The sequence below is a fragment of the Lampetra fluviatilis genome, chromosome 3 (genome assembly GCF_964198595.1).
Source record: "Lampetra fluviatilis chromosome 3, kcLamFluv1.1, whole genome shotgun sequence".
In the NCBI taxonomy this organism is placed as follows: Eukaryota; Metazoa; Chordata; class Hyperoartia; order Petromyzontiformes; family Petromyzontidae; genus Lampetra; species Lampetra fluviatilis.
The window spans coordinates 19,043,317-19,169,425 of record NC_136277.1 but is presented as its reverse complement, the minus strand read 5'-3'; the positions used below and the strand labels follow the sequence as shown (position 1 = coordinate 19,169,425).

The window sequence follows — 126,109 nt, the reverse complement described above, 5'->3', positions numbered from 1 at the left end:
ATAACTCTGTTTTAAGTCTGTTGCAAAACTGGCTCGGACTTAAGGTAACTGGTTCCCGGTCTTCGCACTGGAGACCCTGAAACTGCACTGGCCATATCGCACAAGGTTTGCTCACAGGTACAGCTCAAGTAGTGCACATCTTTCTGGCACCAATCTCGTATGTCGTCAAACCATTCTCTGTTAGGTCTTCCTCTCTTTCCGGTCCCTTACATTTTACCGAACAACAACAATGTACTGCGTACATCCCCAGAAGATTCGTCGTAGAGATCCACGTCTTGCTCGGCTGAGCAGACTGCTCAGTGAATCTGCGTTTCCAATTTGAAGTTCCCTTCTCACGGTAGATAGAGTGCCGTTTCCGTCCATGTTCCATCCACACGTGCGTTCGTGTCGATGGAGTTTGGCGGCACTCGGAGTCAACCCAAGCCGCGAGTAACTGGCGTCGAAAAGCCAAGTTGCTGTTCAACGCCAGTGGCTCTCCGCGCAAAATCATTGGCCAGGGACTAAAGGATACTCTGAAAAGTAAAAAAGAAATCCATCCGCATTATTGAGCTCGAGCTCATGAGCACCACATAGCTTGGAATATATAACAGCGGTCAGAAATGTCTCCTTATCTAGCCTCCCCCGGATCCTAACCTCTCGCTGCGCTCTCATTGGCGGTTGGTGGGGAAATGACAGGTGCCAGCGAACGAGACTGTGGTCCGAGATAACGTCATGCGACACAGCCGATAGTTCCTCCAGGGTCTGCTCCGACTTCGTAATCATGAGGTCCAACGTCACGTCGTGTCAGTACGTGTGGCACGTGCTGCTGCACACCGTTGAAGCTAGTGAGCACGTCGTTTATATATGGACAGCGTGTGGGTTATGGGCTGCCTCGACGTGAATATTGACGTCGTCGGACAGGACGATATGGCACTCGTACGGCACAATGCTGGACAGCTCGGTGACGAACGCGTCGGGAAATGGGCGATGACCCGTGCGGTAGAGCAGCAGCTCGATGACAGTGCTCGAGGACCCGGTGACAGAGAGGCACAAGGACTCAAACGACTTTGGGGTGCAGTGGCAGTGTGATGAGCTTCCACGGCAGCTTCTCGAGCATTAATGCTGCCGCTCCACCATGGTTCGTCCTGGAGTCATTCCGTGACGCACGTGGTGCATGAAAACGGATGTAGCCCTGGGGGTGTGCACCGACGTAGTGCGGTATATTTGCTTCCCAAATGCCATACCTCGGTTGCCAGAAACACATTGTAGTTGCGTTCACTGATTTTTTTGTAATACTTTAGTATAAATACATGTTAATTTTGATTCATATGTTGTTTTTTTCTGACTTTATGTGAAGACACCAATTCGCCCGTTTTCTCATTGAAAAAAGGTACATTTCAAAATATCACTGTCCTGGTCACAAAAGCAAAATTTGTGGGCAATAATAGCCATTTTCTATATTTTTAGGCATAAGCAATTACGAAATAACACTACCCAGGAACAAAAATTGTGTTACATCGTCTAATAAAGCCAGTGTTTTTAAATAGGGCCCTACATTAACAATAACCCCCTACTTACTAGTGTATCCCTGAGGCCCCAAAACAAAAATGGGATGAATGCCCTCTGGATTTGTGGCCAGAAGTCTGTTTTGCTGAGTGCCTTCACAGATGACAGAATGCATACACAGCAGGGAGTAGCGGACAAAAGGGCAACTCTTTAAAGACCCGTCAGTTCCAGAGCATTGTAGCTGTGCTTGGGCATGAGTAAGCAGCCATAATTTTTTTGTTTGCCTTCCAAAGGAGTTTGGAATACCAAACGTTAGTATTTTTGATAATTGTTTTTACCCTTTAATCTGGCAACAAAACTGACAACTTTTTTACGATGAGTCGTGTTTGCATAGACCACAATACCTGCAGTCATAATGCAAACAAAAAACATAACTCTGATCATTTATGCACTGTCCTTGAAGTTGATTGGTCCACACCCGAGACAGCTTTCCTTAGAGCCTAGTCTCACATGGGTTGGACCAGATGACGCCAAAAGGCGCACAACTCAAAGACAATGCACCATCAGAGTATGAGAGCTCGGGGTAAGAATATACACCATTGGTACCTAATTTGCCAGTAAAAAAGGTGTCAGTTTTGTTGCCAGATTAAAGGGTAAAAAAAAACTATTATCATATATTTTTTTACTGGAAAATGAGGTACCAATGGTGTTAGTATTTTTTTTAATATTGTCTATTCCATCCGTAATTTTGTCCGGAAATTATATTATCCGCGAGGGTTTTGTGTAATATTCAGTCTCAGAAATGGATTGGATTTTTTTTTTATAAATCACCCTATGTTAACTGAAAAATCATGACACCAGTTACTAGCAGGTTACACCAGTTACTACCAAGTATCTGACTAACAATATCTTTTTTTTACCACATACCTCCTTACCTTTCACTAATCCCAGCTATGTATACATATTGTACGTTCCTGTTTGATATTTTCAGATTCCTTGCAGTAAGATTAATGTATGGTGTTCAATCAGGGGTATGTATATATATACAGTACTAGCGGAAAGTAACCGGCGTTGCCCGGGTCTTGAAAATATTTCAAACCTACTCTTAAAAATCTAACAGCAGTGCGTACTGACTGTGGTGGTATCTGCTATGATTACAGCAGTGCATACCGACTGTGGTGGTACCTGCTATGATGACAGCAGTGCATACTGACTGTGGTGGTACCTGCTATGATTACAGTAGTACATACTGACTCTATATCAGTATTTATCGACTGTATAGCACAAAGTACTCACCTGACAGTGGCGTGGTGAGGTGTAGTCCCGTGCAGAGCCTCTGGCCTCGCCTAGATTGTCCAGCTGGCCGAGGTGGCACCTTGGCAGGCTGGGGCTGAGCTGCTACCCCTGACCACCCCCCCAAGCCACGATCTCCGCGGCCGCTCTGCAGTAATATCTACGGCCTATAGTGGTAGCATCTAGTGACTGTATTGTAGTAATAACTGCACGCATCGGGGTGGGGGGGACATCACACAGTGAATAATTTACCTGAGCATTTAGTGTATTTTTATAGCATTTTTAACGCGAAATAAAATGTCCCCCTCACTCCCACCGAAGGCGTACAACTTGCCATGGGCCCCCCCCACCAAAGGCGCGTGAGTTGGTATGGTCGTGCACGCATGATAAGTAAATAAAAGGACTATTGCCTATAGTGCTAGCATCTAGCGACTGTAGTAACTGCACACATCAGGGTGGGGGGGACATGACACAGTGAAGAATTTACGTCAGCGTTTAGTGTATTTTTATAGCATGGTATGGTCGTGCACGCGTCATAAATAAATACAATGGAAGCGCACAAAATCGCACTAAATCGCTAATTAAACTAATTTAAAGTTGACGGAAGTGAAAAAGGAATAGCGCTTGCTAACCGCGGGACTTACGGCGTGGTGCCTGGCTATTCTTTTTTTTACGTCAACCCCACCGTTGGAGAGCCAAGCGCGCCACCACACAAAAACCCACACACAAACCCACAAACCCCACCACAATTTTTGACTTTTTTAATATAGATATCATGATGCTGCCATGGTGTCATGGTTACCCAACTGGACTTGAAATCCAAAGGACACCGTTCTATCTGCCGGCGCCTCAATTGAAACAATGGTGCATGTTTCCTAAATCCCCTCACCTCCATCCACGCAGCAAGCTAAATGGTTACACCACAGTCGAGCGGCAGGTCACCTGTGGTGGGGTAAATTGTGAGAACTCCCATGTCTGGCCAGAGTGAAAGAGTCGGTTATAAATACCCTCAAGTGGAAAGAAACCATCATGTCATCAGTGACGTGAGCAAACATTTGTAGGGCTGCACTTTTACCTATTATATATCACGTGGGAGAGTTTTAATGAGCGACATTAAATAATCCCGTAGCTTTTGTTGATGGAGAGGTTGTAAAGATTATGTTACGAATGGGGCATGACCCTGGTACTCATCGGCTTGTTCTCTAAAGGAAAGTGATGCTTCATTGCAATATGGTAACAATGACATAAATTATGGTAGAGTTTAAAAAATAAGTGGCTCAAAATTGCCTTCACATAGGAATCTGGCCGAAAAGGCACAACAAATCGTAATGCTGTTTGCTTCATGGTCTTCCGTTAACGTTCTTGGCATCAAATTGTGAGAAATTCCACTTTTTTATGATTATCAAAATAATTTCACACATGTCTATGGGGCCGTCCATAAATGACGTCACGCACCTAGGGGGGGGGGGGAGGGGGGTCAGACATTTGTGACAATGTGTGACGAGGGGGGGGGGGGTTGAGAAATGTGACGTCACATAAAAATACGCAACTTTAAATAAACGTAATTGAATAAAATTGTTATAACAACACTAATTTTGATTAATTTTCATTAACTATTTGATTATTTAAATTTACTAAGGTCACCTTTTATTTATTCCATGAAGGAGCATTTTGCTTCTCCATGGGAGAATCGAGACGCCGCAATGGTGAAGACTGAGACGACGACGGAGACTCCAGCAGCACGACGGGATCCCACTCCAAACTACAGCCATCCCGGGGCCCCTCTTATACTGTCAGCATGGCCTGGCTCCGCCCCCGGCCACGCCCCCTTCTGGAACCGACGAGCGGGTTCACGATGTGCCCCTTCCGTGACCCTTCCCCTAGATCCCTCTCTGGTCTATCACGTGACCTGCTGTCAGGCAGGGCTGCTGTAAGCTGCAGATCCCCTTCCCTGCCAATAGCTAGTGCTATGCTGCTTCATGACCATTTCTATGTCACTACACATGTGTCGAAAATACACGAATCAATATTAATTGATGCATAATTAACCGTTACTCCTCACTCCTCCATTTCATTAAAATAAAACATTTTAAATCTGCTCTTCAGTAAAACAATCTAAAGAGATGTAGTTTACATCTCCATAATATATTTTTGGTGCAACAAGGCTCAAATCTTGATGATTTCCTCATCTCATCAGGCCAACATTACAAACGTTAGATATTCCTTACTAAATAATAATATAAACAAATAAGAACAAATGTCTATTCATTATGAATTCATTTCCATCATTTATTTGTCCTCCTAAGTATTTAATTAGCGACAAGTCCCAAGCGCCAACTCATTTTTATTCTAAAATGTTATCTGCGTTTATTTACATTTTAAGAGGTAGCATGTTAAAGATAAACAGATGGACATCCAGACAGTCTGAAACAACTAAATCAATTAATTTGCTCAACCTTACTTGGAAAGTATTAAGTAATTCACAGCCCTTTTTCAATCCATTCCGGATGAAGTCCCCCTTGAATTGTATCGGATATGGGGTTTGTGATCATACTTGGCCGCACTCATTGCGGGTTAGTGACCAGGGAGGGGGGAGGGGGTAGAGGGAGGGGGGTGGGGAAAGGCCAGACCAGTTCAGATGTCACTCGCCACTATTGTTTGCCGTTGCAGGGAATCAAACTCAGGTGACTGGGTTTATCACACAGCGAGCTACAAGCTGCGCCACCACTTACCCTGCATACTAAGCACCACATTTTAATCTCCAGCTTTCCCCCAACCGACTCCTCTACGTACACTGCCCTGCAATACCCTCTACATTGCTTAACACACTGTACTCTCCCCCTTACATGCCCAATCGTTTTCCATCGCCACGCTCATCCATTCTGACTGGGATGAATGAGTTGCAAGGGTCAGCACCTTCAAAACCGCCTGCCTGCCACGGCCTGCTGACGTGGTGCTGGTAAAGATTAGAGGGCAAGCAATCTCTGTTTTGTGTGTGTGCTCTATTGTGACTCCAAAGGAATCTCTAAATGAATAGAGTTGTATATTTTTATGTTAAGCCTGGTTTCATAATAAAATGCATCGTATGCTCGATTTCTAACCGGAAAATGCCTTACTCCTCCGTTGGCTAAACGATTAACTTTACCAATTTTTAATGCCTTGCTTTTATATAAATGCCTTTAGTAAAAAAAAGTATCCATGGAAATAATTAACTTTTCTTCTTGTCTGATTTGTGTGCAAAACAATGCATTTTGCAGATTTCGGAAGGCAGGCAAAGAATAATGAAAGCGTTCTTTTTAATCGTTTGAATGGCTGATGCGGGGCTCATTCAATTAAATCCTTTCGGCGTCTCGCCTGGCTGTTGCTTTGGTTGACAGCTTCTCCTCATGGAATCCGCAAAAATGTTGCTGCAGCAGGGAGATGCAGAGGCATGCTAATTATATTAACAGACCAAATCTGGATGAACAATAGTCCAGCTGGTGCACCCTTCGGGGGACTCACGGCTTAAAAGGGGGCCCTTTAGTCGAAGGCCCACATAACGCATGACCATGTGCTGCATTATGATTATAGCGTCTCAAGGGGGGGGGGGGGGGGTACAAACACCGTTTCCTTCTCAGGGGGACCTAAAATAAACAATTACATAATTGGGCATTGCAGCATAACACTAAAAATGAAACATCTCTCATACATGTTGATCCAGAGTGATGCAGTCACATATACTTTCATTCTAAGGTACAATATGTGGCGTTTTCTTCATTATATTCTTGGAAGTTCTCCTCTTATCTGTGGTTGCTTATCTGCATTGTCACAGATAACATGATTTAATACTGCATTTTCTCATCCTTACTTAAGGAATATTCAGTGAAGACAGGAATAACTCTTTGTCCGTTTTTTTATTTACACGGTTTATTCATTGCTGGGGCTCATGCATAAAAAAGCATGCCATTATATTTAACAATCCCATGAGAAACCTAAGCACATCTTCTTGGTTCTTTCGGTAAAGTCACGTAGAAGGGAAGTAATAAAATAATAAAAATAAAACATAATAAAATAATATAATATTTTTATTATTTTATTACTTCCCTTCTACGTGACTTTACCAAAAGAACCAAGAAGATGAATCCCTGCAGTCACGAAAGCTTTAAATCGAAATTTAAACCTAAGCACAGTTTTAATAATAATTATTATTATTTATAGTACTTTGTCAATCCATTGCTGGATGAAGACCTCCTCACCACGTGTCAATCATGAGTTTGTTTGACTATACTTCACAACGGTCAGTTGGTGAAGGGGTGCTCAGGACTGGTTCAGATATTGCTAGCCACTTATGTTAACCATGGGACGGGAATGGGACTCGGGTAACCAGATTCACATTTAAAACATAAACTATTGCTCTTAGCATAACGCTTCCTTTCAATTAATCACATTCATATGGGGTGAATTTCTTACATTTCACTTGATGGTTAACAATAAAATATGGATTTTTATCCCAAGGTCAGTAACCATGCTAAAAAAAAAGATGTGCAGTGATACAAATAATAAAAAAAAACACGAGGAAAGAATTGGGACCTTTAGTGGAAAATTAATGGGAATTATAACTCCAATCTTAGCCACAGGAAATGCCGTTATTTGTGCCAAATGTGATACGTTTCGTCATTAAACTTCCATTCGCCAACGAAAAGGAAGAGCTGACACACAGATACGAAGATTAATTGTTCATTTGCTGGACCTGGTAACATACTTTATCGATGAAATGGCTGCAGTTAAGGGGAACTACACTGATTAATGGCTGCTATATGACAATAAAAATAGTAATATGCTGATTTTGCAGTAAAAAACATTTGATTAACTTAGAGTCCTCTGTCAATTCACTGCTAGATGGAGGCCTTTCCAGGCTATACCAGTCATGGGAGATGTTTGATTGTTTGTACATCCTTCACCACGCTCGTCAATGTGGGTTGGTGAAGGGGAAGTGCCCATAACTGGTTTAAATATCACTCTCGCCACTGATGTCAGCTGCAGGAATGTAACTCGCGTCTCAGGGTTCATAGCTCAATGCAGTAATCACGACCATCACCTCCGATTAGCACAGTTGGCTACGTAAGGTGTGAAAGAAGATCAACATACATACATCACCCCGCCTGATAAAAGAGTAGAAAACAAATAAGCATAGTGTCTCGGCCTCGCTGTGCGCTGCGTTGCACCACTATCCGAGTAGTTAACCTCGCATTTAATAAACATTCAGAGCCAGGATGAACATCTGACTCTGACGTATTTGATTAATTGAACCAGGTAAAACTGATGGAAAAACACAGCACAAAATACAGCATCTGTTAATACTTGGAATATCAATACAATTAACACTGCAGCAGCATAACATTGTCTTAGATAACATGGAACTCAACAATAGGTCCTGGATGGACCAGGCACCTACATTAGCACTGAATAGCGACACAAGAGAATAAGCTACTGTGTTGAATAAGGTCACTTCGTGTAATCACCATACTGCAGCCTAAATGTACAGTGCTGCACATAACACTGAACTGTGGATGAGATACTTCTTCATCCTTGCTCTAAAGATCGCATTAAAGTTACATGGGTACAAGTCTGACTCGACTTATTTAATTACAAGTAACATTCACAATAATGCAAGTGGCAGGCTTCGTTGTAAACTAGGCCTCACATTTATCATAACAATTTAACAGCATTATAAAGGCATTTACAGTATTATAACAGCATTCCCAGTATTATAAGAACATAAACAAACTTACAGACAATGCTTCTTAAAGTCCCACAATGAACAGGTGCACCTGTCTTCACTGAGACGCTATTTGTGCCTCCATGGCTGACACCCTGCCTCATGGCTTAGAGAATGTTAAAATCGTAACTTCCTAGTCACGTGACCAAACTCAACACCATATCAGGAAGTTTCTGTGTAATCAACACCCCCATACCTGCCATGGGGCAGAACACATAGTTCCATTACTACGGTATTAAGCTGCTCAGTGTTGTGGAGACGAAATGGAAGACAAGGGTGGGTTTTGTCCCTGAGGTCTCAACAAACACGGACCATCCATGGGGAATAGCATTTAACCGTATTTATTCAACATATAATTTGAATAATAATGTTTAAAAATGTTTATTCAAAAGTCAAGCTAGTTTGATTTCCTGCTCAGACCCACGTTGGTGGTGCTCGTCTTTACCGGCAGTCGTGAACATTCCAAATTTCGGTGACGGGAGCAAGTGTATCTATAGGAAAACTATTATTGACTTCCAAAAAAAGTAGCACCTATAATATCGACTCCAATAAAATGACAACGATAGGCCGACTAAACCCTTTCACAAAATAGTCACGATTTAAGAATCCATTAATTTGTCTTTTAATGCCGTCGCTTATCTTGTTTGTTAGTTTTTTTCTGTCTCTTTGTTTTGTTATCTCGCTCAGCTTCAATGTAACATCATGATATTAATAAAAATGTTAATTCATCAAAAAGCATGGAACCTTACGTTAACACTGACTGTTATCAGCAACAACAAATCGGTGGACAGAGGCGAGGGCATTCAAGAAACTTGTCCATCGTTTAAACTGCCATGCCGGGAGAAGGTTCCGGTGACCTCTGGATTGCACATTGAGTGCACTAAGCATTACACCACGACAGCACCCCTAGATACGCATATGACGAGACTGTGGAGGTAGGCGCATTAAAATTCCTTATTAGTCACATTCCTTGACCCACTCAATATGCTGTCTCCCACCTTGAAATGTTCTTGGCACCAGGACGTGCCGACATCAAGGTGTCAGTGCCGCCTAGCCCTTGGTCCCTGATAGAATGGAGCCAATTTCACATCATCTGAGAAGCCTCCTTTGAATTGGTGATGTGTATAGGACAGAACAGACACACGCACGCACACACTTTATACTGCATTTTTTTTTACAGACGCACCAGACATCCTTCAAATGGTGAGTTATCATGTCCGTGCTGTCGAGGGGTCTGAAGGATTGTCACAGCAGTAAGACTGGGAAAACATGACTGTGAGTAAGCACCTCATGCAACATCCAAGGCTACATCCCAGCCATAGAGAAATAATGAGAATTTGGTCAAATCAATTCCACCATGTAATTAAAACTATTTACAGCGATTGTCTTACAATAATATTTGCTTTTAATTATTTGCCCAGAAACGATACAGTCTCAATATGCTTTGTAGTCGTTTGCTTTTGATAATTAGTTAAGTTATTTATTGAGTGTTATTATTGGAAGTGATTAAATCAGAATGTCTGTAAAATAACAAAGACAATGTACTTTCTGAACTACCTCTAGAGGCACCACTTTATTTCCCTGCAAGTTCAAGTTCATTTATTAGGTATAGCCCTGTGAGCCATTCAGCTCTTGAATCGGGTGTAACCGCAACAAACAAAAAGATGAACAAGAAAACATCTTAAAGTGATGGATGTCTTTAACGCATGATCTGAGCATAAGCAGTAATCCTGCCTCCCAACGTATATTTAGTATATATGTTTTTATTATGACGAAGTTAATGATAAAGCTCAGAGAGGTTTGAGAGAAACATCTTATGATGGTGTTAATGAAAAATCGTAAGCCACCGGTGAGAAGCCTTATTGGTCAGAATTTGATTTAAACATTTGCCACGTCTAAATAATATCTGTGTTAACGTGAGAATCTTGTCGGGTGCTGGAGGGTTAATGATATGAATTTAGGCATATAACTACCACGTGGTCAAACCCGAAAAACAAATATGGATTATTATATATTGTGTAAAAAAAAGTGTTCTGGTAACTATATTTGATCTCTTGTAAATAGATCATTTTAAACGTAGGCTTTCATGACTAAAATTATTAATAAAATGTGGCTACGTACGATAATAAAGCAGTTCAACATACATGTAAAATTGTGTCGTATACCCCCCTCCACCCGACATAATAAATTAATAAAAGTGTCACGTGAATCAAGCGTGCCATATGCACTACTGCTTCAGCACATCAGTGTGTTTGAGAGTAATTTTACAAAATTTTAAGTAGAATTCTTATAAACTGGCGTTGGAACGATTCTCGAATCATCAATAAGCCTTGATTCTTATGCTCACGACAAATGTGTAGTGGGTTGTATGGAGACGGAGTCTTCTTAGGAGGCAACACGTATTTATTTAACAATAACGTGAACACATGGGGTCCCTAAAACGAAGGGCTAATGGCCCCTTCTACCCGACGACCTGAGGAGGTATAGCCTCCGGGCTAACGTGCCCTAGTCACTGGGACCACCTAATGTTAGTTCTCTGGCTAACGGGGCCTAGGGGAGGCTGACCCGACCCAGCCAAGGTCCACGGGTCTCGACCACTGGCCCACTCAGACCCGGCCCTGATAAGGACGTCGGGTCCGGGGATCTTCAGGGTCCTAGTCTTCAGGCGAGCTCTTCGGTCTTCGGCTTGACGCTGACTGCCCGAGCCGCTCTGGGGTCCGGCTTTTAGGGGGCTCCCAGGGTCACTCCGCCCCTGGCCACGCCCACTCTCTGGAATCTTCTGGAGGGACCTAGATTGTTGCGCAATCCCCCAGCCCCCACTGGGGGCCTGGGGTGTCCACTTGCGGTTCCAGACCCACCAGTCCTACTTGGTACAGGCCGGACCCGCTATTGCCCCCTGTTGGGCCCTGACTGGAGCTACATATTTCCAGTAGTGGTGACGGCGTATTACGCCTGATAATTACCCACCACAAATGCATTGAATCGTGCATGCGAGAATACTGTGGATAATTTGTTATGTATTTACCGTGCCACGTATGTAATGTAGCCTCATCATCCCCGCTGCCACTAGAGGCCGCTTCATTCACCATAGGAGAAAAAGAAAAAAAACACCTGCATGGAATTGTGAGCTTGAATCGTGACCGTTGATTCAATTGCGACAATGTGAATTTTGGCACATATAAGCATTAAGGTGTTCCTCATTTCGCGTTGACAGCCCTGAACCAGTGGTGAAAATTCCATAGTGCTATTACGGGGGGTGAGTCTATCCATAGCACAAACGTTGTTGACTTTCCCACAAATGTGTACTCGTTTTATCGACCCTGGAGGAGGATGATGGGATGAGTAAACCCCCCAGCCAGGATGTGAACTCACAACCTTCGTGAGAGGGAAAAACATTGCAGGCCTACTATATACAACTAGAGTGACACACCTTGCATGAACAGAATGTAATGCAGTGCAGTTTATCAGACAAATGCAGTATTTCCCTTTGGTTGACTTTCAAGATTGTAACATGCTTGAGTAAGAATTTACTCAGTGGACCAATATAAATTCAGTGGACCGAATATCAGCCATACACCAATTTTATTAATACACATGTACATGTACACAATCAGTAAATACAGCACACTTTCCTTTAAATAATTATCATTACACATTACAAATAACATATTGTTTAAAGTGCTAATTTGTTAATCCATCCGTGTGGATCTCTCCTGGATCCCACCAAAGCAGTGGGGCACTCTCTGGTACCACATGTATTTTGCTGGTTACTATGATTTCCACTACTCATGTTGCCAGTAAATAGCAGGCAAAATTGAAATCCTGGTTGAAATGTGACTTAATGGCCATGTCTGGGTACAGGCCATTATTGCTTTTAGTGCAAAGTAACATCAGAGGTTATATGGAACATTTGGGAATTCGGCTCTGTTATGGGAAGTTGTAATACAGGGTTTCTTGTCGACTGTATAGCCAGCACACCTGCGAATTAACATTTCGTATGGGGTCAAATACCATATGAAAATCCTCAATATTGTTCTTGGTTAATTTTCAAGTCATTCCATCTCATGCTAAGTTAACATAATGTGAGCAGAATGGCTTAAAGCGCTTCTGATGTCACATGCACTTTATGCCATTTACGAACAGTATTGTCAGAATAGCAATTATCACATTTGAAAATTTACATTGGAAATAGATACAAAATAATTACTTACTGCAGAATACATGAACTTCTCCATATAAATTGTAATGAAGCTCAATGAGCTGTCAACTTAACATTTTATTTTATTTTACCATGTAAGACCCACTGAGCTATATAGCTTTAATCAGAAGCGATTTGGCCAAAAATCATTGCTCAAACAAGTGGCATATCACGTGGTAATTTATAGCAGCCAAATACTCTGGTTAGATAATGGCATTCGTTGATTGATTTTAACCTCATCAAGACATATACGAGTGAAAACATCTATATAAAGCAGCATAACAATTTTTCCTGTTAAGGAAAATAAGTGGGCTTGGCAGGACACATCTTGAGAAGGGATGATGGATGGCCAGTGGATGAGACTGGTGATGGAATGACAGCCAAAGGAGAACACACCCAAGAGGATGCAAGACTATGTGCATAGCAAAGATATGTGGAGGCCTTCATTCAGCAGTGGAGAGGTCCAGGGCTGGTGAGAGAAAAATAATACTTCATTCAAACAATGCTTCATATGACTTTTAGGGAAGAACAGAACATGATTTAGGTAAAGTTACAAATTTATTAAAAACTGGCTATTTATATGACCAATTGTTGGCAGCAGCAGGCTGTGGCATTTTAGGTGATATATGCTTGACTGCGTGAGAACATGGATGATGGGACTTGCATTTGTGCGTATTTAGGAGAGATGAATGACTTTGACTCAGTCGACCACGACCGACTAGCAGCTCTATTAAAACAACTGGGACTAGATAAAAACGACATCAACTTCATCATTACTCCTTATTGGAAGCAAACAGCCCAACTCCGATATGACAACGAATTGACAGACCCAACACCAATACAAAAAGGTGTACGACAAGGCTGCCCACTTTCACCCAGTCTTTTCAACATCTACTCGGAGCAGATTTTTGATCGAACACTAGCAGATAAAAACATTGGTATTAAAGTCAATGGACAATACACCGACAACATCAGGTATGCCGACAACACTGCACTGCTGGCCGATTCGGAACAAGACCTACAACAAATCTTGGACGAGGTTGCCACAGAGAGTCAAATATGGGGCTTACGAATTCATAAAAAGAAAACAAAGGTTATGAAGGTCAGCCGAACTACAAGCGAAATAACAATCAAGCTTGGCAGCGAAAAATTGGAACAAGTACACCGATTTAAATACCTTGGTGTAATAATTGACGATCAGTTGAACCATGAAGTCGAAATCAAGAGCAGAATTGAACAAGCAAGGCAAGCATTTATTAAATGGAAAATACTCCTTGCAGACCGCAACTTGAGTACATCACTGAAACTGCGCACACTGAAATGCTACATCTGGTCAATTTTGCTGTACGGAGTAGACGTGGACACTGACAACAACAGCAACAAAAAGGCTCGAAGCTTTCGAGATGTGGCTGTATCGAAGAATGCTGAAAATCCCATGGACAGCCAAAACCACCAATACAAAAGTTCTGCAAGATATGGGCACTGACAGGCAACTGCTGAAGACCATCATTAGCAGGAAGTGTTACTACCTAGGCCACATTGCCCGAAACGACCACAAATACCAGCTATTAAAGCAAATCCTGGAAGGAAAAATCGAAGGGAAAAAACGACCAGGACGGCCAAAAACGACATGGCTCAGTAACATCAAAACATGGCTACAATTAACAACAGCACAAACTCTACACGCCGTGCTAGACCGGGACCAATATCATCGTGAAGTCGCACACGCCGTTAGGCAGCACTAAAGAAGAAGAAAGTGTTTGGCAACTGTTCAGTGTGATGCTCCATCGCATAACCTGGTTCTCATCACACAATGTTGTTCATTTGTAAATGTATTTGAATTTAATGTAGATCATGTCATTACACTATTCGATTCATTACAAATATAAGTGTTGTCACAAAACATAACACATTTGACTTAAAACTTTCGTGACTGCAGGAATTCATATTCTTGGTTCTTTCGGTAAAGTTACGAAAACAGAAAATAAAACTAATAGAATAAAACTAATAATAAAATAAAAGCAAAAAACCCACGACGTTTCGATCGCAACACAAGCGGTCTTCGTCAGGCGGAGAGACAAGAGGGCAAGCCTCCAAATGCAACTGCTTATAAGGGTTTCCAAAGTGAGTGGGTGGGGGACGAGAGTTGGGGGGAGGAGAGCGTGTGCAACGTGAACAGCATGGGCGGGGCAGCCAGTCAGACAATGTGGGGGGGAGGAAGGGGGTAGAGATAGGGGGAGAGAGAGGGGGTAGAGATAGGGGGAGAGAGGGGGGGTAGAGGAGACAATGGGGGAGTTGGGAGGAGGACTGTGCGTACACAGCATGGACGGGGAGACAATGGGGGGAGGAAGGGGGTAGAGATAGGGGGAGAGAGAGGGGGGTAGAGAGAGGGGGAGAGAGGGGGGGGGAGTTGGGAGGAGGACATCATAAGTCATGATCTATCCACCGTTTGATTAAAAGCCTTCCCCACGTCATCGCCATCCCTCAGTCTTCATCTTTATTTTGCGCATGAGGCGTACCAGCAGCTGAAGTATGAGTCATTGCAACGCCAACGCACACCCTCCCTGGCAGAGCCAGGCAGAGCCAGGGAGGGTGATCTCATCGTGACCTATGGACATACCGTTTCCTGTGCGCCTGGCACAAGTGCTACGTTTATCGCTGATTAAATTCTGCCGAGGACAAACGCGTGTTCGAAAGCGTTACAGACTCCAACCAAAGGCATGATTTTTCTTTCTTCTTGTCTCATTTGCAGCTTTGTTTTATAAATTATCCTAAATGTAGCATCTAAGTATGATTTCCATACCATTCCAATGTATTAACACGGAATTATTCTTACACGCCATTTAATACTTTAAATGTGAGTCTTCAGAATCGAAGGTTAACGATTGATTGAATTTGAGACACCAGTGCAGTATTAGTCCGAGTATCAAATCTCAGATGTGTGCCTCTATTTTGTCATTAAACAACGTTTTTATTTTATATTTTTAATTCAATGTGGATTGATCAAAAGGGTAATTCCATTCTTCATTTAAACAAAATGCTTCCTTTGATCATAATTAACCCAGGACATTTTAAATTTAACAACGGACCATCTATTATATAGTGGCCCTGGCTAACGAGGGCCATTGCTGTAGTACTCACAGGTGCATAGCACACGAATTTTCTTAAAGTGTGACGGAATATTTTTTTAACACTATAAAACATTTCCTTTACTGTTCAAAAGTAACAGATATGCTTTCTAAACCATTAGGATTGCATTTGACACGCATACGGTAACTACAATATGGTTATATGGTGATTATCGTGATTCCAGTATGGTTATTCCAATCATCTAATGTGATTCAAATCACCCAGTGTGAATGTTCGGGGATCGAATTCTCAACACAACTGGTCATGCACTCCTTGAGTTAGATTCACATCATGATGAAACAGCCAACACATATTGCCTTGGTGACCTCCCTTGTTGTTGGTGATGGATTCATGGCCACAATTTAATCAAATATGGAACGAAAATGAACAATTTGCCAACACATGAATCATGCCCCTTATATTTAACCTATCTCATCCAATGCATCATGACTTGATGTAATGTTTTGCTTTCTGTCTTCAATGCTGTTGTTCTTAAAGGGTACCCAAATAATAACACAATTGCTTATGCTGTGCATACATGGCAAGAGCACAACTTGAATATACTGCAAATAAGAAATAAGACTTTACAATATGTTGTATATATGTTTGTTGAACTTCTTTCGCCACCGTACGTAGCCAACCGTGCTAATCGGAGGTGCGGGGAGACAACAAACTAAACACAAATAGCAGTTTTAAAGAAATTCGTTTTCAATCTTGATTTAAAAGTGCATCGCTCCACTGGCTTCTTAATATCGGAAGGAAGAGCGTTCCAGATGGCAGCAGAAGCTCATCTGAAAGCGCGCGATGCAGCGACCGCCTTTGTTCGATGGCTCGCCAAAAGATGCTGCGAGGATGACCGGAGTTCGTGTTATGGTTTATGTTCCTTGACGAGATCAGCAAGCTATTGTGGTTCATTCTAGATTTGAAGCTTTCGTGACTGCAAGGATTCATATTCTTAGGTTTTTTTCGGTAAAGTCACGTAGGTAAAAAATTACAATTAATAAAAGTAAAATAAAAAAATTAAATAAAAATCACGACGTTTCGGAGGCAACACAAGCTTCCGTCTTCAGGTGGAACCGTCACAGCACGACTTACTTGATGCAGCAGTCGTGCTGTGACGGTTCCACCTGAAGACGGAAGCTTGTGTTGCCTCCGAAACATCGTGATTTTTTTTACTTTTATTAATTTTAATTGTTTACCTATTGTGGTTCATTTGTGGCATGCACTTATAGTGTATTCGTTCATCAATTGGGAGCTACTGCAGCTCAGCGAGCACTGGACGGACATTTCCAGTCCACTGCTGGATGAAGGCTTCCCTCGGCTGTCTTTTGTGGATATTGTTTGACCATAATGTCTCACGCTGGTCACTGCGAGTTGGTGAAACTTGGGATGGGGGGTGGGGGGAGTCCTGCGTCGGTTCGTGTTGTCAGCCATGGCCGGGAATCAAACTCGGGTCGCTGGGTTACCTGCTAACCACTGTTGCATAACCTCACCCCAATTAGGGAATGCACAAGGAGATTGATGAATCAGAATGGTGTCGTGCCAGAGACATTTTTCCCAACAGCATCCTGCCAGCAGGCAAAGAGGTTTTGCAAACCTCTTCATTGTAATGCCACCCACTTTTATAGCCAACAGAGAACCCCTTTTGCACTCCCTATATTCGTGTTTTGTAATATTATCCCAGTGGTTGCGACTGACAGCTTAAATTATTCTGATTTGACGGGCGTTAGAAGTCGTGTAATTATCAAGCGCTGCACCAAGGCAGCAACAGTTGGCAATGTCTTCTTGGTTATTTCGGTAAAGTCGCGTAGAAGGGAAATAATAAAATAATACAAATAAAACATAATAAAATAATTCTCACGACGTTTCGGCCACAACGCAAGCAGCCATTCAGACGCTGTCTTTCCGACGGACCTGTTCTTCACCTGAGGACGGCTGCTTGCGTTGTGGCCGAAACGTCGTAAGAATTATTTTATGTTTTATTTTTATTATTTTATTTCCCTTCTACGTGACTTTACCGAAAGAACCAAGAAGATGAATCCCTGCAGTCACGAACGCTTTAAATCGAAAGTTGGCAATGTTTTGACCGAAGGTGGTTAATTTATTAATAGTTTTATAGAAAAAATAATGATGGGTAAAAAGGGTCAAAGATTTTTTTTTAAACAAAGATGAAAAAAAAAATCTCAAACACATTTGTTAACATTTATTTTTTAATGTATGCAGTAATTATATACAAATCAATAACGTAAGTAAAAAAGCACGTTTATATTTACATTTTGAATAGTTTAATGTACGGTAGGGTCTGTTAATCATATAGCATTCAAAACATGATCCGTGTAAACAGAATATATCACTATCCTGCACAGATGGCCAAAATACTGTGTATGGTATTAGGAGTAAGACAATAACTTTGCATAAAATAAAAATCACTGAATATAACAAGTGACTTCATGCTTAAGTCATTGTGATTTTGAATCCTCCCTCTCTTTAAAACACGAAATAACACAAGGTGTACACAACAGGAATGCCGTTCATGAATTCGTTTGCAGAACAGATTTAATGCAGTACGCACTGTATACAGCAAAGGTGCACATTTGTCCCCCAAGTGCACGAGACAATGTAAACATTCACAGCATTTTCTGAACAGGCACACGAGTGGCACAAGCAGGCAGGACACCAAAACGAAACAAAATAAATATATGCGTAAGTAAATTAATGTTTCAGTTGACACGACACGCCTTGATTCAGATGTGGGACAGAAGCTGTCACTCTGACAGGGTCTGCATGGTCCACATACATGGCGACCTGGCATATTGAACACTGTAATATGACCCGATGTGCTACATTATATATATACTGGTATATATATTGCGATATTACATTTGTGCGATCAATTATGAGCTGTCGTTTTCATGATGCCTACACACATGCACGCTCACGTTTCATATGAATATGTGTAATCTAGGACTAATGTATGTATGTGCATAATGAGTCATGTTTGTTTCAATGTATATAATAGGATTTTGGTTTTAGCCAGATGGTAGTTGCTATTCATTGTGTAGGCCAAAATTCCATTTCATTTTATATCCAGCTGTTGAAGGATTCATCTGATGTATTTGTATGCAGTGTATTCATATATTCTGAATGCTGTTAAGAAATATTATAGATTGTGGAAAATTCCACGTTTTCTATTGTGGATAATTATATTAACTTTAGTTTCGACTTCCCGCTAATGTCTAGAATTTGTGCAAAACGATACTTCTAAAAGGCAAAGGTATGGCCAAACGAAATGTGCAACAATCAATAAGGTGTGGGTAAGTGGAAGTCTTTGGGAGGTGAGGGTACTGCTCGTGTGCGAGTAATATTTTACTCCTGAAATAAAGTGCATCAAGCCATGCTTATAGTCTGAAGGGATTAATTTCCCCAGAGAATTCAAACGAAACTAAACAAATTAAACGTAAGTAAAAATGAAACAAAATATATATTATAAACTAAACTATTTTAATTTTAATAAGTAAGGCCGACTGAGCTCTATAGCTCTTTTTCAGAAGTCACCTGGCCACAAATGATAGCTCAACGAATTGTCTTGTCATGTGGAAATTTATAGTCGCCAAATACTCTAAACACATGTTTATAAATGTGGAGGGAAACACGGGAGGACCCGGACAAAAATCTACACGACCATGGGGAGAACATGCCAACTCCAAATATACAGGCGTCAGGGTCGGGATCGAACCCACAACCTCCTGTATACCAGGCGAGGCAGCTAACATCTCGTCACTGTGGCGACCCAATTAAATGACTATTATTATACTGTGCACTGTTTAAAATTGCATTCGTGTATTCTATCAAGTTTACTTTTCCCCAGGTTCATGTAAATCTTATAACGATTCAAAATTCTCTGATCGAATTGCCTTGTGCCAATTGATAGTTTAGCCACAGGTTATTTAAATTTTTTTTGCCACATTTACATTTTACAGTGGCTGCGAATATAAACACTTATTAAGTGACACATTCAAATAACACCTACAACAATAAATACATCAGGGGCATGAACATGTGATTTTATATGGTTAGGAGATGTTTCCAAAACAGATGCGAGTGGACCTTTACTTATCAGGTGACCAAGTGAAATGATTCATAACTTAGGCCCCCAATTTTATGAAAATGGCAAACGAGGTATACGAGGAATAAAAATAATACATGGTTATAATTCTTAAGCCGTGTAAAACAAGGCGATGTATTTCATAATCAGGGGGTATGAAACCAAACCCAATTCCAGATCCACTTGTAGTCTACTTCTGTGGATCAAAATGAGTTTGTTTCGTGATGTTATCAAATTATTTTTGTGCCAGAGACAATGATGCTCCACTATTTAGTCAAATATTTGTCCTTTTTAATGGTTTTGCAAAATGGCATATGTTTCAAGATGTGTGGAATATATCTACGTGTGAAATGTCAAATATTACATTTGTAAATAATGCAACGTCAATTTTCCAGGCCAGAAAATTTAGAGGATGTTTATGTTGCTTCTTAAGCTGAAATGTATAAAGGCATAATATTTTTAATGGACTGCTAAAACTATTGGAAGCTAAACTTTACTCATTGTTGATCCACAGTGATGTTCAGTAAAATACAAAAACACATCTAGTGTACCCAGTGGCCTAAAACCTGGTCTCCACGACCTTGTTTATATCTATAAAGTGGCACAAAAGTTTCCATTTCCAGCCCATTACATTTTCAAGCAACTCTCAATAATATATACATAGATATGCAAATAAAATTGAACAAATAAAACCGCTGCTACAGATTGTTGTGGTCTTCCGGAGGGCCCGGTTGTCGGCAGTCAGCACTCGCTCAGCGGGTGCCACTTGGCGATCTGGCGGCGTGGATTCTCACAAACCTCGCGCCAGTGCTCAGTGCCAGGCCCCAGGGCCAGCCTCCCAATCACCTCGTCCTTGGTGGTACGGTCAAAGTCCACCACTGTGAGCTCGACGGCCAGGTCAGAAAGGCCTTCCTCGGGCAGCTCAAACACAAACGACTCGTTGAAGACTGGGTTTAGCGTGCACTTCTTGACGTGCGTCTTCTTCTTGGCAAACCGTCGTTTCCCACTGTATATGTTCACCTTCACGTATGGGTCTACGGTGGGGGAATAACAGACACAAACATAACCTTCAACCCATGACTCTCCTGCAAAATTGAACAATGTAACCACGCTCACAGATGGGGCTTTTACAGCAGTGTACAAGGTGGCATTATCGCGCTGAACAGAGGGCTTCTTTACATTCATAGACGAGGGATTAAAAAAATGAATGTAGGAGCAGAGAAGTGGAAAAGTCAGATTCCTAGTGGAGCAGAAAAAAGGCTTAAGACCTGGAAAGAGGTGACATGAGGTGATGGTAACTGCATTTGATGAATGATGCAGAAGTGAGAGGAGTAGAATTAGTACGTGTGCTTACATGGTCATGAGCATGTCCTTGGTAATGAATAGTGAAGTCATTTGGGAGAGGTCAGTGGGTTCTATTATTTTTTTCCAAGCTCTACAAAACAACCGTTTCTATTGTCATTGAGTGTCTGGCCCCATTGAGGACCGATACTACTTGTTGTGCATGCTTTGCCTCCTGGTACACATAAACCTTATGTGAGCAACGTTTGCTGGTTTCAGGACAAAAAGATTTCATGCATATAATTCGCCTCCTGTATATTCCTTTGTTCAATGAAAGTTACTGACCCAACTATAGAAATGTAAAAGTTCTACCATTGGCTCAGAGTTGAAAGGTTGTACCACCGAGTGTTTGAGCAGGCGATCAATGCTTTCACTTTAATTTCCACTTTCACTATACTACACCTTATGTTGTGTTTTTCACTCATACAACTCTTCTAATTCCGATGCCAGTCGCTCTTCACACTAACGACCTCTTAACTTGACCTCTCTCCTCCTCATGCTCGTACTGTGTCTTTAGATATCATTGCATTTGTAGGCATTGTGCAAGATTTGTTTGGGAATATAAATCACTTTTTTAAATTACCAAAATACCAGTTTATGGTAAACTTAATGCAAAATTTTTGAAAACTCCGAGTCTATTAATTTTATGGATACAAATACTGTAAAATTAACACATTCTGAAGAAAAACCTCGACTTTCCTTAGCTTGGAAGTCTTGTTAAATACACTGTACAAGTTAGGGTAAACTCAAAATTATAAAAAAAAAGTTAGCATTGGGGATTTAGATTTCCAGATTTTATGTTCTCCAGTGTTTAGTGACAGTTTTCACAAAGACAACATTCACTACCTCCCCAAAAGACACATTTTTAAATACCATTCTCATTTAATGCAGCTATCATATGTTCCATTCCTTAAAAGATCTCCACTTTTAAGTACGGACTGTGCTGATCTCTACTGGTGGTCTTGAGCTAATGCCAACAATTCCATATTTCTCTCTTAGGAAACACCCATGCCGCATGGCACGCACCCGTTTAGTTCCAATAAAGCGTTACACTTTTGGGGATTGGTAATATTCACGAGTGGTAGTGCATTTCACACTCGTTACACAGGTTCCCAGTTCGAGTCCAGTGGCTGCCCTGGTTAATACCGTATATCTGGTATCTACTTCAGAGTGGATGTTAAAGATCCAGGGACATTATTCAAAAAGAGAGTAGACCATGTGTGCCGATATGAAGGGATATATCTTCTACATTTTACAAAGAACTCCCAAATGTATTGATGTTGGAATACCACGCGGCAACATTGTCCCCTACTGCCAGATTATACTGTCTATGAAACATAGCACCTTCATAATTGGCTTGCACTATAATAATGGCGCATATACCACATGTTGTTAAATAATTGTTGATGCTTATGTTATCTATGCATGCGGTACTAGGGAATGAGTCAACCTCGGACCAAGATTTAGACTTACAAACTGAGATATGTGGGGAGGGAAGGCGAGTGGGGGCATGGAATTACATATAGGATTTCTATATTGCATGTTCCCTTTACCCAGGAAAGCCTCGCTTAGTCTCAAGACTATTTCGCATGAGCAGCCTATACTGTTACGACGCTTGGCCAATTCGACTTTTTGTCTGGCATGTGGGAGAACACCGGAGTCCTCGGAGAAAACGAAACAAAAATATTGCATGATAATACTCAAAGCTCGGCACAAGAGAGATTTGTTAATCCATTATTTTACTGCCATCTCCTGGCCACCTCACATACGAAGCCTACCATGCCTGGTATTATTTGTGCTAACCAGGCTCAACTGTGCTTTTGAAGATCTAACAAGTGAAGGTGTGTTCAGTGTGGTTTGGTGATCTGATAATTTTGCACATAAAAGTCAGAGTTTCAAATGTTGAACGTGCTAATTTGAAAACTGCATTTTTGTTGTTGATTTAGCAGTCATGCACAGTTTATGTAAAAACACCAAACATTTTTTTTATTAAGAAAAAATCCTGTTCTTTGTCCGTTCAAAAAACCACAGCAATGTATTCACGCTATTATAATAAGGGTGTTGCCATTCGTCTGGTTGTGACTTTTTGGTGTTTTGAGCGGCCATACCTGAGAGACCGACGATGTCTGTTTTTGGAAGGTGCCTTGCCTTCAGCACAACCACAGTTAGTCTGCTCGCCGCTGGGTGATAACACAGCGAGACCAGGATCTCTCCGCGTCCCACCGATTTCTAAACAAGACGTAAACGTGCAACAAACGAAAAGCGATTACGATTGAGAAACGTCATCGTGATATAGAGACGGATGTCAATAACTCTAATAACTGGAGCATTTTAAAATCAAGAATATACTCCACATTGCTGTTTAGTGAATTTCACCAGCGACTATAATGCATCACGATTGATAACCAAGTCAAATGGCACAGAACAACTCCAAAATATGGGACTGTGACGCTATTTTCATTGCCTCTTCCGCGAGGCTCTTTTACTATATTGTGTTCCTTCATGATGTCATGTTGTCGATACAGTTGTTTTCTGTAAGAATTATAATATATGTATCCAGCAACAATTAATATTTCTACCTTTAGTACTCAGAGGTTGCCAAAGTAGATTTAACAAAAAAATAATATGTTTTGTGCAGCTATTGTTCCCAATATGTAACCTTTACGTAACTAATTTACTGTACAGGAACCATTAGCTTACAAATTTACTCTACTCGAAAACCAGATGCAATTGTATGTGGGTATCTGGAGTTCAAATCGAGGATCTTAGCTGCACCATGTCAGTATGCAGAAGTATAACACCGACTACATAATGTTACCTCCTATTGGACTAATTTAATAAAGTAACATTATACATCGTGACTGAATTCGGAATAAAAGCATGCATTATAACATATTTTATCCAATTTTGATCCTGAAATGCTGTGTTTTGGACACCATTAATCATTAAAGCAGCACACATTTAGTTAATGTCCCTGCTTTGTCTGTGCACACAACTCTATGATCATCATCATCCAGCTAAATGGTTTTTAGCTATTTATTAAATTGATTATGTTTTTGTTTTTACAAACGTGATAATGATCAATTACATTTATGAACATGGTACTGGATATAATCCAGGGTGAGCATCAGTGAAAGGGCTGTTAAGTGATAATTGAATGATAATAGAAAAGTCATGTTTATATATAAAGAAAATGTTGCAGCTAACGAGCACCCAATGCAATGTTGTTTGCATAGGAAAGGGCTTTAACCAACACTGAATATAAAATACCCGGTGATTAATATAAAGGTGGTGAAGTTGATGAAGATTGTGATAAAAATAAATTATGGGACTCATTAGTCGCATACAATGCATTAAATGTGTTTCAAGTGTGTTTGATGGAACACCTTATTTAAAAGCGTTTAACATTTTTAAGTACTCCATAATTGGCACTTTATTTTAAGGCCTTTCAGTCTTTTGTCAATGTATTATTATTATAAACGCGTCACTACACCAATAGTAATAGTTATTGGAAAGCATAAATACATTTATTATCATATACTGTTCTCCCTTAACTGAGCATGGTGATTTATGTGGGATTTATTTTTCACTCGAGTGTAAAACAGAGAAAATCATCCGTGCCATGGTAAGCTTCACATCGCAATTTTGGGCAGAAAGCGGGACCAGCTTGACTCATTTCATTTCTGTAATATGAACTGTGTAACAAAAAAGACTGCCTAACATATAAAGGGTAATATAAATGAATATATGAATATATTATAAATTAATATATTACTTTGAATATATAAGCACGTAACATTAAGAAAAAAACCAAGATCCTATTCATAAAATCGTCCAATTTATTGATTTTGTTCTGTATGATCTAATCCTCTAAAACAATATTTTAATTGTTTTAATGCTCAATCCTTATTTCAAAAAGTGTAGGCCATGTGCAAAGCTTTCTGCCGAGTTTAAATGCCAGGAAATGAATAAAGTTTTAAATCATGAGTATAACATCGTTTTGCCATATCCTATCAAAGATGTGAGTTACAGCTCTCCGCTCCTGTGAAAAACAATTACCTCACCTGTACATTTCTCTTTGTGATGTCTCGGCTCAAAAATACCTTGTCGGGACTCAAATCAATTCCAGCCAAGGGCACCATCACCTCACCAATAACGTCATCTCGGGAGAATCTATCAAAGCTCAGAACGAGAAAGTGCAGGACGAGACTCTGGAGCTGATTGTAGGCAATGCCATAGAAGGTAAACGTTTCGTCGAACATGGGATCCAGCGTTCTCCTGAGCACTCGTGTTTTGATCTTGTGCTTCTTATCAGGCAAGATGGTCATTTTCACGTATGGGTCAGAGCTGCCCGTCTGATCGTCCATTACGGGGAGACTGCGCGCCTCCCGAATTGTGACCACAAACGCTTGCTTTTGGAAATTGTACTCGACGGCAAAGAGGAGTGTGCCCAGGTGTACGTCTTCACTGTCAAGAGAGAACGGGGAAGGGCTCTTGCTCGACGACAAGTCTTCGGCGCCTCTACCGTCGCAGTCGGTGCGACTTGCGGGAGAGCTCTGCTCGCTGAACGAGCGACAGGATGGGTTTTGCGGCGAGCCCAGTTCGAGCCCGGGTGTGCTGCGGATTGTGTTTTGGTTGCCATCGGGGCTGGCCAGTGTGAGATTGCCGGACTGGGCTAGTGTTACATTTTGAACCATGACGGGTGGCTTTAGGCTCCTATTTTGGTTGTCCTTGAAGGGTTCCACCTCGTGTTTGTTCTCATAGCACTTCACTTCGCCAACTTCTTCAGAGTATACATTTATGCCCTTTAAAATGTGAGCAAGTTTAATGGGCGACGATTTGCTTGCTCTCCTGGTTTTACCCAGGCAACAGATCCACGCGTATGCCGAGGCTGAGAGTGTCACGACCAACAGCGTGACGCCAACGAGTGCCAGCACAATTGGTGACACGTCTGTAAAAGAAGGGGATGAGGCACATACATGACACACCAATATTAAGATACAGGTACCGATTTGTTTTTTTATCAAAATTATTTTCAAGTACAGTATTCCATCGGCTAATATTCAACCGGAATATTGATCGCTGGCCTCGGCAAGGTAAGGTAATTTACCCTTTTTTCTGGGTAAAATGGTAAAGGGTAAAGGTGTCGACATGCCAAGGGGTAAGGTAAAGGGTAGGGTAAAGGTAGCGCAAAGTATTACCCTGTAAACACCTTGTTTACCGCTCACTAAAAGCTCCTTGGCGCAGTCCGTGGCCTCTATTTCAAATTGGAATCATCGAGAGTATTCTAGATGAATAAAGCACTCTTCCTCGCATTTACCTGTTATAAACCTTGTTCATGTGTAGTAGTACCCCAGTAATTACCCATGTAATCGGGTAATTTGTATGGGGTAAGGGTAAAAGGTAGGGTAAAGGTAGGCTCGTTGATTTGAACTTTTACCTCACCTTGCCGAGGCCTATTGATCGCATTCTATAGCTCAGCAGTAGAGAGCTGATGCTTTGCTTGCGCGAGACCCCGTGTGCATTCTCTAGCAATGCCACTTTGTTACGTGGTGCGGCGGCACACATTGTAAGCCAACACTCGGGACACGGGGCTAGTCACGCTGAGATCAAGATATGTGGGTTACACAGTGACCACAATTCTCCATGGCAAGTAGGCAGTTGATCTGTTCGTATTTTTAGTTTCATCCCTCTATGCGAGTTTTCAGCAGGTGATAAAATATTCTACCACATATAAAATCGCTTAATAATTGAATGTATTGTTCGATATTGGTGGTGGCATAAGATTGTAATTTTGTTATCATTCACCACGTAAAAATAAAGCAAAATGTTAGTCCATTCACTTAGGTGCCTTCCACAGTTCAATGCATCGAAACGGTATTTTTTTAGCAAACTTTGTACAGCTTTAAAATGTCTTCATCTGTCTTCGTGTTCTTCATTGCAAGGCCCACGGGCCACTGGCGGCCCCTGGTGGCCTTTAGTGCGACCTCTGACTTGCGGCCCTCGATAATACACAACATGTGAAAACACCCAATCATGCTGTCAAACCCAATAGTTCCAATGATGTCTTATCGGCGAAAGTGGGTCCCCCCTCTGAAAATGAGTGAAGAACACCGATCTGTCTCATCAGCAGTGTAACTTGTTAAACAAATGCTGCACGGTTGTCTCACGTCATCGCCAAGTGCCCTCCGTAAACACCATGGGGCCTTACTCTTTGGTTCTTTCGGTAAAGTCGCGTAGGTAGAAAAATAAAACAAAATAAAAAATAATATATCACGACGTTTCGATCGCAACACAAGCGGTCGTCCTCAGGCGGAAAAATTTCAGCAGTTCCACTGCTGGATTTTTTTTCTAGCTACGTTAATTTACCAAAAGAACCAAAGAGTGTGGATTCCTCCAGTTACGAAAGCTTCAAATCAAGATTCAACCATGGGGCCTGTTTAGGGTTTATTCTGCTGTTGAGACTCGGGACGTTAAAACCTACTTAGCCAAATTCTCATGCAAACATTCGACCTGAACCTTCATTGGCTGCGTAACTAAAATGTTCATGCATTTTACGTGGTGAAAGAGACCACTTTGTGCTCATTCTTTTCATTGTCATACTCATAAGCCACCACAACAGCTTTACTGTAATAAATGATGTGCTATATTGCATTGCTGTACGGTGTTCAATGGGCCCCATAGCGTTCATGTTTTGCTTTTATATATACAATCAGGCTACCCATCATTGTTTAACAAGCCACATGCCGTTAATGAGACTGAAAACCAGCCCACGATTTGCTTGCTTAGGCAAATGCTATTAGAATTGTTAGCTTCTTGCAAGGCTGATGAGGGATTAAAATGTTTTTAAACTGGTAGAATAAACCACTCAAGATGCATGATAATGATCTATCCATGTCGATGTAGGAGTAATAAGAATATGTACAGTTGGACCCTCCTGAAACAGTCCTCAGACACAATGTTTTTGAGGGTGTGTTTGGTAAAATAGTATTTAGCCCAAAGTGATAAAAAAACACACACAGTAATAGCGTTCCAGTAAAATGTCTTATTGGAAAATGTTATTTAAATTACCACTAAGCATGAGCGTACACTTTAGAAAATAATGTTTTTATATTATACGCAATCATTGCACTGCATGTTACATAACAGATGCTAAATCTGTTGCATTTCGTGCAATGATGTACTCCCAGATGTCGTGGGCCCGATGGGTTGTGTAAGAATACTTTTTTTATTTGGAAAGATGGATATAATAATGAGCCGCAGAGTCAGCTTATCCATCTTATTCCGCCGTGAAGCCCTCTCGTGGCCAGCAGATCTCGACATTGACATTTCGCTACATTATACCATACGCAAGAGTAGAATATATATTATCAGCCGTATGGTCATGAATAGCACATTACTGTATTCGTGACCATACGATTGGTAACATGTTTTACTTGACACCAGGGGTAATGATTGCACAGTACATAATAGGGGGGAGATGCTTAATCTCGATTAGTCGATCATCACAGACGGAATTGTTCGAGCCTCTGCATTAGGTCGGCCTGCTAAGGCGTAGTGACATCACGCCGAGCACTCAATAAATCATCATTTCGCAGAATGTGGCATATCGTGAGAATACAACCTTTCTTTTTTTCCCCATTTTACATCCGACGCTGCCGCTATTTCTAGCAAGCAAGCTGTCCGATACACTATATCTCACGGGATACATAAAAAATGTAACGTACATGAAAGAAAAACTATTCCATTTAAGTAACGAAATTTGCAATCACTGGTTACAACATGCGTTTGTTATATAAACGTGTACTCATCTATCAGTTTTCTAGACGTCACTTTCATTGGACTTATAGTTGATACATAATACGAGTATATACATGCATTAATGGAGAAGACACGCACCATTGTCTGATACAGTATGCGAATGTATAGGCATTAATATTTAATTGCATTAAGGTTGTCATGAAATATTCAGACCGGTGTCCATCGCTCATTTTCCACCAGTGCACATGAATTATCCACGTCATTCAAATGCAATATTGTTTTCTCTCAAATTCAGGACAAAAAAAAACCACGAAGAGGCAGACAGTCCGTTTGAACGTAGTTTGTTGGCGACAGCGTCAAGAGTAAATTATACATGATGCGTTAACGCCGTGATATTTTACGAATGAAATTATTACACTAACACGGTACAGTGCCGCACTTGCCAAGACGGATACAAAACAACAACGTGGCCCTTCCTTCGCCCGTGATTTGCTGTGGAATCAAAGCGACACTTAGACACACACACACGCGCGCGTACGTCGACTGCACCCCGAGCGTATTCTGACCGTGGCGACGATACACGAAGCAGCGATCGATAACAGACGGAGCAGCGCACATCCGCTGTGCGCACGCTCGGTTATTGCTGATGGTGCACGGCTCCTGCCCACCGACGCTGCTCAGCAAATGTTTTTTTTTTATAGAAAACGCCCCTTACATGTTGCCAAATTTCAAATTACATTCTACAGTGTGTGTGTATGTTAGACGTACGTGCTTAGACATGAACATACGGCATGCTTTTCATTCATCGACATCATGTTGGCCATGATGATGATGATAATTATCAGCATCATTCATCAACGCTCATCAAAACAAACACTCATCAAGACAAACATCATCGTGATCATCGTCATCACCAGCATCATCATGACTACTACCATTATGACCACAAAAATCATCAGCATCTCGATCATCACCAAGACAATCATGACCAGCATCACCAAAATTGTCACAACCATCATGACCACCAAATTCATTACGATCTCAACCATCATCATCCTGACGATCATCATCTTGGTCGCGTGTGTGCATGTATGTGTATGTGTGAGTGTGTGCGACTTCGCTCACCGAGGCTGGACTTGGAGACGGACACCTCAAGCATGGTGCTGTCCGCACGGGGCTGGTGCTGATGCTGCTGCTGATGATGCTGATGCGCCTGTGTTTAGCTCGGTGAGGACGCGAGCGAGGGCAGGAGGAGCGCGTGTGTGGGCTGAGTCTGGTGTAAGAGGGAGAGACACCCAGAGTCTGTGCGAGAGGCAGAGACACCCAGAGTCTGTGCGAGAGGCAGAGACACCCAGAGTCTGTGGGAGAGGCAGATACACCCAGAGTCTGTGGGAGAGGCAGATACACCCAGAGTCTGGTGCGAGAGGGAGAGACACCCAGAGTCTGTGCGAGAGGCAGAGACACCCAGAGTCTGTGTGAGAGGCAGAGACACCCAGAGTCTGTGCGAGAGTGAGAGACACCCAGAGTCTGTGCGAGAGGGAGAACACCCAGAGTCTGTGCGAGCTGCAGAGACACCCAGAGTCTGTGTGAGAGGCAGAGACACCCAGAGTCTGTGCGAGAGTGAGAGACACCCAGAGTCTGTGCGAGAGGGAGAACACCCAGAGTCTGTGCGAGCTGCAGAGACACCCAGAGTCTGGTGTGAGAGGCAGAGACACGTAGAGTCTGTGTGAGAGGCAGAAACACCCAGAGTCTGGTGCGAGAGGGAGAGACACCCAGAGTCTGTGTGAGAGGCAGAGACACCCAGAGTCTGTGTGAGAGGGAGAGACACCCAGAGTCTGTGCGAGAGGCAGAGACACCCAGAGTCTGTGTGAGAGGGAGAGACACCCAGAGTCTGTGCGAGAGGCAGAGACACCCAGAGTCTGTGCGAGAGGCAGAGACACCCAGAGTCTGTGGGAGAGGGAGAGACACCCAGAGTCTGTGTGAGAGGGAGAGACACCGTGGGTCTGTGTGAGAAGCAGAGACACCGTGGGTCTGTGCGAGAGATTGCGTGGCGTGTGCGAGTCCCCTGCGTTGCCTCGACGAATAACCTCAATGAAAGTCGTCAACAGCCGCGTCTGCCTACGTACGGAATGACGTAAATAAGGCGTCGTGGGAGGGGAGTGGGTAGGTGGGTTAGGGGGATGCCGCTGGGGTGAGAGCGAGAGAGCGAGAGGGAAGAAGAAGAATCGCCGCCTTCAAGCGCCGATGGGTGGGGGGCGATGGAGTGGTGGTGGTGGGTGGGGGGCGATGTGGTGGTGGTGGGTGGGGGGCGATGGAGTGGGTGGTGGTGGGGGGCGATGGAGTGGTGGGTGGGGGGCGATGTGGTGGTGGTGGGTGGAAGCGATGGAGTGGGTGGTGGTGGGGGGCGATGGAGTGGTAGTGGGTGGGGGGCGATGGAGTGGTGGTGGTGGGTGGGGGGCGATGTGGTGGTGGTGGGTGTGGGGCGATGGAGTGGTGGTGGTGGGTGGAGGGCAATGTGGTGGTGGTGGGTGGGGAGCGATGGAGTGGGTGGTGGGTGGGGGGCGATGGAGTCATGGTGGTGGTGGGGGGCGATGGAGTGGTGGTGGTGGGTGGGGGGCGATGTGGTGGTGGTGGGTGGGGGGCAATGGAATGGGTGGTGGGGGGGGGCGATGGAGTGGTGGTGGGTGGGGGGCGATGGAGTGGTGGTGGTGGGTGGGGGGCGATGTGGTGGTGGTGGGTGTGGGGCGATGGAGTGGGTGGTGGGTGGGGGGCGATGGAGTCATGGTGGTGGTGGGGGGCGATGGAGTGGTGGTGGTGGTGGGTGGGGGGCGATGGAATGGTGGGTGGGGGGTGATGTGGTGGTGGTGGGTGGGGGGCGATGGAGTCGTGGTGGTGGTGGGGGGCGATGTAGTGGTGGTGGGTGGGGGGCGATGTGGTGGTGGTGGGTGGGTGGTGGTGGTCGTGGTGGGATGCAGGGGGTGGGGGTCGCTCATCCAGAAACGCGCCCACGCCTGTGGGTGCGGGTTGAGAAACACAGTGCGCACGTCTCTCCTATTTCGCATCAATTCCACGTGGATATGACGCGCTGCCTTGGGGTTATTAGTGGATGAAATTCTCCGCGGCCCGTGGTCGCGGTCATTACAGGGGTTGTTGGATGCGCACCGGACTTTGGCCACCTCTGGTCGGTGTGGGTCGACAGAAGGCGTGCGCGTGTCTCTGTGTGTGTTGGGGTGGCGTGGGTTGGAACGGTTCGCGCGCCGCGCTGCGAACCCGGGGACGATTATCCGAACCGGACCTGGGCCTCCCCTAGGTCGACTCAGCCTCGAATGAGTACCTGGTGCGGTGTGTGTAGTAAACATCACCGCTGGGGAGACAAAGGCGGCCGGGCGTGGTACTGGCCACCCACCCCCATCGCGTTCCGTGCCGACCTACATAGGTGCCCCCAACAGTCTGGTAAATCTGTACGCGGGATCGGTCTTTGTGGTGGCTCGGAACTGTTTTATATATTGTCACTCACCGGGTTCATGATCATCAGCTCTTGTCTATTCACTGCTGGATGAAGCCCCGCATCTCCACTTCTCAATCCGTCACCATCCCTCTCGGTCCTTCTCACTCCTGCTCACGAACTGATTGGTCTCACGGCTCCGTCTCCATGGGTATCGTGCTCTCGGACGCGTTCTCTCCATATTTCTTACCCCGGTGAACTGACTCCGCGGGTTTAAATGATGCGTTTTCTCAAAGAGTTGAGAATTACAACCCCGCGTCGTTTCAGTACTTTTTTATGTTTTGTTTCAAGCAATTGACCTGAACCGGTTTTATTTCCTTTTAATGTATAAACGGCTTGTGAGGCACACGCCAAACGGTATTGTTTCTAGATTTTAAGCTTTCGTGACTGCAAGGATTCATACTCTTAGGTTTTTGTTCGGTAAAGTCACGTAGGTAAAAATAAATAATAATAATAATAATAGAAATAATAATAGATATAAAATAATAAATCACGACGTTTCGGGCGCAACACAAGCGTGACTTTACCGAAAAAAACCTAAGAGTATGAAACGGTATTGTGTTTTGGGGCAACATCCCGAAATACATTGGCAGTGGAATGACTGATTGTCCATCCAAATAGAACCGTACATCATATTGAAATAGAAACCTCGGGCATATTTAGTGGCTGTATTATACACTGACGAGTTGTGCTAATGAGTGCAAATAGGCACTTTGGGGGTGAAAATTATGTTTCTGGTACTAATTAGTGTATTATCGCTAATGAGCACGAATCTTCGTGATTCAATACACACGTTTTATCCGCGAACGTTTGAACCCGACGAACCAGCTTCCATCGCCCATGGTGAACCCACTTCCATCACCCCGATTCAATTAGCTGAGCCGGTGATTCACTTCCTTGGTGAACACCTGCTGTTGCCTGATTAGCTTATTACATTTTAAAGCACTATCTATGATCACTACAGCCCACGTCATCAGGCCTCATGACATTTCAAATGGAATCGTGAACGAATAAAAATGTATGATGTCACTCACGTCATCCTCCCCCCTCCCCCTTAGTGACTGTGTCGAATATAAATCCAATTTGACAGCCAATCATAATTTGACAGCCTTATGATCCCAGGTGTTTTCCATTTGTCTAATACTGTGTTTTTTTGTTTCAATGAGCTCCCTTCCTGAATCACATCTACAAACATTTTTAATTTCAAGCACGCATTCAAAAGCAGGATTCGAGCTGGTTTGGAAAAACGTTAAATAACAGAAACAATGATGCTCATCGGTTTTATCTCAGTATTAAACACCACATTTTGAGGATTAGTTTTGAAGGGGGAATAGATGCAGAGGAGAGAGGAAATGATTGAATTTCAATGAACAAATGGAGATGTTTCCATCTGGTCATATGAGGAAATGAATGTTGTTAAGTGGCAGTTGGATATCTGGATGCAAGGTAGAGGAGAATGATTATTGCGTATCGATATGTTTGGAGGTGGCTACTGTGTTGGAGTAGGGTCACTGTAGAGATGGCTTTGGACCACTGCATAGTTCACTGAGGAAAATCGTTGCAAGAGTTTCCAAACATTACGGTTGGACGTCATTATTGATCGTTTATAACATACAACTAAAGACGTTTCGAATGTTCCAGAAGTCATTGTTTTTTAGACTTTCCTAAGACACAGTCATCAAAATGCCTTCCCATGCACCTACGACTGCTGTTATCGAAATAGGCTGAGCATTGTGCATTAACAACTTAAATGTTTGAATCTAGTTCTGAGCGTACGGCATTAACACCAGATCATACCTTTATTTTAAGTACTGTACCTGAATCTTGCAAACTGAGACTCAAGCATGAACAGTGAAGAAAATATCCCACTGACATGAGTGGGCACTCAGAGACAGGTACCACGTGGAAGAGAGTAATGATAATCCAAGTATGTATGTTGAACTTCTTTCGCACCATACATAGCCAACTGTGCTAATCGGAGGCGAGGGGCCTTTAAAGGCACAAATAGGCGACGTTTGGTGACGATGTATAAGTAGACTGTAAAATTGTCCAATAGCTACGAATTATGGTGGGTGATGTTGACAGTGATTATAAAAATGGTAAATATTATAATTAATGACCACCATGATGATGTTGACAATGATGATTAAGATGAGTGTGGTGATCGTCTCCATTTTCTCCAGTCTTGGCTTCTGCCACTGAAGGGAGGTTTATGTACAGTACCACTGTTCCTGCCCCAGTATCTGGCATAGCCACAATTAATTCAGCAAATAGATTTCAGAAAAGACTGGGTATTTCTGCACCGCTGGATGAAAACTGCTCTTATCTGTGAATTTGCTCATCGATGTAGACCCCTTGCCATAATTTTTTTTTTTACAATAACAGTTACCTTAATAAAAATGTTCTAATGAAAAATGTTCACAACAGCTAGAACACATTCCTGCTGAGGGAGCTGGTAGGAACGTTGGGCTGCTCGGTCAATGGCCAGGGTCAACGGCGGCGTGGTGTATTCCGCAAATATGGCCGACTGTGAGGGCGGGCACAAGCCGGCGTGAGTAGGTTAAACGTTGAGTTTTATAAGGGCACCACGGGGTGACCAGCCCCTCCCCACCCAGCCCCACCCAGCCCCTCCCCACCCTCCCCTCTCCACCCAGCCCCAACCCTCCCATTTTTGGATGCACGACGGACGGACGGACACAATAATCCCCTGTGGGCTGGTGGAACCAGGTAGTTCCTACCAGTAAAACTGTCCTACAAATATAGACGCAAAGTGGATATTATAATTTTGATTTGAAGCTTTCATGACTGCAGGAATCCATACTTTTTGGTTCTTTCGATGAAGTCACGTAGGTAGAAATTAAAATTGTATTTATGTCCAGTAAAATTCTATTTTATACCTACATGTATATTATAAGTGAAACTCTAACACTGCAACGTAAACTTGCCCACCCTGGTCCTGTCCGCCATGCAGAATACAAGCACCAATGTTCCACACGTGGCACAATCCATTCGCATTTCAATACTTGCATGTATCGTTTCTGACACTCCTTTGCAAACAAGCCATCACAGTGTGATAGAAAGATGGTTTCCACTGCTACATGAATTGTGGTGCGCAGCGTGCGTGATTGTTATTTATGCGCCTTTGCATGTGTTGCAATGGTTATTTTCATAGGGGCCGTCCATGAATGACGTCACGCGATTTTGGACGATTTTACCCCCCCCCCCCCTTAGTCACACGGCGTCACAAAAAGTCAGACCCCCCCCTCAAATATGACCTCGCAAAGCTCTGCCCCTCCCTCCCACAAAAATAAAACATGCTTCAAATCGCTTTAAGCTATTGTCATTGTAGTGCGTATTTAATGTGGCGCTGCACTCTGATGTTGTAGGAGAAAACATTTATTAAAAAAGTCTATTTAATTAAGTAGAACGTGTTGTCTATATTAATTTAAAGTTGCGCATTTTGATGTGACGTCACATTTCTAAACCCCCCCCCCCTCGTCACACATCGTCACAAATGTCTGACCCCCCCCCCCCCAGGTACGTGACGTCATTTATGGACGGCCCCATATGCTAAGAACCAGATTCAAACATTAAGGTTGGTAATGCCCAACGCTCAGCCTTTTTAATAGCACTGGCTGGGTCACGTCGCCCGCATGTCCGGCCACCGCATGCCCAAGCAACTTCTGTTGGGTTGAATCGATGGAGCTAAATTGGCGCGGCTCGGGCTCGAGAAGAGACGGACCGATGTGGTCCAGAAGGATGTGGAGCTGCTTGGACTTGCCAATGACTGGTACCAGAAGTGTCAGGACCGACCTCTGTGAAGGAGGTTCGTGTTGGACGCTGATGGGGAGTTGGAGGCAGCCGCCCTCCAGCAACAAAGGAGGGCAGAGGAGCGACGCTCACAACAACGAGCAGAGCGCCGGGCGTCTAAAACGCAGAAAGTTGGCACAGTGGAGAATACAATTGGTGCATCTGCCCCCTCAGTCTGTCAGCCCATGGCACCTGGGTCGATGTTGGAACTTCCTGCCAGCGGACCTTTTGACACTTCACGTGGCCTCAAAGTGCACCTAGCATGGCACAAGCGCTGTGGTGACATCACCGCCACTTAGTGGTCAACAGCGCACTTTTCTATTCCAGTTCACATAATTGACAGTGATTTATCAATTGTGGTTGACGGATAATCCTCCTTGACACTGATACACTCCCTGTGCTTTCCATGGCAATGGCTTTGTTGCTGCTGCTGTCGTTAGTAAGGTTGTGCGACAGCCCGCCATGCAGTACACACACATGCGAGATCCTTAGACTCTTTAAAAAAAATGTAGTTTCATAAAATGTACTGTAGTTGTGTTATACTTGTGTTAAACTGTGAGTTCACGAGTGATAACCATATTTTTAAAAATTACTGCAGGTTAAAGGGGCCCTTACAAGAAACGGAGGAGAGAAAATACACAGGCTGCCCTCTGTTGGATAGTTTTATGCCACAAATGAATAAATACATGTCACTGACAAAAACAATTTAGATCGAATTAACACTACCCCATGCCTTCATTTTGGCCGAACAAACTGTCTAGGTTTAAATTGACAAATAATTACTCCTGTTTAGGGAGAAAACATTTTTTTCATGTATTGCATTCATTAAGCTCATTTTAAAATGCATTAAACCTTCGATGATCACGAAGGGTTCTTATTTAAACAACACTTAAAGGTTATTCCAAATGCTGTATAAGGAGCAGAACAGTGGCCTGTCACTTACAACGACTAAACCTCTCTCATCTCTCCGTTGATCGATTGTCCCACTCTGTGCACCGTCTGTAGACCCATGTCTAAAATCACATACAGTATTTAGAACTCCCACAGAAAAACATGCGATTTACAGTTCACGGGTTCAGGCTAGGTCATGGCGAAATAAATCGCAGTTGTATTTGAAATGTAACCTTTTTTTTTCAAACCAAGTTTCACCACTGGTTCAGGACCACATATGGTGATGAGCACCACCCCATGACCGTGGAAAAACGCTTTCACTTTGCCCTACATTACAACTGTGGACTCTTTCACAATTATTACCAAAATTATTGGCAGCCGTGGACAATCCACTGCTGAATGGTATTTGTTGAACTTCTTTCGTACCGTACGCAGCCAACCGTGATTATTTGGAGGTGCGGATGAACGCTTTTTCAAGTCTCCACCACCTCCCCCCTCGGTCCTGCAAAGTAACGATCCACCCAGCTCCTTTGCACGGACAGATGTCATCGCTCCATCTCCTTGGCTAATGTCCTCTGCGATGTGTCCCATCCCTTGACTGCCACTCCATCGTTATTCTTGACTATCAGCCGTCACCCCTTCTCGTGACATGGCATGCCCGATGATTGCATAATAAAAAAAAAATGAGTGTTTTAATTACATGTTTTACTACCACCACCACCACCACCACACTGTCAGCTCATCTCCGGAGAGCAAGCGGCTCCAATTGCGGAACGCACAATCGCAAGTTGGCAACGTCAGTAGCTTTCTAAGGTGAGACTTCGAGGAGCGGTGAGACACTTACATCAGGATCAGAAGAACCACGGGCAATTTGGCGATGCCCGAAACACCTTCGTATGAAGGTGTCGGCTGCCTCAACCACGACCAGAACACGAACTGCAGCAAAGAGCTGACGATGCCTCACGTATCTTGCTCCAGTGGCGTTTGTGCGAGGAGCCGTACACAGATTATGGTTTAAGTAGCGTCTGTTCTCCGATAACGCTTGTTTCCCTAATGCGAATTGGATATAACGGGGTGAATGTATGAGGCAAACGTTTTTTATAACGCGAATGCCGATAGGATATCACGCAATTCAATGACCATAAGTCCGTGGCGGCGAGGAGGAATGAGCGATTGTTACGGCATCATCACGCAATGCGGGATACTGCTGGATGCTTCTAGATGCTACCCACGCGCTTCCAGTCTTTGTTCAGCCTGTGTGTTATCGCGGACTGTCCTTTTACCCTATATTATATGCTATTTATTATAACGAGATGTTTCCATAACGCGGTGTTCTTCAGGAACGCAACTCCCGCGTTATAGGAGGACAGACTGTATAGTACGATTACTGACGATGTGCGGCATGTGTGATGAATGGTCATCATCGATCTAAGTTGGTGTGATGCACACGAAATGAATTAATTGTATTTTCTCTGAATGGGCTCACAATGAGCGTGCAATGCATATGGGGATTATTCAATGGAGGAAATTCACAATAATGATACTTGACAGCCCGGTGTCAATCAACTTCTGGATGTAGGTCTCCCCATGCTGTGTCAGCTGCAGGTGTCGTTCTCACATTATTCATGCTGATCGATGGCGGAGTCTAGGATTAGGTTCCGATGCCACTCGCCGCCGATGTTAGACATGACCACAAATCAAATGGAGGTCGCTGGCTTCACGGTCTACAATCGTTGTTCCACAGACGTTGGCCTACGACCAGTGCACGGAGTGATTGATGGTGGTGTGGCGCTCGCCTGTCATCCAGCATTGTGGAGGAAAAGGTTGGTGGGCCGCACAGATGCTGGGCAACGCCCTTTCCGTGTGCGTCAAGGTGCTATACCGCGGTTCGCCAGGAGAATGCAGTACAGCAAAAAATGTGAACTCTACCTGTTCTGTCTGTAATGGGATAGAGTGTTTCCCCCTCGCTGTGTGTGGGTTCTCTCTGGGTGCTCTGTTTTTTTTTTCTCCCACATGTAAACATTCATTCATTGGCCGATCACATCTTACTATATATAGAGGGCTGCAGAACGTATTATTAGTGCCGGCTCACTGAGTGGCTGCCTAGCTGCTTGTGTGTGTGGTTCCCCATGCCTCTGTGTCGTGATCTCTGTCTCCGAGAGTCAGTGAACACGTTATAAGTCGCAATTATTATTAGGAGTAGTGTTTTGATGTTTTTATTTACAGGCCAAATGGTAAACTCTTTTATTAGAGAAACCATCACTTAAATTGACAAAAAGCTAAACACATTCGTCAATAATAGTGCCTTGAAAGAATACATTTATACTAGGCAACGTTTTGGATAATGGCCTTTCTCGTAGTAAATAATAAAATGGATAGTGTTGTTTGTCTAGAAGCCGATAGTGGTGAATGGACAATTGTTTATTGGTGTTACATGCTATTAATTGTTGGTATAACAAATGTAAATACACACTGTGTATTTCCTAGCTGAATGTGTTTGTCAATATAAAAATGGGCATTTTGCAACTTTCATTGGTCTTCATTTTGTCGTAAAAATAAAATATATGTAAATGTATTCTTCCATTTGCGGTATTAATTTATCCAGCATATGGCAGCAGTGCCTTTTTTGTTACATCCACCATTCAAAGCCATTGTGTTGCTATAAGCTGAGAAAGACAAAATACAACATGTATTTAGGATGTTAAAGATGACTTGGAAAAACTCAAGGGTATTCTATTTTTGTATCGCAGCATCAGCACCCATTCCTAGCCATGCTGCGTTTCCCACTTGTTAACAATTGCACTTATTTGTACTGAAGAACACTGTACTGAAAATGTGCGATGAATGGCCTGTGTATGTAATATGAACATAACTTTAAGTGTTTGAAGTCTATGGGCATTAAATCACCAGGCGGAGTGCCCCTTTGTGGCTCATATATTGTAAGCATGATGGGTGAGTGCATTAGATGTTATAGCCTAAAAGCTACTCCCCTTGTTTAATCAGCAGGTCTAGTGCTGTACCTAATTTACAATGCACTTATATTTACACAGTGAATGCATAATTCCATTACTTAATAATGAGAATACTGGTAGCCATTGGCATCAACTGGAAATTAATTCTAGATTCTAGATTTGAAAAAACCTAAGAGTATCAACTGGAAAATCATTGCCTCAGTGTTTCCATCATAATCCCTTTTACACGCCTGCATTCGAAATTAAAATAAACTGGGCTCACAGACGTTTTGGTGATGTTATTGGATGGAAGCAGGAAGCCTATTTGCATGAAACAAAAACAAATTTCTAGTACTTAAGCAATCAGCAGACATAAAAGATATTCTTCAGAAAACGATGTTAATTAATTCATAACACGTTGTGCAATGATCCATGTGGCACACCACACTAAAGAATCTTAAACAGTGGTAATGGGCTATATTTAACTCAAACCAACATAGATCACTCGAAAAAGTAAAGTGGAAAAGCAATAGCCTCGTATGCATAGGTGGCAAATATTTGACATTGCTTTCTGACTGCAAGCTCACGTAAGAGCACCTCAAAACATATTCATTGAAATGAAATTGTCATTGTCACTAGCAATATGGCGTTTTAGCCTGTTCTTCATTTTCAGGACAATATGTTATGCAAATATAACTTGTGTAGAGTATCTGCTAGCCCTTTGTAAGGTATCTGAAACCTTGCGCAGGTTTACTCATCCGATGCCTGCGATATTGATTACACATTGCAGAAGTCACTTGTGGTGACGCCTTTACAAATATGGCCAATGTGGCAGAAAATCGCTTGCTGTGGTTAACCATTATATTGCAGAACTAACCTTTGCTTTCTGTTTTAGAGTTTTCACGACTATGCAAAACATTATTTGCCCATTGCGAAAGCTGTGCATATTACGGGACGAAATTATAACGAACCAAATCTGTTCACTATTTAATACACTGCTGCATAATTAAACAATCGGTCCAAAGACCTCATGGGACCTCCTTCGCCAGTGTCAAAATATAAGAAGAGGTTTTTCCTTTTTTTCTGGCAACAAAACAGGTGTTAAGATGTTAAAACACCAAACGGAAACCTTTTGCAATGAATCGTGTCTGCATTAATCACAGATACTTGTGGTGAAAATACAAAAAAAAACATGCTCTGACAGTTTCGATTTAAAGCTTTCGTGACTGCAGGGATTCATATTCTTGGTTCTTTCGGTAAAGTCACGTAGAAGGGAAATCATAAAATAATATTGTTTAATTTCTATTATTTTATTATTTACCTTCTACGTGACTTTACCGAAAGAACCAAGAATATGCTCTAACAGTAGATGAATTACCTTTGAAACTGATAAGTCCACACCGAAGTTTCAAAATTGGCAGCGATAAACCCAGAATGAACTGACAGGAGGAACTGTCAGTTCATTCTGGGTTTACTACAACGGCTCAGTTTATATATATTATACATTTCCCTGCTCCTTGTAGCAGAATTAACTTGCCGTGACTCATCCCGCCGGAGTCATCGGCTCTGTAGACAAAATGTACTCATCCAGTCTCTCTTCATGGCGAGCTCCTGCTGTGGTAGTGCATGCAGGGGCTATTGTTACAGATATAGTTTTTTTTTATTACTCATCTTCACGTTGATCAACTTATATGATGAGATGAAGGTTCAAAGAAGTTATAGTAACATTAGCTGCATTAGCAACCAGATGTTTCAATATGAGATTGAAAAAAAAAATACCTATGGTCTGTAAATAGTTTTAATACAATTGTAGGTTGCATGTCCTGAAATTTTACAAATCAGCATTTCTATTTTTATGACGTAACAAACAATGAATATATTTGTCTTTCATATGATCCAGGTTTGCACACTCTAGCAGTTTTCATGATGACGAAATTAAGAAAGTTTTACTCTTAGGTTAAAGGTGCTACTCATCATCAGTCGCTTGTCCCTGGCTGGCACGTAGCGGTCCGCGGGAGACTCCGCCAAGTGACCCAATGCTGGGCACGCCGCCACGCAATCCAAGACCACGGTATTTAACGTCAACCTCAACAGTATTCTTCTTCGATATGGCTGATGTAGATGCAGAGCAACGACTACAATTTCACATTCAGGTGGTCAAGCCAGATAACCGCATCACGAGCAGTGGAGTGGTATCGCTGTGATGTCTCCTTCGAATGTGTGGATAGGGCATTGCGTCGTAATATGTTGTTCTGGATGACCGCAGTCGCACATTGGAGAGTTTTTTTTATTTTTCATTTGTGCACAAAACCATGGCATCAGCCATGGCATCAGCCATGGCATCAGCGATGGTTTGAGTGGAAGTTTTAGCCACAGATTTTGATGCAGAAGATTGTTCTAATGTGTATCCCTTGTCAGCATGGATTTATTTTAGCATCATATGGCTTTGTAAAAATATGTCACTGATAATTAGCATATTTATTATAGTTACATCACAAGCGTATTTCAGTTCCCTCTTTTTAATCTGTACAGTATTTAATTATCTATGAATATGAATCCAAAACTAAAGATAGCTGAAACCGTTAGACCTTTCACCCCCTTCAGTGTCTCACTATATGTCTCACTGGTCATAATTATTTCACTGGTCATAATTGTTGTTGTATTGTTAGCTTCAGATGCGGTTCATGGTGGAACCTGAGCTTCGTGGGAGATCAAATCCAGGGATCTTCTGCGTTGGGTCTTTCGCAAGGGTGTTTGTGAGTTATTTTGAACTCCATTCAGCTCAAGAGTGGTGCGCGTCCACGTCAACTGTGGGTGATGCCCCCAAGGTCGACTCAGGTACCGCTTCCGCCGTCGTTAATGGTCATGGCTCTCGCGTGATCGACCGAGGCGTCCGCCCATCTCTGAGCCGTGCAGCAGTACGGGTAGGATGTAACAGCACGGTGGAGGCGGATCTCTGTTACCAGGTTAGACTCGTGTACAGTTCGCTGCCGTGCGTTGTTGACCGATCGTCGTATTGCTATCGATGTTTATGATTCTCCAAACTCAATGCGACTAGTTGTTTGCAGAATGCAGGGCCAAGTATAGCGCTTCTTCATGCGTGCAAACAATACTTTCTGGAACATTAGTTTGTAAATACGGTAATAACAAAGCAATTAGTGTGTTTAATGAAATATGTCTGGAGGCTCATTTTAAATATGGTATGTTTAAAAAAAATCATTGATAAATCACGACCGTTACTGTGACTAGAAAGCTTTAAAAGAGATGTTATATCTTTTACAACTGAACTATATAGCTAATATTCAGAAGCGACCTGGCCACAAATGATTGCGCAACGAAGTGACTGATCATGTGGCAATGTATAGCAGCCAAATACCCTAAACGCATGTTGATTCTAAATGTGGAGTGAAAAACTAGAGGACCCGCAGAAAAATGTTGATGAGCAAAAAGCCACGATGCCATCTGAGGGGTAGAAATAGAGAAAACAAATTGGTGTCAACCAATGCAAATTCCTTTGTCAAGGCGCTTTTCCTCCCCTAACCCAGCTTAAATATACGCTGCCAAGTTTGGTGGTGTTCATTCAGACGCTGTCTTTCCGACAGACCTGTTCTTCACCTGAGGACGGCTGCTTGCGTTGTGGCCGAAACGTCGTGAGAATTGTATTATTTTATTATGTTTTATTTTTATCATTTAATTATCTCCCTTCTACGTTAACTTTACCGAAAGAAGCAAGAAGATGGTGTCAACCACTTCTGAAACAAAGGCAGGCTGCTGAAGTTCAGCTCCATTATAACGTCGTTGCTGATAATGATCAGCAACGACGGTTCTAGTTTGCTCTTATTGGAGTTCAACTCTGCGATTCCAGGCTGTCGTGTGTGTGTCCTTCAATTGTTAGGTCTGCTACGGTCATTGCCAGATCTGCTTGTCTCACAAATCAGACGAGGAGCGATATCCGCCTAATCAGGGTCTATTAAGAAAATAATGTTGTGCACTGATTCATGTAATTATTGACAGTGAGAATTAACATATTCCTGAAATTGACGTTGTGAACAGAGTTGCAAGCTGTAATAACTTCAATGTCATCCCAAGAAGGGGCATTGCAATATTCATTCTTCTACAGGTAATCGATTAGTCCGATGTAGTTGAGATGTTGATCGTGATACTAACGCCAAATAGTGTGGTGGCTAAAGTATAATAAGAAATGTGTGGCAATCTTAAGCTGACACAAATTTATAAATGCTAGACAGAAGAAAAAATACTTTTATACAGAGCCGTTGTCATTAAATCATCTTTGACAGCTACTACGGGAGCCAGTTGCAGCAATCCGGGATAGTTTTCTTGTTTCACGTGTACTTGTAACAAGAGTGGCCTTTTGTTTTGTTCGATCCACGAAGTAACCTTTTTCTTAACTTTAATTAAGCAATTGTTTGAAGTTGATTGTGACACGTCATAGAATCACACCGTGGTGGAGGAGGGAAAAATCGTTAAATGCCGCCTACATTGTGCTATTTATTAGGTGTGTAACAATGAAAATGATTTCTTTATTAACATCAACACACTCGCCAAACACACTGCCTTGATAGGAAAAATATAATCGCCGACGTTTCAAGCAATGGCCCTTCTTTGTGGCACATGCCATTTTTTGTTTGCATATAATGAAATGAAGGTGAAAGGAAAATCAAGTTTATTCTGAAAAAGGCTTCAAAATAGTTCTGTGCAATGACCCTTCTTCATCACACATGAGCCATGAAAAAAGGGGCATTGTTGTTGACGAGTGTGTTGAGGTTTGTTTTGTTATTGTGCGTGTCCACCACTGCCAATGCACCACCCCCAGATACTTTATTGATTCAAATCGAAAAGTTATTGAATTTCATTTCAGTTAAACGAGGAAAAAATATATAAATACAAATGAGGTAGTAAAAATTAGGCAAAAATAAAATTATTCTGAAACTGAATCACAATCCATAAATAGTGGCAATTGCTGGAGGGGAAAATGGTAACTTCTATAGTTTTTCAGCAAGTACCAATGCATTTGAACTAATCCCCGAATTAATATAATTTTGTTCACAATAAACAATGCATGCAATCACTCATGCAATAATGGATTATTTACGATTCATGGAAATGGTCATCTTGACCCATGGTTTATCCACTGCTGGATGAATGCCTTCCCTCCACAACGTCAGCACCCCTCACCATCCAGTGATGCTGCAATGATCCCCCGATCCTGCTTACGAGCTGATGTCACAACATTCCCCAAATACTGGATTGGATAAATTAAGGCGTAAACATCAACGTAGTAAGACCTAAACTCTTTGGTTCTTTCGGTAAAGTCACGTTGGTATAAAATTAAATAAAGTAGTAAGACCTGTATGGAATGTATATGCTGTTATATAGTACAAACAAAACACGGAGAGGCAATACAAAATTACACGCAAAAATAATTGAATAGCAATAATAGAATCACGACAATCCATTCGCTAGGAAGGTGAACCAGTTTATTAGACCACTGTTTATTCGAAAGTTAGATGTGTCTAGCTAAAAACATTTTTTATTCTGCCAGGTAAGGCCCACTTATCTTTATAACTGTTTTTCAGAAGCGACCTGCCCACAAATGATAGCTCAACGAAGTGGCTTATGTGAAAATGTATAGCAGACAAATAATATAATCTAAACGCATGTTTCTAAATGTGGAGAGAAACACCGGAGGACCCGAAGAAAAATCCACGCGACCACGAGGAGAACACGCAAACTTCAAAAATACAGGCGTTAGGGTCGGGATCGGACCCACGACCTCCTGTATACCAGGTGAGGTAGTTAACATCTCGTCACCATGGCCCCTAGGTACATTTCTGAAGAAGACAATAATCAGGGATTCATTTCCATTTCTGGTGGCATATTTTCTGGGGCGACCCAAGCCCCATCGCTCTGGACCCAACCCACCCCCGGACAGCAAGGCCATACTTTCCGGAGCTCAGGCCCGGGCGGCTCCAACGGCCGACATTCAGCCCTTGATGTAACGGTGCATCTGGCAATCGATTGGTATTGATGGCGAAACTCGCAATGCGTGCAAAGAATCGCGGGCGTAGAAATATGAACGTTTTAAGTTTGTACGTTGTAACTGGGTTCACGTGACCCGTGCAGCCACTCGTGGCCGCTACATTTATCCCCGTGAAGAAGGGACATTGCTCGAAACGTCACGACGATTTACATAAAATGTTTACAGCAGTGCTGTTCACGAGTGTTTTGAGTTTTTTTAAATATTATAAATGGTTCAGTGGAAGCATTGCGGATTGTAAAGCTACCATAAAAAATAAGACTAAAAGCCATACATATGTCGAGTTAACTGCGGTTGAAAAACTCACATAGAGTATTAGTTATCTGAATTCACACTTGAAGCTTAATAAGCAAAGCAACGCAAATGCGAAACAGTAAGAAAATAAAATCTTGACTTAAAGCTTTCGTGACTGCAATAATTCATATTTTTGGGGTCTTTCGGTAAAGTCACGTAGATAGGTTCAAAGAAAATAACAAAAACCAAAAACTGAAGACGACTGCTTGTGCTGCGACCGAAACATCGTAGTCTTTTTTGTTGTTGTTATTGTCTTTGAACCTATCTACGTGACTTTACCGAAAGACCCAGAGGAACAGTAAAAACATAAATCGATATCGCGATAATCGTCATATCGTGGAATTGAATATCGTATCGTAGTATCGTGAAGAACCGCGGCAACCCTTGCTTTAGTGACGGCTGTTTCCGCGCCGCTGTTTTGTTTGCTTACATCGCGGCAGATGGCGCTGCCTCTTCGCGAGCACTTCGACATTTTTATCGGCGGATTACGTTCGTCACGCTTCGGTTCTATCCCTTTAATAAAAACCGCGCACGCTTGATCTGTGTGTGCGCGTGTGTGCGCGCGAGCGAGGAGGATGGCTCAGAAATGTAATGAGCGGGGTTTTTTTGTAATATGTATTTTTTTTTAAATCCATAATAGAGGTTTTTTTTGTTGGGTTAGATCGCGTAAATATATAAATGTGTCGTTGAAACCGGCCACCACCCGACACAGCCAACCAGTAAGGGGTTGTCACGTAAACATAACGTGGCCAATTCGTCACTAGTACAGCACCACCGGTGTGTTGGAGAGCCAAGCCACAACATTTATAATCTGAGTACGACGTTTCGCCAGTAATTACGACTAGCTTCATCAGGCGACAGCCAGATTACGTGAAAAGCCCTTACTAGTTGGCTGTGTCGGGTGGTGGCGGATTCAACGACACATAAATATACGCGATCTAACCCCCTCCCCCCCCAAAAAAAACCTCTATTATGGATGATATTGGTCGCGAAAGCCGACGTGTTAAACTGACTAACCATGTATTTTTTTTTATTTTCACGTAAATTATATATTCGTTATCGATGTGCACCAACCCAACGCCTTTTCTTGTTTAAAAAGCGCGTGTCTTTTGCAACGTCACTCGCCACCCTCTTGTTGCTGCGTCAGACCAGGTTGGAGAACGCGCAGTGTGCCGGAGCAACCGCGTTGATGTCGCCTGTAATTAGTGTGATCCGTGAGTGGCAGCAATTAAGTCGGCAGCTCGGGCAGCGCGTAACTGCTGAGTGGATGAAACCAACAAGCAGCGTGTCATCGACATCAACCTCGTTAGGATTTACATTCTCATATTTTGCCCACCAAGGTGGGAGGAGGGGTATTTTCCGGAGTTCAGACCGGACAGCTCTGGATAAAATGAACACCCTTAAACCTTACTCTTTGTTTTTTTGGTAAAGTGACGTAGGTAAAAAAATAAAATTAAAATACATTAAATCACGACGTTTCGGAGGCAACACAAGCTTCCGTCTTCAGGTAGGCACCGTCATAGCAACATTACTATGTCAAGTGAAACCTCGTGAGAATGTGGTCTGTTTGCCTTTATTAAAACACGGGTGAGAGTCTATTGCGTCAGAGAGACCTGTGTTTATCTGATGTAGAGTGGCAGTCATTACCATTACGAATTTTCATTGTCTACTTAAATACAAAGTAGCAATTTCAACTTATTGGAATAATACATTAAAACGTCCCACATTTGGTAGTAAACACAATAATAATACATTATTTTGAACACTTTATATAATTCCACGGTTGGATGAAACGCTCGCAGCGCCGTGTCTGTTAAGAGAAAAGTTTGGCCACACTTGGCCACTCTGCTCAGTGCTTGCGGATTGTTGAAACGGACGGGAGGGGTCGAGGTAGGACCGGTTTGAATATCGCTCACACTGATTCTTACCCGTTGCCAGGTTTGTGTGCAGTGCGCTAACCACTGCGCCACCGTTCCGCCACTCCACCCGAACCCAGTAACGCCTATAGCGTCGGAAGCGCGGAGGCTGACGCGTGCCATTGACCGTGGCTGTGATTATCTTTTATTATTTTATTCAACACGTATAAACAACCAGCGACTCATACAACCGGTGTGATGTATTGACAGTGGGTGTGCGGTAGCTTCAAAGTAACAAAAAAATGCCTACGGACATTTTATTATAGAAAATATAGCAATTTCTGTATTAGCGCACCAAAGAAAATCACCTTTCTGTGAAATACATTACTGCAATATCACATCGCTGTGTAAAGCACACGTGGTGGAGCGTTACCGCAGTGGTTAGCGCACTCTGCTATAAATCTGTCTCCCTCGGTTCGATAGCCGTAAACGGATACAATCAGTGGCGAGCGATCTCTAAACAGCTCCGGGGGGGCCTACCCCTAGCACTTTCCCCCCCACACACCCATCACCAACCCTCATTGACCAGCGCAGTGAAGTATGGTCAAACAATCACCGTTAAATATAGATTTGAATCACCGTTACCGAAACCGCGTGGAAGAGAGAGAGAGAGACTGCATTCAGCACCTGGTAACAAAGGAGGGCTAGAAATTAGCATTCTCTACAAATATAATCTCAACAATATGGGACATACCGAAGGAGATTGAAGAAAAAAAAACCCACCTCCGAACGATGTATGCCTACAGCGCATAGAGCAGTGGAGATGAGCCGCGTTCAAACATTTACATTTGTCTCGAACGTTTGCTTTTTTTCTATTTAACCTTTCCCTTTAATGAATGGAACGCCTCCCTTTCAAAGCAAATTGGAGTGACGGCGCCGTGACGCAAAAGGGGTTCCGTAATTGGAAGGGATAACACCCGACGTCACTGGAAGTCATTGAGCAACACACCACAAAAAAAAACCCCGACACGCACTTGAGAGTGCCTATAAAAAGCCGAGCCCTCGTGGTCCTTGCACTTCTCTCTCGCCCTCTCTCTCTACTGCTGCCCGCTCCTCGCTCGCGCGTTCCGCTCCACGCCACGGGAGAGGTTGAACGACGAGCCATGGTGTCACAAGTTTCGCAGCTCTCCCTCCGAGGCAAGCTCGACAATGTGCTCACCTGGGTGACCATGCGGCCGTGCGGCGATGCGAGCCCCGAGCCGCCGACGAGGGTGCCAGCGCGGTCCAAGGATATCTTCAGCATCGTGGTGACGCCGGATCGCATCCCTCGGTTCACCATCCCCACGCTGGACACGTGTCACTCGCCGTTCATCAACACCCGCTGGAGAGATGCGCTGAAGCAGCAGCAGCAGCAGCCGGAGGACGCTGGACAACTGGACTGCCAGTCCTGCACTCAGAAACAACAGCAGCAGCAGCAAGGAGAGAGGAGCAGTCCCGAACCGGTGGCCTCTGTGAACGTGGACCCCGCGAGGAAAGCTCTCAACATCCTCGACTCGGCTTTGTATCGGGAGCGATTGTCCAAGCGAAGCTCCACGGCCACCTGCAGCTCTTACGAGAGCTACTCGGAGAAGCAGAGCGAGAATGACCCTCATCCTGACCCCGCGACCAGAGCGGCCATGTCTATGCCTCACTTGGCCAAAATCACCACGCCGTACGGATTCCCGGCGCTGGGCGAGAGTCCGAATATCCGCCGCAAAGAGTCGCTCTTCTTCGAGGACGGGAGGCCCCTCCTGCCCTTATCTTCGCTCGTCGGGCGCAGGAAACCGGGCACACTGCTGTGCAGGAGCCGCTCCACGCCAATCGACACTCGTCAACTCCAGAAGCACCTCGGCTCCACGTGCCTCGAGGTGGAGGAGGAGGCCGCCCAGCCCGTCAAGAGAGACACTGCGGACGCCAACTGCGCAGTCCCCAAAACGCAAAAGAGCAAATTCCGAGCGATCATCCGCAAACACCTCGGTAACATCAGGCTCATGAAGGCAAGCTGTCAACTGCCCTGCAACTCTGACAAAACCATCGCGTCCGTGGAGAGAGCACCCAGCCTCCAGCACTTGCGGCAGTGACGCGATAAATGGGTTATATCCAGAGCGACGAAACAGTTTTTGGCCAGAAGCGACTTAACAGTTTTTGGCCAGAAGCGATTTAAACTGTGACTGGTTATTTCCTACTTAAATGCGATGCGGTGAACTTTACAGCCTGTGAATATTTCTGTGCAACGCTTATTTATGGACTCACTACACCTTGATATGTATATATTTTTAAACACATTCAAACGTATTTTGCTGGAATGTTTTAAATGTTTACTCGCGAACGCTATTTTTTGTTGAAGATGAACAATGTAAATATGTACATTACTTTGTGTAATAATGCTGCCCTCTGTGTTGCGTTCATTTGTATGCCTATTCCGACAAAATCGGCAATTACATTCCATGCCACAAAATAAAATAAAAATTAAACGTACACTATACTCATCGTGAATGTGTTTATGTTTACGCTAAATTCAATACGTTTCTTGGGCGAGAAAACTTGTATTAAACAGTACCGGCAAAATTAATCCAATTAATTGAGAAGCCTTATCATGAGCATCATCATGAAACAGAATAGGATCGGTGAAAACATCTACTTGACATCATTGGATTTCAGAGGCTATGACTCACCTTGCTCATGTCCTCGTTGAGCTGTATAACATGATAAAATATTAAAGGGGTATTTACGCTGCTCTGAAAAAAGAGCGCACCACTTGAACGCTGCAGAGGTCCTGCGGCAGTCATGATGCAGACACACAATGACTGTGTATTATAATCACATGGGCGCTACATTGTATCCTTCTTAGTCTATAGATTTATGCCAAATTAAGAAAACGGATATATAAAATGTCCTACATGACTCACACCAACAGAAATGTACAAAATTGCCCGGTGACGCATCGTTTGTCTGAACGTGCCATTCCATATGGAGGAAGCGCATAGGCGGAGTTTGACTTCTATATGTAGGGGGGGGGGGGTTCACTTTGTTCCTTACATTAGTAATCGTGGGTGCATATGATTAATTATTTAATAGCTTTTTATATGAATTGTAAACTACTGAAAATAAATTCATGGTGTCCAGTTTGGGAGGGATTTCCCCCCCCCCGTGCCCCAAACTCCACCAATGCCAAATCGGCATAAACCTTTATCTACCTTACATTACAGCAGTCATCATTCATATAAAAAGCATAGTCTTAACAATCGAAACGAGTGACTACAACATGCGTTTTCACACCACTACGTGCGTCTGGCTGTCTTGTGCCTAAAGGCATGACAGTCCCACGATATGCATGGATGGAATGAACGTCGATATTTCTAGTAAAATTTCAAACACCACCATAAACATCTAAATGAAATCAGTGGTGGATTTCGAAAAATTTGTGTGGGGAAGCACGATCGATACTGGACAAAGGCTCTACACCCACGCGTGCAGCAATAGCCAACAGCTACACACTTTTGTATGCACAGCCATTCACCTCTACTCCGCAAGATATCTCTGGCTCCCTCTTGCATCCATCCCTCTCATCCATCTCTCCCAAAATCCCTTCTTCATTCGATCTATTCACACTCATTCACTTTTTTGTTCCATCTTTTGTCAATCGCTCACTCGCCCTGCAGTATAAGGCACTTGTCACGATCAGTCTCTCCACGCCACGGTACTCCCTTCACAACTACCCTCGCTCCCACATGTTTTAATTCCTTATTAATCCCTGAATGAGCACAGATGAATAAGAGTTCTCTCTTATTCATCTGTGCTTCATGCTTAATTGTTAACTCATTCTATGGCGTGCTCCCACCTTCACTATCATTCCCTCGCTTATTAGAGGGGTTCTAGAGGATGAAAGCCCTATCGCAGTGATGTGATCAAGCGTTGTGCAGTACCGTGATCTTGTTATCGTCCTGTGTCTGCTGGCTGTTAACTAAAGTAGGCATCTCTATGCCACTTTCCAATGCCAAATTTACCAACCCAACTCTTGTCTACGTTCGTCTCGCATACCTTTTGTATTGAAGCCTCCCATGACTATGGCGTGGTGTTTGCTGACACTTAGAAATGTGGTCATCTCTTCAGACACATGTCTTTTTTTATTACCTTCAATTCAGGGTAATTTGAGTCTCAAAATAAGTTGGGCAACTTGATCTGAAGTACGGTACTTATTATCTCTCATATGCCATACTTGATTCTTACAGATTCCCTGTTCAGCTTTTCTGAGTCACTCGACAGAGTCCTCGTGTTGTATGTAGCGATGGTGAAAAGCAGACGACGTCCTGTTTGTACCCAATCGTTGTGTAAAATGCCACTGAAATGATGTTGTGTAAAGATCATCTACCAGCCCAAGAAATACCGTTTTGGTAGAATGGCTATAGTGCGATACGCTGATTGAAATGAACAAATGTTTCTTGATGTCATCAGATGCGGCCGGAGACATGCTAGATAACAATTGTTGTTTTATTTCTATATAGTTTAAGTGATTTGTTTACCTTTCCTATACTTTGTACTCCTATCGTGTGTTTTGCCTTGTTTGTTGTAATGTTATGACCCGCCCCTACTGAACATCTGTGAAAAAATTGCTTTACAGCTCATCGGATTCCTCCAGTCTAAATTAATATTCTGATCTTCTGATGTTGCTGAGGTATGATATCGGCCTATAATATCTTGGTGTGGTGTGATCCATACCTGGCATTTTGAGCAGAGGCAGAACCCGTGACACCTTGAACGAGATAACCTGCCCTCTGAATTACGGATTTGCTACGCGGGTGGACAGCTGGGGAAAGCTCGTGCAAGCAAGATACAGTCAATGACGTGGGAATCACGCTGAGATACGAATATTTGTTTGGCATGGTTGCGATTAGTGTCGTCAATCCGGCCATAGCCATATACTGCACTGTAATGTGCGCATTTATAGCAACATTTAACACGTTGTTTTTATTATAAATATAAATGTTTACTTAATCTGACAGAAGTAATGTGAAGTTCTCTGTTATTTTTGCATGGGATGTTGTCACGACAGCTTAAATGAATAGACGTGATAGTTTTGCTGCATGCACTTTGTTTTGAAGTAATTCGATGTTTCGTAATTTAACATGAATTTGCGTAATTTAATGAATTATAATGCTTGCCTGTAATGTTATACAATGTAATGTAATGCTATTTGTTTCATCATCGTGAGTTATGATAAATCCACTGCTGGATGAAGGCCACCCTAAACCGTCGCCATCTCATAACGCCCTGCCATGTAACAATATATGTGAAGCTCGTGCACACAAGATGATTGGATCTCTCCATCTCCGTGGTACGTGTACTTTTGGACAAGTTCCTTCCCTAAGCTGCCACTCCGTTATTATTTTTGACTACAGATGCCTTCCAGCAACCCGTGCTGTCTCGGTGTAATGGTAAATTGTAGTTCTCAATGTTTCACACTGTTTCTTTTCACACTTTTCACTTGTTCTCCATTCACGTCCATATTTCTGACCCATACGTAATAGCCCGCAGTACGGACTAATGATAAACTTTCTTCATTCGGCACACTGATCATCATCCACATCCGCACCTCCAATTAGCAGAGTTGGCTACATACGGTGCGAAAGAAGTTTAACATATATGCTCTAATGTGCTCCAGTTGTATCCCTCCGAAAAACATATCCACTTGTTTGCCAAACTTGTACGATTCTTTTTTATTGAATATTAATTAAATGGAACCAATTTTATATGTTTACTGGGCGCTTGAGCAACTTGTGAGTGTCATTTATTTTATGATTGTTGTACGGGAAAAATTCCCGTGCTTGCGTGATTTATTTTAATAGTATCAACAATAAACACCTGCTGCTACGCATGTGCAACCCAATAAAATGCAACATTGGGCCAACGTTCATTGACGTTGGGGGCACTTTGGTCCAACGTCGACGAACGTCGGCCCAATGTTGATTTGTTTACTGAGATGTGACGTGGCCGCAGCACTACTAAATAATAACACAGCTCAGGTGACACCGACTTTACACATCTCGCGCGCGCACACTTTACTGACGACGTTAAAGGAGAACTGGAAAAATACTCTCACGGGAATTCGAGCCAAGAAGGTTATTTTCCTGGTTGAGAAAACTGGCCAACAGCCAGCACGAGTTTGTCTTGGAAAGACAGCAAAATAGTCATCGTGAGTGAGTAGAATAATGTGATGGAGAATACGTATGAAATGTCCTAATTTTTTTGCACGTTTAATTACCTATTATATTGATGCACTCATTATAATCGTGATAACAGCCAGGTTTTTTGTTTTTAATTTATTATTTACAAGTATTTGTTTCACGATAGAATTGAGTTGTTATTTACTACTATAATGAGCCAAGAATGTCTGTGTGTCCCGCGCGTGATGTCACTCCACGTCGACCAGCCCCCCTCATTAATAATTATGAACAGGTTACGTCCTCCACATGGACCCCCCCCCTCATTAATAATCATAAGCAGGTGACGTCAATCCTCATCTAAAAGCTCCCCTAATTAATAATCATGAACAGGTGACATCTCCCAAATGGACACCCCCCCCCACCTACATTAATAATAATTAGCGGGTGACGTCACTCCACATAGGGTGGGGCGAGGCGCCTCCTCCCCCCTCCTCCGCGTCAACTCACAACCCTCACTACAAAGGCAGAACCCTCACGTCACGCGATCTCCGTAACGCTTTTGAGACATCAAAGTAAAAAGGACGTCATGATGAACAAGGGATTATAACCTTTAAATGAAATAGGTCTGTGTCACCGCACCCTTACAAATTGCACACGCATTGATGCAATGAACATCACGTCGTGGTCTGCTTTTCGCTTGCAAGTTTCAGATTTACTGCAATACACCCATCCATGGACGGGCAAAAGGCTCTTATATATATGCATATACAGTATAAACAAAACATATATAGGATGTTGCCATATTTTAATCAAATAAAAATATGAATTGTTAAGCAAAAAATGTATTCATCCGCTGCTATTCACTTATATTAAGTAGGTGTTTTTCTCAGAAGGAACACAGGTAAAAGTAATTGTCCGAAGAAACGAAAAAACAAACTAAATAAGTTAAGCAGAGAGTACTTTGAATCTCCCAGTGAGACAGTTCAAACGATGGGCAATTGTCTTAAATCTCACCAGCCTCTCTGTCCACCCAGCAGTATGAATGGCTACACCGGCACGTCGGTGGGGTAAAGTGTGGGCACTCCCTCGTCTACCAATGATGTATCACTAAAGTGGAAGAGTACATCTAATCATAGTGGAGGTCCTTCAGCCAGCAAATGACGTGAGCCGGGAATTGCAGAGCTGCATCGTTAGCTTTTTATGGATTCTGTAACGCTTCACAACATCTGTGTCCTCGGAACTAAGGTATTTAATGAGCCAAAGTAATGGTAGGGCTCGTTCAAGCGTGCATGAAGCAGTGCAGTGACTGAGGTCGACGTGATACTAACTTCAATTATCGTTTATTTATAGCCAACGGAAATAGTAACATCATGGAAAACAACGAACTGCAACGCATAAACGTCATATTGTGGCTTATTGGCATACACCGTGACAAGTTATTGTTTCTTTAAAGTCCACACACACGTAGCTGTGCCCTAAACAACACTCGTTAAGTCGTTACATTGACGTCTTTACTGTCCATGCATATTAACGGGACGATGAATCCCCTCCACTTCTCCTATTAACCGGCTCTCACCTCTTCGCCCGATCACTCACTCCCGTACTCGGACCGATATGATGTCTCCCTTAACTTCTCGAGCAGGAACCTGTCACCTGTTACTCCACACACCTCTACATCTAGCAGGTAGCTGTCACCTGGCTACTCTACACACCTTTACACCTAGCAGGTGACTGTCACCTGGCTACTCTACACACCTCTACACCTAGTAGGTAGCTGTCACTTGGCTACTTCACATACCTCTACACATATTCTAGTGAGCAGGAACCCTTTACAATGCACGACCAGAGCTAACATCTGCACGGCTGTCTTTAACAGCATGAACTGGACAAGAGGCAAGCCATCGGGTCTACCGTCATTGTTATAACTCCCTCCCCTACCCCACCTACTCGTTATTCTAACCCTACCTCTTTGAACTCTCTGCTCCCTTCTTCCAGCATTCACAGGTGAAGCTTACTTCACCGCTTCAAGTCCACCTCGCCTTGAGAGCTCCATCTCCATGGCGACCCCTGCAACTCTGTCTACATGTGCCTGCGCTTCAAACGCAGGTGCACTCCCCATCACCCCCACCTAATCACCGTGAACGTCACGCTCCTTACACGCAACAATTACGCGCAATCTCCTATCGACTCGTAGGTCACAACAGCGGCACGTCCGAAGGTCGAGACGGGACAGCGGCTCTGATAGGGAGGAGTGAGATGAATTGTGGCATCGCAAGAGTGATAGGGATGACCGAAGGGGGGGGGGGGCATTTATCGAGCAGTAGATAGACCATATCCCTGATGATGATGTCACAAGCGTTTTTGATATGTTGCAGGATAATTTGACATGGCACACAATGAGTGGTACACGGTTTTGCAACCGTAGAACACTTATCTCAGGAAAGGTGCACAGTTACATGGGATATGGCTACATTGCTGTTTAAAACTAATAATTATTGGCAACCATTAATTCGGTAATTTGTTGAAATTGAGAAAAAACAAAAAAAAACCTTAAACCGGGCTGATGGCTATAGACGGAGATCTACTTGGTAACACAATGTTGATAATGATCATTAGGATTTAATTGTGAGTCATCGTATTAAACAACTCCTAACTAGATTCATTATATCAGTAAAGTGCTGTAGCCGTTTTGGTAAAAAATAAATGGATTATTTCATTTCAAGAATGTAACGTTCAATCAACCTTCATTACTAAATCCTGATTGATAATCGAGTTTAAGTAATCTAGTTTAAATAATCAGATTTAATCCTTAAAATAAATAATTAACAGTCAATAAATCTAGCTTTTTAAGTGAAAGTAATCCATTGAATTACAATAATGTTAACCCTAACCCTAAAAAAAAAATGCACCTGAAGACAGTCGCTTGTTGTTGCGATCGAAACGTCGTGATCTATTATTTTTTCTACCTATGTAACCTAATTAACCTTACTCAAATATTAAAAGAAAAAACTCAAGTGTTTCACCTAATACAATTGTAGTGACATCGCGGGATGTCACTATACAGTGCCGGCCCAAGAGAGGCACGGCGTGCGGTGTAACGACATCGCGGACACCACGATGATGTGGGTGAAGTACCGGCACTAGAGGGGCTTGGTCAGCGTTGATTGATAGCGCTGGATGGCATCACGCTTGGCGTGCAATGCCAGCCCTAGAGGATCGGGTGTGAGAGTGCTGGCCATAGCGAAGGGGTTACTGAGGGCCATGCACTCTGGTTGACCTGAGAGGACACGTGACTGGTTAAGTCTACAGGGGGGCCCCAAGTGGGAGCTATGGGTGGTCACGTGGTCCGGGTCGAGATCCTGCTAGAGGTCCCTGAAAGATGGTCGTGGCCAAGGGCGGAGCCAGCCACACCGTAGAGAATATAAGCCGGGTCCCCCAGAGGGGCCGGCGTTGTTGGTCATCCTGAAGAAACCTTCGTCTACATTCAACGTTCTCCGAGTCTCCAACACGTGGACCTGGACCCAAGCTGTGGTCCCGGTCCGTAGTAGCTAGTTACATGGTAACTGGTGTAGTTAGCCTGGTGGTCACCACCATAGGTTGTTATTCTGTTAAGGGGCAATTACCGCGTGTGTTGGTGTTAAATAAATGTGTTGCCTCCAAAAGCACGTCTGCGACTCAGTTGAACCTACTACATAATTATGCTACGAATGGTACCTTATTATAAATGACATTTGGATTTTATAAAGTTGGAAGATTTACATTCACGAGTATCATGCATTATACCTTAATACAATTAACAATAGCTTATTTATACAAATAGTGAAATAGCTTTACCTTGTTACACTATTTAACCCTGTGAATTACAACCAATCAGTTAGCAATCAATTATAATGATTAAAGCCATTTCACCTGCATGGCTGTGATGAGGACGTCATGACACCTACTTAAGGACCCAGATTATAATGCGCATTCACTGGAGATGTGAGTTCTTGCTGAGCTCTTTAGTGATGAGGCTGGTTGCCATTTTCAGCGAAGCGTCGTACAAAATTGTAAAAATTTTGCTTGCTTTTCAAAGTGCCAATTTGCAACAAAGAAAAAATCAAGTAGCACATTTTCCCACGTGACAACTTGATTTTTGTTGGCTTCGTCGGTTGGTGGAGGGTGCATAGCTCCAATATAAATGTTACACCTACACGATCTTGAATCATAATATTGATCGTGAACACCTACGGGTATGAAGTTACACCCACATGTATTTAAGTCAATAAAGTAGGCATCAGTATAGGAGCATAGAGCAATGGGAATGAAAAAAATGAATCTTCAATTCTGCCACGCACGATTCGCTACGTGCATTAAGACTGTGAAGTAATCGACTTTAATATCGGTTACTTGTTCGATCACCATTCAAACGCAGCATCAATCTTGGACCAATCAATATAAACTACGGCATTCTTTCTTGATATGCGTATGCCTGATGTATGTCCAACTTATTTTGCACCGTACGTAGTCAAGCATGCCAATTGGAGGTGCGGGAGAAGGACGACAAACGAAACAATCTGCACGTGGATGCAGACCAACAACTAAAATTTCACATTGGGGTGGTCAAGCCCAGATTACCGTGTCAGGAGCAGCGTATTGTATGGCTGTGATGTCTCCTTCGTAATCGTGGATCGGGTATTGTGTAGTAAACTGTTGTTCTGGTCTGTTCTGGGTGACCACAGTCGCACACTGGAGGGTTTTTCAATTTTCCATCTGGGCATCAGTTACCCGAATTTGCCATGGTTCGTGGAAGATCAAAACCGGGGATCTTCTGCGAATACGTTATAAGGCCGCACTCAATACATACACAGTGATCACCACAAGTGAACCACAATGACTTGCTGATCTCGTCAAAGAGCATAAGGGGCCGTCCATAAAAGACGTCACGCGATTTTGGACGATTTTGACCCCCCCCCCCCTTCGTCACACGGCGTCACAAAAAGTCAGACGTCACAAAGCTCTGCCCCCCCCCCCCCCCAAAAAATAAAACATGCTTAAAATGGCTTTAAACTATTGTCATTGTAGTGCGTATTTAATGTGTCGCTGCACTCTGATGTTGTAGGAGAAAACATGTATTAAAAGGTATTTTTAATGAAGTAGAACGTGTTGTCTATATTTATTAAAAAATGCGCATTTTGATGTGACGTCACATTTCTCACCCCCCCCCCTCGTCACACATCGTCACAAATGTCTGACCCCCCCCCCCCCCCTAGGTGCGTGACGCATTTATGGACGGCCCCTAAACCATCACGCATCCTCGCAGCGGCTTTTGGCTGCTGAGCCATCGAACAAAGACGGTCACCGCATCACGCACTTTCAGATGCGCTTCTGCAGCCGTCTGGAACGCCGGTTCCTTCCAATATTGTGAAGCCACTGGAGCTATGCAGTTTAAAATCTACATAAAAAATGTCAATTTAATATCTACATTAGAAACTAATTTATTTATAACTGCCCTTTGTATTGTTTGTTGTCCGTCCCCCGCACATCCGATTGGCTACGTACAGTCCGAAAGAAATTCGACATACATAGATAGCTGTCTTATATAAAGTGTACATGCCCTAATGTGGTTAGGTTGGATCTCTCCGACAAACATCTAAAGTTGTTTGGCAAACTTGTTGTATGATGTTTTGTTACTTAAGATGTATTACATACATACGTTGGGTCTTTCACAAGGTGTTTTTTTAGCTCTTTTGTGCTCTGCATTGACGACTTTCTAACGAATACATTTGGAAAGAGTACTTTGAGAAGTTGCTAAATGGTGAAAACCCAAGATGCGTAATGGTTGAGAAACATCAAATAATTGAAGTAGTTGCAGATACATTAACCAGAGGCTCTGGGGAACATGACGCATTAAAAGACAGTGGGGCCAGATGAGATTCCAATTGACGTTTAAATTAATGAGAGAAAATGGTGCTGAAATATTAATGGGGCTGTTTGGGAAAAAATGGATGGAAAAGAAAATGCTGTATCCGTGGAGAGAGAGCAAATTGGTTCCCATCTTTAATGGGAAAGGTCACGTACACGAGTGTGGTAACTACAGAGGAATAGCATTGATGAGTCACATCATGCAACTCTGGGAAAGGATAATAGAAAGGAGACTGAGGAAGCTGGTGGATATTGGTGAGTCAGGTTAGATTCATACAGGGAAGGTCAACAATGGATGCAATCTTTGCACGTATTGATGTAGAAGTTCTAAGAGAAGAAACGGGACATGTATATGGTGTTCATTGATCTAGAGAAAGCGTACGAAAGGGTGCCTCGAGGGGTAATTTGGTGATTTATTAGAACAGATATTCCTGAGGTATATGTCCAGCTGATCCAGGATATGTATGAAGGAGGATAAATGCATATGTGCGAAGCAGCCGTGGGGTGTTGGAGAGTTTTCAAGTCAAAGTAGGAGTGAAGCCAGGTTCTGCCCCGAGCCCTTTCCTGTTCACCCTGGTGCTGGACACACTAACGAGATATATTCAGAGACAGCCCCCGTGGTGTATGCTGTTTGCAGACGATATTGTGCTATGCGGTGGAAGCCGACGGGTAGTGGAAGATGATTTGAAGATCTGGGTGCAAAAGATTAAAGGGAATGGGTTGAATATCAGTCAGATAAAGACGTAGTACATGGTGGAAATTATCAGTGGAAATAATGCAGGATCGCAAATTGGAAGTGACCAGTTAATGAAGACGAACGAGTATCAGTACCTGTGCTGATGGATCACTAGGAGATACGAGAACATGAACAATGGCTGGATGGCTTAAATTGCGAGAGATGACTGGAGTAGTGTGTGATAAGAGGGTTCCATTATGATACCTCCTTTGCCAGTAGCAAGATATAGTAATAGGTTTTTACCCTTTTAACTGGCAACAAAACTGACACCTTTATACAAGGGATCATGTTTGCATTAACCACAACACTCGCGGTCAATTTTGTTGCCAGTTAAAAGGGTAAAAACCTATTACTAAGAGGGTTCCAGTTTGGTTAAAGGGAAAAGTGGACAAGGTGGTGCTGTTGTATGGGGTCGAGTGCTGGGACACAAGAGGGAGGACCAAGCTATGGTATGCACAAAGATGAGGACGTTACGGTGGATGTTGAGTTTGATAAGGAAGGACAGGGTCAGAAACGAAGAAGTGAGAGGAAGACTCAATGTGGGAGAAATCACAGAGAAGATGGGAGAAACAAGGCTGGTTTGGTTCGGTCATGTGAAGAGACAACAATAAAATGGTATGGGCCAGAAGGTGGAAGGAAATAGATCAAGAGGAAGGCAGAATAGGACGTGGGCGATGTGGTGCGATCGGACATGGTGGCCAGAGGAGCGCAAAGAGAGAAGGCTGGCAAAGACAGTGGGACAAACGCGTGGAAGAAGTAGAATACATTTGGCGGCCATCTTACGTGGGGGTGGGAGAGGGGGTGAGATCCTCCACCCCCACATAAGATGGCGGCAGAGTGGGAGGGAGGTGAGTCTCCCCCCCCCCACCAGCATGGAGGGGGAGGGGGGGAGGGGAACCCACCCCTCCCTCCCCGCGCGTCGCCCTTCGATGACGTCACTCGCGCACGGCCACAGTCTTCCCCAGGCAAGATGGCCGCCCCGGCTTCACTCGTCCCGCCGCAGATGGTGAAGTGAGGACCCCTGCAACGGTGCGCGGACTCCTCCAGACGGAGTTTTCGAACACGCTCGACGCTTCAGACGAACCCGCCTCGAAAGCCTCCGTACAACGCGGCTTCATCGGGACCAGCGTACCCTCGGTAATGTACCATGTTCAAATAAAAATCACGCTGCCGCTTATTTACATCGCACGGACGCGAAAAGTGGCCGCGAGTTCCGTGGAGGCCTTGCACCCAAGCAGTGGATTAGCCACGGTTCATAATAACAACAACAACGCTCGTTGCTATTTGCTGTAACTCTCTTCTTGTTTAATGAATGAGATAGCTCCCGTGGGCCGCGTTTCGTAAGTTGCTGGCACGGATAACACTCGAACACAGCAGCAGATGGATGTTAAGTTTATTCATCCACGGCAATTCCTGGTAGACTTCAATTCAATTGTGTTGCGACCCTCGATTCGTACAGCATGGATTGTGATGGTCGCATTGGTGTGTGATGTTGAGAGGTCGTTGTGTTACATTGCCGGTTGAATGTTTTGAGTTTGACTGTAACGAACTTTGTTCGCACCCTACGTTATCCACCGTGCTAATCGGTTGGCTACGTTGTTGATGGGTCTGAATTGTTCACGTTCTTAACATTAGGTACGGAAATGGTTTGCGAATGTTATTTCATATTGGTGTGCTGCGGATACTATACATTCAAGCTACATAGTGTAGTTGAAAAGTAATTCAGTTCATTTGATGTGCTACACGGATGACCCCGCTCAGCCCGTTCCCTGGCTATTCTACAAGTGAGATCTGTGGTGCGTGAGTTCAGCAGCAATACAAACATCAAGATTGGCGGACGAGTGCAGGGTCCTTAAAGAATATTGCACCACAAGTAGAATGGTAATTAATGGTACAGCCGTGTAACGTATTGCTAACGCTACTGTTTCATTAGACCTCCTTTGCCAGTACCTTTTTTTCTGGCAACAAAACTGAAACCTTTTTACCAGGATTCAGGTGTGCATTGACCACAATACTTGCAGTCTAATGCAAACAAAAAACACACTATTATAATATATGCATTTTTCTTGACACTCATTGGTCCACACCAAGGGACTGATTGGTCCACACCAAGGGACCAATCAGTTTCAAGAACAATGCATATATTACCATAGTGTGTTTTTTTGTTTGCATTTGACTGCAAGTATTGTGGTTAATGCAGACATAAATCCTTGTAAACAGGTTTCAGTTTTGTTGCCAGAAAAAGGGGAAAACCCCTATTATTATAACGATACTGTTGTATATAATGAAGACGATGTACCATAAACAAATCATGTTTTTGTATGTTTCAGATTGAAATATTCAACTTTAAAAATGCCCAAACGCAGGGCCCTTTCATCTCCCAACGTTCCATCAGAGAAAAAATTCCCAAGAATAAACAATGATTCAGCTTCCTCCTCTGCCTCTGTGTCTTCTGATTCAGATAGTGATGAGAATGATCAAAACACATCATATAGACTTTTAAAACCTACATTTACTTTTGAACAGTCTTCTGGATATGTAAAAAAATACAACTGTGAAGAGAAATTAGATCCATCAGTCGTTTGTGTCAGTAAACATGCTAATGATTCCAGTTGTCCATCACATACTAGCACATTTGCCGCGGTCTGCCAAAAGAAACCCTTTGCAGAGGCAATTTCAGAACCAGCTTTTCCGCAAAATGCACCATTGGAAAGTGGCAGTGGTGAAAATAAAACACCTGGTTTTCCAGCTGAAAAGACTGCTTGTTTACAAATAGAGGACTCTACAGCTTTAGACTCGGTGAGTTGTATTACTACCAAGTGTGAGCCCATATCATTAGAAACAGTGCAAGATAGCAGCACACTTTTCTCCACCAAAGAGACGGCAGATGATGAGAGGAGTGCTTGTACATCTCCAGCAGTGTGTGAGCCTGAAACGTTGGCCATGGTTGTTAAACTTGAAACATTGGAGAATGAAGATAATGCTTCTACCTCGAAAAGCCCGAACCAATATGTGGCTGAATTAACGTCAAAAGATGTGCAAAAGGAAGAAGAAGATACGCTGCAAATTGTTATTGTTGAAGATACTTATCTAGAAAAGAAGCTCGAGGATGACGCACAGCAACACAATCTGACTGCAGTAAATGTTAAAAACATTTTGCATGTAAGTATAAGTTATTGATGTTTTTACAAGTGTACAGTAATTGACGCTTACACTTAAATTGTACGCTTGCTATCGGAGTTCTTATTGTGCATGTATAATATAACGGATGTCTGATGTCCTTTTCAGGAAGTCATCACGAATGAGCATGTCATTGCTATGATGAGAGCAGCCTTGAATGACGTCGATGAAGCCCCAATTTTTGTAAGTAAATAATCGAGCATACGACGAGAACATTTTTGCCTAAATCCTCACGTTTGTTACATTACAATATTCAACTTAAAGCAGTAGTTTCATCGTACCTATCTTAAGTAATATGTAAGTGTGATTTAGTCAGTTTGACCCCCTCATTCATAATCATGAACTGGTGACGTCACTCTACATCGAACAGCCCCCCTCATTAATAATCATAAGGTGACGTCCTCCAAATGGACACCCCCCCCCCCCCATTGATAATAATTAGCGGCTGACGTCAGTGCAAATTTGGGGGCTGAGGCGCCTCCTGCCCCAACCTCGGCGTCAACTTCCAACCCTCACTACAAAGGCAGAACCCTCACGTCAATCGATCTCCGTAACGCTATTGAGACGTGAAAGTAAAAAGGACGTCATGATGAACAAGGGATTATAACCTTAAAATGAAATAGGTCTATGTTACCGCACCCTTACAAATTGCATATCACGTCGTGGTCTGCTTTTCGCTTTCAAGTTTCAGATTTACTGCAATACACCCGTCCTTGGACGGGCAAAAGGCTCGTTACCAATAAATACAGACATTGAGGCTATAAAAAGCAACATGGTCAATTCAGAATAAATAAAATACATTCCAACCCCTCTGAATAACCAATATGGTACCCTGAGAATGATGTGCATCAGACAGTCACACCTGCACAGTTGGCCTGTGAAAGTGTGCCAGTGACCAATTGTCACGCTTCTCATTTTTCCAGTTGCTTGATGTAATCGCAAGCAATCGGAGATTGGATTGTGACCATAACCAGTGAGGCCGGGCATTGCCTGTCATTTCGATTATTATTTCAGTTTTAATTGGCAGAAATTTAGACCTAACAATTCTAGGTCAAGATAAGGAAGGAAAAAAAAACTTTTCATATTGTGTTCTTCACGACAGAACACCAGCCACTGTATAAACCACTGGTTTGGCTGAGATGGGAATACAGAGAAACGTCGCTGACTTGAAAGAGGTTCTCTTAACCTGCTGGAGTGGAAATTTCAACAGTTCCTGAAAATTCTGCTGTTTGGTCATGGGCCCATCTGCAGTTAATACCGAAATGTTTTTGTACATGTAAGTTGAATTCATAACTTACTCAGCTAACATAGAGGGCATTTTTATTTACTTCAGGAACCAAAGATGACACGCTCAAAAGCGAAAGAAGCTTCAGAAAAGGGCTCCGTAAGTATTTTCATTTTGTGTTATGGAATCGTTTTTCAGTATACTAAAGCAATCTATTCTTTGAATTTCTTCATTTAATTAAAACATTATTTATTTAAGTTGAGTCATTTTAAAATAATTATGCATTTAGTCTTGCCCCTGTATTGTGGTCATCGCCAATTAAAATGGATGCATTTGTTACAAAGGCAAGATATTTTACACATTGGTGTGATTGCAACTATCTGATAATTCCAAAATTACAAACGGTTATTTGAAAAGCCTTGTCCAGCCCAGCAATGCTGTGATTGAGTCTCTAAAGAAAGCTTTGCAAGGATAACCCATCTCTTCATTCTGGGTCAATTAAATAAGTACCACGTTTTGAGAAAGTAACAGTGGTCATTGCGTGGAGTAGCTGGTACCCATAATAATGGGATTTCCGCCACTGGTTTTAGGACTGAAAATTAAGGCGAGTTCCCAACACTTTAATTTGACCAGAGGTGGTACTTGAATAATGAGTGGTCATCATGTAAATGAGAACTTCTACAAATATATATTTTTAAACCATTTACCACAATAAATAAGCATGTGGAGTTGCAGTAACCATTTCAGTATTGCCTTATTATGGTTTCATTAAAGGCAATGCACAGTGTATATTTGTATTTTGCATCGTTCACACTCTTCCATATGTTTTGGAAGGTGTAGCGTTATTAATTGACACGCATTTTTGGATTGCTTTATAACAGACTAGCTTTACTACCCGGCTTCGCCCGAGACTTGGATTCTTGTCTTGGATTAATACACGGCCTACGCGGAGGGTGGGGGGGGCGTGACGTCAGCAGGCACACTGCGTGACGCTTCCGCATGCGGGTGACATCACAGATGTGACGTCACCGCTATTTTTATACTTTTTGCATTGTATACAGTCTGGAAGCTACCCACATGCCAAATTTCAAGTTTGTTGCATGTTGCGAAGTATGCTAGACATTTTGAATAGACACATTCACAAATTTCCATTTTATATATATAGATGTGTGTAATGTGTGTAATGGGTAATTACTTATATACCTATATATTATCTCTTTAAATTGTTGCATATAAGTAAACCAATTAATCCATGCTGTCTTTGTTTGGAAATTATTGTAATTATATAAAAAATATATTTATACCGACTATTTTGACTCTTCTACAGCATATTATTTGTATTCTTGTGCCATTGTTTCAATATTCCATTGGATTTTTTGTGAAATGGGTGTGCTTCAGCAACCACAGTTTCTGGAGATTCCTCTTGAGGAAGAGGACTCATCCGATGAAGAATACCAACCAGAAGAAGAGGAAGATGACACAGCTGAGGAGGTCTGTATTAGAATATTTCTAATTGGACAGCATTGCTATGAATGCAGATGAAGCAAGTCTACAGTAAATTACTTTTTACTCCTTAATAATTCATATTACATTATAATTGTGGGTCTCATACAATATGTTGTTGTGGGTTATTTAGGTGCCACAGAGCAGTCCAGCGAATCACAACCCACATTTTTGAGGATTGCTAAATCGTGTCTCATACCTGCAATTTCATCGCATATATCATTAAAGAGTAATGAGTATTATTGCAATTACTGTAATACATTTGGTGGAGTGTTTAGCACTGTTCTTCACGTGCTGTAAACTCAACAACCTGAGTAAATGAGAGGTACAGCAAGCGTGCTGTGACGGTTCCACCTGAAGACGAAAACTTGTGTTGCCTCTGAAACGTCGTGATTTTTATTTTACTTTTATTAATTTAAATTTTTTACCTACGTGACTTTACCGAAAAAACCTAAGAATATGGATACTTGCAGTCACGAAAGCTTTAAATCTGATTTATAGCTACAGCTAATTTGAGTGGCGAGTGATAACTGCTCCGGGGGACCCTCTTCAGAAACCCAAATTGAACAATGTGGTGCAGTGGGGTCAAACAACCCTCAAGACTGGTCCGAACTAATTAGATGCTCGCTAAGTGCTCGGTTGATTGGCAGAGAAGCAAGGACCTGGAATCTGATTGGACAGTGAGTGTGAAGGATGGAAACACGGCCAATTTGCAATGTTAGTTGAGGGGTTGGTTAGAGACCTGTTTCATGGAAAGTTGTGGGATTGGCTAAGGGAAGGAAGACACCCTGGAACTTTGGAGAAGGTCGTGTTCTAATTTGAATTAGCAGTCCTTCCAGCACCTTTTCTATCCGAGACTACTTTCTACATGTAGGCATTAAAAAACAATTTTCGTCAGTGAATAGAAATGTCTTTACTGTGTCATGCCCACGTACATTCATATTAAATGCATTGTGACATTCCATTATGTACTAACTTGTGTCAGTACTCATAAGTACATGTCATATGTATGTATGTAGAACTTATTTTGCACCTTACGTAGTAAACGATGCTAATTATTTGCTACAAATATCGTACGTAATGCATAAACTGAAATGTACACTCATAGCACATAAGACAATACTTGGAGTTTTACAAAGCTAACTGAATGCTAGTTTCCATCACCAATTTGTTTTGTTTCACAACTTTCTTAACAGAGCCTTTTGGAGAGTGATCTGGAGAATTCCCTGGTGGCTGAATGTGTTTCTCCAATCAGCCCCGGGCACCACCGGTTAAGGCGCAGCTCGTGTGTTTCTGATGTTGAGGATGAAGGCAGTACTGATGCACAGGTGATATTTCCACTTACATAGCTTACCATTACTGCTTATATATAATGAATACATGGAATGCTTAAATTGACACATGGTATGTTAACGTGCATGGTGTATTGATGTTTTTTAGTGGCATAAAAACAGATCATGAGAAGAATATGAGAATATTGTTTTCAAATCTAGGATAAATTTATGTTTTCTAGGCTAATCTTTCAGAACTTTCTACAGAGGGCAATTAATTCAACATTGCACTTCAAAAATTAATGCAGTCAATTGCAATTGCAGTGTTTATTGTTGAGGCAGTTGTAATTGTGGGAGTTATTACTGTTTTAATTGTAAATGCAGTATTGTGTTAGTAGTTAATTGCTATGGTACTTATGACTAGTATTAATGCTGTAATAAGCTCATTAATTTTGCTGTACTAATTAAATGCTCTCAGAATGATTACTGTTGTAATTGGTATGAAAGTTGATGGTAGTATTCCTGCTGTAGGAAGTAGTAATTACAGTCTCACTGGTTGTGACATCACAAGTTTTTGGTGATGGCATGGAGTGGATTGCCCATGGATGATGATTAATTATTTTATTTGATACCTACGTGACTTTACCGAAAGAACCAAATAGTAATTATTAGAACTTTAATTTTTAACACACTAAGCAATACCTTCCATGAAACGTAATTTAAAACCCAAGTAAACGTTTCACAATTCTTAAATAAGAATTACAGCCTGTTCAGTTTCTTCATGAAGTATTTTTTATCTAATAACATTCAACATGAAAATTTCGTATCATTGCATTTTATAACAGGTGATTTTGTAAGTGCAATTCATAGACAATTGTTTGTTTCTTGGACATGTGTTTGCTTTTCTCTTTAGTCAATCCAAGTTGAAGAACCACAACCACAACCCACAATTCAGAAGATCAGACACGTTAGCGCCATGGTTGTACCAATGGGGCCTCCACCTCCCCTCCCAGCAAAGGACAGCACTTTTATTGAGAAACTCAATGCTGTTGACGAAGAGTTGGCTTTCAGCAGCATTGTTGGATATCAATATCGGGTTAGTATCACGTGATCGTGTAAATGTAAAATTGTATGATCATATTGTGTATCCTTTGCTGTTCACAAAAACAAGTAATTTCGTTCCAAATAATATTTACTTTTTTTTTACCTTTGCCAATGTGCTGCTGTTAAGAATAACTGTTAGGTTATATATTCTTGGTTCTTTCGGTAAAGTCACCTGATGATGATTGCTTGTGTTGCAGTCGAAATGTCGTGAGAATTTTTTATTGTTTAATATTTTTATTATTTTATTATTTCTCTTCTACGTGACTTTACCGAAAGAACCAAGAATATGAATCCCTGCAGTCACGAAAGCTTTAAATAAAAATGTAACTGTTAGGTTATGAATTTAATTCACATTAGCAGTGTGTGTGGAAGGTAAGCAAATGTTACTATGGTATTCTACCAGAACCAATGATATACCATGATATCTCCCTTTGTATTATTGCATTTGTTTACCCAGGAAAGCCTCGCTGAGTCTCATGACTCTGTTCTGTCAAGTTTTCACAGGGGGAGTCGATGATTGCGATCTATTTTCAAATTGAGTAATGTGGGGTTACTCTTTCAAAGTTGGCCAATTTGGACCATGACGCCGGCACAGTGGCCTGCTCTGGCGCATGACGTCATGAGACCTCTCAAGTTCACTATGAAGCACACGGTGCATATTTTGAATATTACACCGGCAGTAATAACCATGGCGGTCGCTGAATTAAAACCATGAACCAGTGCGACAAGTGGTGAACGTGCTACCAAAATAACCATGTGTGAATAAAACTACCACAAAAGTCTTTCTTCAATGTGTATTATTATAATTGTCACAGACTTCTAATAAGCAGAATGTGGAAATTCAAGTGACGTACGTATACCCTTTCAAAAAATGCTGTTGGTTCCACGGTTATTGTGCTGTAGATTTTTATCATAGCTCACTGGAATTGGTACTGCATATGCAGTGTCTGGGATGAATGGGTTAGATATTCAAGGACGAAGAATGCTGCTTTATGAAAGTAGCCTGATATAAATTTAAAACACAGTACTTAAATTGTGAAGTCTAATTACATGCAAGAGATTAGTGAACCCTACTTGGATATTTTATTCAATTAAAATAAATCAGAATGTGTTAGTGTATATCATTTAAATAGCATTTTTTATATTATTCTATCAAAATTTTTTCTAATTTCAATTGAAGAAAAGCAAAAAAAACCCGCCGCTTTTATTATTTTCAATTTATTTTTATTTATAATTTTAAATTTATTTGACTTTTTATTGTGGGTTTTTTTGCTTTTATTATTTTCAATGTATTGTTTTTATTAAATTCGTATGATTTTTTAGTTTATTATTTTATAAAAAAAAATGTTTATATTTACGTGACTTTACCGAAAGAACCAAGATTATGAGTCAGTGAAATTAAAGTGCTACCATGGTAGAATACTAATGTGCCCTGGCTGCTAGTGTTCAGTATTAAAAAGGTCCAGTGGGAAGTGTCCGAGGAAAAAATATGACCATATAATAAACTGAATGTGCTGTACATTGCTATGGGTGGTATGGTTAACAAAGAGATGAGACTATTATGTGATGACATTTCTACATGATGTCCCCATGCCAGCATTTCATCTCCTCAAGCTTTATGATTTTGCCTTTTATATGAGTCAAATGCATCTCCAGTGAATCATCGTGTTTATTAGGGCACAATGTACGATCGTTAATTTATTTTCAACGTTTAACTTAAACGATGTTTCACTTTCGCTGTAAGAATTTCACCACATTGGCCTTTAACGTGTGTCCACTTGACGTGCATATGAATCCCAATATGTCGACATCACTTTCAATGTTTTTATATATTTACATCTGTTTGTGTTCATTTCTCTCAATTCCTGCTGTCCTATATTTTACAAAACGTTCATGACACTGTCTTTTCATGTCTTCCTTTAGCCTGGCTCTCATACCCCTTTTTCCATTGGTACATCCGAGTTGAGCCAGTATCATAGGTTTTCCACTGGTTATGTTCTGTACTGAGCTAGAACCTGTCTCTCGGGGGCAAACAGGGCCAGGAGTAGGGCTAATGACACGCTTATTGCGTCTGACATCAGCTGGCATGTATGTAGATGATGTGTGGGACTGCGTCACCACACATCACCTACATATGTCTCAACTAATTGCGTGTCAAGTTAATGGTGCATCTTGGCTTCTGCAGTGGAAAAACAACCAAGTCCTCTTGAACCACCACTTCTGGATGGCAAACCCCTTTGTAATATAAATAAATAAGCCTACACTTAGTTTAGTTGTATATTTTTCAGTGATTTATTTTAATTGTTTGTAAATGGCTGTTGGTGTTTATATGTTGGCAATACATGAAATGACATACCCCTCACAATGGGAATGGAATTTCCACCAGTGGCTCAGGGCTGTAAAGAGTGACACCTCATGCTCATTGGAGTTGGAAACCACTTAAGACTTTTTTGAGTGCATTCATATGGAAATCCATAGCATTGTGCCTGTTTTAACTTTTTGAAATAATGTGTTTTTTTTTATTGTTGCCATGTTCAGCCAGACGATGAAAACTTAATAGCATACCGCACACGCTCCAAGCGGACACTGAGGGACATGCCTATTGGGCAGCTAGAAGCAGAGCTGAATGCACCAGATATAACGCCAGATATGTACGAGCCGGCGGTTATGGAGGATGAAGATTGGAAGACTTGGCTGCATGGGCTTATGACAGACCCAGTAGATAATGCAGAAGGTAAGTCACTTGGTAATACGTTTTTCAGTATAAGGCTTGATTAACGTCTTGGAATCAAGAATATGCAGAAGAAAAACATATGTTGACAAATTGAAGGTTCCAGATTCCTGTTGAAAATATGCATCTCATTATTGTGTGAATAAATAGACAGGAGTAGAGGCAAGGCAGTTGTCGTTTTTCCTGAAGTGAGATGAACTTTGGCTATTCCAGGCACTTGAAAAGTCTTTGCTTGCTTTATTGTTGTAACAGGTTAAGCAGTGAAACACATTTTAGAATCCTGTGGCGATAAGACTACTCTATAGATCCCTTGCCTGATTCCGTGCCAGTTCAACCCCTCTTTGCACCATCTGTTGTAAGAATAAATAAACATATATAGTAGTTCCAGTGCAATTTTCTGCCGATTTGGCCATTGTACAAAATCGGCAGGGGAAAATGTTTTTTGTCAAGTCGTGAATTAGTATACTAAATATTTAGCTTTTTGCTTGTTTTGTTCCATATGACTTTGCAGGAAACAGTATTGGTTTTGTGCTTTTATCTACTGTTAATCCCACTTTTCCCATATGAACCTTTTGGCGGGACCCCGGGGTCCCGAATAAACGGAAGTCAAAATCCTAATTAAATTTTTTTTGGCGATTCCGTCCCACCGCGCACATAAACGCCGCGACCCACCTGGCGCAGATTATTCTGTTGTCATGTCGTCCAAGCACAGCGAGGACGAATGCGCAGAAGAAACTTTGATTAGCGTATCGTGTGGAGCTCGTCGAGAGGAATAGATTGCTGTATCGTTCGCCTTCAACAGACATAAAATGACGTCGTAACGCAGTTTATGCGCGAGCCAGGGACTTATGGGACCCCGGGCGTCCCGCCATAAGGTTCTTATGTTACGGGCATAATACTTGTGTTGTGTGATAAAAGTACATTTTCAAAAGTTACTGTGACTTGTCCTCCCTTTGCTCCCAAAACATTAAAATCTAAATCTGTGAATGTAATTTTAACGCTGTGTATTTTCAGGAACACCGTTAAAATTTGTGTCACAAGTATTAAATTGATACGTATTTTGTAAATCCAGGCCTAAAATAATTAAATTAAATTATACTTAATTTTTATTTGGTAACGCACCCCCCTTACAACAGGTATTTCTTTGGGAAAATAAGCTTTATACAGTGCGGTTCGACTTACGTGCTGTTGTTCAGGAACACATGTCACACGTTATGCGAGGGATGACCATATGAGGTTTATATAAAGTTAAACACCCTGCCCTTTAGTTGTGCTGAAATTCAAATATCATCTTTTTTGGGATGTAGACCGACTCTTTTTCAGTTTAACACATACTCTTTTTATACAAATGCAAAAAAGACAAGAATATACTGTGTACAAAATGCCACACTGTCCTAATTTCATTTGTCTATTCTACTAATTAGTTTGAAAAAATCAAGACATTCACAGCAAGTGTACTTCAGAACTATGTGTCACTCAAAGTTGCCTAAGCCACCAAACAATCCGTGCGATTTATGATTCAGTGTAACTTCTAAAGTGTCCAAAGAATTCGACTAAAGCCACTTGAAACGAAGAACCTAAATGGAGTGAAACAAACCTCCCAAGCCATTCTGTGCAGCTTACGTTTACATGTTGTGCTTGATTGTCACTAGACAACGATGATGAAGAGGATGACCCAGAATACAATTTCCTGGAGGACCTTGATGAGCCTGATGTGGAGGACTTCAGGAATGATCGTTCTGTCCGGATAAGCAGTAAGTCTACTCACCTTCTACCTCACAGTGGGACTTAAAGTGATGATTCTCCTCTTGAAATACATTTATTAGTAAGTCTACTCATTGTATAATTAGTCAGATCTTCCTTGGAAAAAAATCTTAATCCAAATTGAGTCTCATTTGGCTGTACAAAAACGAATAATGTCATATCCTGAGTGTAGTTAGTGGCCCTTGGTTGTTTACAATAAGCGTTTGCTTGTAATTCATTCATGAAAAAATATTACTTCCTGTCAATGTGTCGTGAAAGGACTATGTGAATACACACAACCAGCTCATTATGAAACATGTTTTTGTCGGGATTAATGCTCGCTGACACATTCAAATGCAAATTATGTATTTACTCACTGCATACATCTTTGTGAAAAATAATTAAAGACGCTGGTAAAAATTAAGACGTAGTCTATGATAAACAAGAAGTATTTGAGTTTGAGAATACAGTAATTAGTATGAATGTGATTTTTTAAATAAACAATTGTCTTTACAATTTAAATTTTATGACTATATTTTATTAACTCTTTTATGTCCAGGACTTGGTTTCCTGATCTTAACATAGATGCATTAAAATAAAATATATATTTTACAGTGCAGAGCGTGAAATGCAGATGTTTAAGTTTAGTTTAATGCTCTCCAAGAAATAAAGAACAGAACACTAACATTGTTCGAAAACAATTGTATAAGAATTAATGCTTAAAAATTATAGATAGTGGTGGTATCTTTAAAACTATACCGTTCATGTATGTTACTATTACATTTTTTGTTACTTTGTTTTTATATATTGGTTGATAGAAGCTGTGTTTTTTTTGCAGAAAAGGAAGTCAATGAATTAATGGAAGAACTCTTTGAAACGGTGAGTTTAGTCTGTCTTTAAAGGATCAAAATCCATGTTGCAGAATGAATAACACTACAATTGTGTGTAAGGTTACAAAAAGAAGAAAAGGAATATGCATCCAAAACATTTTATTTTTCTTACCTTGTAAATATACTTACCAAGGTTGTGTGTCCTGGGTTGGTTGACAGCGATGAAGCAGCGAATATTTGAGGCCAATCAGCAGTGACAATTTTTTTTTAGTGTTCAATAGATGTTTCGTCTTGCAACCAAATTTAAGGTGGAATGAGCTTGTATTATTTTATTCTATGATGTGAAGAAGAGTTTCGTAATAAAAAATTTTGTTTTTAAATGTCATTCCTTGGACTAGACTGTAAAAATGTGATATGACGGGTCACTGCCAGATCACGGCAAGGTCGGTCATGCTCTAGAGACCCCACCCCCTTGCCTTTCTATTTCTCTCATCCACAGCAGACATGATAGAGATGATGAGCACAACACACATTACAGATATGTGGGATAGTAATTCGCCCACGGTGTTTACGGATCAATTTTTTTTACTTTCTTTGATCAAGTTACGAAATAATTTTTGTAACATTGGAGTGAATTTAGCTGCCTCCATCACCTGTATAATCTCCGATTAGCACAGTTGGCTATGTAGTGCGAAATAGGTTCTACATACATACACCTGCATACATGTACTAATTAAAAAGCTTTCTTACAGATTTTAAATAGATAGAACATAATGCAAATACAAAAAAACAGGGTCAGAATGCAGACAGCCAGCTGTGTCGGTTAGGGTTTAAAATAGTCCACACTTTCTCGACCTACTGAACATTTTAGCAAATCTTCTGTATTTTGTGTAAATGTATGCATTATATGAAACACATGTTAAATATGTGGGAAGATGTGTATAAAACATTTGTGAATAAGAAGATATGTTTTCGTATCTACGAAAAGATCCACGGAGCATTTTATTGTTGGCGTAACATTCCCGTGATTCCTGCTTGTTGCCCATGTAACATTGAACCAGTCACACGAGCAATTACGTATTCTGTGCAGCCAACCAGACTATCCTAATTATGTCACTTTGTATTAAATTCAACTTTAAAATTCACCAGATGTCATTAATATTAAAGGTTTACTGGGGATAGCCTTTACAAAAAATTGGTGGTCATGACATTTTTATGAAGGCTATCACCAGTATTGTATCTATTGAAGCTACTGCCTTTGCACATACTAATAATCACCCACATGTTATGACATCACTTGCGTTCATTTTAATTGTCAAAACGACATTGATTCATAAATCATTCTCCATTGAGAAATTATCGGAGCATTCATTTGCACTTTAGCATTATGGGGTAGAGCTGGTCACCATGACCCCTTGAGTGTTATGTTTATTGTGCCTGTCACGTGATAAAACTAAAGTGACACTTGGGCTTCCCCAGTTGCTAGGCGTGAGGGCCCCTTGCTTTGGCTTCCTTACACGTGTCTTTGAGAGAAATCAGAAACACTCAAACAAGCTTGGCCATCCTGAGCATGTGCGAGTACTTTCTGGAGTCCATTTACACCAACAATGCGAGACTACAGGCTCTATGTCCATGTTTGCAAGGCAGTCTTTAGCTCCCTCCATGTTTCCAGCTTATTTTGTTTTAACCAGGTCAGAACTCAAGAGACCAGGATAGTCTAATTTGCTTGTGTGACCTGGGTCACAAAAATGGCAAAAGCAACAATGAAAACTATTTTAAGTACAACAATGAAACAAAACAAATGAGAAAAAACGATGTAACATGATACATCAAACATTACACAACCATGAATCAATATTAATACATTTGCTCTATGTCCATAGTCTGCACTGCACTTAGCCATGTGGGTTGAGGAGGGAGTGATCTATCTTGCTACTGGGAGAAACAATTTTGGGTCATGTGTGAAGCACTGAGGTCAAAGAGCAATTTACTTTTATCTTAATTATTGGACTTTTTTTGAGGAATGGATGAAAGATTTTGAATGTTTTTTTTGCTATTGTGGAAAACATAATTTAGCTTTAAAAAAATGTGCATTCAGTTAACGTTTATAATTTTCCAATTAAGGTTGCTGATATTCATTTGTTTTATTTCAGGAATGTGTTTGGTTAACAGGCAGCAATACAATAAAAATAACGAGAATAGGTTTTCCCCTTTTTTCTGGCAACGAAACAGGTGTTAAGATGTTAAAACACCAAACTGAAACCTTTTACAAGGAATCATTTCTGCATTAACCACAATACTTGTGGTCAGAATGCAAACAAAAAACGTACTCTGATAATATATGCATTGTATTTGAAACGTATTGGTCCACACCAGAGACTAGGCTCAAAAGAAAGCTGTCTGGTGTGGACCAATCAGTTTCAAAGACAATGCCTGTAAATATATTAAGCCAGTAGTCTTACTTGACTTATTCTGAATGTTGATTTTGTAGATATTTAAATGTTAAAACGCGACACATTTGTCAAGAATATAACATCGGCTACGTTTTAGACAATGTCCCTTCTTCATAGCACATGGAGAGAAAATTGGCCCTTGTGCCCTGAGGAAGGTCCAGTGGCCAAAACGTCACCGATTATATATTCTTTCTTTTAAGGCAGTGTTATTGACAAATGTGTTAAATTCCCATTGTTGTTTGTGCATGTGAACCACTGCCAACGCAGCATCACCATGTATTGTTTAGCTCTATCTACCAAAATGTCCTTAATTCATCCCTTTACATGATTTCAAGTTTGGAGATGAGGTCGGCTCTCAAGAGTGGGAGGAGGAGGTTGAAGAAGAAGCCAATCAACAAGAGGCTGATTTCAATACCCCTCAGACAATCAGGTACGTTGCAAATGTAGTTTTTCACATATCCATTCCGGCTGTCCACCATTCAGCACCACGCAGGTACATGCCGTATTCGGTCTCCTGTTGGACACATACATTTGCAACAACATAATTGCCTAGATGCATATTTAGTTGTGTTTGTCACTTCTTTATAAAAGCAAACTCTTGTCATTAAATAAATGTAGCGATAATTAAGCTGATGAAAAAGAAGACGGGATTGGAGGATACCTAAAGGGGGGGATGTTTAGCTGGAAAGAAGAAGGGGTCGGGGTGGCTTAGAGGAACTTTGGAAAGTTCCAGATAATTTGGGGAGAGAGAAGGTATATGAGAGGTGTGTGTTTGGTGCTCTGGGAGAGAAGGCGTGCTGTGGGTGTGCACGTGTTGTGGTGTATGTATGTTATTGGGAGCGGTAGCGTAGCGGTTAGCGCGCTGCGCTATGAACCTGGCGACCCGGGTTCGATTCCCACCAGTGACGATTATCTGAACCGGTCCTAGGCCTCCCCTATGTCGACTCAGCCTGAAATGAGTACCTGGTGCGGTGTGTAAACATTGCCACTGGGGAGACAAAGGCGGTCGGGCTTGGTTCTGGCCACCCACCCCCTCGTGTACCGTTCCGGCCTTAATAGGTGCTTGCTAACAGCACTTGCCCCTACAGTCTGTTAAGGCTATACGGGGGATCTTTGTCTTTATTTTTGTATGTATGTTGAACTTATTTCGTGACGTACGTAACCAACCGTGCTAATCGAAGGTGCAAAGAGGTGAATAAAAGTCTTACCAGAGGAATTTTGTCGTATGGACTCCCTTTCAAAAGCACCATTGTGCATTCATGAGACAATTGGTAAATGTTTTGTTGATTGGGCCAGATATTTGTTATGAAGGTTCCATTAAGGAGGTGCGGTGAGCACCTTGACGTAAATTCTGTTTAACATGAGGCGAGTGATGTGAGTGTTTTATGAGGCCTGTAATAAATTACATGAGTTCTAGGAAGATAGAGCCGGAACGGCTTGACACGGCTATTGATTTTTGTGTCTGAATACAAACTGGTTGTGAGAACTTTAATGCTTGCAGGATATTTACCATGACATTTTCATGTGTTTTGATGATTACATTTAGTAGTGAGGAAGTGATCACCAGTAGTGCAAGAGTAACTGACAATAAAGCAATATTCACTTACAATTAAGATTCAGATTTTTTTACAACAATGAAGTAGTGAAGTTTGGGTGATTGGTCACAGCATCGCTGAATTCTCTCAAACTATGGCAGCAATACCAGATTGAGATTGGGGCTAAGTTTTGATGCCTTTGAAAGCGTTACGGAAAAGGGAAATCATACTCAAATTACTGGGAGGTATTTAAATCAGATGTAATTGAGACAGCAGCAGAGGTACCTCATGTAAAAAATATGAAAAAGAATTGTCAAATAATTCAAAGTAAGAGACCTTAAATATTTAGTAAAACTTTGGAATGCAGATGTACCACTGTAATGCAGTGTTTAGTTTGTAGGTCTCTGAATGATAAATAAACATGTATTGTTGGTTTTTCTTATGTGTCATATAATTTATACAATGTATTTTATTTCATTACAAAAAACTAATGAATATGCTGCTCCATCATTTAAATGTGCAATGCTTTTTTAATTGCACTTTTAACATGTTTTACTTTCAAAATAATTATGAAATAAAGGTTATACACTACCTCTAGAAATAGCACAGCATTGTGCAATTACTACTCTTTGCCGAAAGTGGTAAGTGTGCCACTGTTTTCCGCACACCGTAAATCATACAAATTGTAGAAACATTTGTTCAAATTTAAAACCGAGTGTTTTTAAATCCAGGACAACAAAAATTCCCTTTTTAAATGCATGTTGTTTTTGTGCTTTTGAACATCAGATTTGAGGAACCCCTGGCAAATGTCATTATGGACTGCCGGCACACGGTTAAGACACAGCTGGACCTTTTGAAGATGAGGAAAAGTAATATCAAGAAAAAACCACCTCATTCTCCAGAAAGCAAGGAGGAGGAGAAGAAAGTCGTTTGCTCTGTATCCTTCTCTCCAGAGCAGTATGCCATGCTCCAGCAGCAAATGCAGCAGGTAGGAGAATATACCTATCGATATGCAACCGATAAAAATGTGTGCACAGCACTCAGTTTGCACGTATGTCAAGTTCAAGCGGCAATCACAACTAATGCTGTTTATATCTTCATACGTCGCAATTTTTGTTTTCCTGCTGTTGTGAAGTTGACCTCCAGGGTCCACAGTAAAGGTGTTATGATTTACTCAGCGACTTGAGAATTGATTGAGGGTTGAGACTAGACTATATGATACAATACAGGTTCCATTAAAAATTCTAGAGTTTCAGAGAAGGTGGTGCATTTTAGCTGAAAGAGCATATGTCTGCTTTCTTTCCATGTTATATTACGAACGTCTAACATGCTCACCCTTTGATGATTTTCTTAACATCCTCCATACATTTGTATTCAATGAATAGAAGCTTTTTTTTATAGGTTTGTCTAGTGCCCCTCCACATACTTGCCCTCTATAATGTTAATATGATACACTGACTAATCTCCATATATATAAAAGGCAAAGTTGTGAATATGTGTGTCTGTTCCAAATGCTTAGTGTATTTCCCGACATGCAATAAACTGAAAATTCGCCATGTGGGTACTTTCCAGACTGTACACCATGCAAAAATTATAAAAATACCTTTTTTTGGGGGGGGGGGGGAGCTCAATAATGCATATTTTTTGCACAGCAAGTGAGCTGTGACGTTAAATCTGTCACGTGACCCGCGCATGTGGAAGCGTAACGCATTGTAGTGTAGTGCTTAGCGCGACGCTGCGCTACGAAACCGGCGACCCGAGTTCGATTCTCGCTCACGGCCACCACCGGTGACGATTATTTTAACTGGTCCTGGGCCTCCCCTAGGTCGACTCAGCCTCAAACAATTAACTGGTGTGGTGTGTGAACATCGCCACTGGGGAGACAAAGGCGGCCGGGCGTGGTGAATTAAGTGCCTGGCGAAGACGGGTAGTAAAGCTAGTTTGTTTATAATTGTGTTCGTTGCTAAATGTTGTTAAACCCCATATCTACTAATGTAATACATTTCTTGACTTCCTTTTTATGATTACCTGTATTATGCACGTTAAATACCTTATCACATATATCTCAACGTTATTTACTACCTCCAAATCTTGACTTTCAAACCTACACCTGTGCCGAATATCAAAGAGTCGCTCTGCTCAACGCTGCAGCCAATTCAATTTTAGTAAGCAACCTCACATTAAGACCCTAATTTCTATCCACAGCTGTAATACCCCAAGCAAGGTACGAGCTAACACAACTATATCATCTTCATTCTCCTAGGTTCTCAATTACAAATGGCGACCCCTTTGTTTTCAGCTGCCTGTGAACTATTAGGGGTTTAAATGGACACAGAATAATATGTCATTGAACCAAGTGGGTGGCAACATACACCTCCACTGAACGTCAGTTCTCTGTCAAACCACTCTGTCTCTCCTAAACATTTGGCTCATCTTGCCTGCAATGCCATAGCAACTAGCGTTGCTATTTGTCTTTTAAAGTGCTTAAAGATGCTGTAGCATTTAAGCACCAAGTAAATGTAAATTCTAATAATCTGAGTTTTTCTGTAGCTTTCTGCAGACAGAATAATATTCTTGTAAGCTATAAAAATGTGCTGATGTATTTCCAGCTGTTCAATATTTTCAGTCTGATAGTAATATTTTATTATTGTAACTCTCCGTGCCTTACCCCACACTGCATTCATGTTTCAGCTTCTATATGCTTGTGTGTCATTAAGCAAAACTTTCCTTGAATACTCAGTTAACTTCCCGAGAATACCGTGTAAATGCATTGTGCCGTTGTTATTCCCCTTTTTACTTTAATTCCTTTCATGTAATCGTATAATAGCCTTTTTTAGGCTCGTGGCAACTTCGCTGATAATATCATCCGTTTCAGGGTGCCATGGCAAAGTGCACTTTGCAATGGACTCTCACCCCATTTATAAAACTGTTGTGCTGACAGCACCTGACACACGATAAATACAAAGTAACGGTGAAACTCCTGCCTGGCCCAAGCCATAGCATCCAGGCACAAGTGAGCCATCTTCCTCATCTGCATTGTATCTGTCAGAAAGGGAGATGAAGCATTTGTCAATTATGTTGTGTGACCTATGGCTGTAGTTGTTGCACTAGAAAGGCATTCATGATGAAGGTTTTTTGGGCTAGATTGCATAAGTATAAATGTGTCTCATCGGGTGATTTTGGCAAAATCGCCCGATAATGCTGGAAGTAATTACCAGTGAAACATACTCAAATTGTAAATGTTGTGGATTTACTCTCCAATACACAGGTAGGCTGAAATAGTAAGTAATTGGCACGTTCTGTTTACGTGAGAAACCTTACTACTTGGCTGTGTCGCATGGTGACGGGTTAAGAACATATTTATACTTAAGTGATTTAACCCAAAAAACATCTCTGAACCAATTTTTCAGCCACATCAATTCCATACACCCAGCCATCAAATTCACCATGGAGGTGGAATTTTTTTTTACCATTCTTGGATGTTTTAATCGAAAGGAGACCAGATGGCTCAATGGGACACAGTAAAGCCACCCATACCGATGCCTACCTAAAACCTGACTCCCACCACCATCCATCCCAGAAGAATTCCCTCATAAAACTCTACACCATAGAGCTCGATGTATTTCCGACAGTCATCACCTAGCCAGTGAACTGGAACACTTACACCAAGCCCTCAAGATGAATGGATATTCAGACGACACAATCCGTAAAGCTATCACCCCAACCGTTGGGAAAGAACCATCTGAGGACCCAATCAGAATCATCACCTTGCCATACATAGCAGGGGTCACTAAAATTATTTCCAAAATCATGAGCAAACTCAAGATCCAGGTTCAATTTAACACAGTACATAAAATTCGTGATCCCATCTGTGAAGGATGTGATCCCTGACATGCAATACCCCAGCGTTTACAAACTAAGCTGTGTCTATGGTAGTAGTTACATTGGGGAAACTAAGCGACATGTCTCGGACCGTGTTCGTGAACATAAGGCAGATCTGAAACACGGTAGGACCAATTACCTCGGCCGTGGCTGATCATTGTTTTTATGCGCTGGGCTCACGCGAAATTGATTTCTCTAAGACGAAGGTACTTTACAAGCCCACTGGCTATCAACAAATATTCGTCCATGAAGCCATCCATATATATAGACACGGACACAATTTCAACCGAGAAGATGAGTACAAACTGAGCAATCATTGGAAGGACGTTATCAACCAGTTTAAGTCGCAATTGGCTATGATGTTTCCATCCTACCACCTTCCGATGTTAGTTGTGCTTTACGCCCATTTCAAACTTGCGCTTTCTTCACAGTCACTTTGTGCGCAAACCCCTTTGTTGCGACGCTGCGATCTTCCACTATCATTCTAATCTCTCTTTAACATGCTAATTTTCACCTGGCAGCCCTTTAATTGGTGTAAAACGAACCAACACCGGGCTCGCTGCCAAACACTTCCATTATCATTGGCTGCTGACATTTGGGCTATGCCCATTTCAAACCCTTATAAACAGTTTCCCTTGGAAGCTAACCCCCCTTTTCCTGAAGACGATCGCTTGCGTTGTGATCGAAACGTCGTAGTTTTTTGTTATTTGTTATTTTCTTTGAACCTATCTACGTGACTTGACCGAAACACCCAAGAATATGAATTCCTGCAGTCATGAAAGCTTTAAGTCAAGATGAATAATATTGGTCGCAAAACTGGAAAGACATACCTACTTATACACCATTGTTATGGGACTGCAATATCCCACAATTTTAAGGAATTTCAAGATTCGTGATTCCAAACATGGTCACCTTATAGCGATTCACAAAAGAGAATCGTAAGGACGTTTGAAATTGATGCGTCAATATATTTAAACTTTTTAATCCATTAATGTTAACTGGAATGCATTTTATTTGATCCATAAGGAGTTTTGGTATTAAAGTGGAAGTCATTCTGTCCACAGGAGCACATGATGTGGGAGTGGAGCACTGGGACCATTTGGCTATTCCATGTTTTCTTTGCGTATGTGTTAGGAAATTATATAAATTGAAAACATAATTTTATTGGAAAAAAATATGTAGCAGTTTAAATGTTTCTTTTGCTTATTTACCTACTTACATTTCGGTTCCTGCCCATACAAAATATTACATTTCTATTGTTGGTGGCAATACTGACAGCTTGTCAATGGCAGCATGTGGCAGTTGGTAATAAAAACATTAAGATGTCTGCGAATATATCTCAAAATGGATAAATTGCCAAGATATTGTATTGTAAATGCCCTTACCTCCAGTATTCATGATCTCAAAGTATCAAAAATAAGCAATTTTTCAGAGGTGGAAGTGTGAATGGGAAAGGTTTGCATTAATCTTTTTTTTTAAAGTAATTGGTATGAAAACCAGCAATAATAATATTGTAGGACTCTTTGCAGGTCATACAAATGTGCACCAGGGTGAATTATAAATCTGGAAACATTGGAGATTTCACTTCGGTAACACGCAGTCTTGCCTAGAAAAGAGATGGTTTGGTGTTGTTATGGTCCCGAAATAATGATCGACCCTGTTGTGTATAAAATAGGCTTATGAAGAGACTCAAGAAGTAGCCCTGTCATGAAGCCTTCCGGGATGTTTTGTTCGAAACATAGTGGTGCACTGCTTACTTAGAAATGCACTTGGGCATGACTTGATGCATATAGGATAACTGAAATTTAATGGTAATAAAAGCCCCCAAACGTTGTGATGTTCAAAGTTGTTGGCAGATTATGTTTCTATATATGGTGGTGACAGGTCCAGCGATAGCGCGGTCGCCAGTCTTCGCAGAGGTTCGCCGTTAAAATCTGGCATATGATTAACTGTACAAGTAGGCGCTGTCTGCTTGCCAGTGGGCTTTAATGTTCCTGTAACATCATTTTGGTTTTGGCATCATGGTCCACATTTGAAAACTTGGGATTCAATGCAGCAACATCGCCCCCTTCTGTGAAGCAACTAAATACTGTGTCTGAGAAAAACAGCACTGTTCTTCGAGCCATGCATTATAAGAATGTTGTGAATAACAAATGCGCTCATGATTTTATCTATATTTTGCCCATGTGATAATGAGCTGGTCTTCATCTCCATTGATAGCCTCGAGAGAGACTTATTTGCTCCATAGGACAACTACTGTTGACTGCATATAAAGTGGCACTTTTTTTATTGAGCACAGATGGGTGGTGGTTTATAACAGAGGTGATAAAAGGTTCACCTTAATAGTTTATCTTTGCAGGGTAAAGTAAAAGTATAACAAAATATGTTTACAGAATAATAGTGTTTGTGTCATGATTACTCAAATGGGTCATAAATGAATATAGAAATACATATACGGTCTTATGGATATTTTTTATCATGATTATATGGATATTGAGATCATAATTCCTGTACAGATCATGATGAGAGATGTAAAGGATTAAAATATGTCAACGAGAGTTGGATGGTTATGTTGTGTACTGCTAGTTTAATCCAAAACCAGCGAAGGTCCCCTAAAAAGGAACTTTGAAGTTTCGGGGCTTCTGTGCATCATCCGCATATGGCTTCGTTTGAGACTAATGCACAGATGAACCCAGGTATTTACTATGCTTGACTATCTGGAATTATATTGGTGCAATAAATGTGGTGGTAAAGGTAAAAAAATAGTTTTTCTGCTAGTGACTTAAATTTGAATAACTACATTTAATGGAATACTGTATTTGGCGGTGTGCTTTGCCATCATTAGCGACAACACCACACGTGTTGTTGTTTTGATAGGGAAAACACTATTTCCAGAGTTACGTAAGTAAGTTTAGGCTTTAAGCCAGCGTACACACATTTGCCGGTAATAATATTTGGCATTAGCAGGAGTATGACGCATTAAACAGTCTACATTGCATGGGTATTTATGTTTAATGGTTTTGGGTTATTAAAACGACAAATACGTTTTAATGATTAACACAGTAGTCATGTAACTTTAGTAACATGTTTTAACCAATATATAGTCCTGTTATTGTGTTTTATGATTTCTTATATTGACTGGTCAGGTGGCACTGTGATTAAAGTGTGCAAATCACACGAAAAAACTAACTTAAATATTGCTTAGGGGTTGACTTAGGTCATCATTTAGTGTCATTCAAACGGGGTCCTACTTTGTGGGCAGTTATCAGTGGTGACAATAAACTGGCTCCTATAAAAAGGATTTATAATTTCAAATATTGTCTCAAGTCTTCCAATAAAGATGGGAACCTTTCCATACTTACATAAGCAATGTGAATATATATAAGGGAAATTTGTGAATATGTGTGTCTGTTCAAAATGTTTAGCATACTTTTCGACATGCACCAAGTGAGCAGTGACGTCACATCTGTGATGTCACCCGCATGCGGCAGCGTTACGCAGTATACCTGCTGACGTCACACATCCCCCCCCCCCAAACTCTCCGCGTAGACCGTGTATCCCGCACAAATGCGCGGCTGGGGGGTGGGGTAAATAATGGCTATAATATACAAGGCTACAAACTTTACATTTGCCATGTGGCTAGCTTCCATACTGTACACAATGTAAAAAGTTTAAAAATATACTTTTTTTATTGGGGGGGGGGAGGAATAATGGATATAATATATTGCACAAGTGAGCGGTGACGTCACATCTGTGATGTCACCCGCATGCGGAAGCGTCACGCAGTATGCCTGCTGACGTCACCCCCCCCCCCCAACCCTCCGCGTAGGCCGTGTATTAACCCAAGACAAGAATCCAAGTCCCGGGCGAAGCCGGGTAGTAAAGCTAGTTTAAAATATATACCGTAATTGTTTAAACTATAAACCAAGCAAAACTCTTTTTAAAGTTTTAACATTGAACTTGAAAATATCTTAAACCAGCCAAAAGTCAATCAAATGTTCAATGGGGCAAAGTTTATTGAGGTATTTGTTAATGGTACTGTGATATATTGTCATGGGAGAGTGGGTGCACGTTTGCTACTTTTGCAGAGGTTCGCAGTTTGAGACCCACGACTGCCCTGGTTAATACTCTGGGTATATTTTGCGATGAATACCCCCCTTCCTGCTTCACAATGGACATTAAAATGTCCTGTGATGTTATTGGGAATTAATAGGCCATGTATTTTGCCATGTAAGACCAAATATGACACAATTACCAGAAGATTACTCAATTGGGATGACATAGCACCATCGCCCACTGCTGTGAAACGACAGCATGTTATGTAAAAATAGGATCTTGATTATAACCTGCAATAATAGTGCAAATACCAAATGTGATCATGATTTCACCTGATTTCTGTACTATTCTAGAAAGTATGCAAGTCATCAATATTACACTTTCAATGTATGGGCGTTACATTTGGCTTTGTGGTGTTGAACGGCATTTGCTTAGGTACATTGTTTTCATTTGTGATTAATAGTCACAATATTACGCCAATAATTAGTTACATTTTTAAAGTCTGTAGGTATTTTGCATTTTCTTCCTTTATTTGCGAAGATGGAGCATTTTCTGAGTTTAAATAACCTATCACAATGTGAAACACCATTGTTCAAGTTTGGAAAATCGGTAATATACATTAGTGTTTACTGAAGCAGACTAAGCAATTATGCATTTTGTACTTAAGTGGATCATTATTTTGATGCATAAAATAAATAATATTTTGTTTGTGTGTTTGTTGCATAATGTCGCTTTCTTAACAGACTTAATTGATAATGAAACAATGTTTAAAATGTGTAATATTTCATGCTCTGTTTGTTCCATTAGCATGTTCAACTCCTGACACAAGTTAACCTGCTGTCAACTGTCAATCCGGACGCTCACCTCTGCAGGACATATCTCGTACGTTCTGTATATAACAACATTAACGCACCATTCTGTTACTGAATGATAAATGAATATAAAAATACACGTTCTCATGGATATTTTTTATCATGATTATATGGATATTGAGATCATAATTCCTGTACAGATCGTAATGAGAGATGTGAAGGATTAAAATGTCAACCAGAGTTGAATGTTTACGTTGTGTGCTGCCAGTTTAATCCAAAACCAGCGGAGGTCCCATCTAATTATCTTTTAAATATCCCTAGAGCAATTAATGGAATAGACGACAAAGCCCTTGTTGTTAAAGCATCAAAATTATCCTGAAGCAGAAGATTAGTACTGGATGTCTTCACATTTGCAAATATGATTTGTAACTTTGATTCTTACCTGTATATCGATAGCTCAATGTTAATGTGCCATTTTATTGAGGGACTACTGTGACTTTTGTTGTTTTTTCTGCCTTGCCGAAGCCTGATTAATCGGACTTGTATCATAAAAATGTGTATATATATTTAGTGACTTGCTTACCTTTTTCTCTATTTGCACTCCTATAGTTTTTGTATTGTTTGTTATAACCTGTTGACCCGCCCATACTAGACATGTATGAAAAAGAGCTTCATAGCTCATCGGATTTTTCCAATCTAAATAAAGATTCAGATTCTATTAGGCTACAGTTCTGACTGAGGCATGGCAGAATGTGCTATGTAAGGAACTAACTGCCTTAAGTTTCCACAAAATCAACCTCTTGTTCCGCCAATATGGTGTGGATTAACAGTTGAACACCCTTCATGAATTTTAGCCCTGATTGTCTTTTTAAATGTTAACTGGTTCCTGTCTGTTTCATACAGCAAGAACTGCACATTCTGGGGGAGATGTCGCAGACAAAATACCAGGAGGTCAACTCAGCCTTCCGTTCCTCTTTCATTTCATGCAACCTGATGGAGTCCTTGCATATTGTTGATGACTTTGACAAGAGTGAAAAAACCAAGTCAATAAAACATAGCAAAAAAGATAAAAAATTACAGTCCAGTGAAAAAGGAATGATTAAAGGTGAGCTACTATTACAATGTTTTTAAGGTTATCATTTCGCAGTTCAATTCGAAAGACTTAAATGCGGCATCTGTAATCATACAAATGACATATTTTTTTAAATTATTTCATGAAATGTACTTGGTTGCATATTTCGAACCTCCGATTGGTTCTACTATGCGAAAGTTCTACAAACATACTATTTGGATCTTTCAGGTAAAGTCACGTAGGTATAAAATAAAATAAATCACGACGTTTCGGGCGCAACAAAAGCATCCATCATCAGGTGGGAAAGCTGAGGCAGACTGTTTTATGGACGCTTGTGTTTGATGGACGCTTGTGTTTTAAAACAGTCTGCCTCAGCAGCAGACCATGCTTTCCCACCTGATGATGGACGCTTGTGTTGTGCCTGAAACGTTGTGATTTATTTTATTTATAACTACGTGACTTTACCGAAAGAACCAAAGAGTATGGATTTCTGCAGTCACGAAAGCTTCAAATCAAGATTCTACATACAATTTGCTGTTAATGTATATACCTTTAAATGGTTTTCTACAAAACCACTGTCATGGTAAGCCCATTTAAATGAACTTCACACAAGGAAATGTCTCTATGTTAATTGTACACACTTTTGGTTGTCTTCATGCTACTTGTGGGAGCAGATTATTTTGGTTCATTCCTGAAAAGTTAATTTTAACTGTGAATATACGTAAATGTTTTTATTATATTGTGGACCAAAAAAATACATTCGTAATGAAAAAGCAAAATTAATGTTTGGCATCCAAAAGGCACAATTTAACATGTAAAATTAGATAGAATTATTTCAAATTAGTTTTATGTGGTTTCATGAATTTTTCATAATATATTAATGTATATTTATTTTATTTTTCTGTAGAGTACATTCAATGTCAGTCACTTGGCATGTTTCTCTCATCAGTACAGATCATTTACTACTTGAATATGAAAGGTTAAGCAGACTAATCTATATTTGCTGGTTAAAAGGTAGATCTGAGCAGAACTCCACAAAATGTATTTGGATGAAAGTTATGCAACCTCGACTGTGTTATTTAACAGGAGGCAAACTTGAATGTTCTGTCAAGCTGGCTTCTATTATAATGAAGAGCAAGGTGTTCATGTATCGGGAGCTTCTGCCCTGCTGCATGCTACATCCTCCACAACCCAAAGAGAAGGCTGTTTTCACGAATGCAGAAGACAAGTAAGCCTTTCTGTTACTTGTCAAAAGCCTCGGTCCGCATTTATCATCTGAAGACTCCCACCTAAGAACGTTAAATTGCCGCAACACGTCATATACATGTCTCGCTCAGGGGGGGGGATCTGAAGGTAGCGTCAGCGCTCAATCACAGGCAAGCTCTTCCAGCACATGAATGCTATTATTTTTCGTGGGGGTGAAGTTGACCGGACTTTATTATACAAGGCAATTAATATGAACTGACTTATTGAATAACTCGAGTGATAAAGCTGGTGGTATTATGCTGATAGCCTAGGCTTTTGAGGTCCTCACAACTGTGATGCCTTGTGGCAATTACCTTATTCTTTGCATTATGAGACGCTTCAGGAAGTAAGTTGCACCACACACTTGTACCCAGTGTCAATTGAATTATACAAATCCAGTGATACCAACCAGATCTTCAGAATGACACCCAACGTTTGTGAAAAAAAACACGGGGAAAATCTCATCTTATGCTGAGAATATGGTAGTTTGATCAGTTCGGTTCAGTATAGTTGATTTAATTAGTATTTTCTCGAAATATATAAGATTGAATATAAAGGCTGCCACATATATAAACAAAAACGTTTATTTTTCAATATTTGTATTTATTTTAAAGTAAAAAAATGTTCCGTTAACTAACATGTTAATAGGAAACTTTCAAATCTCAGCAGCTGTGGTTGGTAACTACTGTGTTTTCATATAATTAAATACATGTGTTCGATAATTCTTACATTTTATATTATTTAACAACTATAAAAGTAAAAACTATCCATATGGTATCTGAGTAATTACAGCATAATGGTTTTATGTTGCCCTAGTACGTACGGTAATATCCTCCACTCAGCCAGTCAGATCTAATCAGTATCAGAATCAGGTTTTATTTATCTTATATGGGTTTATGTAGCACCCTATTCCAAGGTGCTTTACAACATTTATACAATTGTACATAAGATGATAGTAGTTGAAATAGAGTGTGGAGTTATTAAAAGTAGTGGTGTAGTTATGGTGACAGGAGAACATGCAGAAGAGGTTTTAGGGTGTTAGGGTGGGGCCTAGTCGTAGCTTGGGGGTGGAGGCAGGGAGTAGCAAGTGAGCTTGGTTGGGGGGGGGGGTTTACAGGAAGAACAGATGCAGGTTAGTGAATAGTATTTAATCGGACTGAATCCATTCACACTCAATCTGTGTACGTCTAAGATATTTAATGGAATTAAGACTGGATTAATGTTTTTCAGGAATGCATGAAGACGTTTATTCTGTCAGCAGCATAGGTGTCATCCAGTAGTATTTTTTATTGTATTATTATATTATAAATAGTCATTTTATTTAGGTGACAGCACGTTAACTATATGTTAAAGTACAATTCAATCTATGTTAACGTACAGTTACAGTTTTGACCTGCATAATTCTAAAATGCCATAAGCCCTGAGTAAATTGTAGCTCATAATGACTGATATTTAATTTTAGTTTTTGTCTTTTCCCCCACATTTTCTTTAGTCTGTTGGTGCTGGGTCTCAAGCACTTTGACAAAACACCCTGCCAAAAGACGCTCATCAGCCAGTACCTAATGCCTCCAAAATCTATGCAACAGATTTCCTTCAGGATCAAGAACTTGATGTCAACACGCAGTAGCAACAATGTTGTAAAGGTAATGGTGGGGAAACAAAAGTTTAAGCAACATTGTTCAGCAAAATAATTTTTTTTTAAATGTACTCTTGATTTTTTCATATGGTACAAGCTTCCTTATTCTATTTCAGTTGTACATTTTGCAGATATGTCTATTTTGAATGCATAACTCCAAATTAAATTTGAGTAACTGCATGCTCGTGGTGCTGCTGCTGCTGCTTCAGGTGATCCTACTGGTGCTCCTTCAGGATGCTTGGATTTTAAATTGGTTTTGACTTAATATATATAGTCTCATGTTCCTCCCAAGCAAAGTTGAATGACATGAAACAAGGGGCACTTCCCTGCATCTCTGCAGGATGGTCCTGGCTTGGGAGGAGCCTTAAAGTTTCCCTCATTTTATCGTATGGAAGGTGAACAGGGGAATATAAGACAAACGGGCTGCATACTCTTTGTTTTTTTTTCGGTAAAGTCATGTAGGTAAAAAAATAAAATAAATTTGTGATTTAATTAATTTTAATTTTTTACCTACGTAACTTTACCGAAAAAAAACAAAGAGTATGAATCCTTGCAGTCACGAAAACGTCAAATCTAGAAGGAAAAAAACAGGCTGCAGTCAATCACTCGGCAAAATAGTGTTGCAGATGAGAGCATTTGCTGACCCACATGATTTAGTTATGAATTAATGTGTTGAGTTTTCTGTTTTACTGATCCAACTCATCTGTTGTTGGAGTTCATTCAGAACAAGCCATGTCCAGATGATAAATACAAATGAAGAATTACATTTCTTTTGAAAATTTTACATTGAGTATTAATGTAAATATGTTACCTTAATTCAGTACCACGGTATTGTGCCACTGACCCTAAAAACTCTTGTACACTACTGTACCATATAGGGTCACAGTTGCAAATGAAATGTTTTTCCTTTGCCATTATCCAATTGTTTGTGGATCCTTGAGAATATATATTTGGTGCATCCTTAACAACAAAGTATTTTGTGTTCTACACACTGACATGATATAGGCAAGTGAAAGAAGAAGGGAAGTGAATGGCAGCTTTGGTTAAATGAATGAATGCACATTATCGTCACCACAGCTTGGTACACAAGATCATTAAACACTGGTCGCAGGTTACCTGCACAATGAATGTTTTTATGTTGTACTGGTAGGAACCACCTGGTTCCACCAGCCCACGGGATTATTGTGTCCGTCCGTCGTGCATTAAAAAATGGGAGGGTTGGGGCTGGGTGGAGAGGGGAGGGTGGGGAGGGGCTGGGTGGGGAGGGGCTGGGTGGGGAGGGGCTGGGTGGGGAGGGTGGGGCTGGATGGGGGGTGGGAGGGGTGGGGTTCGGTGGGGAGGGGCTGGGCACCACGTGGTGCCCTTATAAAACTCAACGTTTAACCTACTCACGCCGGCTTGTGCCCACCCTCACAGTCGGGCATATTTGCGGAATACACCACGCCGCTGTTGACCCTGGCCATTGACCAAGCAACCCAACAACGTTCCTATCAGCTCACTCCGCATGAATGTGTTTTTATACATTGCAGACATACAAAAAGACTGGAGTAGTAGCTGTGATGCCCAAGCCATGTGTGGACGTGCTTCCTGAAGAAGCAGTTGCACCGATTGACAGAGATCCTCGAGACATTCCTCAGTGGTTCAGGGTAAGGATAAGTAGCCACGGCATGTGCACTGGTGATTTTCACTCATAAATAACTCCAGGCTATCATATTGTGATATGTGAAATGGAATTAAAACATCTTTCTATATATACGCATGTATTTAATGATCATTTTACTATTTTGTTTATCATTAACTGCAAATGTGAAGAAAATGTATTTTCTGTATAACTGGTGGCTTCTTTCGGAAAGAAAATGCGAACTGGTATTCAACATTTTGATTTAAAGCTTTCGTGACTGCAGGGATTCATATTCTTGGTTCTTTCAGTAAAGTCACGTAGAAGGGAAATAATAAAAGAATAAAAATATTATTTTACTAAGATAAAAAAATATATTATTTTATTATTTCCCTTCTACGTGACTTTACCAAAAGAAAAAAATTATTTTATTATTTCCCTTCTACGTGACTTTACCAAAAGAACCAACAATATGGTATTCAACATGTTTAAGATAAGACTAGTGGTTTTGTATGGCTGGTATTATTTTTTGGCGGAATCAACAATGACATTAACTTGCAATTCCAATCATGTTTAATTTGTTTCCTCTGCATCTTGATAAATAATAGTGCCTTTTACAGGAATATTGAGTTAATGGCAAAATTAATGTATATTACCAATGAAAGCTTCATTGAACCTCAATGACAAAACAAGTCGATGTGCAGGAGAGAACTTAAGCATACTTAGAGAGAACCTCTCAAATCTGTACACATCGGTTGGCAATCTATTTGTTGTACTCTCATGCACTGTCGACTTTTTATACCTGCACAGTGGAGACCATTGGCACATAATTTGCGTTATCCATCAATTACATTTGCCAAAGTAGTATATTTGTGAACTCCCATGACCATTTACCTTATTTTTGATTCATAAAACTACCGCTAGCATATGATGATAAAAGTTGTGGTCCTGTTGACGAATGCAGTTTTAAAGGATGTAGAATCTTAAACACTGCATAACATAAATTGTGTGCGTTAGCAAGGTGCAATGGGTATTGTGGTATCATTTTGCTAAATTATGATTATACATGAGAATTGGCGAATATTTCAATTAAAACGATTGCCCACATAAAACACAATTTCCTTTTTTTTAAAGCAAAGTACAAACTGAAAGTGTTTTAAAAGATTGGTAGTCGATCGGTAGTCGTACTCCAACGGCATGTAGTGTCACCCATGGCAACATGGAGGAGTAGCTGTAAGTGAGATGGTTAAAGTGGACGTGTTGTTTTTCAGAGAGCTGTTATTGCATTTCTAGTGATGAAAGAAGGTTATTCCGGCAGATGTGTTGGGTATATATATGGGGCACCTGCATGCTGTGTAAAAGCAATGTCAGGAAGTGGATTTAAGGTTCCAGAAAGACAATATATACATTTCCTAATAGGCCTATGAGTGGATGAGTGGCTGACCAAAAATGCCTGCAGCTCCAATAAATGCGTAGAGAGCAGAGGGAATTGTTCAGGCGGATGGATGAGTCAGTATTGGGGACATAGTTCATTCCAGATTGCTGGTCATATTGTGCAGGAAATATCTGACTTTCAATATCTTAAGATGTTACCACAATGAGTACTCAAAATGTTGACGTGCTGAGCTATCTGCATTTGTCAACATGTACAATATAGCATGTATTTTTGTTGCATAGTATCGTGATGGGAGACATCCTATTTTATGATTGTGACTAATAGTCCAACTGGCAAAGCATTGATTTTCATAATCATAATACCACTTGAGCTAAAGTAGAGAAAATGCAAGCCTGTGAGTTCTGCCAGCAGGGTTCTGGGTTGTGATCTACCAAAATAGTGTTTTAGTCTATTGCTGATATAGAATTAGCATCGTGCAATGGTATGCTGGGGATTACAGAAAGAAGTGTCAGGATCATGGCTGAGTGAGGCTCTATCAGGCACATGTCTACTGCTAGCGCATTGCAAATAAGGAGACTTTCATGAATACTTTTGGTACATCTCATAATAATGACTACATAATAACAAATAATGCATTTTTGCTTTTCTTAGAAACTGATTGGTGTTGTGAAAACACAACTCAATGAAAAAGAAAGCGTCACTCCGCAATCGCCTCCCACGGCCCTTCCTGATGTGAACGAACAACTGCATGAAAATGAAACCGTGATGCCACAGTCACCTCCCAAGGTCACTGTCACTGAAGAAGACCCGCAATCAACCAAAGAAAACAAACCTGTTGAAGACAGCAAAAGTTCACAGGGTGAAATGTTACAGAGTTCCATGCAAAGTGTCACCGTTATGGAAAATGACTTATTGGGCTGCTTCAACGTTGCGGGTGATGATGGAGACCTAAAAGTCAATGCAACCGACAAAACGAGATCAGATTGTGAAGGAGGAGCACATGTGGATGAGCAAGAAGAAGAAGAGCTCACACAGGAGGAGGAGGAAGATGAAGATGATTCTTCATCAGAGTCGGGAGATTCTGCACTCTCTGTCCCAGAACTACAGGTACCCCCCCCCCGGTTTTACAATTATTCAATCAAATGTTGGATCTACGTATACATATATCACATAGTGTGTTTAGAAATTGTATTATTTTAGTTGTCAAAGGTTTATCTATGTTTAAGCAGCATAATAATATTTGAGACTGTACTGTTACATTAATTGTGTGCAAATATTACTTCCATTAAATAATTATCAATGCTTACCCATAACAGTTGATATGAACAGTCAAAATACAAAGTTGTTCTACTTCTCTTCTGCCTTAGGAAACCATTGATAAGTTGTCTTGGTTAGCTTCAGACACAAGGGCAAATAATCCAGGTGGTGATTCTGAAGATGATCTCATATCTCAAGAGGAGACCTCTGAGCAAGATGAGGAAGAAGAAGAGACAACAGAGCCTGCTAACAATGAGCAGGAAAATAAATCTGTCATCCCTGGATGCTCCAGCAGTCCACCAGCTCCTGTCGAAGAAAGTGTCACCAGCAGTGTTGAAATTGAGGGACAGCTGGATGTGGCTCCTAAGGAAAAAGTTGCAGTAAAAGTCAAGCCCAAACGAACCAGGTATAGAGCAAGTATGGATACCTCAAAAATGTTGCTTTTACTAGGCGATGATATTTTGGAAACGGATCCACAACGTGATAAAAAGGATTTGATATATGCTCAGGCATACTTGAATAGAGTGAAAGAGACCCTTCAAAACACCCCTGGAAAGTATGAAGAGTTTTTGAAGATCTTACATAACTTTGAGATGAACCATGCTCATCGGTCGGTTGTGGACATGTATGAAGAGCTACACAATGCATTTAAAGACTGGCCTGAGCTCTTAAAAGAGTTTGCTGTGTTTCTTTTGCCTGATCAAGCACTGGAGTGTGGACTGGTAAGTTATCAAATTATTGCTGCAAAGTAATATCACATCTCATTCATTAAACATATCTGGTACCATTACTAGATGGATGTAGATACCATATTTTATATTGTATTTTTATGCAACATCACCCTGTCATTCTGTGGAAAGGAAAACTTAAATCCACGATAGTATGGCACGTTAACACTTCGCCTGGACTCATTCATTGCATCTGATACGAGTCGCACGGCTTATCAGATTTTGTCATAGAAAATAACCTGGTCCTTCCTGAGCCATGTTGGCCTGGCTCAGCATGGCCCCAGCCTGGCTCGGTTGTATTTGAAAATGTCGTACAAGACAAACATTCTGCCCTCTATCTTCTCTGAAGAGGGGCCATCACTCTAACTTTTATTTCAAGACAGTATTAAAGACATTGGTGTCGTCAGTCTTTGATTTAGACTTATAACATTCTTTAATGTTACATTTGTTTTTTACAATATTAGAGCTACAGTGTTGTTTTTTGTTATTGTATCAGTTTGAGGAACAGCAAGATTTTGAGAAAGGCAGAACGTTTCTGCGGCAACTGGAGATATGCTTTGGTGAAAATCCATCTTATTATCAGAAGATTGTCAAGGCTCTACAAAATTGCGTGAAGTTTACCCAAGAAGAAGTAAATGAGGTACATATGTATCACTTATGCTCTGCATTACACATGATGTATCTATGTAAACTGATTTAGATGTCGCACAATTGCTCTATAAGCATAATTGGTGTATTGCATACAATTGCCCATGCTGTGCTATCTGTATGGAGTTTAATTTTACAATCTCTAAAGAGATTGAATGGTATTTAAATGGTAAAAATGGTAAAACAACAAGTCAGCCTTCCATTAGACATTTATTGAAATATAAACAATATTAAAAGCTCTCTGTGATCAGTTCTTATATAATGATGCGTTCATCCTTAATATCATGTATCATTGTCTAAGTCCATGAATACAAACAAAATGCAAGAGATTTTACTTTCCTATTTTTAAATATGGGGTTATTTTTCACTCATGTGATACATAGAACAAGATATAATTTGGCACATGGTATGGCTTTCTCTGACTATTATATGTAACGAGCCTTTTGGCCGTCCAAGGACGGGTGTATTGCAGTAAATCTGAAACTTTCAAGTGAAAAGCAGACCGCGATGTGATATTCATTGCATTAATGCGTGTGCAATTTGTAAGGCCGCGGTGACACAGACCTATTTCATTTTAAGGTTATAATCCCTTGTTCATCATGACGTCCTTTTTACTTTGATGTCTCAATAGCGTGACGGAGATCGTGTGACGTGAGGGTTCTGCCTTTGTGGTGAGGGTTGTAAGTTGACGCCGAGGAGGGAGGGAGGAGGTGCCTCACCCCCCCCCCCCCCCCCGATGTGGAGTGACGTCAGCCGCAAATTATTATGAATGGGGGGATGTCCATTTGGAGGACGTCACCTTATAATGATTATTAATGAGGGGGGCTGTTAGATTTGGAGTGATGTCACCTGCTCATGATTATTAATGAGGGGGGGGGGTGTGATCCCTGACATGCAATACCCCGGCGTCTACAAACTAAGTTGAGTCTGCGGCAGTAGTTACATTGGGGGAACTAAGCGACATGTCTCGTTCCGTGTTCGTGAACATAAGGCAGATCTGAAACACGGTAGGACCAATACCTCGGCCACTTCCCCTTCCCACCCCTTGCTTGTGTCCTCCTCTCCCCCTACCCCACACCCCCACCCTCCCTGTCTCTCCTCCCTGGCTCCTCCCCCCTCGTCTCTTGCCTATATGGCCTCTTGTTGCAGCAGCCCTTTTGCCCACTTAAGCAATTGTTTCTTGCTGTGGTTGTCCCACCTGATGACGGACGCTTGTGTTGCGCCCGAAACGTTGTGATTTAATTTATTTTATTTTCTACCTACGTGACTTTACCGAAAGAGCCAAAGAGTATCACTAGCCCCGCATTCTCCGTTTATGACCCTTGGGCTACACCCATTTTAAACCTTTTAAACAGTCTGCCTCAGCAGCTTTCCCCATATTTCCTTGCCTCCTGATGACAATCGCTTGTGTTGTGATCAAAACGTCGTCGTTTTTTGTAAAAAAAAATGTATTTTCTTTGAACCTATCTACGTGACTTTACCAAAAGATCCAAAATATGAATTATTGCAGTCACGAAAGCTTTAAATCAAGGACGTAACCTGTTCATGATTATTAATGAGGGGGCTGGTCGATGTGGAGTGACGTCACGAGCATTAAGGACATTCCTGGGTGATTATAGTAGGTATTATTGTGGATAATATGATTATTATATGTATTTTTCAGTCGAGTGTGTTCTACCTCATGGCACTGGTGGTCACTACAAACAATGTATAAAAAAACACATTCGTCAGTATTATTAGTTTAGTTCTGTTACGTTTATTACCTGCATGATTCCATTTAGCCAGTTGCTCGGCTATTTTACAAGGGAGATCCGTGGTACATGAGCATAGGGAGCAACAAAAACACAATCTCATTATTGCAGAGAACGAGTAGAGGGTCTTTAAGGAAGTTTGCACTACAAACAAACAATTAAATATAATGGTTGTAAAAGAAGCATACGATATAAAAAAACTGCTAATAAAAATTAGGTGCATGTCCTGGTTAGCTCTGTGTTTTAGCCTTGTAGGGAAATAAATAGGGGAAGTGAAGGGAGGGAGCAAAGCTGTAGTTGAGCGGCAAGAGTATTCCAGAAATGTGGAGCAGCAATGCAGAAATATTTTTAAACAAAGTTTTAGCACATGGAATAAGCAGGCACATCTCATGTTATAGGAGAGAGTGGTCCTATAGGCAATTGGCAGATTTGTTGAAGAAGACCTTAGGGATGAAGACAGCCCAGTGATGGTCTCAACAGAGATTCAGGGGGAAACAGATTTAAATATTGGATCTCCACACATTCATATCTGCATACAAAGCTTAGCAGGTAAATATAAGTACTGTGCAGTGATTCATTCATGGACATGTGTCATACCACTTTCATCATCGTGGCCATTAACATAAGTGGCTTAAAGGGGTATTCGAAGCTGCTATTATGGGAAGCAATGTTGAAAGTGCAATCTACAGCTCATGATGGTGAAGTAACTTGTCCTTGAGTACAGAATTAATAAGGCACGTTTTACTGCGAACCGTTTTTCCAACATGAAACCTTCCGCTTCTTTGTTAACTAAGTATACTCTTGAGTTTTTAGATTTAACATGAAGTATTGCGTCACTCCATTTCTAAAACACTTATTCACTAATACATATGTAAATAGCATGTGTCATGGTCTTTGTCAGTGCTATTGAAAAAGTGCTTTAATCTTTTAATGTATGCAGGAGGCATGGGTTCGATCCCGACCCTGACGCCTGCTGTTTATCTGGAGTTTTCATGTTCTCCCCGTCGTCCCGTGTATTTTTCTCTGGGTCCTCCGATTTCTCCCTCCACGTTTAGAAACATGTTTTTAAAGTATTTGGCTGCTATAAATTCCCACGTGATAATACTCTTCGTTGAGCTATCATTTGTGGCCAGGTCACTTCTGAAAAAAGCTATGTAGATCAGTGGGCCTTACCTGGTAAAATTAAAAAAAAAATGGTTTCTAGTTTTTAACAATGACATTATTAACGCATCATGCATTTAATGAATCACTTAATATACAAACAACGAAATGTTTACAACATTTTTTTTTACAATTTAATAACACTTCAAAATTATGACGTACAGTTTAATCCAAGTCACTTGCCATCACCGTGAAGCAGAGGTGGAAGATTGAGGATGCACTCGAAGTGGAAAGCTGAAGGTCTAATTTTTTTTACAAAGACACTTCCCAGTCTTAATGAGTGCATCTATAATTTTCTATATAAGAGTAGCCTAGAGCTATGTTGGCAAACAGTGTTCAGGTCATCGTTTTTTGGCAGTCTGCACTGTGTGATTATTTATTTCGGCACCCTTTTCAGCTTAATCTACCTGCCCTAAATGACATTGCCGAGGTGGATTTGCTTGTCACACTAAGTTGAGTGTTGACAAGTCATCCCATGAGATAAATGTCCCAGGAAGTCAGCTGTGATGTTATCCTTCCATGTGAATTTTTTAAAATTTCTTTGATAGTCTGCTTTGATATTCGTAACAATTGATTTTCAGCCTTTGGTCAATTCAGGGCCTTAGTATGAATGTGTATGTGGGCAGCAGTGGCACAGTGGTTCGCTCACGGCACTACAAACCCAGTGACCTGTGGTGCCTGTTCTGAATGTTCTCCCATGGTAACTACTAAACCTTGAATGGGTGTCTGGTGTGGTGTGTGCTTTGAAGGTAATGGTTGGTCGATTGCTGCAGATTATGGATTGTTGTGGGTTGGTGAATCATCAGTAATTGCAACAGGAGCAAATTCATTATCATTTAATATAAGCAGCAGTCCTGGTCAAACTACTGCTGGAAGAGGGCCTCCCCGAGCCGCCATTATTTCTCGTGATTCTACAATGTAGTTATCTACCTTGCACCTGCACATGAGCTGATTTCATTGATCCATTTTCTCAGTGAACATACTCTCAACTTAACATTCTGATTCCATTCCATGGATCCATTGGCCATCCATACCCTCCAGCCCCACGTCTTGCCCAGCACACTTAATTTTTTCAATGGTTATAATTATGTCATTAACCTCCATATATTCTCTAATTCACTTGTACCTCTTTCTATCGATTAATGCCATTTCAAACATGCATCTCTCAATGCTTTACTTGGGCCTCTTTTCAGCTTTAGTTCCATTTATTTTTCAGTATCTATATTTATGATCCCTTCCCATATTTATTGTATCGTTTTTTTTTCAATATCCAGTTAAGCTTCCCAAAAACGCTTTATTATTTTTTCAAATTCCATGTTTCATTGTGTTCCACTTAAATATATGTACCTAGGTACACATCTTATGCTTTGTTATTCCAGTTATGTCCTTCCCACACTTATGTCAATATTTTAGCAAAATAGATTTACATGACCCTTTTTTTGCTCATTCATCTCGAGCTTGACGGTTGCAACCTTTTTTCTTAAGTTCTAACATTTCCTGCAGTTGATTTTCACCAGACATTATAATGACTATGACAGGCTAATCTTAGATGGTGAATGTATTCTTTATTCATATTAATGCCTTTGTGTGTTCAGTACAATTTTCAGGAAATATCTTCAAATGCCACGTTGTGTGACTCATATATTTAAGTATTATGTAATAGTTGTATGTAATGTTAGTGGGGATGTTTGTTGATGTTTTTATATTAATGTTTTCAAAATATATATTTTAATTTTGGCTTTGGTTTTTTAGAGCTTTAGATGACTGCAAATATTTCTCCTGAATGCTGTTTTCTTGTCTACAAAGGTTAGGCACGATGGTTATTGATACTTAAAAACACCAATAAATAATACAATTGTCAGCACAGCTTGCTGAAGTATTCTTGGGTATTTTGGTAAAGTCACGAAGATAGGTTCAAAGAAAATACGTGACTTTACCGAAAGACCCAAGAATATGAATTCCTGCAGTCACAAAACCTGTAAGTCAAGCTTGCTGAAGCTTTCTTCTGCACGATTTTGCAAATATTGCTGGCAAAACGGAACTTATTTTCTCAATAACCCACCATTTGTTCTTTCCATTGGATCGCCAACCTTTGGGTGGTCCAGTCTAATGGTTGTCAGTCATTTTAAACGGGCACCTTTCCCACCCAAAGGCCTCTGATCACGACATGGATGGCAGTGGACTGACAAAGGGCAGTTGTTATTTTTATGATTATAACTTGCTTATATTTCGTCACAATGTTTAACGCCTCACTTGTGCGGTGGTATATGGTTCATGTTCTCACATGTTTTTGATTGCATTTCATTTCAGCTGAAAACACAGATGTGGCACCTAATGAAAGGCCACAATTACCTGCAGGATGTGTTCTCCATGTTTTTTGATCACTTGAGGCCACCAACAAGCAGAATGGATGACTTTGAGGAAGTAAATTGGACAGATGAAAAAGAGTATAAGGTATTGTCAATACATTGCTTGACCTCATAGATGACTTGTTGTGGCAGAATGTCATAATTTAACAATATATGTTATTACCAATTTTTGATAAAAACATGACAAATGAATTGAATCTTGTCTTCACATGCATTGTTTGATTTTGGTGCATAAATCTAGATGTGTATTAATAACGATCCATCCCACCCCCACTCCCCAGGAATTTGATGAATTGTTATAATATTGGGTGAAGGATAGATTCAAGGATCAATGATTTTCATTTAATTTTTGTAACCTATCAGCGGTATTGTCTGTCTGACTTGTTTTGTAATGTGATGGTGTGTGCATTCTAGTATTTTAAAGGTACATAGCATATAGTTTGCTTAAATTGTAAACAATTTGATAAATGTATCTTGAGTACGGCCCCGTCTGGAATTGTAATTTATATCGTGTATTCTCTTCCTGGTGGGATTGACAAAACTGGAATCGTGATAGGGGTCATGGAATCATGAAGGTCAGGCTATGTAGAGCCTGGTGTGGTATTCAAGCAAGAAGGGGGGGCAGGCTCCTTGGGGCCTAGCCGGCCTATTGGAATTGTCATTAAAAACATGTGTGACGATGCCTAGGTAATACATTTGAATATTGATTCTGGTAGATACCGGCTGGCTCGTTATGAACCCCTAAGTTTATAGCGTAGCATTTACATAGAGCAGTTAAATATGTGTGTGTGTATATATATATCTTTGGCTATGCACTTAACTGCTCTGTGCATTCTGATCAAACATGGGCTTGGGTAAGGACCATCTCCAAGCCGGCCAAGACGAGGAAGTCTGGGCTACATGGACAATGCATTTTACTAGCCACATGGAATAAACCAGACTTTCTATTCTGGCCAGCTATGAACAGTGATGTTTACGTAAGCTAACTAGCTAGATTGCAATAGCATATCAATAGAATTCCATTATATTGCACAGCCTCTCTGTTAGAATCTAATTCGAGTGAATAGAGATTTTCAAGGTGAATTTCCCATCGAAGAATTGTGATTCCTGTAAAATTCATCCGGGGTGGAATTGCATGAATCGAATAGCGATTCCGTGGATGAGTCACCCAGCTCTTATGTTGAGAGTAAAAATCTATTTTAATCAATTAGCTTTTACATTCCTGCCGAATGCATTTAAATTGCACTCCCTGAAACTTCCAATACTCTCAGGCTGCTCTTTTTAGAATATAAACCAGCAGTAATAATTTATTAAATAAATCAGCCCTCTTACAAGCAATTGTGTGTCCCTCCTGGATAGGAGCATAATGCATTGTGCCCAATAGGGCACATTATTGTCACTGATTATGTTCAGTTTGTGCCACCCTGGGAAGGGGGCTCATTCACCGTGCCTTTTCTGCATAATCCCACAGAGATGAAGTGAATGATGAAAAAACATCCTCTGGTCTCAATTATCTTCCATATAATAACGTGTGCTCTGTCTGTCATAGCTCCATGCGCTTTAGAATGCATTCAAGGTGTTTCTTTGCCTGATGTGTAGTTTGTGTTTTCTCACTTAAAATCTGTCCTGCAGATAGCATTGTTTAATTCCACATTTGATAAATGTAATCTGATTTTAAATCGTGTGCAATGTCACGCATGATTCTCTGCAGCACAGTTACGCAGTCCTGCAGATATCAGCATATAGTGTATGTTTGAGGCTGCAGACTATAAAAAGGGTGAATCCTTTGTCTTATACAATGATGATGGACTTATTCCCCACCCTCGTGAAAATTTGCAGAAATTAAGGTGAAGAATGTCAAGTTGGACTGTCTAAAGTGCACGTGGCTTTTCCTTTTTTTAACAGTATGTAATGCTCAGGTGGTAGGACATAGGTGATTTGACATTGAATGGCCTGCAGCCTGCCCACACACGTATACAATTTTACGAATGAGTCATGTGTCCATTATTCCCAAATCATAATTATTTGAAGTCCTGCACATTTCCAATCCCACACATCCAGGCATGAGTGGTGCTTAGTGTTGTTACTAGGGGCAAAATAAGGAAAAGGTGCATCTTCTAATGTAATTGGCAGCAATGGAAATCAATTTGAGCTGCTCTTTGAATGAGTTGCTTTTGGTAATTGTCATTGATTTTCTTTTTCAATAAATTATTACCTAAAATTAAAATGCGCAAAGTTTTCACATATCCTTTGGAATTATCGTAATGTGTGACTGGAGTTGGACAATATAACATTGAATTTAGACACTTGTAAATTTAACACAGCAAGCACATGATATGATTGAACTAAAAATGTATAATGTATTGTGTATCAGTTTTAAATATACCATAGTACTAAAAAGGTTAGTTTGTTTTAAAACGTATTTCATTCGAAAGTTTCCACGTGACTTGTTAAGAATTCTGATGTTTTTTTAAAAGAGCTAATGATAATATTGACCTGACCTTTTTCAGTTTGATGGATTTGAAGAAGTTGTTTTGCCAAAGTTGAAGAAATACAATAAAGAGAAGTCTAAGAACAAGGACGGTCCATCGAGCAGTGAAAAGGTGTGTTGTCTAATTTGGGCACCTTCTATCCTTTGTACAGTCTGCTCTCAGATCAGGCAGTAGTTTTGTTCACGAAGAATATCGCGTTATGGAAAAATCGCGTTATAATAACCAACGATGCTATGGGAAATTAATGGGTTAGGGAGTAGTAGGTTTTGAAAACACCAACATGACATTTTTCAAATAATATTTGGTAAAGTACAGTCCGCGATAACGCGTGAGATGCGTATGCAGGCTGAACAAAGACTGAGGCACGTGAGTAGCATCTATAAGCATAAAGCAGCATCTCGCCTTGTGTGATGCTACGCCGATGCAGCCGCACAATGGATTATTCCTACTCGTGCGACGTAGTTCTGTTCATTCAGTCGCGTAATATCCAATTTGCATCCGCGTCATAAAAAATGTGTTCCCTGATACATTCATCGCGTTATATCAGATTCGTGTTATGAAAACACTCGTTATAGCAGAACGGACTGTCCATGCAATGTGATATACTCTTTATGAATGATTATTTTCATTGAATTTTTAAACAGGATGACATTTCCACTGCAGGGGCAAAGCCCTGTACCTGTAGGTGTCATGAAGTAACTAACACCGAGCTGAAACCTAAGAAATGCAAGAAAAGATGTCTGCTTTGTGTAAACAAGGTACATTTATGGAACTCATTATCATGCGTGGCCTCTTTACATTTATTCAATGTTTGATCTCGTGTTTGCTCGCTTTTATTGTTTGGTTTTAGCTTTTTCCAACAACAAAACATTCAAGGGTACGTTGGTGACAAACTCATCATAATTTAATATGAATATATGACTATTCTTGAGGATATAAATTACTACCTAATCTGATATTTTTTCATGGTAAATATATCACTGTTTATTTTCTTATTTCATGGAAGTGACTTCATTGAACAACTATTGAACTTTGCATCATCTTGCCTATATAAGTCATTTTTGTCTGTCTGTGTGTCTGTCTGTCTGTCCCGTTTGTCTGTGTATGCAACTTGCAACGGATTTAACTCACAAACTGGGGTTCACGTTTAAGGAAAAATACCCAGATACCACACGCTCTAACCCAAAAACCTTTATTATGAATCAGTAGATTCTACTGTAGAGTCTGTAGTTACGACTGTAGTCAGTAGATACTACTATAGAGTAAATAGATACTACTATAGATTAAGTAGATACTACTGTAGAGTCAGTAGTTACGACTATAATCGGTAGATACTGCTATAATCAGCAGATACTGCTATAGAGTCTGCAGATAATACTATAAAGTTAATAGTTACGACTATAGCCAGTTGATACTACTATACAGTCAGTAGATACTACTACAGTCAGTATATACTGCTGTAGAGTCAGTAGATACGACTACAGAGTCGGTAGATACTGCTATAGTCAGCAGATACTACTATAAAGATTATAGTTACTACTATACGGTCAGTAAATACTACTGCAGCCAGTGAATACTACAATACAGTCAGTAGATACTACTGTGGTCAGTAGATACTACTATAGAGTCAGTAGATATTATTATAGTTAGTGGATACTACTATCGTCAGTAATTACTACTATAGAGTCGGTAGACACTACCGTAGAGTCGGTAGATGCTACTAGAGTCAGTAGTTTCCACTACAGTCAGTATGTACTGCTGTAGACTCAGTAGATACGACTACAGAGTCTGCAGATACTTCTATAGAATCGGTAGATACTACTATAGAATCGGTAGATACTACCGTAGAGTCGGTAGATACTACTCGAGTCAATAGATAATACTACAGTCAGTAGATTCCACTACAGTCAGTATATACTGTTGCAGAGTCAGCAGATACTACTGTAGCATTAGTAGTTACTACTATAGAGTTGGTAGATACTACTGTAGGGTCAGTATATACTACTACAGTCAGTAGCTACAACATCAGAGTCAGTAGATACTACTGTAGAGCCAGATACTACTATAGAGTCAGTAACTACTGCAGAGTTGCTAGATACTACTCACTTTATTGTATGTAGGGTGTGTAGGTATATATGCCTACGCGGGGATGCAAATATTTTTTGAGCGAGGGGATGTCGACAATTTTCGGAAACCTTTTAGATCAAGTATTTACCCCCCACTTTATATAACTTTTTGGACTTCTGCAAGCCTCTTATAATTTTGTTGACGGACAAATGGACAGACAAACGGCACGCCGGGCTTTCACAATAGCTTAGTATTTGTGTATGTATATGTTATGTTTTTACGAGAAGTTTTGAAATATATTTTTCCCCCGGGAAACGCCGGGTACTTCCCGCCAGTCTTCAATAAAGTGGACTAAAGACCCTGTAATGTTAAGCAGTATGTGTTGGTGTCACGTACACATTTGTTGACTCAATAAAAATACGTACAATTATTGTTTTGTAAACTAAATCCAGTGGGCTGAAGTAAATACAATGTTCTGTAGAAACGTTATGAAAAACTGTTTTTAAATTAAGTATGTTTTCGTATGTTTTAGATTTCCGGAGATATAAAAATTGGAAAACGTAAAGAAATTGAGCATCTATCTCAGCTGACTGAACAAGACCCTCCTACTCAAGTTACAGAAAGCCTCTCTGCCTTGAAAAAATCTGAGGGGTTTCATAACAACATAGACGGTGATGGAAAAGATTCTGTAATTTTACAGACTCACAATAACACAGACGTTGTACAGGCTAATTTTGACAGTCCTGTTTTAGAAAGTATTGTACAGACTGGACCAACTGTTGATAGTCCCACGAGAGACCATAAATCCACCCCTACATGTCTGCATAAATCTGAGAGGACTCCATCTGATGAAAAATCGCTGAGAGTTTCATTGGGCGCAAATTCTGCCGATGAAAAGGCAAGTAGAACCCAGTTTGAGTCGTGCAGTCAACCGAAGCAAAGCAGCTCCCGGGGAGAAACAACCACAGAATGTGCCACAGACATCGCTTCGTCACTTGTCAGATCAGTCAAGGCCAAGGAACATGGCAGTGGCACTGTACAAAGCGGTAACAGCAAGCATCAGGCTGAGCCTTTGGAGCGTCTCCATGTGGTGTGTGCCAAGAACAGCACAGTGAGCTCTACAGGGGAGCTCGTGGTGTTGTGGACCAGGTGAGCAATATGTTGTGATTATTACGTGTGAATGTCAACAGAAAACACAATCACTATCAAACCCTAGCCGATCCATTTAGAGCGAGTTACTGCGATATCTGCATTCATTATGGCGTCCACTGAAGGTGTTAATATTCGTGAAATGAAATAAATAAATGTCTAAATATTTTTCTGAATGGACCAATTTTCCTAATGCATGTTAAAAAATGAAAAAGAAAATCAAGCAAACTCAATTTGTCTCCAATTTTGCCTGGTAAAGCATCGCATAAGCATTGTGGCTTGGATTTACGTGGGAGGTATAATTTCCAAATGAAACAGATTTCAATGCTTCATTATGAATTCTCATTATAGTAATGCTCTGCTCCTATTCTTCTACATGACCAGCATACCACTAAGGTTGTTAACAATATCAATATACTCGACTGTGACATTCAAAGCAGGGTATTTCCTTTTTGTAGACATTTTATTATAATGATATGCTGCCAGTAATTTCTAATGTACATCAACATGCTGTGATTTTATTTGAAACCTGTTTTGAAACAAAATCATCGTTTGAATAGTATCTTTACTTGAATAGATGTAGGTTTTAAAATAATAACTTTTGCAGTTATGTCTCATTTTCTGTTGCTTCGTGTTATTTTGAACATGTTCTGCATTACAATATTTGTTTCTTGTTTTCATATTTTTATACATTTTATGCCTTGCAAAATAAGCTCAGTGAGCCTAAAACAAGGCCTGGAAATGTTCTGAGTATGACATCTCTTACTAGCATTGGATAGGCTGCTATGACCACAATTTAAGCTGCTGCAGAGATGTTGTGGCATCTCTGATGGGATTATTTTTTTGTTTATACCCCGTGGAAATTGTTGGCCTGCCATTTGGAGAAACGTAATCTCTTATGTTACAGCCTGGCATATCTAGTTTTATATCAGGACTTTATTTTTTTAAGACTTAGTAAAAGGTTCTTCTTACAGGTGGCATTCACTTTATGTTCAATTATAATGCTATAAATCTGCACAAATTGTCTGAAACCTTGAACAAATTGCTGGTAACCCAGCAGAATTTTTTTTATCCAGCTAATGATGGCATCAAGAAGGTTGTAACCAGTCCAGAGTTTGCATGCTTAAACAAATGCTGCTGGATTATATTGGTCTGAAAATCAAATAGTCTGATGGAATAAAATATATCTCTAATTGGATGTGGAGACACAGAAAAGAGTTATGCCTATATATATGCTGAACATTTTAGATCGGACAAAGACAAAGTGAAACCTTTTTGGTACATTTATCACTATTCGTGTTAAATGGCCTTGTTTGGGCTGTATTATTTATTTCATAACACATAGGTAGGACTGATGTGGTATAGAGCAGATGGTTGTTTTGGATCTGCTGGATCTTTTTGGCAGATTTATTGATGAGAGGTTCTACCAATTGCGCTCACCTGGTGGGGAACCACATTTTGTGTCACCTGATTTAACTGTGGCATGAAATATTTCATTGTTAAAGGGTGGGGAAGAACTTGCTTACAAGGTACAAGTTAATGTGTCCTATGCAAGTAATTGGTTAGTTGTGTTTACGTTATGGATTTCGGGTAATCACAGACTTATTTGGTGATACATTTTCAGGCCCACATTTGACTCTTGAATGCCCTGTTCATGTTTATTGGCAAATTATTTATGGTATGTGAGAAGCATGATTGTGTTTATGCACTGTTTGATGCAATTGATGAAAGCTTATTTGAAAACACAAGGGCACACTTGTATGAAGTGTCCTCATAAGGCTCCCTGATGCGTCTATAATAAATATTTCCAACTCATTTAGAACCTGATGTTTTTGATTAGTGAATCATCTTCTTGTTCCCATCACAAGAACAAGTGCTTTTTCGCCAGAAGTAGAATCATGGCAGATGCAGGTGCATTACACATTACAGACTTCAACCTGTGGCTTTTTACAAAGGCACTCCAGATTTGTGACTCAATGATCAGCAACGGAACATTTATATAAGTTTTAAAGCATTTTCAAATTACATGTAACTTGAAAATGTGACATGTTTCCAAAACAAAACGTCACACAAACTATCGTTCTCCTGACTGTCTGTAGCCGAGGCTCCAATTATTTAAATGTTTACACTCCATTCAATCACTCAATATAATGAAGGTAATGAAACTGTATTTCACAATCCAAGGTGTTCGTATAAATAACAGAATATGAATAGTATTTTACAATAAACATATACAAACTCTTTTCAGACTAATCCATGTTTTTTCATGTGCTTATAAGTAGGTCAAAATGTTTTCCTGCCCAAACAAGCATTGGTATGGCAGTTATCACATTTCGAGGCTCTATGCCAGTCGTATTTTATATTCTCATGTCAGAGGTCAATCCCTCCATAGGAAAGATACTGTTTATTCAATTGGAAATGTATGTTCTGTTCAAACGAGCAGAGGCAGTGGTTATCTCCCATGTATAGCCATGAGCCATTTGTAGACATTTTCCATTCATCTTTCGGGGTGAGTCTATCAATAGGGTAACAACCGTTGGTTTCCCCGCAAAGTGGTACACGTTTTATTTACCCCGGAGAGATGATGGACCTAAGTAAAAACCCCAACGAGGATTTGGACTCTCAACCTGCTGATAGTGAGCTGCTCTCTCTACGGCTGTGCCACGTGGCTAGATTCTGTGTATGACTGCAATTTCTTGATCACACCACTACTGGTGGAAAGCTTTAGAGGGCTGCTCAAGGATATTTTTACGAGCTACTCTTCCAAGCTGGCCAGATTGTCTTTGTAGCGACGGGAGTGCCAGCACTTTTTATCCCACTAAGCAACCTGTCGATCAAGTGTTTGTTACTGTAATACGCGTGTATTGTACGTGGATTTGCATGTGAATTTTGATGCAGGCTCTTGTATCATTTTTGCCTTATTGTATTTCAGGGAAGCAGACAAGATTATTTTAACCACCTGCCAAGAGAAAGGAGCAAATGGAGCTACTTTTACTGAAATAGCCAAACTGCTTGGTAATAAGAGCTCACAAGAGGTACAGTATTTGTGTGTTTTTTTAACCTATCGCTTATACAGTGTGCATTTATGCAATAAAAATCACACTCAAACACGTAAATAAATAAGTAATTAGGTAGTGTACACCGCCAATTCGCATGGGATTAAACCAGCTTTGCAAGTGCATTAAGGTGATTGTCTCAGCCCAGTCACCAATATAACTGCACAAACAAGCCATATTAAATGTGGCTTTCCATTTAATTTGGCACATTACAGTTCCGATGATTTTTACTACCTACTGTGAGAGTTATATGATATTTTTACATGACGTGGCATAGCTCACTCCAAGTTTGAATGGCGGCGTATCGGTGAGTGGACTGCACTCTCAACTCGAAAGTCGAAGTTCAATTCCTGGTCACTGCTAACATCAGTGGCAAGTGATATCTGAACCGGTCATGGCTCCCTTTCAGCAACTTGTACTCACTCGCGTGGTGATGTATGATCAAACAATCCCGATATGGCATATGGGACCCTTCATCCTGCAGAGGATTGACAAAGGGGCTTTCAATTATTACAATAGAAGGTGTTTTTGCATAATGGAGTGGAAATTTGTCTGACTTTATGTCGTGTCTGTTTAGGTCTGTATAATCTTGGGTAAATGACAATTGCCTCTCAAGGCAATGTTCGTCATGCCATAGTTGTTTGCTGCTGTCTGTATATGTATTTCTAGTTGGCCGTGGTGTAGTATTATGCATATAGGACATAAGCTTAGTTTTATTTGGGGTGGAGTAAAAATAATTGCGATTGTATAATTCATACATTTCGTTATACCATGTTTGAAATGTTTAACAAGTTTGTAGCAATTACAATGCTTGTATGGCATAATTTAACAGAAGTGGCAAAAGTGATGAGTTTATAAAAAAAAAGACTGTACCTTATCGTTGTGTGCACAGTTCTTGGATGTGTATGCCTGCAGTGGAGGCTTTTAGTCCTTCCAAATAATAAATCATGGGAATTTTTTCTGTAGGTAATGTGATGTTCATGTGTAGCTTAACAAACTTAAGAAATATACAGTTCTTAACAAACTGCAATGTACGTTTATATGAGCAATGATTCTTCAAACATTGTGTAGCAGTCGTTGTATGCCTTATGCATTTTATGGAACTTCATTACACATTTGACAAATTCATATTAAATGCGATGTGTATTTTCTAAATTGATTAGTTACATCTGTTCATTTTGTTTAAGGTATTTCAAGCAACATACCATTTACGTGTGTTCTCTCACACATCAATATATCAATCTGCTAAGGCCCCTCTTAACTCACTGACTCACTGTACACTGTCATTTACGGTGTGGGGTTAGAGATAACAAATCGGTGCATGAAGTAGCAGTCTTATTATTGGGATACTTGACCACAGTACTGTAATATATTGTTTGGGTCTTTCGGCAAAGTCACGTAAGACCCAAATAATATGAATTCCTGCAGTCACGAAAGCTTTAAATCAAGATAGTACTGTAATATATTTGACCCATTGCCATGGAAAACCATACAAATAAAAAGTACAACTTCTTGTAACCAAGAGAACATTGACATCCTGCTGTCCAAAACATGTTTTGTCAGACCACATCTGGATTACGGCTTTTATCAGTAAATGTTTACAGATCAATTCAATCCCTCCGTATGAGTCTAATAAGAATGACATTCATTACAATAATTGTATGAAGTAATTAAACTGTACCAGATGTATCAAAGTCTCTTTACCAAATGTTGACAGTGGACACGTACTTGACAAAATGTTATACTGGTAGGAACCTCCTGGTTACACCAGCCCACAGGGTATTATTGTGTCCGTCCGTCGTGCAGGGAGGGGCTGGGTGGGGGGTGTGAGGGAGGGGTGGGGCTGGGTGGGGAGGGGCTGGTCACCCCGTGGTGCCCTTATAAAACTCAACGTTTAACCTACTCACGCCGGCTTGTGCCCGCCCTCACAGTCGGCCATATTTGCGGAATACACCACGCCGCCGTTGACCCTGGCCATTGACCGAGCAACCCAAAGTTCCTACCAGCTCCCTCCGCAGGAATGTGTTTTGGCCACAGTATCGACACCGCACTTAAATCACTAGCACAGTCGACGCTCGTCTGCCATCTTGACAACAAATTGACAAATTGTGATGGTAGCCAATGGTGGAAATTCCACATTCCAATGGTGGCATTACTAGGTTCATGAATAAGCAAATCCAAACACCAGGTGCTCCATTTCATTCTGTTGCTCAGGAGCTTGACCACGTATAATTAAGATTTAAAACCATAATAATAAAAAACATCCACTAATAATACTGTGGCATTAAAAGGATATATATGTATATGTAACTGGTGACAGTAAAATGCAATTCGGCACGTCATTGTGTTTATACAGGTAGGTCTACCTTGAAATCACGACATTAAATACAAGATGGACCTCAAGTAAATGTTTCTTTTTTAAAGGGTAGATACTTTGACAAAGGAGAAGCCTATATTAATAAGTAAATTGTTTATTGGCACACCTTGTTTAACATTATGATCCGTGTAACTTTACCACTGATCATCTTTTTATTGAAACACAGGTATTGAAACAGATTTGTTAAGTAACGCGTGTGCGCGTGGATGCTTGGCACATTGGCAAAAGGTGTGATTTGTCTATTGTAACCGTGTATCAGTGTTATTATGAGTGGCATTAGTTGACCTGTTTATGATGTTTGTCTCTACAGGTGTCCCGTCGGTTTCGTGAGCTCGTCAGGTTATTTCACACGGCGGCAGCGGCGGTCTCTCCATGCCACCACTCGGATGAGGAGGAAGAAGAGGACAGCACAAGCAACAGCTTGGAGCCACTTTCCGACAGAGACTCAGTGGCCACAGATGATGAGATTAGCTAGCAACATTTCAGAAGCCCCAAGTATACCCAGAGTACACACCGCCCACTAAGCAGGCAATGTATGGTGTCAACTGGCAGCATTAATGGCTGCTACATTGCAAGATGTATATATTTTTTTAAGCGATTAATTCATGACATTCTGCATCACCTTAAGCAAGGAGGCTATAACAATGGTAGACGGCAGCCTACAGCACGGAATGCACTGTTGATGTTAACAGATACTTTTCTAATCAAACTTAACACAAAGAAATGGCCATATTGGCAGTAGTGTGCAAACATAAATATTTTAAAACTTGCCACATTTGTCAATAAACACTGCCTAATAACATATATATTAGGTTGAAACCTCAGTCAATGTCCATAACAGTGTGCATAATTGTTTTCTATATTAGTTTCAGGCATTGGCCCTTTTCCAGTGTAGAGGAAAGGGATATTGCCCAAAATGCTTATTTGTTATATATAGTGCTCTTGACCAATGTGATTTTTTTAAATTATTAAAATGTATATAACTTTCAAAGTGAATTAGTTTGTTGAAAAAATAGAACTGAGTTTCTATCACATATGGAATGGATTCCATCAAACTTCCAAATATTGTCAAACACGTGCATTTGTGGCCAAAAGCATGTTAATCTGCTGCACTATATAGCTCTCATGCTAACTAAGCGAATGTTTTGCATTCTGGTAGGCTTTTGTCATATGTGGGCAGATATATCCTAGATGTTAATGGAAAAGTCATAAAGTATTCATATTCCTGAACCGGATCCGCGCTGGAAGGTATAATGATAATAATATGATACATTTATAACACCATTGAACTACTCAATTTAGTGATATTCAGCTCACGGTTTGGTATATTTTCCTAATTGCCCTCAAGATTGCTGCTTTTACCCTTATTATATTTTGTGAAACAACACGTTTCAGGCTGGATATTCAGTCTGATTCTCGGTGCTCTTCAGACCATAACAGGAAGCTGTATAATTTCTATGTTTTTCGAAATTACTAGATATGACCTCGATCAAAATGTGTAAGTAAATATTGACATTTTTAATTTCTTCCCTGTGTTATAGTAATTGTTCAATTCTTTTTTTCGCACCGTATTAACTGGATATTTTGTGCAATATGTTTGGGTGAATTTTGGCAATGGTGTTTTCAATTATGTTTTGTTATGGTTGCGTTTTGTTGTACATATCAAGTAAAACCCTTTAAATATTTGAAGCACCATTATAAATTACTTATGTTTTAAATGTTGTGTATTTACAATTTTGCTTATTAAAGATGTGTGATGGTGCCACTTAAAATTGAAGCGCTGCAAAAAAATGCCTGAGCTAAAAGTTGGTGCTAAAGGTAAAATGGGAAAAGTTGGTCGGCGTATTAACTTGAGTAAAACACTGCCCAGAGGAGGTGGTGTTAATCTTCATTTAAATCTCAAATACATGCAGCACTTTAGATCTTAGAAAGCCTGGTGCTGCCGCGTTTCATACGTGTTCACGTGACTCTAAACCTGTTGTGTTACGACCAGCAGGGTTTTTTTTTCGATAATAAAAACTCCAATCCACGGTGATGTGCAGGGCACAACTTGGACGCTATATTTCGCAGGGAGGCATACCACGTGAACACAATTTCGGGACGCACTACAAACATCCTGGGACGTGAATTTGCGGTGTGGTACAGATGACAGAATTGTTAACTGCGCAACTACATCAATATGCAAAAAAAAAATGCGGATTGCAGGAGGACCTGGTCACCTGATCAGCAATTCCAGAAATCTGCGACAAATGTGGATTTTAAGAGTTAAGCAATGTTTTTTCCCTTGCATCCAAATCGAGCACATCGGCCATGTACCTACTATCATCACCCAGGAATGTCTGTCCTTAATGGTCGTGGCGTCACTGCACATCGACCAGCCCACTATTCATAATCATGAACAGGTGACGTCCTATCTTAATTTTTGGAGCTTTCGTGACTGCAGGAATTATTCTTTGGTTCTTTCGGTTAAGTCACGTCTAAAGATAAAGATAAAATAATAAATTAGGTGACGTCCTCAAAATGGACACGCCCCCCCATAATAATTAGCGGCTGACGTCACTCCACATGGGGGGCCGAGGCGCCTTCTCCCCCCTCGGCGTCAACTCACAACCCTCACTACAAAGAAAGAACCCTCGCCTCACGCGATCTTCGTAACGCTACTGAGACATCAAAGTAAAAAGGACGTCATGTTGAACAAGGGATTATAACCTTTAAATGAAATCGGTTTGTGTCACCTCACCCTTACAAATTGCACACGCATTGATGCAATGAATATCACGTCGCGGTCTGCTTTTCGCTTGCAAGTTTCACCTGTTCATGATTATTAATGAGGGGGGCTGTTTGATGTGGAGTGACGTCACTTGCACATGATTATTAGTGAGGGGAGTACTGTATTGAGTGACGTCACCCGCTCATGATTATTAATGAGGGGTGGTGTCCATTTGGAGGACGTCACCTTATGATTATTAATGAGGGGGGGTCCATGTGGATAATATCACCTGTTCATGATTCTTAATGAGGGGGGCTGGTCTACGTGAAGTGATGTCACGAGCGTTGCACACAGACATTATTGGCTCATAGTAGGTCATCATAATGGGGGGGGGGGGGGTGTCCATTTGGAGGACGTCACCTGCTCATGAATATTAATGAGGGGGGCTGGTCGATGTGGAGTGACGTCACGAGCATTAAGGACAGACATTCCTGGGTGATTTTCGTAGGTATAAACTACGTGCGCCGGGTCCCATGCAGTGGGTTCTAACCAGAATATAATTTTACACTTCTATAAGGTGCAGCATACCAACAAATGGCTTCAGAGCGCCGTCCAGAAAAGATAACAAAATCACTATCTTATCTAACATACGAAACGAGTAGGTTTGTCGTTTGTAAGTGGAAGAATCTTAGCGTTCAGGTGCAGTTCTTCAGGCAGAGCATTCCAAATCTGAGGGCCAAGGATCGAAAAATCTCGAGCTCAACAATGTGTTTTGCGAAAGTGTGGCTGAGAGGAGCATGGTCGTGTGTGAGGACCTCAAACTCCTAAAAGGATTGTAAAACGCCTGCAGTTTATCGGTCACATGTTGAGGCTATTGCTGAAAGAGTGCTTTGATGACGGTATTGCGTTTAAGATGACGCAAAAAACATGTAACAGGCGGGCCGCGAGAAAGCTACCATCATGAAGAATGCTGGTGAACAGAATAAACACCTCATTTGATACCCAAACACCCTAACCGCCTGACATTGACATTCCTCGAAGATACTGGTGTTCCATCAACCGCATCAGAACATCATCAACATTGCAACTATGTTCTTAGGTTTTTTTCGGTAAAGTCACGTAGGTAAAAAATTCAAATGAATAAAAGTTAAATAATTTTAATTTCTTACCTACGTGACTTTACCGAAAAAAACCTAAGAATATGAATCCTTGCAGTCACGAAAGCTTCAAATCTAGAATTGCAACTATGGCCATGCAACACATTCTGGAACATCTCGTAAACCACGTTCGTCTGCGCTCCTTCAACAGAGACAGCAAAACGAAGCAAACTCTCTCCTGAAGCCCTCTCGTGGCTCGCAGACCTTGACACTGGAATTTAACACATTCCTGCAGAGGGAGCTGGTAGGAACGTTGGGTTGCTCGGTCAATGGCCAGGGTCAACGGCGGCGTGGTGTATTCCGCAAATATGCCCGACTGAGGGCGGGCACAAGCCGGCGTGAGTAGGTTAAACGTTGAGTTGTATAAGGGCACCACGGGTTGACCAGCCCCTCCCCACCCAGCCCCACCCCCCACCCAGCCCCACTCTCCCCACCCAGCCCCTCCCCACCCTCCCCTCTCCACCCAGCCCCACCCCTCCCATTTTTGGATGTGTAATCCGAAAGGTTCTGTGGTGTCGGCATCTCCTCTTCCTCTCCTCCCGAAGCTCGCTGTCCCGATTCGTCGTGGTCGTCTTCCCGGTCTCGTTCGTGAGTCCGATTAGTCTTCCTGGTATCCATATCTTGAAGACAGTTTCACTTCTGACGCCAGTTGTAATATCTCAATAATGGCGGGAGACGAGTTGATGGGGCAGCACTTATTTATTAACACTGGTGCAACAGTAACAGGCACAGCCGAGATACCGCCTACGCTACGCGTGCCTAACTCGGATACGCACTCAGGCTCTCCCTTACGCTACGCATGCCTAACTCGGCCACGCACTCGGGCTCTCCGGCTACGCTCTCAGGCTCTCCGGCTACGCTCTCCCCACGGGGAGCTATCGGACCCGCCTTGCCAGGGCACAGGTCTCGACCACTGGGTTACACAGCCCGGCCCTTACAAGGACGTCGGGCCGTGAATCCCAAGGCCTCGCCTCTGAGCCTCACAGAGTCCCGGCCCTTACAAGGGCAGCGGGGCTAGGGGTCTCAGGGCCCTATCTCTTCCTCCGTCTTCTGTCTTCACTGGTTAACGACTCCCCGAGTGCTGCCGCACATCGCCTTACATAGCCCTCCGCTCCAGGGGGCGGGGCCTATGCGGACCACGATGTGGACACCCGCCTGCGGACCGTGATGTAGCCACCCACCACGCGCTGTCTCACGATCCTCCCCGCCAGCACGTACCACCACTACAGATGCACGACGGAAGGACAATAATCCCCTGTGGGCTGGTGTAACCAGGAGGTTCCTACCAGTATCTCCTGAACATATCGCCATACACAACAATAGAAGAGAACCTCCCTCTTTTGGTCACGTTTCGGTCGGAGGAGGGGGCATGATGTCACGTCAGATGTCTGTGATGAATGCCGCACTTGCGCACCAGCCAGGCAGACAGGAATCCAGCCAGAAGGCAAGCCACTTTTTTTTGTATAGTCTAATAATCAAAATAAGTCGCGAAACAAACAAAATATAAACTCTGCGGTACTTTAACATCTTTGCTTCACAGTCTCGTTATGCATTTATGCTATCACTTGTACATTGAATGGCCTCTTTCTGTGTATCTTCACTTACTATTTTTACTTAAGAACGTTGGAAAAAAGGGGATGAAATCACACAGTATAATAAGTAGCGGGTTTGGTCAAAACAAAGGATCGAAACCAAGACGAGCCGAACTTTTGCGGCACGGAGAGCGTTGGGGAAACCCGCACAGCGCCATGCAAGAGCAACTCTGGCGCAGCGGGAAATGCACGCAAAGGAGACAAAACGACAATTTCTCCCCCACCAAATGTATAATTTAGAGGTTCGAAATTCCATAAATGCGAATATAAACGTATATCGAATTCATTCACCTGATTTGTTACGTCGTGGCGAAATGACATACTGAGTCGACCTGTAATTAGGGATGACAGCAGCTGTTTATGTTTACGATTACACCCTAATTGGAGTTAGAGGTGTATGCTCTTCACTTAAGGCGGATTTGGAATCGGTCGGCAGTAAGAAGACCCAACGTGTATGCACATGTGAATACGTGATTTTTGTTCAAATTGGATAACAAAAATCTAATGATAATAGGTTTTTCCACTTTTTATGGCAACAAAACAGGTGTTAAGATGTTAAGCACCAAACTGAAACCTTTACAAGGAATCATGTCTGCATAACCACAATGCTTGTGGTCAGAATGCAAACAAACAACATACTCTGATAATCTTTGCATTGTCCTTGAAACTGATTGGTTCACACCAGAGACAGCTTTGTTTTGAGCCTCGTCTCAAACGGTGTTAGACCAGGGGACCGCCAAAAGGTGTCCTCTGGTCTAACAAAAATCTAGTTTCATTAATTCAAACAGATATAAAATAATCAAAAATAAGGAATAGGTTTTTACCGTTTCTGGCAACAAAACAGGTGTTAAGATGTTCAAACACCAAATAGAAAGCTTTTACAAGAAATCACGTCTGCATTAACCACACGTACTTGTGGTGAACATGTAAACAAAACATGCTCTGATATAACACATGCATTGTCCGTGAAAATGATTGATCTACACCAGAGACAGCCTTCTTTATGGCCCAGTCTCACCAGTGTAAACCAGAGAACGCCAAAAGGTTTCTGCTTGGTGTTTAAACATCTTAACACCTGTGTAGTGGTGATACGCGCTGGGTGTATATGTCGTGTGCCAGCGCGTATGTACGGGTGTGTGTGTGGTGACGCGCGCTGACGGGGAGGAGCAGGCGTCAGTGCGCGGGTGGGGGTAGTGCTGCTGATTGGCTGTGTGCCGGTGACGCGCCCAGAGGGAGTGATCGGGTAGCAGCGCGGTGTGATTGGTCGGGGAGTGGAAACACGCGCTGAGCGGAACCGGATCGTAGGGATAGCGCGTGGGGATTGGGTAACTGAGGAGCGGTGCCGACGTTGAGGTCCGCATCCGCTCCGTCTCCCGGGAAGAAGGGGTATATAAGGTGATGCACAGAGGAGCAGGGGGAAGTGGAACCATCTAAGAATGAAGACGAAGGTGCAGAGATAGAGCCCGGAGAGGAGAGTAATGGAGAGTAGAGGAGAGTAAGGTATAAGTGTGTAGCCAGCGAGAGAGAACGGTCTACACGAGCTGAGTAATGTATAGTGTGTAGCCAGCGAGAGAGAACGGTCTACACGAGCTGAGTAATGTATAGTGTGTAGCCAGCGAGAGAGAACGGTCTACACGAGCTGAGTAATGTATAGTGTGTAGCCAGCGAGAGAGAACGGTCTACACGAGCTGAGTAATGTATAGTGTGTAGCCAGCGAGAGAGAACGGTCTACACGAGCCGAGTATGCATACGGTGTAGCCAGCGAGAGAGGAAGGTCTACACGAGCCGAGTATGCATACGGTGTAGCCAGAGAGAGAGATGCAAAGTCTACACGAGGCGAGTGGAGAGTGTAGCAGAGGCGCAGAGTCTACACGAGGCGAGAGAGGAGTGTAGCCGAGGCGCGGAGTCTACACGAGGCACAGAGAGCCGGCAGCACAGAATCCAGAGTCAAGAGAAGCGCATTGTGAAGAAGAGAGGCCACGCGTTGTATTGTTACAAGTCAAGATTTAATAAAAGAAGTGTGTTCCCGTCAAGGAGTTTCCTGCCGTCATTTTCCAATACTTCATCTGGCGTCAGAAGTGAAACGGGCTTCCAAGTATGGAGACGAGGAAGACCCGTAGGACCCACGGGATTGACCGCGAGGAAGACCTGGACGACTCGGGGCCGCTGGTGGCGGGGGGTGAGGAAGAGGACTTGCCCACGCTGCAGGGTCCGTCGACGGCGCCGGCCGAGCGACCGGGGACAGACGCCGGGCTTCGTGAGGCGCACTCCCGACTGGCGGAGCTGCTGCTCGCCGCCGCGTCCATCTTGGCGGAGATCAGCTCGTCGGGAGGAGCGGGGACGGTGGGGGACATTTTACAAGGTCGCCCCGCAGTTTCCCGCCAAAACGAATGGGGGATTCCCGCCATTGCGCCTGGGCCTACTTTTGGCGGGAACGGCGAGCGCCACGTGGTGGTGGGTTCCCAAGCGCGCGCATCGACGTCATCAGCGCGCGAGGGGGTCCGCCATCTTACGTCTGCTGCTGGAGCCGCCATCTTAGACACCGACGGACAGGCGGAGAGGAACCACGAGGCGGATGACTTCATTTTTCAGCAGCGCCTGCCCACGTTGTCAGCCTTCAAGGCGGAAGGCGGAGACTGGGGCCAATTTCAGCGAAGGTTTTTGGCGCATCAAGAGATGTCAGCGTGGTCCGATGCTACGGCGCTGCGGGCATTGCCCGCCATGCTGGACGACGATGCGCTCGCGGCCTTCAGGGCTGCACGGAAGTCGGACCGCTCCACGCTGAAGGATGCGCTGGGTTTGTTGGCCAGGGTCTACGGGCCTCCCTCTACGTGCCGCCATCAGTTCTACGCAAGACGGAAAGCGGCCACGGAGACCGCGCTGGCCTATCGCACGGCGTTGCTGGCTCTTGCTGATGCTGCGTTCCCTCGGATGGACGAGGAGGGCCAAGACGCGATGGTTTTGGAGCAGCTGCTCAAGTTGGCGCAGGACCTGGGGGTCCCTATCAACACAGCTGACGAGATTGATATTTCTTCTTTGAGAGTCGCCACGAGTATTCAAGCGCACGAGGCCCTACAACGGAAGCAAGGCGTTGGTTGCAACGCTGCTGTCGTCGCAGCCCCGGGTTTGGTGGTCGCCGAACCCCAAGTCGTCAGCCCACGAGAGGAGGCGTTCGCCACGGGACGACCAGGGGACTGGAGGCCGGGGGCCCGGTCGCCTCTGCGATCGGGCCGAAAGTCGGAGCAACCAAGATCTACTCCGACCCTCGTCACGTGCTATAACTGCGGCCTCCGGGGCCACGTGGCGTCCGGGTGCCGCGCTCCGCGGCAGCGCGCCATGGGAGCTCGGCTGGACGACGACCGAGAGCCCAAGTCATCTCTACAATCCCCGGTGTCTCGGAACTGACAGCTGCCGATCACCGGCGGCCGGATCTCCGCGGCGGGGCCGGCCCTTTCAGGCCCGTTCCGCGCCGTCTGGAGCAGCCGGAACCGCCGGACGGTCGTCAGTGTCCCGCCCCATACGATGGACCAGCCAGACGGACTCGCGCCAGGTCGTGCTACTTTGCATGACCTGCCTCGTGAGGAGTCGGGGCAGTTGGAGCGCCTCGTCACTGCGTGTAGTCGCAGGGACGTGGGGCGCGTTCGTTTCGAATTTGCTCGTATCGTGTTATTGTTGACTTTTCGGGTTCATTGTCAATCTGTACATAGTTATTCTTGTTGTTGTTGTTGTTGTTGTGTTATGTTACGGGGCACACTCGGGGGGTTACGGGGTTTTTTTTGTTGGTTGTCGTTTTATCGTCGCGGTTGGTTGTTGTTAGCAGCCGGGCCGGCTGCGAGCTATGTGGGAGGGGGTGATGTAGTGGTGATACGCGCTGGGTGTATATGTCGTGTGCCAGCGCGTATGTACGGGTGTGTGTGTGGTGACGCGCGCTGACGGGGAGGAGCAGGCGTCAGTGCGCGGGTGGGGGTAGTGCTGCTGATTGGCTGTGTGCCGGTGACGCGCCCAGAGGGAGTGATCGGGTAGCAGCGCGGTGTGATTGGTCGGGGAGTGGAAACACGCGCTGAGCGGAACCGGATCGTAGGGATAGCGCGTGGGGATTGGGTAACTGAGGAGCGGTGCCGACGTTGAGGTCCGCATCCGCTCCGTCTCCCGGGAAGAAGGGGTATATAAGGTGATGCACAGAGGAGCAGGGGGAAGTGGAACCATCTAAGAATGAAGACGAAGGTGCAGAGATAGAGCCCGGAGAGGAGAGTAATGGAGAGTAGAGGAGAGTAAGGTATAAGTGTGTAGCCAGCGAGAGAGAACGGTCTACACGAGCTGAGTAATGTATAGTGTGTAGCCAGCGAGAGAGAACGGTCTACAGGAGCTGAGTAATGTATAGTGTGTAGCCAGCGAGAGAGAACGGTCTACACGAGCTGAGTAATGTATAGTGTGTAGCCAGCGAGAGAGAACGGTCTACACGAGCTGAGTAATGTATAGTGTGTAGCCAGCGAGAGAGAACGGTCTACACGAGCCGAGTATGCATACGGTGTAGCCAGCGAGAGAGGAAGGTCTACACGAGCCGAGTATGCATACGGTGTAGCCAGAGAGAGAGATGCAAAGTCTACACGAGGCGAGTGGAGAGTGTAGCAGAGGCGCAGAGTCTACACGAGGCGAGAGAGGAGTGTAGCCGAGGCGCGGAGTCTACACGAGGCACAGAGAGCCGGCAGCACAGAATCCAGAGTCAAGAGAAGCGCATTGTGAAGAAGAGAGGCCACGCGTTGTATTGTTACAAGTCAAGATTTAATAAAAGAAGTGTGTTCCCGTCAAGGAGTTTCCTGCCGTCATTTTCCAATACTTCACCTGTTTTATTGCCAGAAAGGCTAAAACCTGTTCTTATTTTTTCATACTTTGATACTGCCAAAAAAGGTCCCAGATATGAAATTGGTGTTTCCTGTGTTCAATTAATTCATTGCAATGTTATTTTCGTAGACATGTAAAATGTGCAATTTGAAGTATATACTTTACAGGGTGTGCACAAAGCAATATTCCGATATTAAAGAATTCTAATTAGACAGCAGCTTGAGACAGACTTTTGATAACCGCTACGCCACCGCTCCCTTAATAAAACAGTGTTTTGAATATTGGATTGTGCGGGCATTAATTATCCCTCTATATCGCCACATGTCTTACCAACGACAGTGCAGCGAGCACACTGGCAGAGATGCTGAAGCGTGTGGGTGGTTTGTGCCCCCTAGTGGCAGGCAAAAAAAACTCGCCAGGCTTGTAAAAACAATCTTTATTCACAAAAGTGGCCCCTAAAATTAGTGAAAATAGTTGAAGTTTGACTGTTATATTCCCATAAGAATAGGTTTGACCCTTTCTGGCAATAAAACAGGTGTTTGGATGTCAAAACATCAAACGGAAACCTTTTGCAAGGAATCATGTCTGCACTAACCACATATACTCGTGGTGAACATGCAAAATCATACATGGTCTGATAGTTTATGTATTCATAATAGAGGTTTTTTGGGTTATATCGCGTAAATGTGTCGTTAAAAGCCACCACCACCCGACACAGCCAACTAGTAAGGGTTGTCACGTAAACAGAACGTGGCCAATCCATCACTAGTACAGCACACCGGTGTGTTGGAGAGCCAAGCCACAACATTTACAATCTGAGTACGACGTTTCGCCAGTAATTACAACTATCTTTATCAGGCGACAGCCAGATTTGTGGAGAAGTCCACCTGTTTCGATCCTTATATAGAGGCGTAGATGTGGTGACCACGCTTCTGCGCTCTTGCGCAAAGTGGGGGGGATTACTGAGTCAACGTACATTATGCATGTGCATTATGCGAGCCCTTTGAACTTGTCCTTCCTGTCTATTGTGTGTATTAAAATTGCAGTACCAACGGTAATTCCTATTGAAGTATGCTGCCCTTTTTGTCATGCATTTAAATAATGTAATATTTGATTATTCGCTTCCACGCAGCACTAAGGAGGTAGCTATCTGAACGATTAAAAAAAAAATTCTTTCAATTTCGATAGATTCTCTAATTAGTCTTGGCCCGTAGTAGCTAGTTTTGCACAGAACTTCAACATTATCAAAATCAATTGAGTGTCCTTGTTGGCATGCATGTTCTGCTACTGCTGATAGTTGTATTTGGGAGAATTTTATATTTCTCTGATGTTCTTTTAGTATCGTGCTGATCATTCGTCCTGTTTGCCCAACATACCATTTTCCACCCGTGCAGTTAATACTGTACACACCTTCTGTTGATAGCTTCGGTAATACATATTTTGTACCAGATATTGAGAGCTCGGGTAGAGCAGCTACATCATGGGAACTCCCTTGCCAGCATCAAAATAAAATTTTGCCCTTTCTGGCAATAAAACATGTGTTAAGATCTTGATTTGAAGCTTTTGTGACTGCAGGAATCCATACCTGATGATGGACGCTTGTGTTGCGCCCGAAACATCGTGATTTATGTTATACCTACGTGACTTTATCGAAAGAACCAAAGAGTATGTTAAAACAACAAATTGAAACCTTTTGCAAGGAATCATGTCTGCATTAACCGCACATAATTGTGGTGAACATGCTAAAGAACTTGGTCTGATAGTATATGCATTGTCTTTGAAGCGAATTGGTCCACACCACAGAGGGTGTGGACCAATTAATTCAATGGAAGTTGATGCAGTTATTTCAGCCCTCGTCACAAACCAAGGCATTAATAACAAAAATATAGAAAAACACGTTTATTATGAACGAACAACTACATTGAGATTACATGAACGCACAATATGCAAATCAGGAGTTAGGCAGGGAGGTGCGTCTTCTGATTCGCACGGTTGGCTACGTCCGGTCGAAGTTCAACATAAATACAACATACATACAACATACATACATACGAAGATGTCCTAAAATCGGATTTGAGACGTAAAAATGGTATGATCATTATTGAAAGAGAATTTTAATCTCTCCAAATTGGCTGAGGAAGGCGTTATTATCACTGCCAAATGAGATGAACTACAGGAAGTGA

At 41.7% G+C, this 126,109-nt stretch overlaps 2 protein-coding genes across 5 annotated transcripts; one reads left to right on the top strand and one right to left on the bottom strand.

Annotated features, from left to right (window-relative positions):
- Positions 1-18,215: 18,215 nt before the first annotated feature.
- On the bottom strand, positions 18,216-49,736 carry LOC144953845 (synaptotagmin-11-like). 3 transcript variants are annotated; one of them, XM_078884516.1, is made up of 5 exons: positions 49,655-49,736; positions 30,196-30,343; positions 25,374-26,260; positions 23,418-23,538; positions 18,216-21,002 (listed from the first exon to the last, which is right to left on the bottom strand). In XM_078884516.1, the coding sequence occupies exons 2-5, from the start codon at positions 30,227-30,229 to the stop codon at positions 20,710-20,712; spliced, it is 1,335 nt and encodes a 444-aa protein (XP_078740642.1). In that variant the 5' UTR covers positions 30,230-30,343; positions 49,655-49,736; the 3' UTR covers positions 18,216-20,709. The 3 variants fall into 3 exon arrangements, with proteins under 3 accessions (XP_078740642.1, XP_078740636.1, XP_078740629.1); XM_078884510.1 differs by lacking the exon at positions 49,655-49,736 and having other exon boundaries at positions 30,196-30,724; XM_078884503.1 differs by lacking the exons at positions 30,196-30,343; positions 49,655-49,736 and adding an exon at positions 29,637-29,780.
- A 12,521-nt stretch (positions 49,737-62,257) lies between these two features.
- Positions 62,258-115,664, top strand: LOC144953834 (GON-4-like protein). Of its 2 annotated transcripts, XM_078884488.1 has the most exons (26): positions 62,258-62,415; positions 63,609-64,440; positions 64,567-64,641; positions 65,792-65,842; positions 67,082-67,174; positions 68,383-68,514; positions 69,371-69,553; positions 72,100-72,295; positions 73,945-74,046; positions 74,874-74,914; positions 77,654-77,748; positions 79,640-79,841; positions 87,599-87,673; positions 88,507-88,708; positions 89,762-89,903; positions 91,413-91,563; positions 93,086-93,202; positions 95,222-95,677; positions 95,938-96,549; positions 97,052-97,195; positions 102,426-102,569; positions 104,995-105,087; positions 105,621-105,734; positions 107,576-108,192; positions 111,125-111,227; positions 113,936-115,664. In XM_078884488.1, exons 2-26 carry the CDS (start codon positions 63,631-63,633, stop codon positions 114,098-114,100), a joined length of 5,115 nt encoding a protein of 1,704 aa, XP_078740614.1. In that variant the 5' UTR covers positions 62,258-62,415; positions 63,609-63,630; the 3' UTR covers positions 114,101-115,664. The 2 variants fall into 2 exon arrangements, 1 of the variants encoding a protein (XP_078740614.1); XR_013640912.1 differs by lacking the exons at positions 111,125-111,227; positions 113,936-115,664 and having other exon boundaries at positions 105,640-105,734; positions 107,576-107,708.
- Positions 115,665-126,109: the final 10,445 nt, after the last annotated feature.

Bases quoted from the DNA above. Each gene is read 5' to 3' on its own strand.
- LOC144953845 (XM_078884503.1), bottom strand. From the start codon at position 29,688: ATGTGCGCTGCTCCGTCTGTTATCGATCGCTGCTTCGTGTATCGTCGC. The intron at 23,539-25,373 runs GTGAGGTAATTG...CGTCTTGTTTAG, and splicing joins TCACAAAGAGAAATGTACAG to AAATCGGTGGGACGCGGAGA. The intron at 21,003-23,417 runs GTATGGCCGCTC...CCCCCACCGTAG, and splicing joins AGACATCGTCGGTCTCTCAG to ACCCATACGTGAAGGTGAAC.
- LOC144953834 (XM_078884488.1), top strand. From the start codon at position 63,631: ATGCCCAAACGCAGGGCCCTTTCATCTCCCAACGTTCCATCAGAGAAA. The intron at 74,915-77,653 runs GTGAGTTTAGTC...CATGATTTCAAG, and splicing joins TGGAAGAACTCTTTGAAACG to TTTGGAGATGAGGTCGGCTC. The intron at 111,228-113,935 runs GTACAGTATTTG...TTGTCTCTACAG, and splicing joins GTAATAAGAGCTCACAAGAG to GTGTCCCGTCGGTTTCGTGA.